Source organism: Phascolarctos cinereus, unplaced genomic scaffold, assembly GCF_003287225.1.
Source record: "Phascolarctos cinereus isolate Bilbo 61053 unplaced genomic scaffold, phaCin_HiC Scaffold_4;HRSCAF=312, whole genome shotgun sequence".
Lineage (NCBI taxonomy): Eukaryota > Metazoa > Chordata > Mammalia > Diprotodontia > Phascolarctidae > Phascolarctos > Phascolarctos cinereus.
Window position 1 is genome coordinate 205,789,614 of NW_027555847.1, and position 144,179 is coordinate 205,933,792.

The 144,179-nt window shown below is 37.5% G+C and overlaps 1 protein-coding gene and 1 pseudogene across 1 annotated transcript; both read left to right on the forward strand.

Moving 5' to 3' along the window:
- The first annotated feature begins 3,933 nt into the window (after positions 1 to 3,933).
- LOC110198254 (endoplasmic reticulum-Golgi intermediate compartment protein 1 pseudogene) lies at positions 3,934 to 87,644 on the forward strand (annotated as a pseudogene).
- Positions 87,645 to 89,592: 1,948 nt separating this feature from the next.
- Positions 89,593 to 90,240, forward strand: LOC110198256 (cytochrome c oxidase subunit 4 isoform 1, mitochondrial-like). The gene is given in 1 exon segment (XM_078151734.1): positions 89,593 to 90,240. A coding segment is annotated over 1 exon segment (594 nt). The 3' UTR covers positions 90,187 to 90,240.
- Positions 90,241 to 144,179: the final 53,939 nt, after the last annotated feature.

Below are 144,179 nucleotides of genomic sequence, written 5' to 3' on the forward strand. Positions count from 1 at the left end.
GTCATTCTTTTATAGATGAGGAGACTGAGGAGCTCATGGCAACATAACAAGTAAGTTTCAGAAGCAAGATTTAGAACCTAAGTCTCTCCTGACAGTTTGTTGTTGATTTACATTCTACCACAATGTGTCCTAGAGTTGGGAACTCAGCTCCAACATTTTCCTTTTCTGGTCAAAAAAGACTGAGAACTTTGGTTATAAAAATGAGACTGAGTTCAGAGAATACAGGATCATCGATTTAAAACTGGAAGAGACCTTAGTGTGCATTGAATCCAACCCTCATTTTTACAGATAAGGAAAATGAAGCAAACTGGGGTTCAGTGATTTGCTTAGGTGTTTAAGGTGGGATTCCAATTCTGGTCTTCCTGAATCCAAATTCAGAACCGTATTCACAATACCAGGTTTCAAATTGAAAAAGAAACCTCTTAGTGCTTCTAGGATTTTTTATTTTATTTACTTTATCTATTTATTTATTTATTTATTTATTTATTCATTCATTCATTTATTTATTTATTTATTTTTGGTTAGGCAATGGGATTAAGTGACTTGCCCAGGGTCTCACAGCTAATAAGTGTTATGTGTCCAAGGTCAGATTTGAACTCAGGTCCTCCTGAATCCAGGGCGTATGCTCTATCCAACGCACCACCTAGCTGCCCCTGGGATTCTTTTCTTTTCTTTTTTTTTAAACAAGATTTTCAGAACTGAGTGCATATATAACCCTTCAGAATGTCTTTCTCCATTAAGAAAGTGGAACAGTAAGGTTGGGCCTTTCTGAGAACCTTTAAACCTAGTGGGCACTATCAGTCACCTCCTTAAACTCTTATTTGTAGGGTCTGTCTTAATCTGGTTTTCACAACCTCATTGGTGGTCTTTGCTCTTTTCAAAAGCAGCAAGCATCTGTGTAAGACTCCCCCCCCCCCAACAAGAAGCCCAAAATAATCTCTGGTAAGGAGTTGTCAGGGAGGGAGAATCACTGAAGTGTAAATCATGAGAGACATATTGAACTTTAGGAAAGAACGTACAATAATATGACACTTTATTCTGCTTCTGCCCGAGGTTTATATATGTTACTGTCACTTTTAAACTGTTCTCCTCCACTAGTAATTTTCTCTCAATCTAATTTTTATTTCCCAAGGGTCCACCAAGGTTAAAAGTGCTGGAATACCAATGACTTTTTTTTTTTTGCCAAAGGACAATAAATTAAATTAACTGTTGTTGGTGGCTAGCTCTGGTCAGGACTATTTATATGTAAATAGGTACAAAACCCTCATGGCAGTTCAATGATTATTAGCTGTCCATTCCAGATGCTGTACATAAAATGAAAACCCATAAGCAGAGCTGGGGTTTTGACAGTTCCCATTCAGCTGATTCCTTTCCCTATAGGAACTCCTGCCCAATCTCTTCTCTTCCCCTGGTTGTGTTTATAGTATTGGGTATATAGTATTATAGCATTGGGCCAATGATACATCTTCTCTTTGGGGTTGAAGAAGTGGAAGTTATAACTGTTCCCAGTATTCTTGTTAAGTAGAAGGACGGGGGAAAGATTGATCACCCTGTACAGGGATTGATTATTTTGTAAGCTATGTTTTGTGATACTGTCTTATTTGGGGTCTGTCCTTATTATCTAAATATCCAACATCATAGTTATAAGATGAGGAAAGGTATCCTCTTGACCCTGGTAAAGTGAGAATATCTTGGGGAACAATTCAGTCATTCAATAATCATTAAGAGTCTAGTATGTGCCAGGCACTATGCTAGTTACTGGGAATATAAATACGAAAGCAAGAGAATCCCCATACCAACTGGGAGCTTACATCCAATAGAATGTAACAATGAGAATGATTCTACCTACTACAAGACTGATGACTTCTTAGCTGTATGAGTTGAGCAAGTCACTTCTCACTGTATCTTCATCCCTCAATTCTAAAATGAGTGACAAAATAATACTAATTCCAATAATGATAAGAAAAATTTTAAAAAAAATAGCTGGCATTTATGTAACTCACACCATAATAACTGGGAGGACTCTGCAAAGTAGAAAAGAAAGAGAAAATTGTCCTTTTATGATTATAGTTTGATTAGCACCCATCAAGGAGCAGAAACAAGCAGCATTCACTTCTTTTCTCTGGAATTCATATGATGCTTTTGGGTTTACAAAATACTTTAGATACACCATCTCATTTGATTTTCATAAACATCCTATGAGGCAGGTCCTGGTATTATTCCCATTTTATAGAGGAGGAAGCTGTATCATATATTATATATGACATGTTATAAATATATGATTTTCATACACAAATTTACAACTTTCATATAAATACCTACATATATTTATTTAAATTATATAAATGTATCATTTACATACGCAAATTTTATATAAAATTAAACATGTAAGACACAGCAATAGGTAGATGGATAAACAAGCAGGTAAATAGATAAGTAGGTAGATATATACTGAATATCCCTCCTCTTTGGAGGGATCTGGTTGAGATATAATCATAAAAAGATATTTTTTCCTATTACTTTTCATAGTTGCCCTGGTTTTTATGATGTGAACTAAGGAAAAGATAACTTGTCTGGGTAGTTGATGCCTTTACAAGTCAAAGTAATTGAAAAAATGTGTGTTTCAAAGAAACATTTTGATATTAATTCCATAGTTTGAGACTAATTCCATGTTATTCCTCTTCTAGAAATGTTATTTGCTGAAATGAATTATCTCAGGAAGGAATGGATCAGGTTCTCTTTGGGCCCACGAACTTTTCCTGCCCATCAGGGAGAGACAGATTCAATTCTTTTACAACTCTAAGGACCTGTTTTATAAATCACTCCTTCAGAGTTGCTTAGGACTTGGAAGGATACCAAATATTTCACTTTATTTCTGTTGGTTTGCCAATTAAGCTGTGGGGACAAACAGGGCAGAACAGCCAGCAACATCAAAGCAGAATTAGAAAAATTGTAATAATAGTTAAACCCAGATTAAAACTGAGTGCTTTATTTTAAAAAAAAAATCCCAAGAGAAATCATGACCATTTCACAAAATCAGAAACTCTGCCAAGAAAAGCACCTATTTTGTCATTAATGGGATTGTTTAAAGTACTGCTTGTTCAGTCTTCATCCATGTTTGTGTTTCTGACTGGCAAGAGGATATTAAGGGGACATCCACAAGGGAAATATTCTTGCCAAAAATTCTTTATGTGTCTTGTTGTTATAATTTAATTTTACATCCATTTACAGAAATCCAACAAAATGACTAGGAGGATTTATGCATTTGGCCCCATTAATGTAGATAGTTTAGCAGTGTTTATCCAGATCATGTGGCAATCAGTCCAAATGAAGTACATCTATCTCCTTTAAAATGGGAATTTTGTAGCAGCCTTGGGAAATTTGCTTTTTTTTTGAGGGTTCAGATCATCACCAAATATGCTTAATATTCCTATTTTGTAATCTGAACATTAAAAGGCCTCGAACAAAGATCACAATCTTGGAAAGGATTTCATATATATATATATATATATATATATATATATATATATATATATATATATATATATATATATATATGTACATATATATAGAATTGTGTTTATTAGCTTCTGATTTCTGGTTTACGACTGATTAGCATTTGGTGATGAGTATAGCACCATCTTAAAGGAATGCACATACACTCATTTTGTAGCATTAAATTTCAGATTTCTGATGATAACCTATTTTTGTGCTGCTATTAAAGGAGTTCCAGCTTACAGCCACATCCAGTTATCAATCTGCAAAATGTTTTCTCTGTGGTTTGTTATGTGCTTTAGAAGTCTGCTACATTTAACTGTCACCAAGTAAGTGGGTTATTAAATGGGAGACAGAAATGAATCAATCAAGTCTATTCAAATACTAGGTCCCTGTATTGTTCTTTGACTTCATTATTTGAGTGTTAAATTTGGTGCGATGGGGAAATGTAATCGGCTCGACACAGAGTAACTTGATTTGTGGGAGACAGGTCCTCTTGGGCAATTATGTTCTCAGGTTTACAAGCATGTCAAAAATACTTGCAACATGATAATACCATTAACACGGGCTCTATAATCACATCTTTCAATGTCATCCCATCTGGCTGCATACAAGAGCTGACATTTTCATGAAGAGAGCCATGGAACTGGCCCTCATGCTAGTATGTGAGCCTCTTTCTGCATGCTGTGCCTATTGATTATTCCAAGTACTCATGTGGAAAAGATTTGTCCTCAGCTGAAAATACGGAAAGAGTCTTAGACAATGACAGAACTGGGTTACGAGAAGCTGGAAACAGAGTAGAATCCTATTGATTAAGGAAAGACTGAACAAATTATGGTATATGAGTATATTAGGATGTTACAATGTCATAAGAAATTATGAGGAAGGCAGCACGGCATAGTGGATAAATCATGAGCCTTGGAGTCAGCCAGACCTGGGTCAAGTCCTGCTTCTGACTAGTTATGTGAATATTAGCAAGTTGCTAAATCTTTCAGTGCCCCAGACAATTCTTTTGGATGTTAAGACATAGATGAGTTATCAGTGTGCTTTTTTGGAGGAAGTTTTCACACCAGGAGTTCCCTACATGGATGAAATCACAGGTTTGGGTGAAGGAAGGAGAAAGCAAAGGGAGAGAGGAAGGAAGGAAGAGGATAAGAAGGAAAAGAGAGTGGGAAGAGGAAAAGAAATGTAGAAGGGTAAAAGGAAGGAGGGAAGGAAGAAAAAAAGATGGAAAAGTGAGAGGAAGGAAGGGCAAAAGACTGGAGGAGAAGGAAGGAAGAGAAGGAGGAAAGAAAGGAGGAAAGAAGTGAGGGAGAAAGTGGGAAAAGGAGAGAGAAAGAAGTAAGGAAAGAGGAAGTGTGGAAAGAAGGAACAGTGGAAAAAGAAAGGTGGAAAGAAAGAAGTGAAGAAGTATGAAATGAAGGAAAGAAGGAAGGAAATAGGGAAGGAAGGAGAAAAGAATGCAAGAAAGGAAGGAAGAAAAGAAGGAAAAAAGAAAGGGAGGGAGAGAGGAAGAAAGGAAGAAGAGTAGAAGAAAGAAAAGAAGAAAACAGTGACATGAAAAATTCAGGAAAAGTTGGAAAGATTTGTATAAAATATTGCAGAACTAAGAGAATGATATACACAATGATAACAATAATGCAAAAGAATACAACACTAAAAAGCAACAGAATAAGGTCAATAAATCTATCGACCAACCTTGATTTGGGGAGAGTCATAGTGTATCACATGTATGGGATGAGGTCAACATTATCACGATTGATGTGTCAGTTTGCTTTTCTTTTCTGTGCTTCCTTATTACAAGAGAGTACCTCTTGTGCAGAAGTTCTGGTGGGTTGGAGAATTTGAGGTTCTTATGTGAAAGGCTCCATAGGAAAAGAATAATTATGTTTCAGGGCACCAAGCTGAATGCTTGGGAGTTGTGAGGGTGGGGGTGGAAGTGAAAATGACAATGGACAATGAATACATAATTTTTAAAAAGCATAAATAAAACTTCTTTCTCTTCTTCTTCTTCCTCATCTTCTTGCTCTTGTTCTTCCTCCTCACTATAATGTACTTGTGGTTATCTAGTCTACCTACCCAACTAAGTAAATGAAGGAGAATGGGTTATCTATTTGGGATATAGTACAGCGGATTCTAGCATTGAGTGGGAGGTGGATCAGATGATCTCAAATCCTCTCCAAATAAATGATTTAGTGGCTGATTATGGTACTCCCAGGCCACATTCTATGTGAGGCAAAGGGATGAGGGTCAAAGATTCAAATACTAGTTTCTCTAGTTTCTCCAGTACCCTTGGGTGAAAGCTCAGCTTAATGTTCCTAAAGACAATAAACATTCTAATGAAGCCTTACAAGTCAGGTCCTCAAATTTTCCTACCCATGAAAATTGTGTGGCAGTCCCAAAAGATGACACAGATAATAGGTTAAGTGAACCTCTTAGTTAATTTTTTTTCCTTCATTACGACAGGACCAGCATTTGGCTGAGGCAGCTTCTTTTCTCCCCAAGAGGAGAGAGACCTTACTTAAATGAAAACAAAGCAGCCTCAGAACTTGATTGGTGTATGTGATTGGCCCCAGCTTCCTCTTTTGCATCCCTAGCACCTTCCATTTACACCTCATTCTGGGACTTGATTGGTACCAACTTCTCTGATGCAGTTTTCTGATAACCTAAGGGCCTAAAAAGTCCCAGTTCTGTGGAACCTAGGCCCCATGGACTTGGTGGATTTCTGAAGTCCACATGAATCACATTACTCTGTCCTGTTGACCAGACCCATTTCCATATGTAGTGAGGGGGGCAGCCTCCAGAAAAGCTAATTGCCACTGCATCCTTGTTGTATATTCTTGCCAAGTTAAGACAAAGTAAGCTACCTTGGCTTACATGTTAAAAGACTTGTTAGGGCCTCATTGAACCTGAACTAAGAGAATGCTAGAGTCTGCCTTGCCTCCAGAAACCAATGATAAATACTCTGAGTAGGTCTGGGGGAAGCTATTTGCAAGGCACATTACACATTTTTAGATGCAATGTGATTCTGAAGACTGAATCTTAAAACAGATTGTTATGAAGCAAAATTAATTCTACCAGTTCATACGCTGTCTCCCCACTATGCATCCTCTATTGTCTTCATCTGATCAGATAGCAACACATAGAGAGAAATATTCAGATAAAGGTGGTTAGAAGAGAAATATAGATCTCAGACTTCACAGTCTTTGTGACCTGGAGCAAATCACTCAACATGTTTACCTCAGTTTTTTCTATGAAATGACAGAGTGGGACTAGCTAACTTATAATGTCCCTTCCAACTTTAAATCCTAAATTCGGTTCAAGTCAATAAACACGTATTTAGCACATATTATGTGCAAGGGATTGTAGAGGGAGGGAAAAAAGCACTGTGTTTAGTGCTTTACAGTTAATATCTCATTCGAGCCTTACAACAACCCTGGGAAGTAGGTGCTGTTATTAGCCCTATTCTTAGCATTGAGGCAAACAGAGGTTAAATGACTTGTCCAAGATCCCATAGCTAGTAATTATTTGAGGCCAAATTTGAACTCAGGTCTTTTTAATTCCAGTCTCAGTCCTCTGTTCAATATGCTATCAGCTGCCTTTGTAAAGGATAAATGAATAAGCAACTCTAAAACAGTCCCAGCTCCAAAAATGCTTATTTTCTACTCAGAGAGATGGAGGGTAAACTGATAATAAAAGCAAATATGAGGAAAGAAAGAGCACTAGTAATGAGGGGGATCAGAAACCTCCAAGGGATACAGAAGAAGTACCTTCCAAGTATGGGCAGGTATGGCCTGTACAAAGGCAAAGAAGTAAGAGACAGAATTCTGCGTTGAAAGAACAAACCTGTTTGATTGGAATACAGAATGTAAGAAAATGAATAATGTGAAATAAGCTGAGACTCTTAGACTGGAGCCAGATAGAGAGAGTCTTTTAATGCCAACCTTACATTATCCTAGGTTTCTGAGAGCCAAGGAAGATTCTAGAGCAGGAAATGGTTGGTCCTGTTCTGACAATCTCTGTATTCATCAATTTTCTTACTGGTAAACTGAAAAAATTCGAGTTTAATGATCTAAAGTATCTTTTAACTCTAAACTTCTTTGCTTCTGTAGACTTTATTAGATGATTCTGGATAAGGGGAATAAGGAAGCACCTTGGAGATAGAAGCCATTATTTTTCATCTTTACATGTCTGTAGTCTAGCAGGACAGTGTCTTGAATATAGCAAGTATTTAATAAACATTTATTGAATTGAAAGGGGGTCACTTTTTTCAATTTAATTCAACAAATATTTTTTCCCTAATGCTAGCAATGCGTTAAGCACTTGAATTAAAACTAAATAGTCCACATCCTCACAGTTTCTTTTTGAATGGAAGCATAAGCACACACAGACACACACACACACACACACACACATAATTAGACATAAGAGGCTGATAGCACTAAAATCTGTAAGGATCAAAACATACTTCACATGGGAGGTGGTACCTCAGTTGGTTCACGAAGGAAACCAACCATTTTGTGAAGCTGAGCTGAGGAGGGAATATTCTTCAGGTTGATAGCTTGTACAAAAATATGGAGACAGGAGATGGCATATTGAATATGAAGAATACTGATAGTCCAGTGTGACTGGAATGTGGAGTTATGAAGGGGAATAACATGAAATAAATCTGGAAACATAGGTAAGAGTCAGATCATGGAGGACATACAATGCCAGGCACAGAAATCTATATTTTATTCTAGAGGCAATAGGGAGCCACTGAATGTTGGAATAATAGGGGTATACTTATGCTTTAGTATTATTAATTTTGTAGTTGGGTGGAAGTTGAGTTGGCCAGGGGAGATGTGACAAATAGAGGAATCAATCAGAAACTATTGTAATAGTCCATGTGAGAAGTGATGAGTACTTCAAGTAGGTTAGTGGCTGTGTAAAAGGAAAAATGAAGACAAATGCAGAAGATCTCTCAATCATGGGAAATGATTGAACATAGAAAGGAAAGGAGAGAGAAGAGTTAGGGATGACTATAAAGTTGTCATTGTAAGTGAATGGAAGGAGGTTGGTAATCCTCCACAGACACTGTGAAGTTTAGAGGAGGTTGGCTTAGGGTGGGAGATATTGAGGATCATTTTGGATATTTATGATGAGTCTGAGGTGTCAATAATATATCAAAATTATACATTCAGCAGACAGTCAGTGATTCAGGACTTGAAATTTGGAAGAACAAGGATTGGACACAGATTTGGGAGTCATCTACATAGAGGTGATGATTGAACCTATGTAACATAATGAAATCACCAAAGAAGAAATGAATATAAAGAAATAAAACAATTTAATACTGAGCATTGTGGTAGGGACACCCATTCTTCAGAGGATGAAAATGAATGAAGATCCTTTAAAATAGATTGAGAAGAAAGGTAAGACAGGTGTGGGAAACAATGTCATGGGAGCCAAAGGAAAAGAGAGTGTACAGGAAAGGAGAGTTATCAATAGTTAAAACTACTAGTTTTTAAAAAAACTAATATTTTATTTTTTGTCCAATTACATATAAAAACAATTGTTAAGATTTAAAAAAAAAATTGAATTCCAAATTCTCTCTCTCCCTTCCTTCCCTCCACCTTCCCTGGGATGGCAGGTAATTTGACATAAGTTATACATGTGCTATCATGCAAAACATATTTTCATATTGGTTATGTGACCACTGCTCTTCTGGCCTGTGCCCTGGTCTTTACCCAGGAAGGGTCCCTTCTTCCCTGTAGCCACAAGCACTAGTGCTCTTCTTTGCCTTGGAGTTGTGACCAGAGTCTCTCTTCCTTCTGTTGGGTTGCATGCCCTTCTTCCTGCCTTGGAACTGCAACCCTGAACTACTTATATGCTGATTTGCCAATCAGCACCAGCTATACCCAGTGCCAGTAAAGGTCCCCTATAATTTCTTTCTGACCAATTGGTTAACCCCTTTACTATCTCTGGTCTGAGAGCTCCTGAAGCTGCTGCTGCCACCACAGCTGCCTCCACATCCTATGCCCAACACTGGTGCTATTGCCGCTTATGCTCTAAGCTAACCCCATTCTCAGTGTCACAGACCGTTCCTGTTGATCTCCTAAGTTGTCTTAGGCTAGAAAAATATCTCACCCTGACCTTTTCTTGGCTGTCCCACTCCAAAATGTGATATGAGGAGTTATTTTAAAGTTGTTTGAAGGGGAATATTGGTAGAGTTCAGCTGGTTTGCTGCCTGTACTGCACCATCCTGGCTCCCCTCTAGATTATTACACTTTGAAAGGAGTCAGCCTCATTGGCTGATGTCATTGGGGACATTCTAAAAATCATCTTTAAAATAGCAGGTTAAATAAATATATAAATTAAAATGAGATATTACATGTGAATTAGTCTCTATGTTAAAACCCTAAATTTCTCAAAAGCATTAATTAATATCAGTTATTCCGAATGTGCTTATTTCATGCCAAAAATGTGTCCAATTCATATATGCATATATTATATATGCATATGTGTGTGTGCGTGTGTGTGTGTGTGTGTGTATGTGTGTGTGTGCATCTTTTTGGATTAGTTACCTTTAGGTGATTCTTCAAAGTATTCGGGGGAGAAATGAAATTCTTGAAATCTTGGTATTGTAATCAGAAAACCAAGAATAATTAAAATTCATTCATTTCTTCATTTCATTCTAGAATGACTAGATATCATTCTACCCTTCTCCTATTACTCTCGCTCCCTGGTATCATATTTTCCGAGGTTGTTGAAAGTATATTCTATGTTCAGAAACTTAATGAGGACAAGACAAGTAGAGTTTTGTCCAAGGTGCTAAAATTTAGAGAAGTACCACTCTCTTCCCCAGTAGGTAGTCACAGACAATTTAGCTAGCTACTAGACATAAAAACAGCTAGACCATTGAGGGTATTCTCTTATTTCCCAATTTGTTTTATGTGGTTGAGGCTTCCTCCTTCTTGACCCTAACTATCCTTAAGACTATTTTTCTACTCCTTTGTTATAAACGAAATGGATGAATATGTACACATATGTTTGTATGTGTACACACACACACACACACATGCGCACACACACTCACACACACACACACACGTATGCATATTTATAGATAATTCTCCTAACAATTTCACTCCAAAGTTTTTACAAGCTCATTTATCTTATCACCAGGACCTTGGGAGCTAAGACAAGAAAATTATTATCATTATAAATCACTCTTTTCCTTAGTTCCTAGGCAAGGTATAGCCTTCTGCTACAAAAAGATTCCTTCTAGTCACTCAACTCTCAACATCCAAAGTGATTGGAAAGGGAGATTTCCAGTATAGTTTCCACAGCTTCAGTATCTTTTATTTGTCCTAGTAGACACCCTGAGAATAGGGATGTTACTATAGCAACCTGGGTGATCTTTAAAGTCTGTGGTACAGGGAAGGGGATTTGAGAACTCAGAGCACAAACTGAGGGTAGCCAATCTCCTAGCTGCCTCTTTCCTCCTACCGGGGGGCAGTCCCTTTTTATTTGGCTCCAGCCACGAGAATGGTTAGGCTACTGTAAAAGGTTTACAAATAGCAAAATTAGAAGCCATGAAAAATGGAGCAAATTATTTATTTATTTTTTATAGTCTAGAATTCCACCAACTTTTTAAGATGAATATTTCTCCTGGGCAGATTTACTTCTTCATAAATTATAGGCTTGGATGGTTTTCCTTAATGGTTCAGTGAACCAAAAATTAAACATATTTGCAAGCAAACAAAAAGCAAGTGCTCTTGACACATTAGATTTATGACACATTGTGGTTTGAGACATGCAGAATTCAGCAGTGTCAGGTTTGGGGAGAGTGGCCCCTACGCCACTGATTGAAATACAGATGGCAGCTAAGGGAGTACTAAGAAGGTTTTATAAGGGAGAAATTCAGAGCTAAGTCAAATAAGGGACACCTTCGCAAGCTGCTTTTCTAAATTCTCCAAGATGATTATTAAACTCTATATGAAATTGTGAATGCCTTGTCCTTACGGAATATTTCAATTACATTTTTCTATTTCCAGCAAAATAAACCCTGCCATTCCTTTGGCTTTAGTAGGGGAAAGGGATGTGTTTGATGAAGAGTGTAGTTCAGGGGTTCTTAATCTAGGTGTCACAGTAGATAGAACACTGGGCCTGGAGTGAGGAAGACTTGAGTTCAAATCTGACCTGAGATACTAGCTGTGTGACCCTGGGCAAGTCATTTAACCTCTGTCTGCCTTGGTTTCCTCAACTGTAAAAATGGAGATAATAATAACACCTACCTCCCAGGGTTGTTGTGATGATCAAATGAGTCATTTGCAAAGCACTTAGCACAGTGTCTGGCACATAGCAGGTGCTTAATAAATGATATTCCTTCCTTCTCCATCCACCTCTTTGGTAATCCAGTGGACCCCTTTTCAGAATAATGTTTTAAAATGCATAAAGCACATAGAATTACAAAGAAAATTAAATTACATTGAAATATGAATATGGTGTGTGTGTGTGTGTGTGTGTGTGTGTGTGTGTGTGTGTGTGTGTGTGTGTAAAAGTTCCTGGTAAGAAATCCTGAGTTAACATGTCTCCCCCCTTTTTTAGCTAAACTTGAAAAATCCACTTCTACATTCAATGCATCCAATTCCTCTCCTATCACTTTCCTCTGAATGCTCTGCCAGCTAGCTTGCTACCTTATTGTTTAAATCAAACTACTCTCCCTGGAGTTACCAATGATCTATCAATTACAAATGTAATCTCCCTTTCTTAGTCTTCATCCTTCTTGACCTCTCTGTAGCATTTCACCTTCTCCTCCTGAATGATTTCTCCTCTCTGGATTTGGTCACTCTTTGTTCTCCTCCTAAGCATATGGCCATTCCTTCCAGCATTCTTTGCTGTGTCTTCATCCATGCCATGCTCAATAACTATGGATGTCTCCTAAGGCTTTGTCCTATACCTTCTCTTTCCACCTTATACTTTCTCACTTGGTGATCTCATTCCCTCCCGTGGCTTTGATTATTCTCTTTATACAGGTAATTCCCAGATCTGTATATCCAGTCTTTCCCTTCAGCCATATCACCAACTTCCTATAGGCATCTCAAACTCAATAAGCCCCAAATAAAACTCATTATCTTTCCCTCAAAATCCATTCTTAAACACTTCTGTATTATAGTCAATCTGTATTGACTATCCTTCTAATCATCCAGGTTCGCAGCTTTGATATCACATTGGGCTCCACATTCACAACCCACATAGCTAATCATTTGCTAAATCTTGTCATTTCTTTCTCCATAATATCTCTAGTATCTATATACTTTTCTCCATTCTTGTAGCTGTATCCTAGTCCAGGCCCTCAATACCTCTCACCTAGAATATTGTGACAGTTTTCCTACTGGTCTCCCTTCCGCATGCTTCACCCTATTCCAACAACTTATCCTTGTCACAGTGGCCAAAATGATTTTCCTAATGCATGGATCTAACCACATTTCTCCCCTCCCCACATTCATAAACTCCAGGGACTCCCTACTACCTCTACAGTCAAATATAAACTCTGTTTAGCATTTAAAGTTTTTCACATCTTGATCCCTTTCTAGTAGTTTTATTGTATTGCTTTGTTTTGTTTTTATGTTACTCCCTTCCATGCACTCTATGTCTAGCAAACTGGCCTACTTCTCTTTCCTCACAATAATAAATCATCTCCCCTACCCTTGCCTTTGTACCCCATGTCTAAAATGCCCTTCCAATTCACTTTACATCTTAGGATCCCTGACTTACTCCAAAACTAAGTTTAAATGTCACTCTCTGCAAGAGGACTTTCCCAGTCCCCCCAGTCCCTTCCCTTTCTAAGGTTGTCATCCATCTACTCTGTATGGTCAGCTAGGTGGTGCACTGGATATAATGTTGGGCTGGACCGTCTTTCTGAGGTCAAATGTGGCCTCAGATGTTTACTAGCTGTCTGATCCTGGGCAGATAGGAAACCTATTTAGTTAACTTGAGGTTTACTGGCTAGATTTCTTTCTTAAAGACTACTCCTTAAATCCAATTCACTTTTGTCTGTCATTGATTGGCCAATGATAGGTCCCAGCCCACTTAATGGTTATTTTTTGGGTCCAGAAGTCTCAGAGTGAATGAAAATAGTAACTGTTTCTCTTTAGGCCAGCAACCCTGAGGGTTTTCCCCTCTCAGTTTGATTTTTTTTTTTAAATCAAAGGGGCCATCCCTCTACTCACTTCTCAAACAGGCCTAATCACTGAATGAGCGTTGCCTCAGGCAGAGTGAGAACTTTGGAAAGACCTTTACTTAAAAAGGCCAAGGTCTCCCACTGCATTTTGGGCCATCTCCAGTTGTCCTAATCTATATCTGACCGCTGGACCCAGATGGCTCTGGAGGACAAAGTGAGGCTGGTGACTTTGCACTCCCCTCCCACACTCAAATCCAATTCAATTGTAAGTCATGGCATCATCTTCCTGATGTCATGGTCTTCTTCCAGAAGGAAGGGCAAACCACAACCACAACAACCGTGGGCAATTCACTTAATTCTGCCTAAGTTTCCTGAGCTGGAGAAGGAAATGGCAAATCACCCCAGTATCTTTGCTGAGAAAAATCTAAATAGGGTCACAAAGATTTGGACACAACTGAAAAATGAGTGAACTACATTCTATACAAATCCTGAATGTTCTCATTTATATATATTATACAAAAGCTGAGCCAAATTAACCATCCATATTAAATAGATTTAAAGTTGTAATGGATCTAAGAGGTCATTAAGTGTAACTTGCCCCCTTCTCCCCGCCCCCCCATGAGGAAACTGAGACTCAGAGACATTGTGACTTATCTAAGTTGACATGAGTAATAAGGGATAGAGCAGAGATTTGAACCCAGGTCCTTGGCCTGCAAATAGAGCAAATTTTCATGTCATCTAAGTTTTCATTAGGGCAGCTAGGTGGCATAGTAGATAGAGTGCCAGGAATCAGGAAGACTCATCTTCCTGAGTTCAAATCTGGCCTCAGACACTTAGCAGCTGTGTGACGCTGTGCAAGTCACTTAACCCTGTTTGCTTCAGTTTCTTTATCTGTAAAATAAGCTGGAGAAGGAAATGGCAAAGCACTCCAGTATCTTTGCCAAGAAAACCCCAAATGGGGTCACAAAGAGTTGGATGTTTTGAAAATGACTGAACGACAAAAAGTTTTCATTTATTTGGAGATGAGAAAGAGGTCTTGGATGTGTTTTGTGAATATATTACTGTCTGAACTTTGTGTCATGCTTTATGGTTTTCCTTTGGATTTCATAGATTCTTTTGATCACCACCTTTACCTCATTTGTCAGATGGGGAAACTGAGGCAGTGAGCAGTTAAGTGACTTGCCCAAAGACACATAGTGTACTGGTTTGTTAGACTTTTAAAGTTTTCCACAACCTGATTTCTTCCTACCATTCTGGGTTTTGGTTTTTTTTGGGGGTGGGAGGGGTTGCTTTGTTTTGTTTTTACATGTTGTTCCCTTCCATGTACTGTCTGGTTTGGTCATACACACCTAGAGACCAGGATCTAGGACTAGCGAGTAGGCCTTCTGAATCTGAATTGAGTACTGCTCCTTCTGTTAGTCCATATTTCCTTTTCAGCCATAGGAAGCCCTCTTCCACTGGGCATATGGTGATAAATGAGCTTGTAGCGACATTTGGGTTTTTGAAAAATCATCCCTGTTTCAAAGTTAGGTTGTCCTATGCATAAGAATAAGCAGGGTTGTTGCCATCTTGCTATATACCCTTTGACTGAACTGAGTATTATTTAATCCAGTGACCTCCCAAATTGGCTTTTCCAGTCAACCATTCTATATCCAGAAGAGAAACATTAAGGGGTTAATGAACCCTGGCGAAGACGATGGCCCATCTATTTTTAATTACCAAATGTCCACTGAAGATGGAAGGCAGACTTAGTGTTTGGGGAGGACAGAATTGCCAACCACAGCCAGCTTTTTTCTTCCCTCTCCTTGCTGCATTCCCTAATGTCACAATTTTCTCATATCTTTTCTTGTCATTTTTTCATTGGGAACTCAGTTAAAAAGTCAGGATGCCATCACAGAAAGGTGGGAGATTGGTTCTGAACATGCTGTATGTGTAATGTAAGAGGAGGAGGAAGAGTTAGAGCAGAGGCTGTAGAGATGAGGTTATCCAATTACAGAGCTATATTGGAGAATCCCTATTTAAACTACATCTGCTTCTTTTCTCTTTCTCCATTTCATCTCCCACCCTTTTAGTGAAGAGGTTTTCAATCTTTTTGGGAAGGGGTCATTAACCCATTAGGCAGCCTGGTAAAGCCTACAGACCCCTTTCCAAAATAATATCTTTAAATGCATAAGATATGTAAGCTTACAAAGAAAACCATTTATATTGAAATGTAGTTATCAAAATATATTTAAAAAAACAAACAAGTTCACAAACCCCAAGAACTCCTGCTCTACTGTATCTTGATAGGCAGTCAGACTGGCTAATTTAAATAAGTGCAAAATCACTTCTATTGGAAACCAAGTTGGAGTTAGAACACCTCAGTTTCAACCCCAGATTTATCCTTTCCTAATTCTGTGACCCTGAGCATGTTTCCTAACTTCCCTAGGCCTTAAGGACTCCATCTGTAAATCAAAGGAATAAGACTTGATAATTACTAAGGTAATTTCAGATCTAAATCTTTGATTCTATGACTTAAGGAGAGGAGAAGACTAGGTTAGGGGGAATTAAGGACTTCTAACTTCAGACTGAAAGTACTCTGACTCTATTGCTGCTGAGTTTTCATCATGGATAGATGGTGCCATGGACAGGCTTTTTTGTTACCTGCTTTACTGGTCCATCACTAGGGAACAAGATAATCTTGCCCATTGAGCTTCTGGTGATTCCTGTGTCAATCAACTATACCATAAATCAGTACAATGATTTATCATAATTATAATAACTAACATTAATATAGTCTTTTGAAGCACCTAAGTAGTGCATAGAATAAGTGGATAGAATGCTGGCTCTAGATCCAGGAATTTCCTGAGTTCAAATTTGGCTGCAGACACTTAACTAGCTGTGTGACCCTGGGCAAATCATTTAACCCTGTTTGCCTCAGTTTCCTCATTTGTAAAATGATCTGAAGAAGCAAACCACTGCAACATCTTTGCCAAGAAGACCACAGATGGGATAATGAAGACTGAGACAGGACTGAACAACAACAACAACAACCACCACAATAACAACAGCAACAATGTAGCCCTTTACATATAATAATAACTAGCATGTATACAAGGCAGCCAGGTGGCACAGTGGATAGAGTACTAGGCTTAGAGTCAGTAAGACTCATCATGCTGAGGTCAAATCTGGCCTTCAAACACTTACTAGGTGTGTGACCTTGGGCAAGTCACTTAACCCTGTTTACCTCAGTTTCCTCATCTGTAAAATGATCTGAAGAAGGACATGGCAAACCATTTCAGTATTTTTGCCAAGAAAACCCTAAATGGAGTCACAAAGAGTTGGAACCGACCAAATAACAAAAAGGATTTATATAATTTTCTAAAATTTAAAAGCACTTTTCATCCATCATTTCAATTGATCCTCATAATAACTCTGTGAGGTAAGGGCTATTATTATCAATTCCATTTTACAGATGAGGAAACTGAGGCTGAAAAGGTTAAGTAATCTGTTTAGGATCACATAACTAGTAAGTGTGTGAGGCAGGATTTGACATCATCTCTTTTGACTTCTACTTCAGCCCTCAGCTCACTTTGTCTCACTTTAGACAAACCTAGCAATAGATTTTACTAACCATGCTACTCACCAACCTTTCTAGCCATTGAGCAGCAACATAACTTTTAGATGCCACCCCTCATATATAAAATTTAGGCTGCGGATTCCTTATCAGAAAGGAAGGGGAAGGGGAAGGGGAAGGGACAGGAATAAGTTTAAGCACCTACTATATGCCAGGCATTGTTCAAAGCAGTGAAGAAATATTACCTTATTTGACCCTCGCAGCAATCCTGAGAGATAGGTGCTATTATTATCTCCATTTTATAACTGAAGAAACTAAGGCAAACAGAAGTTAAATTACTTTCCCAGGGCTACACACTGAGTAAGTAAATGAAGCCAGATTTGAACTCAATCTAGGTCCAGAACTCTATCTCCTGTGCCAACTAACTGTTTTCAATAGGGCTTAGGCTTGTCACTATATCTCTAACAATGAGTTTATGAAATCATCTATCCTATTCACCTCTTTGGCCAGAGTATGATTTTCTGAGATGGGAAAACATAATTCTTTGATGGATTTGTGATCAGATTAATGTATATAGATTTTTTTCCACTAGTAAAAACTGAAATCCCTCTATACCTTTTCATCCTCTGTAATTCTTGCCCATGACTTTCCATATATTATCTTTTCCCCCCAGTCAAGTTTTGTTTTAAAAAATTATTTATTTTTATATGCATCTATAATTTAGCCCTTCAATTGCCCCTCCATTGAACAACAAAACAAGCAAAAATACAAAACTTTCTTCACAAGCATGCAAAACAATATCCACATTGCTCGTACCTGAAGATGTGTCCTTAATCACCTCTTGAGAGGAGGAAAATTGAAGCTAGATGGGATAGTAGGTAGAGCATTGGACCTAGAATATGGAAGACCTGAATTGAAATCTGGTCTCAGATACTTACTAGTTGTGTAATTCTGGGCAAGTTAGTTGATTAAACTGAGTCTACCTCAGTTTCCTTATTTGTAAAATGGGTATACTACTAGCACTTGTATCCCAGGGTTGTTGTGAGGATTAAATGTAATAATATTTGTAAAGTGTTGCAAGCCTTAAAATATCATTGAAATGCTAGTTATTATTATTGTTTATTATAATTATTGCTGTGATTAGTCTTCTGGAGTGATTGTCATTTATTAGATTAGAGTTCTAACATCTTTAAAAGCTATTTTTGTCTACAATGTTGTTATCATATAATTTTTTTCTCCTTTTTTTCTGCTTACTTCATTCCGCATTGGTTCATAAAGGTCTTTCCAGTTTCCTCAGAAATTGTGTCCTTTGTCATTTCTTATAGTACAAATATTTTCATACTTATAGATAATTTTTCTCTTTTCTTAATTTCTTTGGGGTATAGTCCCAGTAGATATACCACTAGGTCAGAAAGTATGTACAGTTTAGTAACTTTTGGGGCATAGTTCAAACTGTTTCCCAAAATGGATCAAACAATTCACAACTCCACCAACAGTTTATTCACATCCTTTTAGCAATAACCCATCTGGCATTAGTCATTTTTCTCTTTAGTTATCTTTGCCATATGATGGATGTAAGGTGGAACATCAAGGTTGCTTTAGTTTCCATTTCTATAATAATTAGCGACTTGGAGCATTTTTTTCATATGTTGTTAATGGCTTGGATTTTTTCCTTTGAAAATTGCCTTTTCATATTGCCTGGCCATTTATCTATCGGCAACTGATTCATAAATTTGAATCAACTCCCTGTTTCTTGTATATGAGAACTTTAACAGTAAAACTTATGCCAAGATTTTTTTTCTCATTTGCCGTTTCCCTTCCAGTTTAATCCACATTAGACTTTTTTGTGCAAGATCTTTTAGCTCTATGTAATGAAAAACTCTAGCTTTTCACTGATTGTGTTTCCATAGTCTAATCACTTAGCTTTTCTGAGCCTGTTTTCTCATTTTGAAATGGCAGTAACAATACTCATAAAACCTCATAGGATTGACATGAAGATCAAATAAGAGAGTGTATGTAAAGTGCTTTAAAAACCTTAATCTTGTGTGATATTATCACTGAATTAGTTGTGACCTCTTCTTCTATGCATAAGTCTGAAAGTTAATTTGTTCCTTGCTCCTCTAATTTGTTTATGATATGACTTGTTACATAAGTGTTATGTATCTGTTTGGAGCTTGTCTTGGTATGTAGTATGAGATGTTGGTCTAAATCTAATTTCTGCTAGATTGCTGTCAGTAGTTTTTGTCAAATGGTGAGTCCTTACCCTAGAAGCTGAGTCCTGTGTTTGTTTTTATGTATTGTTTTATATATTGTGTGCCTAATTTACATATATATGTATATATATACATAGTTAATATGTTGTGTGCCTAATTTTTTCTACTCATCAACCTCTCTTTTTTAACCAATGTTAAGTCATTTTAATGATTAGTATTTTGTGTATAGTTTAAGATCATAAAAGATCTTCCTTCCCATTTTTTTCTTTTTTTGTGTATGTTATTGCTGCTATTAGTATTTATAGCACTATGTTAAATAGTAATGGTAATAATGGGCATCCTTGTTTTACCCCTGATCTTATTGGAAAGGCCTCTAACTTTAAAAAAAATATATATATATATTTGCTACTAGAATCAGTTAGATATTATTTACTATATTAAGGCACATTCTTATATTTTCTATAGTATGCCTAATCAATGTGTTAGAGTCTTTTCTCTGCTTCATATAATATCTCTGAGGTACCAGTATAGCTTTTTTGCTTCTCATGCTCAGTGCATGACCACTCCCCCTCTTTTTCTAGTCATAACTATGCTTTTCTAATTACTGCTTTGTATTATAGTTATTTTGGTATATATAATTCAGAAAAGCAGTATAGTTGACAAAAGATGCTTTAGAGTTGGACTCAGAAAGATCTAGTTTAAAATCTTTCCTCTAGCATTTCACTGGTTGTGTCCATAGCCTAATCACTTAGCTTTTCTGAGCCTGTTTCCTCATTTTGAAATGGCAGTAACAATACTCATAAAACCTCATAGGATTGACATGAAGATCAAATAAGAGAGTTTATGTAAAGTGCTTTGCAAACCTTAAAGTACCACCTACATTTCTGTTATCAGAGTTATTGCTATTTTCCTGGCTAGAGTTAAAGTTTCTTTGCTTCCTTCTTAAGTTCCTAGAAAACAAATGTTTGTTGAATGGAACTGAATGGATTGGATTTATTTGGAACCAGATACAACCTTGCCAAAGCCTGAATCTATAGCAAGAATTTTTGTTTTCAGGCATATGATTTTAAAATTTTGCTATTCTTTTCTCTGCTTAGTCTTTTAATCTTACTATAATCTAAATACATTAATTTTTTGGCTATATATGACTTTGTTAAATTGAAATTTAATAATAATTTTGCTTTATGAATCATAATCAGATTTCACTAATGTTTTATGGGGGCCTGACTGAAGACTTCTTTACTAACTAGCATAGCTATCATGAATTCATGAAGTCGTATAAGCAGCTAGGTAGCAGAATGGATGAGCAATGGATTTGGGAGTCAGGAAGATGTGGGTTCACCTACCTCAGACACTTACTAGCTGTGTGACCCTCAGCAAGTCACTTAACCTCTTGAAGCCTCTGTTTCCTCATCTATAAAATAGGAATAATATTACCTATCTCAGAAGCCTGTTGTAAGAATGAAACAAATGAAACATGTAAAGCATGTTGAGAAGTGTTCTATAAATGTCAGTGATGATTATTATCATATAAATCTACACAGCAGTGCTGAGTAAATCCAGTCTTGCAGGCTAGGTCCATTACTGATTGTCTGAAATTATTCAGTCTCCCTGCTGCCTAAAAATGTTATTGGTTTTTGACCCAATTAATAGTAGTAGGTGTATAGACAGCTAAATGAATGGTCCTGTAATCAGCAGGGAGCAACTGTGGCCTAAACTCAGTTATAAAGCTGCCTAAAAATGTTCCACAATGTCTGCCATATTGTTTTTTTCTGTTTTTGTTTTTGGGTGTCAGAGGAATTGTTTTTGCAATTCCTTCACAAATTACTGAACAGTAATAAAATAAAATTTAAAAAAATTAATCATAGGGTATCACTTAAGTAGTTCTTTGATGAACTCAGCCCTCTTGACATTTGGTGGGTGGATCATATAGTCAGAAATTAGGAAATGGCTATGGACTCTTCTGTGGGGGTAAATTGGGCACCTGGGAAGTTTTGGAACAAATATACATATTCACCTTCAAACTTACCAAAAGCTGGATTTCTACAAATGCTATAAAATTATCTTAAACATTGATTATAGGGTTACCCTGATCAACATCATGAATTAGTTCAGTGGTGATGAGTATAGGGACCATGCCAGGAGACATAAATCCTGAAGGGCTTGCCCCAGCAGCTTCAAGAAGATTTAACAGGGTATTTTACTCCAAATAACCCGGAAAGTCTGATGGATATGTTATTCTAGTTAAATAAAGATAAAAATACCAGAAGGGGCAAAGGTGGAACACAAAGGATTAGATTGGACACAGCCTGGCAGAGTCAATAAATAGAAAACAGACTTCTGAGCCCATGTAACTAGAATCAAGTGGCAATAGCAGGCCTTCCAGAATTGGCAGTCCAGAGCAACTAGGTGCTGTAGTACTGGACTCAGAGTCAGGAAAACCTGAGTTCAAATCTTGCCCTAGACACTTATTAGCTGTATGAATCTGAGTAAGTCACTTAACCTCTATCTACCTCATTTCCCTTAACTGTAATAAGTATTATACCAGAGTGGTGAGAATAAAATGAAATAATATGTAAATAGCACTTTGCAAACCTTAAACACTGTAATAGCAATGATAATGATGATGATGATTACTTGTACTTTCAGTGAGGAGACCCTGATGACCTTGGCCACCCGTATCAGTGTTTCCCGTATAGAAGAAGAGGAACTTGTAGATTTGAGGAGAAAGTGAGAAGAAAGCCGTGAAAGGTCAACTAAATATTAGAAATGAGGCCCCAAAGACCCTCAGAGCAGAGTAGAAGCTTAAGCCCTGGTGAGCTGCTGCAGCCAGTTGCCCCTCCATTGCATGAATGTGAAAGTTCAAGCCTCCTTGTCAAAAACGAGACTAAGCTTAGAGTGAGTGAAGAACCATTTATTACATTCTTGCAAGAGCAGGCACACCTCCAGAAGAGAGTGCTAAATACAGAAGCAAGAGGAAGTTTTATACTGTTTAGAACACCGCAACTCCTCCCTTCCAGGGTTGGATTGGTCCATTCCTTTCTGGATTACAATCTTACATGTCCACCCATCCCATGTCCCCTTGACATCATAAGACGTATATGATGAGACTCTAATTCTATTGTATCAGCTAATTAAGCATACACAGTTCCAAAAGCCTGTGCCCTTTGTCCTGATTAGGGTTAGTTAAAACCAGTTCTGCTCTCTAGAACTTTGGGGTCTATTAAAAGATTAGGGCCGTTCTTATTGGCTTGCCTTTTCCCGTTTCCCTGTTGTTGCAAGATTTTGCAAGCTTGTTAAAACAATGTAACTTGTTATTACTAAATTCTTTGCTGATGTTGTAAGATGTCAGAAGTTATCTTAAATTGTGGGAGCATGATAGATACCTTGTCCCTTACATAGATATCTCAGTTCTGTAGTGTATAGCTGGTCAAATTTCATAGAAGCCCATTATTTCTGATATAGATGTCTGAGTTGCCCCTACAAAAAGGTAGTACTACACGTTAAATATATGGAAAGTCTGGACAATGCTATTCTTTAAGACTAGGCTAATGATGGGGTAAATCTGAGTCCCCTATCACACCATCAGCTCTACACCAGAGTGGGCTAAAGAGAGAGATGGCGAGTGGCCAAGATAAGGTTTTGGAGGTGGGAAAGACATGACTAACATTTTTACTCCCCAGAGGGAAGCTATTGTTGCTCTTTTCACTTACTTGTAGTCATTCTGTACATTCTTTTATTTGTTCTCTTACTTTCCATAAGCCTTTCTGTGCTTCTCTAACTTCTTCATACCCATAATTTCTTATGGTGCAATAATGTTTCATTACATTCATATACCACAAGTGACCTGGGGAGCAGATAGGATTTTTTAATTCAGGATTCCAGTTCAACTGGATCACCTTAGCTTAGTGGTTGTCCTCATCACCATTTCTTCTTCTGAGCTGAGTACCTCAGAAAACCTCAATTCAGAGAAAATAGTACAAGAACAAATCTGATTGATAGCTGCTTGTTATTGATCCCCAACTGGAAGCTATGTGTGAGTGGGCACCAAAATCCAGAGTTTATACTCAATTTCTTAGGTAAATGGTATCACAGTCAAATAGAAATAGGTGTCATTAATCCCTGACTAAAGATCTCTGCTGGCTACACATTGACTTAGCTGTAAAGTGTAATATTCTCCATATTCTATTATATTATTTATTTTGTTAAATATTTCTCAATTGTATTTTAATCTGGTTAGGTGCACTGAGGCCCTATGGGCCCTTAATGCCTTTTGGCAATATGCTTAACACTTAGGCTGTGTAAGGAAGTACATGAGGGAGCCTGTTTCAGTATTTCATAGACCCAGGTGTAAGGCACCAGTTCTAAGACTTCCCAAAACTCCACACTAGGTATTCTCCTTTTTAATCCAGTCACTATACCTCACATTAGTTTGCAGCCCATCCACACAAGTATTAGCTCATAATCTTGCAAATTTTTCATTGTTGGGTTAACCACTCTTTACTTCTACACATATCCTTCCTATACTAAAATTACATTCACAATAAGACTTACAAACAATAGAAAGTCAAATTCTATCCACTCTTTCTTCACTGATTACGGCTGTCTAGAGATTATCCTTATGCCAATTTATAGCCTGGGCAAAAGAATGACTTACAGTTATGAATAGCTGTGTTATACTTTCACCTTTTACACAAAGCTTTAATAAGTTTCAAGTTCAGTGCTCTAGATACAAAGAGCAGAGCCAACATGGCTTCATCAAAAAATAGACTCAGTTTCCTCATCTGAGAAAACTGTCTAAATAATAGCACCTATCTGTGCTTGTGAGGATGTAATGAGAAAACTTAAAGTATTCTGTAAACCTTAGAACATTATATAAATGTAGCTGTTATGTTGTTCAGTCATTTTCAGTCATATCTGACTCTTTGTAACTTTTTTTGGGGTTTTCTTGGAAAACAAACAATGGAGTGGTTTGCCATTTCCTTCTCCAGCTCGTTTTACGATGAGGAAACTGAGGTAAACATGACTAAGTGACTTGCCCAGGGTCACACAACTAGTAAGTGTCTGAGGCTGGATTTGAACTCAGGAAGATCGATCTTCCTGACTTTAGGCCCAGCACTCTATCCATTGTACCACTTCACGGCCCTCTAACTGTTACTATTAATATTAATGAGTAGGTCATGTTAGGCTATTATTTCTTCATTTCATAAGACTAACAGACTTATATACAGGTTAGTGTTGTAGATATGGAGTACCTAGATTTTACCAAAGCATTTGATAAACTGTGTAGTGCTTTCCTTATGAACAAGATGCAAGCTATATGATAGTATCATTAGGTGAGTTCAGAACTGGCTGAATGACCAGATCTACACTTGGAGGGAAGTCTTGACTCAAACTTGAACTTGCAGGGAAGTCTCTAGTAAAGGGTCCCAGGAAGTTGTTCTTATTTTATTCCATTTAACATTTTTACCTGTAACTTGGATGAAAGCATAGACTACAGGCTTATCAAGTTCATAGATGACATAAAGCCAGGAGGAATAACTAATAATTTGCCTCAAAAACTTAGGAAGTAAAAAGGTCTCTACAGGCTAGAATAAAATGAAATAGTGTAGTATAATAAAATAGTATAGTATAATAAAATGAAATTTGATAGAAATAAATACCACACTCTACATTTAAGTATAGAAAATCAACTTCACAAGGTCATGATGTGGAAGACCTGGCTACATAAGGGTTTGTGTGAAAAAGATCTGTGGATTTCAGTGGGTGGTAAGCTCAATATGGGGCAGCTAGGTGTTTCAGTGGATAGAACATCAGGCCTGGAGTCAGGAAGACCTGAGTTCAAACTTGGTCTCAGAAGCTTACTAGATGTGTGGCCTTGGGCAAGTCACTTAACCCCTATTGTCTTCAGTTCCTTCTCTATGAAATGGGGATACACTGGAGAAGGAAATGGCAAACCACTCCAGTATCTTTTCCAAGAAAACGCCAAATGGGCTCACAAATAGTCAGATATGACTGAACAACAACAGAAGCTCAACATAAGCAAATGGTATGACATGACAGCTGAAAAGGTTGATGTGATTTTAGACTTCTTGTAGATGCCTTTATTATCTAGAAAAGTGGAGTTGTTAATGTTGCTGTATTCTGCCCTGGTCAGACTTCCTCAGAAATATTTGGTTGGAGTATCAGGTACAACATTTTAGGAAGAGCAGTGACAACCTGGAGAGCCTCCCAGAGTATGTAGACAGTATCATGAAGGGAATGGAGATCTTGCTATTAAGTAATTAACTGAAGGAAGTGAGTTGTTTACCCCGGAGATGAGAAGATTTGGGGATGGTGAGCCAAGGTAGCTCTAATCAACTGTCTGAAAGGCTCTGGAGGTGTGTTTGGGTTTGTTTTACTTGGCTCCCAAGAGCGGAACTAGACAGTAAAAGTTGAACAGCGGAAAATTTAGACTTGATGTAAAGGGGAAAAAAAGTCCTAATGATTAGATCTGTCCAAAAGTTGAATAGGCTGCCTTGATTAAGTGGTGGATTACCCAGCAATAATGTCTAAAAGTTGTCAAATCACATTACAAAAAGCTGAAGGATTTCTAATGGGCCATTACAATCGTCACAGAAAACAGAAAATTCCCCAGGCACAGCATACATTTACATCTAAAAAAAATATCTTTTGGAAGTTCCTTCCAAATGACTGGGCATATGACAAGTTGAGAGCCCAAACCTTTTTAAAGATGTCTTCAGCTGTTTTTTGCTTCAATTATGAAGTTTGATTAAATGTTTCCTTTGTGACAAACTCCTTGGTAAAATTGCAATGTATTTACAAAAATTTATTAAGCTCCCTATATATTCTATACACTGTATGAGATGATGAAGATACAAAGACAAAAATGAAACAACCCTTTTTCCTCAAAAAGTTTTATAGTGCATGGGGGATACACTATTGTGTTACTATATGTGAGACCAGAGCCTTGCTCTCTTAATTCACAAGCACACAAGCAGATTAAACTCTCAAGGCACAGCTGGCTACATATGCTCAGAATTCTAGGGGTACTCTGATGGGTAGTGGGGTTTACTTTAATGCTATTGCTTCAAGTCTCCATGGTGTGTTCCTTCTAATATTAATTACTTGGAACCAGTTAATATCTTCTCAGTATGTGCAATAAAAATGATAAGCACTTTGCTATCCATTTAATCAGTCTCCTTGAGATCATCAGTAACCAAATGGCATTAATTAGCTTTTACAAAGAAATATTTACCGAAAAGATAGATATAACAAGCAAACCAAGGTGACCTCTCCCTTCTATTATCTCAGTCCCTGGGGTGAAGTGGGCTCAAACTTAAAATGATTGCTACAAAACATTTTCCCACAAAATGCGGCATAGCAAACAGACAGTTACTCTGTTGCTTAAAGGTTTTTTTTTTCTTAATTGCCAAGTCAGTCCACTGCTAGAATGAGTCAAACATCAGGGTTGGCTCTTTCCTTGGCTTGATCACTGGATGTCTGGTAGATCTTCTGACCTTTTGAGATCTCACATGGCCCTGTATAAGTGAAAAAAAAAGACACCTACAGGAGGAGGCAGTACCATTCCCCATGTAGGCTTGCCTAGGAAGTCATGTGCTTATGGGCTAACCTGGTGTAGGGGAAGAGCACCTTATCCCACAGGTTCTCAAGCACTCAATCAGAAGGCAAGAAAATGTTTTGGCTGGGACATGCCTTTATTTCCAATTCTAGATTAGTAGCCAATTAAAAAACTGTACTTCACTACAAATTAAGCAGAGAAGTAAAAATGACACCAAGACACAGCTTTCTCCAGGGCAAGATATCATTTTAATAACAGTGGCAGATATGCTATTAGTAAAATGGGTCACACTTGCACCTCAGCAAAAGCCAGGTACCTGAGCATGGTCAACTTATTAGTTAGGCTAGCAGCAATCAATAAATTGGGTCAGTTGCTTTTCTTGATGACTGAAGACCCAGAGTGAGGGCTAACAGGGTCTTTTATATTGTCAACCTTTACTGAATTTGTTCTTAGAAAGACAAATGAAATTAGGCTGCAATATGAGTGTTTGTATCTCTCAAAGCTTGTGAAACATTCATATAAAGATACACATGGGAGTTCATTGTGTAAATGAACTCAAAGATGAACAGACAAAGCAGACCTTATATGTTCAGAGCAAGTCCCTCTCACCCCTCCCTCCTTACCTGGCTCGGGATGCCTATGTCAGCTGAAATTATAGTCTCCAAATGTTTAACCATGATATGAGGAAGGAAATTCTTAAATGAATAGATTGTATATACAATAAAACAAGAGAGGTAACAAAGTGTAAGTTGAAATTATAACCCCAGGATATCTGTGTTTCCCCTGCATAGCATATGTCCACAGGGTCCCTCACTATTCAAGACAACGTCTGGACCCACGTATCCTGTCCTTAGTGATCACCAACAGGAAGAATGCTCTTCATCAGCCTCATCTGGTCCTGTGATTGCTGACACAGGAAGGAGCAATTTTAGTTTACTCAGAGAGCGGAGCAATACATGTCTAGAACATGCAAAGCATTGTGGTAGGTTAAGCCCAAGGTGGGCCAAAATGTCTCTCCTGATTGGCCAATCCAGGTTTTAGGCCTTTCTCAGGTCTTCAGGGTTCAAAATGGTTTGAGGAGTGGTCTACAACATTTAGGTGTGTCTTTCTTTTGATTGGCCTGACAGTGCATTATTTGAACCTTCCCTGGCATGACAATCCAGAATAGAAGATATTTCAATGAGGTGGATTGGGTTACTTCAGCTTCTCCCTATTACTTAATCTTTGGGAGGTGAGAGTAATCCTCAGGTGATAGGATAAGTCTGCTTCTGGGGGAAAGTGGGCTGGCCTTCAGATGGGGTTCCTTTCTTAAAGAATCCTAGTTGCTTTATGAGACCCAACTACTTCTAGCAGTCTTGGCTAGAAAAACAAAAATTATCTCAACCAGGTTCCCCCTGGTTTGCACCTCTCCCTTAGAGACTAAGTCACCCCTAACTTTGATGAGGAAAAGCAAAAACAAAAGAGTTTTCCCTACATGGTGGGGGTGGGGAAGGGATCTAGTCCAAGCTGATTCTCTGTTTATAGAATAAGCAGAAACAAAGGTCCCACTTAAGAGAGACCCAAGCTGGTTAAGGAGCAGATGCCTTTGGGGGTAGAAGTGATTACTTTGGTCCATCATACCCTTCAGGAACTACCTGGTGAGCTAGATTGAGAAGTACGGTCTGACAAAATAAGGGAAAAGATGAATTACAATTAATATGAGTTATGAAATAATACAGTATAATATTAATTGTCCTCACAAGAAATAGAGAATATCTGACCATGCCCTGAGGTTGGATGAAGGGGACTTCCATCCCACTTTTTTGGAAGTAGGTTCCTCAAGCAAGCAGGTTGATGAAAGAAATGATTATTTCTCTTATGCTAATAATCAATTATTAAATTAGGGTTGAGGTTTTTCCTTTTTATTTCCTTATTCAGAAGCCAGAAACCTGCAGGTTATTCAGTCTCTAAAGGACATTATTGGTGGATGAGACTGTCCAAATCCCCAGTAAATGGTTTTTAATCCTGGGTGCGAGACCCCAGCCAACTAGAAAACTTACAAAGAATTTAAGGTGAATTCTGGACCATTGTGTTCCACTTAGGCAGACTGGGGTGGGAATGGGGGGGCATAGATCCTTTGCCTAGTGCTGGGGGTGGTCTGGCTTGAGATAGTCTCTCTTTGTCCCTGAGTGATATAATCAAAGTCACATCTCCAGCCCTCTTTAGAATAGGTCCATCTCTCATTATAATATTCATCATTCTCATTAGTTGTTATCCAATCAGAGTTGATTACCTCCTGTTGGAAACACCCACTCTTCCAAGGGCATATAAGCCAAGAAGTTGCCATGATCTGTCTTTGGCATTCAAGAGTGCCACTGAACCCTTTTATTAACTATCTGCTAGTATATATTAACTATCTGTTAGCATAATAAAATGATTAATCAGCTAGAAACTATATCTCTTGAACTTTTTATACTTTGCACTGACAACAGCCAGAACCCTTATATGTGCTCCCAGGATTGTGCTATCGTTGTCCGGTTCCACATTACATGTACATGTGTGTCTGTGTGTCTCTGTGTGTGTGTGTGTGTGTGTGTGTGTGTGTGTATGTGTATATGTATATATATATGTATATGTATGTATGTATATGTGTATATGTATAAACACACACATGTCTACATATGCAAAAATTCATGTAATATGTATGTATGTATGCATATATACAGAATAAATAGAAAAATAAGTACAAGAAATATAATAAGGATAGAGCCTATTAATTGTTGGGAGGGGGACCAGGAAAGCCTTCATTCAGAAGACCAAGTGATATAATATTTACAAAGCACTTAGCACAATTCCTGATACATAATAGGTGCCTAATAAATAATTATTCCATCCATCCATCCATCCCTCCATCTATCCAGAAGGTAGTGGCTGAACTGTATCCTGATGCTTGTGTTTTCACAAGACTGCATTGCCAGTCTCCCGAGGTTCATAAGCAGCATTAAGAGATTAACAGGTTGGATTCATTTGAACGTTCTGAGTCAGCAGGTCTAGGGACTCTCCCCTGCCCTCTGACAATATCTGTTTTTAGGGTTTGTATTAGTTTCACCGATCAGCAGCTGGTCTCTGGTAGCTCAGGGAACAGCTATAAGAAGCTATTATCATGAGATTTTTCTCTCTACAGGAGTCATACTGAACTTTTGAAATCCTATAATCAAGAAATATTAATGTGAGAAAGGACCTCAAAGACTATAGTTCAACATTCCATCCAGTGTAACACTCCCTAAACACACATCATCTTGATAGGTGATCAGCCTTTGCTCAAGCCTTCCCATTATCACTTCATAAGGCACCTTTTTCCATTCATAGACTGTACAAACTAATACATACATACATACATATATATACATACATATATATGTATGTATGTATATATATCCTGAATTAATTGAGTATTTAGTAAATGAGTACTGTGAGCCAAACACTAAATAATACAAATACAAAGAATAAAACAATCCCTACCCTCAAGGAGTTTAAATTTTATTTGGGAAAAAATCCCTGGCATGTATAAATATATAGAAAGTCACTTAGTTAGTTAGTGAACACTTTTTAAGTATTTGCTGTGTATTAGGCACTGTGCTAAGTTCCAAGAATATAATGAAACTCACAGTTTCTTTATATTGAATACTTACCGAAAGAACTCACAGTCTAATGGGGGGAGACAATATGCAAACAACTATATGAAACAAGCTAGACACATGATAAATTGGAAATAATCAGCAGAAGACACTAGAATTAAGGGGAATCTAGGAAGACTTCCTGCAGAAGATGGGCTTTTAGCTGGTATTTGAAGGAAGCCAGAGAAACCAGAAAGTGGAGATGAGGTAGGAGAAGAGCATTCCAGGTACAGAATCAATCAAAATGCCTGGAGTCTGGAGATGGAGTTTCTTATTTGAGGAGCAGCAAGATGGCCAGTGTCACTGGAGTGCAGAATGTGTGTGTGTGTGTGTGTGTGTGTGTGTGTGTGTGTGTGTGTGTGTGTGTGTGATAAAGTGTAATAAGACCAGAAAAAAGATAGGTATGTGTGCTGAATTATGATGTGCTCTGAACTCCAAACAGAAGATTTTATATTTGACCTTGGAAGGGAGCCACTGGAGTTTATTGAGTAGGAGTGTGACATAGTTAGAACTGTGCTTTAGGAAAATCACTTTGACAGCTGAGTAGAGGATGGACTGGGATGGGGAGAGATCTGTGGCAGAGAGATCCACCACCAGGCTATTACAATAGTCTAGGCATTATGTGATCAGGGCCTATACCACTGTGGTGGCAATGTCGGCAGAGAGAAGAGGGGCATATGAGAGATGTTATGAATGTAAATCAACAGTCTTTGGAAACAGATTGGATATGTGGAAGGGGATGAGAGAGAGTGAGGAGACAAGGATGACATCTAGGTTGTGAGAGTTAATAACAAACTAGTTTCTGTGGAAGGGTCTTGGCAGTTAAAAGAATTAAGAAAGACTTCCTGTAGAATGTTGTATTTCAGCTTCATTTTGAAGGAGGAGAGAGCAGAGAAGAGGAGGTAATGCATTACAGGTAGGGTAGGCTGGGAGGGGGTGATGGCTGGCCAATGCAAAGGCATGACTCCCATATATGAACCTATTTCTCCCTATGCTGTCTGACCACTGGAAAGTAGATTGGGGGGGCTGTTGCTTTACATGGTCAGATTTCTATACTTTGGTAAATGTAGTGTTAAGTATGTTAATGTTTTTTTAGCACCTACCTACACTGTTGTCTCATACTGAGTGAGTCAGGTGGCGGATCAAAACCCCACATGATTTTTCTAGCAGCTGTTGCCAAACCAGCATATTTCTACCTTGGACTTAAGGAATTGATTTTTGCACCTATTTGCAGAACTTTCTGTTCACTTCTGTTAAATTTAAAGTTTTATTTGATGTCACCAACACTCCACATTTTGATTGTGACTTCTATATTTACAATTTCTCCCAGCTTTATGCCATCTGCATATCTAGTCATGTGGAAACTACAACGTAATGCATCATTTTCTTTATGTAAGAAAAGGAAGTAACTTTAATTTAACCACAAGGCCATGAAAAGAAGGGTATTATATATTTAATCTCCCCAGTATGGGAATTGACTGAAAATGAAAGTTTATGATATTTATTGGTTGTTAGCCAATGATTTCATTGCCTGGGAAAGGGGCTTGTTTTGGAAGAGTGGCTTCTTAAACTTTTTTGGTCTCAGTACTCATTTACACTCTTTTTTTAAAATTTTCTTTTTTAAACTAATTTATTTTTAGTTTTCAACATTCACTTCCATAAGATTTTGAGTTCTAAATTTTCTTCCTCTTCCTCCCCTCCCCAAGACACTGTGCAATCTGATATAAGCTATACATATACATTCATATTAAATACATTTTCACAGTAGACATGTTGTAAAGAAGAATTAGAACCAATGGTAGAAACTACAAGAAAGAAGAAACAAACAAAAAAAGAGAGCAAAAACTATACTTTGAACTGCATTCAGACACCAGAGTTGTTTTTCTAGGTGTGGATAGCATTTTCTATCATGAGTCTTTTGGAGTCATCTTAGACCCTTACATTGCTGAGGAGAGCCAAGTCTATCAAAGTTGTTCATTGTACAATGTTCTAATTACTGTGTACAATGTTCTGGTTTGGCTTGCTTCACTCAGCATCGGTTCATATAAGTAATTCCAGGTTTGTCTGAAGTCCACCTACTCATCATTTCTTATGGAACAATAGTATTCCATCACATTCATATACCACAATTTATTCAGCCATTCCCCAAGTGATTGGCATCCTCTCAATTTCTAATTCTTGGCCACTATAAAAAGAGCTGTTATACATATTTTTGTACATGTGGGTCCCTTTCCCATTTTTATGATCTCTTCGGGATATAGCCCTAGAAGTGCTATTGCTGCCCTTTGGGCATAGTACCAAATTGCTCTCCAGAATGTTTGGATCAGTTCACAACTCCACCAACAATGCATTAGTGTTCCATTTTTCCCACATGTTCTCCAGCATTTATCATTTTCCTGTTTTATCATGTTAGCCAATCTGATAGGTGTGATGTGGTACCTCAGAGTTGTTTTGATTTGCATTTCTCTAATCAGTAATTATTTAGAGCATTTTTTTCATACGACTATAGACAGCTTTAATTTCTTCATCTAAAAACTGCCTGTTCATATCATTTGACCATTTTTCAATTGCAGAATGACTTATATTCTTAAATTTTTATTCAATTCTCTACGTATTTTAGAAATGAGGCCTTTATCAGAAACACTGGCAATAAAAATTGTTTCCCAGATTTCTGCTTCCCTTCTAAACTTGGTTGCATTGGCTTTATCTGTGCAAAGCCTTTTTAACTTAATGTAATCATAGAGCACCAGGCCTGGAGTCAGAAGGACCTGAGTTCAAATCTGACCTCAGACCACACACTTGACACTTAACTAGCTGTGTGACTCTGGGCAAGTCACTTAACCCCAATTGCCTCACACACACAAAAAAACCTGTAATTTAATGTAATCAATATTATCCATTTTGCATTTCATAATGTTCTCTATCTCTTATTTGATCATAAATTCTTCTGTTCTCCATAAATCTAACAGGTAAACTATTTCTTGCTCTCCTAATTTACTTACAGTATCAGCCTTTATATGTAAATTGTTTACCCATTTTGACTTTACCTCGGTATATAGCATGTGTGTGTGTGTGTGTGTGTGTGTGTGTGTGTGTGTGTCTTCATTCTCAAAGGGGACCATGACATCAGGGAGATGATTGCATGACTTGTAATGGACTTTGATTTGTGTGAGGGAGGGCTGTGCAAAGTATCCGGCCTCATTTTTTCTTATAGAGCCATCTCGGTCCAGTGGCCAGATACCCATCAGGAGGACTGGAGACAGCCCAGGATACAGTGGGAGACCTTGGCCCTTTTAAGCTAAAACCTTTCTAGGTTCTCACTTTGAGTGGTATATAGTGTAAGATGTTGGTCAATGCTTAATTTCTACCTTACTATTTTTTCCAGTTTTCCCAGCAGTTTTTGTTAAATCATGAGTTCTTATCCCAGAAGCTGGGGTCTTTGGGTTTATCAAACAGCAGATTATTATAGTCTTTGACTACTGTGTCTTGTGTACCTAACCTATTCCACTGATCTACCACCCTATTTCTCAGCCAGTACCAAATAGTTTTGATGATTGCTGCTTTATAATACAATTTAAGAGCTCATATGTCTAAGCCACCTTCCCTTTAATTTGTTTTCATTAATTCCCTTGATATTCTGTACCTTTTGGTCTTCCAGATGAATTTTGTTATTATTATTTTTTTTGGTTCTATAAAATATCTTTTGGTAGCTTGATTGGTATGGCACTGCATAAGTAAATCAATTTAGGCAGCCATAAGCAGCTAATTTTTTTCCAATTATTTAGATCTGACTTTATTTGTGTGAAAAGCGTTTTGTAATTGTGTTCATATAGTTCCTGGGTTTGTCTTGGCAGGTAGACTCCCAAATATTTTGTATTGTCTGCAGTAACTTTAAATGGAATTTCTCTTTCTCCCTCTATCTCTTGTTGTTGGGATTTATTAGTAATATATTGAAATGCCGATGATTTGTGTGGGTTTATTTTAAATCCTGCAACTTTGCTAAAGTTGTTTATTATTTGAAGTAGTTTTTTAGCTGATCCTGTAGCATTCTCTAAGTATACCATCACATCACCTGCAAAGAGTAATAGCTTTGTGTCTTCTTTGCCTATTCTAATTCCTTCAATTTCTTTTTCTTCTCTTATTGCTAAAGCTAACATTTCTAGAAAAATATTGAATAACGGTGGTGATAATGGAAATCCTTGTCACAGTCCTGATCTTGCTGGAAATGCTTCTAGCTTTTCCCCATTACATATAACGCTTGCTGATGCTTTTAGATAGATGCTACTTATCATTTTAAGGAAGACTCCATTTATTTCTATGCTCTCTAGTGTTCTTAGTAGGAATTGGTGCTGCATTTTGTGAAAAGTTTTTTCTGCATCTATTGAGATGATCATATGATTTCTGTTAGTATTGTTGTTGATATGGTCCGTTATGCTGACAGTTTTCCTAATATTGATCCAGCCCTTCATTCTTGGTTCCACTCAGAAATGCTTATGCATACTTTATGTGTGTTTATGGAACAATAGTATTTCATTACATTCATGCACCACAACTTGAACAATCATTCCCCAATTGATGGGCATCCCCTCAATTTCCAATTCTTGCCTACCACAAAAAGAGCTGCTATAAATATTTTTTGTATATATGGGTCCTTTTCCCTTTTTTATGATCTCTTTGGGTCATAGTGTATTATCCTTGTGATAAGTTGCTAATCTTTGCTAATATTTTATTTAAAATTTTTGCATCTGTATTGATTAGGCAAATTGGTCTATAATTTTCTTTTTCTGTTTTGGATTTTCCTGGTTTAGGTATCAGCATTAAATTTATATCATAAAAAGAATTTAATAGGACTCCTTCTTCACCTACTTTCCCATAGTTTATATAGTATTGGAATTAATTGTTCTTTAAATGTTTGATAGAATTCACTTGTAAATCCATCTGGCCCTGATGATTTTTTCTTAGGGAGTTTATTGATGGGTTGTTCAGTTTCTTTTCCTGAAATGGTTATTTAATACTTATTTAAGCATTTTATTTCCTCTTCTGTTAATATGGGCAATTTATGTTTTTGTAAATATTATTCTATTTTACTAAGATTGTCAAATGTATTGGCATATAGTTGGGCAAAATAGCTCTTAATTATTGTTTTCATTTCCTATTTCTTGGTCGTGTATTCACCCTTTTTATTTTTGATACTGGTAATTTGGTTTTCTTTTTTTAAATCAGATTATTCCCAGGTTTATCTATTTTATTGTTTTTTTTCATAAAACCAGCTATTAGTTTTGTTTATTAGTCCAATATTTGTCTTAATTTCAATTTTATTAGTCTCCCCTTTGGTTTTCAAAACTTTTAATTTGATATTTAATTGGAGATTTTCAATTTGTTCTTTTTCTAGCTTTCTTAGTTGCATGCCTAATTCATTAATCTCCTCTTTTTCTATTTTATTCTTGTAAGCATTGAGAGATATAAAATTTCCCCTAAGAACTGCTTTGACTGCATCCTATAAGTTTTGCTATTGTCTCATGTTTGTCATTCTCTTGGATGAAGTTATTGATTGTTTCTATGATTTATAGTTTGACCCACTCATTCTTTAAGATTAGATTATTTAGTTTCCAATTAATTTTTTAGTCTTTCTATGGCCCTTAATTAATGTAATTTTTATTGCAGCATGATCTGAAAAAGATGCATTTAATATTTCTGCCTTTCTGCATTGGATTGTGAGGTGTTTATGCCCTAGTACATGGTCAGTTTTTGTGTAGGTGCCATGTACCACTGAGAAAAAGGTATATTCCTTTCTATCCACATTCAATTTTCGCCAGAGGTCTACCATATCTACTTTTTCTAAGATTCTATTCACCTCCTTAACTTCTCTCCTGTTTATTTTGTGGTTAGTTTTATCTAGTTCTAAGAAGGGGAGGTTGAGGTCCCTCTCTTGTATAGTTTTGCTATGTATTTCTTCCCTTAACTCCATGAACATCTCTAAGAATCTGGATGCTATACCACTTGGTGCATATATGTTTAATAATGGTATTGCTTCATTGGCTATGGTACTTCATACAGGATGTAGTTTCCTTTGTTATCCTTTTCAATTAGATCTATTTTTGCTTTTCCTTTGTCTGAGATCAGGATTGCTATCCCTGCTTTTTTTTTTCCTTCAGGTGAAGCATAACATATTTTGCTTCTGTTTTTGGGAGAGTTCACATTCACATCCACAGTTGTGATTACTAATTGTGTCTTTCTTTCCATTCTATTTTCCCGTTTATGTTTTTCTCTTTACTTCCTCCCTTTTCCTTCTCATCTGTGTTTTGCTTCTGACTACTGCCTCCCTCAAGCTGCCCTCCCTTCTATCAACCACCTTCCCTTTTCCTTTTTCCTATTACTTCTGTCCTCCCTTCTGTCAATACTTTCCCTTTTCTTCCCCCTTTCCCTTCCTTACTTCCTACAGGGTAAGATATATTTCTATGCCCAATTGAATGTGTATGATATTTTCTCTTTGAGCCAAATCCAATGAGAGTAAGTTTCAACCAATACTCACCTCCCTCCCTTCTTTCCCTCTACTGTAAGAAGTCTTTGTACCATTACATGTGATATAATGTAATGTGATATAAGGGTAATATTTTCTGCCTCCTCCTTTCTTCATCTCCCAGTACAATCTTTTTTTTAACTCCTTAACTTTTTTATCATCACATCAAAGTCAACTTATATCCACACCCTCTGTCAATGTATACCTCTTCTAAATGTAATAATAAAGATACAGTTCTCAAAAGTTACAAGTATCATCTTTCCATGTAGGGATGTAAACAGTTTAACCTTACTTACTAACATGGTTTTTTCTTTTCCTGTTTACCTTTTTATGCTTTCTTGAGTCTTGTATTTGAAGATTAAATTTTCTATTCAGCTCTGGATTTTTCATCGGGAAAATTTGGAAATCCTCTATTTCATTGAATGTCTATCTCCTCCCCTTGAGGGGAAATTATGCTTAATTGAGATTATGCTCAATTTTGCTGGGTAGTTAATTCTTGGTCGTAATCAAAGCTCCTTTGCCTTCCAGAATATCATCTTCCAAGCCCTCTCATCTTTTAATGTAGAAGCTGCAAGGTTCTGCATAATCCTGATTGTGGTTCCATGACATTTAAATTGTTTCTTTCTGGCTGCTTTGAGAATTTTTTCCTTGACCTGATAATTCTGGAATTTGACTATAATATTCCTTGGAGTTTGTATTTTGGGATCTCTTTCAGGAGGTGTTCAGTGGATTCTTTTGATGACTAATTTATCCTTTGGTTCTAGGACCTCAGTGCAGTTTTCCTTCATAATTTCTTTAAAGATACTGTGCAGGCTCTTTTTTTTGATCATGGCTTTCAGGTAGTCCAATAATTCTTAAACTATCTCTCTTGGATCTATTTTCCAGGCTAGTTATTTTTTCAATGAGGTATTTTTTTCTTTCTTTTGATTTTGTTTGACTGATTCTTGGTGTCTCATTGAGTCATTAGCTTCCATTTATCCAATTCTAATTTTTAATGAATTATTTTCTTTAGTTAGCTTTTATACCTCCTTTTGCATTTGGCCTATTATACTTTATAAGGAGTTGTTTTCTTCAGTGTAATTTTTCCATTTGGCCAATTGTATTTTTTAAGGACTTGTTTTCTAAAGTCGATTGTTGTCCTTGATTTTCCAAGCTGTTGACTCTTTCACATATCTCTCATTTTCTTCTGTCTCTCTTATTTGACTTTTAAAATTCTTCTTAAGCTCCTCCAAAGAGGCTTTTTTTGGCTTGAGACCAGTTCATATTCCCCTCTGAGATTTTGGGTATAGGTATATTGACAATGTTGTCCTCTTCTGAATTTGTGTTTTGATCTTCCCTGTCTGCATAGAAAGAATCTATGATCAGTGTCTGTTTCTGCTTTTTGCTCATGATGTTTACCTATTTCCTGGCTTTTAAAGCTGAGCGGGGGTGTTGGAGTACAGGGGGCAGTGTCTCAAGCTTCTTGTGCTAGGGACCAGCAGACTGGTCTCTTCCTTTGTGTGCTAGGGCCTCAGATGCTGACATCTGGACCCTATAGTGGTCTGGCAACTCACCTGGTGCTGAGTTGGGGTCCTAGTGGTGGCCTCTGGAGTGTGCTGAGGCCCTGTAGAGTTTTTCTGCACTTCCCTAGGGCTACACTGAAGTTGGTGGACTCTGGGGGAGGGATCTGGACACTGGAGGACACATGCTCACCCAGGGCTGTGCTGAAGCACATGGGGGTTCAGCTAGTGAAGGACATCTGCCCAGCCAGAACTGTGTTGAAGCCAGGGGAGGTTCAGCTGCTGGAGGACACCTGCCCACCAGTGCATGTTGCGATTCTCTGATCTGGAGCCTGCTGCTCCCCCTGGTTGTGCCAAGGGGTGTGTGTGTGTGGGGGGGGTCCTGGTGTTGGTGCTTGTCTGCTTCATCACCCTGGGGCTCAGGATCTCCCACTGGTTTGCTGAGGTGGGGCTTGCCAGAAAGCCTCAGGTCCTGGAATGTACTTTTCTTCCACCACAGCAAGAGAGACTTTTCCTGCTGACCCCCGAAGCCTCGCAGGGTTAACAGAATGCTCCACCACATTTTTCTGCTAGCTCTGCTGTTTCAGGATTATTCCTAGGGTGATATTTTCTGGGTTTTTAGAGATGAGAGGGAGAGTAAGAATGACTTACTGCTTACTCTGCCATCTTGGCTCCCAGAAGTCCTACACTCTTGAAAATTATTGAGAACCCTTTTTGGACAGCAAAGAGATCACATCAGTATATACTTTAAAGAAATGAATTCAGACTACTCACTAGAAGGTCAAATAATGAAGCTGAAGCTTAATACTCTGGCCACATGAGAAGAAAGGACTCATTTGAAAAGACCCTAATGTTGGTAAAGATTGAAGGCAAAAGGAAAAGGGAATAGCAGAGTATGAGATGGATAGATAGTGTCATGGAAACCATGGACGTGAGCTTGGAAAGACTTTGAGAGATAGTGGAGGATAGAAGGACCTAATGTGCTATGGTCCATGGGGTCACAAAGATTGGGACACAACTGAATGATTGAACAACAACAACAATAGCAGCAGCAGTAACTCCTCACAAAAGGGCTTTTATTTATGTGATTTATATCTACTGATATTTACTTACTGTATTATTATGAAAATAATTTTAACTTCACAGGCACAAATCCCTGGAATGGGTTTCAGAGACCTCAGGGATTTTTGGAACACCTTTTGAGCATATCTAGTTTGAAAGATAAATGGAACATGATTTTTAGGGGAAAAAAAAGCAGGATACTATATTGGAAACAATGCTGGGATTGGAGTTAGAAGGCCTGGCCTGAGTTTGAACATTGCCTCTGCCATTTACTACTTGGATGACTTTACAAAAGCCATTTAGAGCTTACTGTGTCTCAGTTTCCTTATCTATAAAGGATTAGATGATCTTTAAAGTCACATCTTGAAATCTATGATCCTAAATTCAGCAACACCAGAAATAAGTTTCTATGGCAACTTACATTTCCTGTCACCCTTTCTTTTCCAGTTAAAAATGAAATAATTTCAGCACGGTATAATAGAAGCATTCTCACATGTTTTTGAGGATCCTTTATACTCTTCAAAATTATTGTTAGCCATTGATATTTACTACATTAAAAATTAAAGTGTCTTAGTATTATTATGAAATAGTTTTTATCTTGTGGACCTTTTAAAAGGGTCTTGGGACCCCAGGGGTTGTGAGATGATACTTTGAGAACAGATAACTCTGACAGAAAAGAGCTTCAGAGACTTAAAGATTACTTATATGACTGTGATATGAATTAGTCTGATCTTGGACAACTTATGTCTATTATTTAGGCTTACATCCCTTTATTTTCTTTTTTTTTAAATTTCTCAGGCAATTGGGGTTAAGTGACTTGCCAAGGGTCACACAGCTAGTAAGTGTCAGGTATTTGGTCTGAGGCTGGATTTGAACTCAGGTCCTCCTGACTTTAGGACCAGTGCTCTATCCACTGTGCCACCTAGCTGCCCCTATATCCCTTAATTTTCAATCACTCCACCAGTTAACATCAATAAGTGCCATGAGTCTGTCCCCTCTTCACTCAAGCCTCCACACAGGTACCAAAGCGATTTTCCTAAAGCATAGGTCTGACCCACATCATTGCCAGTCAATAAATTCTAGAAGCTTCCTATTATTTCGAAGATCAAATATAAACTCTCTGTAATTCAAATCTCTTCATATCTTGATCTTTCTAGTATCCTTACACAATATTCCCCTCCATTCACTCTATAGTCTGTCATACTGACATACTTGCCACACTTTACATGCTCTATCTCCTATGCCATATCCTCAAGGAACTTATATTCCAACAGGGAAGACAACTTGTACATGTACAAGTACAAATAGAATGCAATCAAAATGAATACATATTCATCTTGGGAGGAAGGACACCAGCATCTGAGGGGAGGGTGGAAATCAGGAAAGACTTCATGTAGAAAACCACATTTGATTTGAGTTTTAAAGGAAATCAGGTATTCCAAGAGATAAAGATGGGGTGGGGCAAGGCAGGTGGCAGTGATGAAGACAGCATTCTAGGCAGGGACGACAGCCATTGCAAAGGCATAGTAAATGGAACATCACATAAGGTGTGGCAAGTATAATTGGACTGTATGGAGGGAATAATGTGTAAGGATACTAGAAAGATCAAGATATGAAGAGATTTAAATTTTGGAGAGTTTATATTTGATCTTAGAAGTAATAGGAAGCATCTAGAATTTATTGAGTGGGAATAACATGGTCAGACCAATGCTTTAGAAAAATTGCTTTGGTGCCTGTGCGGAGGCTTCAGTGGAGTGGGAACAGACTCAAGGCAAGGAGACCAAATAGGAGACTACTGCAAAAGTTCAGGAGAAGGTGATGAGGGCCTGAACTAGCGTAGTGGCTGTGTGAGTGGAGAGAAGGGGATGTATGGTAGTGATGTTGTACAGGTAGGCATAAGCCAATTGATAAGATCTGGTGAACTGGAGGAAGAGAAGGAGAGAGAGAAAGAGAGAGAGAGAGATGTCCCAGGACACTCAATGTTAGTGGGCATGATGCCAATGATGATCTGGCAAAGGAGACTGAGGAAGACAAGGTTGAAGGAAAAATAAGAGTGATTAGTGTCATGTAAATGAGAGTATTTAGAAGGACAGAGTGGTCAGCAATGTACAGAGAGGATTGAGAGGAATTAACAAAAGGCCATCAGCTTTGGCAATTTAAATATCAATGGATACTATTTAGAGAGAGCAGTTTCAGTTGCATGAAGAGGTTGGATATCATATTAGAGTGTTTAAATGAGAATGAGAGGAGATGAAGTAGTGGTACCCAGTGTAGGTGGCTTTTTCAAAGATTTTGGCTGAGAAAGGGAGGAGAGATATATGACAATAGTTTGTGGGGATAGCAGGATCTAGTGAGTGTTTTTAAAGGATGGGAATGGATATGTTTATAGATAGTATGATAGGAATGAATAGATAAAAAGAGATTGAAGATTAGAGATATAAGTGATGATAGTAGATGCAATCTACTGCTGGATGAGCCAGGAGGGGAATAGGATCAAGGATACATGTAGAGGTGTTGCCCTGGGCCAGAAGGGTACAGAGGCTGGAATAAAGGAAGGAATAGTGGTGGATAAGACAGAGGTTATCTAGTTCAATTCTCTCATTTTACAGATGAAGCAACTGAAGCCTAGAGCGGTTAAGTGACTTACTCCATGAATCTCTGAAGTCCTGTGCAGTTCTGAAATTCTAAGAATTGGAGACTTGCCCACCTGCCTGAGGATGCTTTAAGTTTTGCTTACAGTAAAGGGTGGATGAACTGACTTTCTATCTTCTCTGGGTTTGCTGCATCAAAACAGATGATCTCCAGAATAGACAGGAGGTCAAAGCCCTTTGCAACAAGAAATCAGAAGTATTAGATCCAGATTTTCTTTTGTAGATCTATGCCTTGCCACCATCCAGTAGTCTTAGCATCCAGGGAACTAAGAGTTATCTAGGATAGGTTTTTGAACACAATTTTGGTTGGGGGGGGGCTTGAATAAATGACCCTGTTAATAGTTGGCTGACTTAATGACACTCAAAAGTTGTCAAAAGGAGATAAAATAATTATAAAATAATTTTATTAAATTGGAAACAGATGGAAAAATAGGCATTAACCTTTTAGCACAGAGGGCATGCTTTCTAGTATTTAGCAAGTTGTCAATTTGTTTAAAAAAAAGATGAATACAAATGAAATTGTTTTTAATAAAAGAGTCAGTGTGAAATAGTGGATAGAAGGCCTGCCTTGGAGTCAGTTTAAGCCTGATCTCAGACACAATATTGGACATGTGATCATGAACAAGACATCTAATCTTTCAGTGTCCCCAGGCAAGTATCTAAGTCTCTAAGTTACTGAGGAGTTGCTGATCTGTATTAGTACAGGGAGCTTCTACAGTAGGATTCTCACAAAGCCATGACTTCCCCTCCATCCTACTCCCCCCTACAAGGAGTAATTTAAAATGTGAATATTGGAGTAATGCTCTTTCTATCACCATGCCATCCCCACTGTTGTGTTCAGTAGACAAAACTGGGCTCCTTCCTCAGTTCTAGAATCTTCCCATCACTGTACAGCTTTAAATTCTCAAAGAAGTGAGGATCCATTAGACTCTAGAAATAATTTCTTTACCTGGAGAATATTGATGGTCTGTGGTAGCAAAGAACTATCATATAATCATTGAGTATTAAAAGCCCAACTTTCCACTCCCCCTAGATAAAGATTTGGAAACTGAGACCCAGAAGAGTGAAGCAACTTCTCAAGGACACACAGAATTTAATGGAAATATGAGGACAAGAACCTATGTTTGTTTGGCACTCACAGACTTGTGTTCTTCTCACCAAAAAATGTAGTTTCCCCACAATGTTTATTGATCCTTTATAGGTGAGCAGAGCAAAGATGTGGATTTTGTGCACTGGAAAACAAAAACTGTATCCCCAACACTTGAAAATTATATACCCCGTATGATAGCTAGATGGCACAGTGGATAGAACGTTGGGCCTGGCAAAGACCTGAGTTCAAATCTAGACTACTAGTTGTATGACCTTGGACAAGACACTTAACCCTGTTTGCCTCAGTTTATTCATCTGTAAAATGAGCTGGAGAAGGAAATGGCAAACCACTACAGTATTTTACCTACAAAAACCCCCAAATGAGCTAGAGATACATAGTTAGACATGACTGAAATGATTCAACAGCAAGAAGAATGATATTGGCTCCTAGGATTGCACACTTAGAGGTGAAAGAAACCTTGGAGGTCACCTAGTCTAACCCCTTAACTTTACTGAGAGGTTGTGTGATTTGTCCAAGGTTTCAGCAGACCTAAGACTCAATCCCAGGCCATCTTACTCATTGTGGTAAAGTGGAAAAAGTAGTGCCTTTGCAACCTATGTTCAAAGCCTACCTCTGCGGTTTACCTGTGTGACCTAGCGCAGATCATTTAAATTCCTTATGCCTCAGTTTCCCCATCTGTAGAATAAAAAGATTCATATAAGTGGCTTCTGTGGTCTCTGAACTCTACAATTAGTCCCAGCTAATACAGGTCCCATTTTCCAGAATTTTATATTTTAAGGAAGGTTTTCTGTAAGCCTTATTAATGTTTGGATTACGTCTCCTTAAGCTTGAGGCAGAAATGCCATTTGGAGTAAGTTGGCTGGTTGATATCATGGGTTTGGGAGTTCTAAGCTGCAGTAAGCTAAGGCTAATCAGATGTCTGCCTTGAGTCTGGCACAAGTGTGGTAAGCCCCCCAAGATCAAGCAACCACCAAGCTGTCTAAAGAGGGGTGAACCAGTTTAGGTCAGAAAAAATGAAGCACGTTAAAACTTCTGTGCTGCCCAGTGTTGGGATGAAACCAAAGTGATTCCTACTTCTTCTTTCAATACTCTAAGCAGAAGAAGAATTATAATAGGAGAGAGGATGCTACTACTGGACCAGGAGACAGGGGACCTGAACTCTAGTTCTGTATCTGCCACCAAGTATTTGTGTGACTTTCTACAGATCTCTGGACTTGTGTTTTTTCCTCTGTAAGAGGAGAAGGTTAGATTAGATGATCTCTATGATCCCTTCTAACTCTGACATGCTGTGGTTCTTTTAAAGCTTAGTCTTTGTGGGGAAAACAAACAAACAAAACCAACAACAGCAACCCAAAAAACAGAGAAAATATCCAGGAGAAGGTGGTCAAAAATGTCAAATGCTGCAGAAGGGAGAAAAAGGCCATTAGATTTGGCAGTTAAGAGATCATGGGTAAGTTTGGAGAGAGCAGTTTAACTGAAGTCATGTGATAGCAGCTCAGATGACAGATGCTTCAGAATAAAGTGAAAGGAGAGGAATTAGAAGCAATTCTTCATGTAGATTTTTTTCAAGGAATTTGGCTGCTGAGAAGGGGGGAGGGAGAGAGAGAGAGAGAGAGAGATAGAGAGAGAGAGAGAGAGAGAGAGAGAGAGAGAGAATAACAGTCCCCAGGTTCTGCTCCTTCCAAATGTACTTACAAAATGTAATATTTACTGATCAGTAGGCATCCTTCATTTTACTTATTGTACAAATTAACACTTCTCTACATCTCTTGAGTTGTCTCACCAGGATATCAGTACAGACTGATGCAAAGGGAAGTAATTGCTGTACTGTTTCCATTTCTACTTGGACTGATTATTTTCCATTACCACTCCCTGTTATGAGGTTCTGAGCAAGAAGTTGGCAGTATTTCATATTAGTCAATGTTGTTTTTAATATGTAGGAGCCCTTCATCACCATGTGAATTTATTTTTAAATTTTTTAAATTAATTTTTTTCACTCTACAAAAATTATTTTTTTCTCCCTCCTACTTCCCCACTGGGAAAAAAAGAAAACTCTTGCAACAAATATGCATAGTCAAGCAATAAAAATTCCTATATTGGACTTAATTCCTATGTACCCAAATATGTATCTCAACCTGCAGCTTGGGTCCGTTACTTCTGTCAATTTTCCCCAAAAGATAAACACCTTCCAGAGCTTGGTGAACAAATAAGCTATGCGATCTGGAAAAAGGAAATAAAAGACATTAAAATAAGGCTATGAAAAACAAAAAAAATCCTCTATATTCTAAATTGATATTTACAAATGAAGATCCTAATATGTTTTAAAGACTCTCTCTTACTTAGCTTCTCAGGGCCAGACTTTAACCAATGGACTCCAGGGCCAGAGCCAGTGTGCTTTCCTCCATTTGAAAAATACAAGGTCCATTTCCTCCTATGTCAGATCAGTTCAGGTATGTGGAAACACATACAGATTTTACTCATTACAAAGGACTGACTTTTGTCTGCAATCATGACTAGGTTTAGTTTCTGAGATTCATCTCTACCTAATTCCCAATCTTCTGTGTGTGTCCTGGACCCCTTAGGTGGTCTGGTGAAGCCTCTGGACCTCTTCTGGAATAACGCTTTTAAATGCATAAAATAAAATACATAAGATTATAAAGGTAACCAATTCTATTGAAATGCAATTTAAAATACTTTTTAAAAATTCATGGAACTCAGGTCAAGAATCTCTGACTTAGATGAAGAAAGGTTTTAGAGTAACTTAGTAATAAATGGAGAAGCTGGTTATAGTGTCATATGCCTGAAGTCCCTGCAGATGAGATGGCTGAGGCTACTTTTGAGACTATGGATGCTCCAAGTGGCTGTTGGTTTGAGCCATCTGGGTGTCTGGTACCAATATGGTGATTCCCTGTGATGGAGCAAGGAGAAGGGAACCATATTGCCCAAGGAAGGGTGAACCAGCCCAGGTCATAAAAACAGAAGGAGTTAAAGATTTTGGGCTGATCAGTATTGAGATAAAATCTGTGAGTGGCTACTGACTTTCCAGCATGGGACAGATAGAGAAAAAAAAAGTGAAAGAAAATTAATATATGGATCATGTTGTTTGTTCTGGCTGCCATGCTGATGAGACTCTGAACTTTGTTATTCTATTGACATTGCTTTCCCATTCATCAATAGCCACTAGATGACTAAACATCTATCATTTGCCAACACCTTTCCTCTAAAGTCCAGATTGATGTCATATCGTGGTGCGAAGATGACTCTGGGATCTCTAAGGCTGTGGCAGCAACAGGTGATTCCTGACAGGTCCTGCCAAGCCAGAAATATATTGAATACAGGGAAGTACTTTATGTCTGCTAAGACCAGCCCTATTAAATTAAAAAAGATTTATCACCAGATAGGTAACCACGAGATGATGATTTTTAGCATCTTTTGACTACAGATGCTGGGGATTCAATCAAATAACAAGCATTTATTAAGTGACTATTAAGTTTCAGGCATTGTGCTAGGCATTAAGGATTCAAAGCCAAAAGTTAAACGGTCTCTCCTCTCAAGAAGTTCACAACTACTAAGGTGTGGAGGGGTCAAAGTCCCTGAACTGTGGATGGGATACCCAAAGTGATAAAGTCATGGATTTTTGAAAGTATTGAAATGTAGGCTGCCATTAATGGAAGGAAGGGTAGCTAGGTGGTACAATGCATAGGGTTCCAGGCCTGGAGTCAGGAAGACTCATCTTTCTGAGTTCAAATCTGGCCTCAAATACTTACTAGATGATGACCCTGGACAAGTCACCTAACTCTGTTTGCATCAGTTTCCCCATCTGCAAAATGAACTGGAGAAGGAAATGTCAAATCACTTCAGTGTCTCTGCCAAGAAAACCCCAAATAGGGTTATGAAGACACAACTGATTTTTAGTCAGAAGATCCAAGCTGAAGTCAAGACTTTTTTGCATACTACTTGTATGACTTGGGAAAAAGCAATCCATCTATATGACCCCAGATTCCTCATCTATAAACTGAGAGAATAAAACTTTGTCCTAATTGCTTCATGGAACTATTTTGTCTACATGGAAATGCTTTGTAACTATATCATAGGAATGGAGACTAGACCTATAATTTTATTGGCATAGAGAATTTCCAGGTAAGGAAACTACTTCTATTAATGCAAAATAGCACCCTCTCATCTTAAAAGAGTTACCTAGAATACTAAGAGTTGATTTCCCTAGAATCACACAGCCAATGTATATCAGAGGTAAAACTTGAACCTTGGTCTTTCTGGCTTCAGGGCTAGTTTCCTATCCATTATGTAAATCACCCTCTCTCTTGCGTTTATCAAGTACTACATAAAAGTAAGGGCTTCCTTCATGGTAGGTACTTAATATCAAGATACCTATGATCCTTCAATGAAGAACATGTAATTTCCCTTTAGATCCCTGCCAACAAGAGTAATGACCTAGTCACACACTGAAACAGGATCCCCTTCCCATAAGAGATCATCCAAGAAGTGGGAATGGATTGAATGATAGTGTGAGATGTCATTTTTAGGGTTAACTTTCTCTGTAGGGTGGTTTCTTCAGGATCTGAAGAGGAATTCTTTGGGCATACCTCTACCCGAGCACTTTCATCCTCATTTTCCCCACATCTGACTCCAGTGCAGGTTTTGTCCTTTTAACTAGTCATGTCTCAGAAGGAAAATGGAAAGATGGCATTTGATTCTACTCCTCCAATTCAAAATATAAGGCAGCTGCGGGGTGGAATTTCCCCTAAAATTTTGATGTGGTGGAAAAATTAGCAAACATATCCATATGAAGAACATGGCCTTCATGCTAGATCAAAATATATTGCCAGGGCCTTCTATGCATTTTTCTTAACTTTCTTCCCTTTCCACCAGTTAGGTGACTTATAATATTCAGTAGTCATTCTCCAAAATGTCATGTTCCTGTGTGACAAGACCTAATTAAAATTCCAGCAAGATAATTAGTAAGGCTATCTTAAAAGACTGTTTTAAAAAATCATTGTGGTACCAAGGACCGAATAGAGTTAACACTGTCATGAAAGATCAAAGACGTCAGAGAATGGGACTGAAAATTAAACCTCTACCAGCAATCTAATGAAGTTATGCTGAAACATTTGTGATTTTCTGCCTCTGGGGTGCCATCTACAAATTGATTTGACATGGAAAATTTCCCAGAGGAAGTTTAAAAATGGTAAATTTCCATTAATTACCTAGCAAAGAATATCCTTTCCATAATTTATTATCCATTAGGAAACTTTCAGGGTAGGTACATCAGCATTCCATTATCTGGATTCTCCATCCTAACTCACAATGCAGGTGAGATTAACAAACACTTCACAATGGAGTCTATGAGAGTATATGAAGGATGAGTTCATTTGGGTCAAGTAAAGTCATTAGCATAGCTTCTCCCCTTTATATGTTGATTATGGCTAGATATTCTGTAACTGCCAGTATGACTCTTGGTAAATTAATGATCAAATATTCATCTTTTATCTCTGAACCTGTTCACTACTTTCCATAGAAATAGCAACCATGTAAGCAGCCTCTGAAATATTAAAGGGATGCCTTATAAGGATGTGGCAGTGTAATAGATTTTCTTTGAAAATCTATTTATTGGGGGCAGCTAGGTGGTACAGTGGATAGGGCACCAGCCCTGAAGTCAGGAGGACCTGAGTTCAAATCCGGCCTCAGACCAAACACTTGGCACTTACTAGCTGTGTGACCCTGGGCAAGTCACTTAACCCCAATTGCCTTAAAAAAAGACAAAAAACAAAAAAGAAAATCTATTTATTGTATAATTACTAATCTAACTAAGTCATCTTTTCTGAGATTTTATTCTTAGAAGTCTGGGATTAATCCTTCAGTTTTTGTTAGCTTTCATATGATTAGTGACTATAACTCTGGAAAATGTCTTAGAGGTAGTTTAGTCCAGTCTTCTCCTTTTTTGGATTAAAGAGAGCTTAAATTACTTGCCTAAAGCCATGTGTTTAGCAGGGCTGGTATTTGAACCCAGGTCTTCTGACTCCAATTTGATATCCTGTACATTGCACCACATGATAAGAAGTCAGAAAAACTAAGGCTGTCTTTTTCTTATAGGTTATGTAAGGAGGAAGGAGTCTCCTGATCACATTGACCTTACAGAGAGAGATTTTTCATGCAGAATGCTCCTTGGAGGAAGAAAAAGACAGTCCTCATGGTTTTTTGCTGAGTGTTCTAGTGAGAAAGCAAAGCCAGTGAGTTACTTAGACATTGTAGGGCCAGTAAAAAAGATGATTGTTAATTCATCCAGCTCAAAAACATGTTTACCTTTCAGGGGATTTCTAAGCATGAAGAGTTGGATGCAACTGAAAAAAATTGAACATGAACAAAGCTACAAGGTGGATGGAACTGAGCTTGAGGACATTGGTAAGGCTCCGTGGAAAAGAGAGACTCACCAGAATGACAGAAGATTGCCCTGGCAGTAATGTCAAGCGTAATTCCTTCTGGGGTGGTGTAGTTGGGGAGATGATGGGCTATTTGAGTGCTTTATATTTCTTTGTTTTGTCATGGATTCCTCTGAATCCTTAGTGTCTTAATAAATTTTCTGTGGTGTGAAATAAAGTCTGTCCTATATCCAGTGACCACAGTGTACATTAAGTTCTTGTGCTGGATTTAGGGACTCTACCACCTATACCTAGCCATGATCTATGCCTAAGTTTTATTTGTGACACTTTTTAGTACTAAAATAGAAATGGGAAAAAGCCAAAGGAAGAGAAATTGATGCTTTTTTACCCAGTCCACAGGATCAGGCATGGTCCATGTGAACCAAGAGTCCTTGCAGACCCCTGGGTCCCAGGTTATAGTTATACAAATTTCCAAAGAGAGATTGGCCAGTTATGGCTATTCTACATGTATTTTCTGACAAAATAGAGTTTAGGAACAGGAGAGATTTTTAATAACCCCGTTAAAAGCAACTACAGTTATACCTTCCACATCCCAACTTTCCTTATCATGACTTTCCTCATCACCATTTGGATATATCATGGACCGGCATAAGAAATTAAACAGGAATATTTTGGGAGTTTTGTGGAAGCTTCAGATGACATGTGAAGAGCAACAGATGATAATGAAAAAGTTTAGAAACTCATAAATGCATAAAATACATGTATAGTATTGTATAATATCAACATATTTTTATCTTTTAATACCATAATTCAGGCTTCTTCTCTGATATGAAGGGAAGGCCAAAAATTTTACTCAGATTTTCCAGGGTGCTATGTCCCTAACCCCAAATTGTGGAAGTAACAACTATATCTACCTCTATACCTCGGGTGAAGCAACACAGAAGAATGGGTAAAGTTCTGGGTTTGGAGTTAGGAACACCTACATTCATATCTTACTTTTGCACTTATAACTCCTTCCAACAATAGATCAGCAAATATTTATTAATCATATACTATGTACCAGGCCTTGTGCTAAGTGGATATAATGTTGTGAATATAATGAAACAGGAATTAAACAATCATTACTCACAAAGAGCTTGTGGACATCTTTTTCTTTTCTGTTTTTATAATTAATTTATTTTTAGTTTTCAACATTCACTTCCACAAGATTTTGAGATTTAAATTTTTTCCCCCTTTTTTTCCTTCTCCCTTCCCAAGATGGCATGCAATCTGATATAGGCTCTACTTATATATTCATATTAAATGTATTTTCGCATTAATCATGATGTAAAGAAGAATTAGAACTAATGGGAGGAACCATGAGAAAGAAGGAACAAAACAAAACAACAAAAGAAGAGGAGAACAAATAGTATGCTTCCATCTGCATTCAGACTCCATAGTTATTTCTCTAGATATGGATAACATTTTCTATTGCGAGTCTGTTGGAGTTGTCTTAGATTCTTACATTGCTGAGAAAAGCTAAGTCTAGATCAGTCTTTCTCTCTTTTCCTGAGCATAAAAGTCCAGTGGCAGGACAAAAGTCAAGACAAGAGTTTTGCTTCCAGGAGCCAAGATGGAAGAGTAAGAAGTAAGTTGCTCTTATGGTCCCATATTAACCTTTGAAAGCCCAGAAAATATTGCCTGAGGAAAAACCAGAACAGTTGAACCAGAAGAAAGATGGGGTACAGCAGTCCTGTAGCCCAGGTACCTTGAGGGATTAATGGAAAAGGCCCCTCTTGCCCTGGGGGAAGGGGAGCAATACAGAATGGGAGGCATCCTAGCAAGCTAGCTGAAAGCCCCACCTCAGCATACCAGAGGGAGAACCTGAACCCCAGGTTGTGGAGCAGGTAAACACTAACACCAAGACCTTCGAGTGCTTCAGTACAGTCAGGGAAACCAGTGGAAACCAGCTCAGAAAATCACCACTTGCCTCAGTGTTCTACAGCAGTCAAGTCTCCCAGTGCCTCAGGAAAACTCTGGGAAGTTCTCTAAGGGCCCCAGGCGGAGAAGCAACCTCTAGGGGCCAGACTATCCAATCCTACTCCTAGAGCTGCAGTGTTGCTTATTCCAGCCCAACACCAGGTAAGCTGCCAGAACCCTACAGCCTCCAACTGCCAGCACCTGAGGTCCCAGCACACAAAGCTAGTGACAAGGTCCAGCTGTAGGGTTCTGGCAGCTTACCTGTTCTTGGGCTGGAATCAGCATCATTGGAGGCCCCAGCACACAAAGCTATCAACCAGGCCCCGAGCTCCCAGCACAAGAAGCTTGGGTCAGTGCCCCCTGCTCCTCAGCAGGACAGCTCAATTTTTTTTAAAGGCCAGGAAATGCGCAAATACTATGAGCAAAAAAAACCATACTATAGATTCTTATTATGGGAACAGTGAATCTGAAGGCAGAGTTTCTGAAGAGGACAACACTGTCAACAAACCCACATCTGGAACCTCAAAAGGGATTATGAACTGGTCTGAAGCCCAAAAAGCATTCTTGGAAGAGCTCAAGAAGGATTTTAAAAGTCAATAAGAGAGGTAGAATAAAAATTGGGAAAAGAAATGAGAGGTATGAAAGAGAGAGTCAATAGCTTGGAAACGGAAGGACAAAAACTAACTGTAGAAAACAACTCCTTAAAAAGCAGAATTGGTTATTACTTCAAGTAATTTTATACTCAATTCTCTAGAATTCACTAGATATACCATCATATCATATGCAAAGAGTGATAGCTTTGTTTCTTCTTTGACTATTCTAATTCCTTCAATTTTTTTGTTTTCTCTTATTGCTAAAGCTAACATGTCTAGTACAATATTAAATAACAGTAGTGATAATGGACATCCTCATTTCACCCCCAATCTTATTGGAAATGCTTCTAGCTTATCCCTATTACATATAATGCTTGTTGATGGTTTTAGATAGATGCTACCTATCATTTTAAGGAAGACTCCATTCATTCCTATGCTCTCTAGTGTTTTTAATAGGAATGAGTATTGCATTTTGTCAAAAGATTTTTCTGCATCTGTTGAGATAATCATATGATTTCTGTTAGTTTTGTTGTTGATATGGTCAATTATGCTGTTGATTTTCCTGATGTTGAATCAGCTCTGCATTCCTGGTATAAATACTACCTGGTCATATTCTCCAGATAAGTTGCTGTAATCTCTTTGCTAATATTTTATTTAAAATTTTTGCACCTATATTCAGTAGGGAAGTTGGCCTATAATTATCTTTCTCTGTTTTGGCTCTTCCTGGTTTAGGTATCAGTGCCATATTTGTATCATAAAAAGAATTTTGTAGGACTCCACCTATTTTCCCAAACAGTTTATATAGTATTGGAATTAGTTGTTCTTTAAATGTTTGATAGAATTCACTTGTAAATTCATCTGGCCTTGGAGATTTTTCCTTAGGTAGTTCATTGATGATTTGCTCAGTGTTTTTTTCTGAAATGGGGTTAAGTATTTTATTTCCTCTTCCTTTAATCTGAGCAATTTATATTTTAGTAAATATTCATCCATTTTACTAAGATTGTCAAATTTATTGGCATACGGTTGGGCAAAATAGCTCCTAAATATTGTTTTGATTTCCTCTGCACTGGTGGTGAATTCATCTTTTTTTCATTTTTGATACTGGTAATTTGGTTTCCTTTTTCCTTTTTTTTAATCAAATTAACCGAAGTTTATCCATTTTATTGTTTTTTTTCCATAAAACCAGCACTTAGTTTTATTTACTAGTTCAACAGTTTTCTTAATTTCAATTTTATTAAAATCTCCTTTGGTTTTCACAATTTCTAATTTGGAGATTTTTTTTTTGCTTTTTGGTGAGATGATTGGGGTTAAGTGACTTGCCCAGAGTCATATGGCTAGCAGTGTTAAGTGTCTGAGGCTGGATTTGAACTCATGTCCTCCTGACTCCAAGGCCAGAGCTCTATTCACTGTGCCTCCTAGCTAACTCTTAATTGGGGATTTTTAATTTGTTCTTTTTCTAGCTTTTCTAGTTGCATGCCCAATTCATTGATCTCTTCTTTATGCATGTAACTGCTTTCACTGCATCCCATAAGTTTTGGTATGTTGTCTCATTATTGTCATTCTCTTGGATGAAGTTATCGATTGTTTCTATAATTTGTTGTTTGACCTACCCATTCTTTAGGATTCGATTATTTAGTTTCCAATTAATTTTTAGTCTAAGTTTCCATGGCCCATTATTACACATGATTTTTATTGCATCATGAACTGAAAAGGGTGCATTTAATATTTCTGTCTTTCTGCATTGGATTGTGAGGTTTTTATGCCCTAGTATGCAGTCAATTTTTGTGTAGGTGCCATCTATCATTGAGAAAAAAAGGTATTCTATACCCATTCAGTTTTCTCCAGAGGTCAACCATATCTAACTTTTCTGAAATTTTATTCATCTCCTTAACTTCTTTCTTGTTTATTTTGTGGTTAGATTTATCTAGTTCAGAGAGGGGGAGAATGAGGTCCCCCACAAATATGGTTTTGTTATTCATTTCTTCCTGTAACTTCCTGAACTTCTCCTCTAAGAATTTGGATGCTATATCACTTGGTCCACATATGTTTAGTAATGAAATTACTTCATTGTCTGCCTTTTAGTAGAATGTAGTTTCCTTCCTTATCTCTTTTAATTAGATCTATTTTTGCTTCTGCTTTGTCTGAGATCAGGATTGCTATTCCTCCTTTTTTTTAAAACTTTAGCTGAAGCATAATATATTCTGCTCCAGCCTTTGACCTTTACTCTGTATGTATCTCTCTGCTTCAAATGTGTTTCTTGTAAACAATATATTGTAGGATTGTGGTTTTTAATCCATTCTGCTATCTGCTTGCATTTTATGGGAGAGTTCATCCCATTCACATTCACAGTTATGATTGCTATCTGTGTCTTTCTCTCCTTTTTATTTCTGCCCTATTTATTCTTTTCTCTGTCTTCTTCTTTTCTCTCCTCACTAGAGTTTTGCTTTTGACCACCATCTCCCTCAGTCTGCCCTCCATTCTATCTACCCACTCCCTCTTCTTTTCCCTTTCCCTCCTACTTCCTATGGAGTAAGTTAGCTTTCTACACCTACCTGATTATATTATTCCCTCTTTGAACCAAATCTGATGAAAGTAAGGTTCAAACAATGCTCATGTCCCTCCCTCCTTTCCCTCTATTATAATAGATTTTTGTGCCTTTTTATGTAATGTGATTTACCCTTATCTGCCTCCTCCTTTCCTTTTCCCCTAGTACTATCCCTTTTCACCATTTAATCAGATTTTTCATCATCACATCAAAGTCAACATAGCCAAACCCTCTGCCTATGTATGCCCCTTTTAAATATAATAATAACAACACAATTCTCAAAAGTTGCAAGTGTTACCTTCACTTGTAGGGATGCAAACAGTTTGCTCTTATTAATAATATGTTGTTTTTTTCTTTCCTGTTTACCTTTTTATGCCTGTCTTGAGTCTTGTATTTGAAGATCAAATTTTCTGTTGAACTCTGGTCTTTTCAGCAGGAAGGTTTGGAAGTCCCCTATTTTGTTGAATGTCCTCTTCTGAAAGATTATGCTCAATTTTTATTGGTAATTGATCCTTGGTTGTAATCCAAGCTCCTTTGCCTTACAGAATATCATATTCCATGCCCTGCAGCCTTTTAATGTAGATGCTGCAAGGTCCTGGGTAATCCTGACTGTAGTTCAATGATATTTAAATTGTTTCTTTCTGGCTGCTTGTAGTATTTTCTCTTTGAACTGGTAATTTTGGAATTTGCCTACAATATTCCTTGGCATTTTCCATTTGGTATCTTTTTCAGGAGGTGATTGGTGGATCCTTTCAATGACTATTTTACTTTCTGGTTCTAAGACCTCAGGGCAGTTTTCCTTCATGATTTCCTGAAAGATGCTGTCCTGGCTCTTCAGGTAGACCAAGAATTTTAAAATGATCTCTCCTAGATCTATTTTCCAGGTCAGTCGTTTTACCAATGAGGTATTTTATGTTTTATTGTATTTTTTCATTCTTTTGTTTCTGTTTGACTGATTCTTGATGTCTCATAGAGTCATTAGCTTCCACTTGCCCAATTCTAATTTTTAGCAATGTTTTCTTGAGTTAGCTTTTGTACTTCCTTTTCCATTTGGCCTGTTTTATTTTTTAACGATTTTTTCTCTTATGTGAGTTATTCTTCCTCCTTTTCCATTTGGCCAATTCTACTTTTTAAGGAATTGTTTTCTTCTGCGTACTTTTTTCCCCATTTGCCCAGTTTTATTTTTTAAGGGCTTGTTTTCTACAGTTAATTTTTGACCTTCCTCTTTCAAGCTATTGACTCTCTCATATACCTCTCATTTCTTTTCCAAATTTTTCTTTTACCTGTCTTATTTGACTTTTTAAAATGTTTCTTGAGCTCTTCCAAGAAGGCTTTTTGTGCTTGAAATCACTTTATACTCTCCTTTGAGGTTTTGGATGTGGCTATAATGACAATGTTGTCCTATTCTCAATTTGTTTCTTGATTTTCCCTGTCCCCATAATAAGAATCTATGGTCATTGTCTTTTTCTGCTTTTTGCTCATGGTGTTTGCCTATTTCCTGAGTATTTTAAAAAAAGGTTGAGCTCTCCTGCTGGAGTTCCGTGGGCACTGACACAAGCTTCTTGTGCTGGGAGTCCCAGACTTTGTCACTGGCTTTGTGTGCTGGGACCTGAGGTGCTGGCAGTTGGAGGCTGTAGGGTTCTGTCAGCTTACCTGGTGCTGGTCTGGGGTCAGCAACACTGACGCTCTTGGGGTGGAGGTGGGGAGCCTGGCCCCTGGGGGACACCTGCTTACCAGGGCTTTGTACTTGAATATTCAGCTCCTGCTCACCTGGGCCTTGCACTTGTATGTTTGGCTTGTATGTTTGTTAGCCTGGAGCTTTTCCCCCTGGATTTGTGCTTCCTAGAGTTGTGCTGAGGCACCAGGAGAGTTGGCTGCTGGAGAATGCTGTTGCACATGGTGGTTCTGAACTGTTGTCTACTGGTTTCCAAGCCTGTTCTGAGGAACTTAGGGGGTCCTGATGTTGGCGCTTGCCTGCTGCACCATCCTGGGGCTTCACATCTCCCCCTGGTATGCTGACGTGGGGCTTGCTGTTGGCTTGCTGGGATGCCTCATGTTCTGTATTTCTACCCCTTCCCCAGAATGAGTTGGGCCTTTTCCATTAATCCCCTAATCTTCCTGGGCTACAAGATTGTTGTACCACTTCTTTTCGGTGGTTTATCTGTTCTAAGGTTTTTCCTGGGACTATATTTTCTGGACTTTCAGAGGTCAATAAGGGAGGGTGAGAGTGACTTATTTCTTACTCTGCCATCTTGGCTCCCAGAAGCAGAACCAGAGCTAGTGTTCTGGAGGAGACATGTTTATATACACAAATATAAAGCACAAATATTAAATTGATGAATATAAATATATATAAATACATATATATCTACATATATCTCATGCACATCCTCTGTGCATGTTCTCAGGACTGGGGCTTTGTTGGCCTGTTCCCTGTTATGTACATATATAAATATATACAGAACAAATGTAAAGGAGATAAATTTGAAATAAATAAAATATAGTTTGGATGGAAGAGTAGCAGCAATTGGGAAGGGCTCACAAAAGGATTCATTCAGAAGAGGGTGCCTAAGCTGGGTCTTAAAGAAAAACAATTACTCAAGGATACAATACATTTTACTCCTTAGTTTACTCTTCTGTAAAATGAGGATAGTAGTATTTGTTGTACCTTAAGCATCGGATTCTCAAATGAGAATGAATTTAAAGTCTTGCATGTCTGTTATTATCTATTGCCCATCTCAGTTGCATTTATTCTCAGTATGGGAATGGCAATGTTTCTTCCCAGGAAGTCTGACTGTCTTATCTTTCAATCGTAGGTATGTTCACTCATAGGACCAGAAAGTCCTGAAATATTTGGTATAAATGTTGTACCCCTCATTTCAATTTGTCAGAAGTAGGTCAAGCCAAAATGAACTCTGAAGGGACCAAGGTAAACATGTAATGGACAGTAGTATCAAAAGGTCATAGAAATTAGATTTAGAACTGGAAGGGACCTAAGATACTGCCTAGTATACTCCCCTCATTTTACAGATGAGCCAAGAGAAGTTAAGTAACTTGCCCAGGGTTACATAGTTAATAAATAGGTGGGATGTATGGAGTGGTCAGGGAGGGCTAGCACTTCTTGTATGAGAGCTTGCCAAGCCCCTTTCAGGGCTGCTCATCCACTTTTGGTGTCTACCTGTCACCCAAATCTCACCTGTGGCTCCAAAAAGCTGTCACATACATAATGGCCCCACCCATAAAACTATCTTGGTAGGTGGGCTAAACCAGGTTGAGAGTAACTGACAGGCCTCAAACCCATTAGTTACTTAGGGGAGTGTGTACCTACCTACCTACCTACCTACCTACCTACCTAAGCATGTAAAGACTTCCTCAGCAGCAGAATGGGCAGATGAGAAAAATTTGTTCAAATGTCATAAAGGCAACTGAAGCAGGCACCCTGGTAGGTTTAGAACTTGGTGAGACATTGAAGGTGTTAAGGTTATACACTGCATTTCTGGCCAGTTGTCTTGACTTTTGTTTTGCCATTGGACTTGGATGACTCTGAAAGAGAGAGTGAGGCTGATGGCTTTGTATAATTCTGCCTCACAATTTTCTCAGAAATCAAAACGACATCTTGTGATGTCATTGGTCCTCTTTGGAAACAAAGGATGAACAACAGGAAGTAGCTAAGGTGGTGTTTGAGTCCAGGTCTTTCTGGACATTTTCAAGCCATCTTCTTCATCCCCTTTCCACTGGATCCTGGCCTTGGACTCTGGGACTCAGGACTGTGGTAAGTGAGCTTTTAACTTATCTTCCCCCAAACCAGGCTTTCCTATTACTTCCCAGCCTTTTCTAAACCATGCCACCAAGACTGTACCATGTTCTGCCTTTTCTGCTTCCCCTGTTGTCTTCCCTCCCATTAGAATAGAAGAACTTTGAGGCCAAAGATTGTTTTTTCATTTTTCATTTTTCATCTTATTTTTTTATTCCTCAGTTCCTGGCATGCAGTAAGTGCTTAATAAGTAGGTATTCATTTATTCATTCTTCCTGATTCCAAATTCAGTGCTTTAATTAGAGTCAAGGGCATAAGCAATGAGTCATTAGGACAAGTCAAATGACCAAACCTGGAGCATTAACAAAAAGCCTATGACACCTTGTGATATTTATCTAGTTGTTGTGTCTGTAGGGTTTTTTTTTAAATTTTCATTTATTTTATTCTGAACTTAAGAAATAAAATGAGAATTTCTATAACATAGTAGGATAGAAAATAGATAATTATACAGAAACAGCAAATCTATTACATACACTTGCTATTCCTCTAAAATATATAATAAAGTTATCATGTAACTCCCCCCCCGAGATGGCTACCATTAGATAAAAATATGTATATATACGTAAAACCTTTCTATATGTACTTCTGTTTATCAGTTCTTTTTCTGGATGCAGAAGCCCTTCATATGGCCATTGTAGTTAATTTGGGTGAGCAGAGCAAGGAGTGTGCTGGAGCCAGCTTATACTGAGTTACGAGATTTGATTGTTATATTTTCAGTATGAGCATTTCCACGGTGGAAGTCGGTAAACTCTATAAATCAAGATTTGATTTATTTTGTTGATTTTTAGAATTAAGAAAGTTATGGAAAAAATTGTAACAACATAGATTAAACTTAAAAATGTTATGAATATTTTTTATCAGGGCAGGTTGTTAAGCATTTCCCATCACACCTCTGGGCAGGAACTAGTTTCACCTCTTGGATTTCTCTGATGGGCAGTAATTCTAGCTTGCTTTCTCACACTCTTCTGAGTGGGAGGCAGCTGTACTGGGAAATGTATGTAACAGATCTTCACCAATACAACAGGTCTTCTCCATTACCATTATGATCACCTCCATTAGCAGCATGACTGTCATTAACAATTTATTATCACCACCACCATCAAGATCAGCACCTCTGTCATCACTACCACCATTACCATCATTGCTGCTGCTATTGCCATCACCATCATCACTATGGCCACTGTCACTACCATTGTATCATCATCTTTGTCCTTCTCTCTTCTTTTTCCATTAGTACCCACTTGTGCTGGTGCTTTACTAGATATCACCAAAAAAAACCCCAGTGAAAACAGATAGAGGCACTGACTTCAAGAAGCTTATTGCTTTCAAATTTTGATTGCAAACATTTTTCCTCAGGTCTTTACCACTTACTTTCTCTTTTTATCCCTTTTTTAAAGTAGGCTTTGATTTTTTTTCCCTGACAAGTTCAGTACATTTAGAGTTGTAAGATAATTTATTTTAGCCATTAATTGTGTCTCCCAGGCTGTGAATGACCTCTTCTAACTCTATGAACCTCCCAACCATGCCCTGGTTCCCTTTAATTTTAATGGAAACTGGAATAGGTCGACAGTACCATGGCCTCTGACTCCAACAAAACAAGCCCCCAACACCAGGATCTCAGCTCATAGGATTACTAACAGTAATTTAAAATAAATGCTCTCTTTATATGCTATGGTCAGCACTTTGAATTTTTCACAAAGCAATTTACATATTTAGAATAATATCTGTAGACACTTTGGCCCATTTGGAAGTGATTTGCATTCAGGAAGGAAAGGCTTATATTTTCAGTCTTCATAGTTATTGAAACCTATCCAGTCAGTACTCCAATAAATGATCTTAACCCAATTGCTAAAACCATAGTATAGCACATTGCTTTTATAAGGGTATTCAGCTCAGTAATCCTCATTCTGAAGATAATTAAGAACATATTATCTGTCACTTCCACCCAAATATTTGGGGAAATTTTATACCATCCACAAATTTTGGTCATGTTTCCAGAAAGTTATGAGTAGGAAAAAAATAAGGTGGCTAGAGCATGGAGCAACTAGAAGATATCTCTGCTAGTATCCATACATATTGGATGGACCCCAATGAAGAGCTTCTGGAAAGACGTGGATGTGTATCACAGAGATGGGTATGTATGAATGGCTTGAGTTCTGTGTTGCTGGGGAGAATAAATATAATGATGAGATTATATTCGAATATTTGGTGTATTCTGAATCATTTGAATTGGTATGTCAGCTTTGTTCATAATGTAATTCTTGCCATGCTTTCTTTGCTCCCTTCCCACTTGTTCTCTCTAAGAATGATGGCCTCAGCAAAGTGTGGTGGATCCAGCAAGGTTCAATACACACAGCTAGCCATGGTGGACAGAACACTAGTCATAAAGAGTTGGACTTGAACTCCGCTTCAGTTATATCTATTTGTGTGACTTTGAGCAAATTACTTAATCTTTGAATTTTCCTCAAATAGTAATACCACAGTTCTCAGGGTTCTTCTAACTATCAGTTGCAATAATGTATACAAAGAATTTTTCCAATCTTTTTTAAAAATAATTTTATATGTTTATTTTATCACATTTTAAGTTCTTAACTGTCTCCTTCCCTACTTACCTACCCTGCACTAGAGAAGGCCAACATTTGATTTAGATTTACAAATATATGTAAAACCATACTATGCATATTGCTCTTCATCAGTTCTTTCTCTGGAGATGGGTAGTATCTTCCTTCATAAGTCCTTCATAGTTGATTTGAGTACTTATGGTACTGAAAATAATTTGGTTGTTCACAAGTATTCTTTGAACAACATTGTTATTACTGTATACAATGTCTTCTTGGTTCTGCTCACTTCACTTTTCATTATTTCATGCAACTCTTTTCATGTTTTTCTAAAATCAACCAGCTTATCATTTCTCACAGCATAGTAGTACTGCATCACAATTATACACCACAACTTGTTTAGGTATTTACCAGTTGATGGGCATCCCTTCAATTTCCAGTTCTTTTCCACCACAAAGAGAGCTGCTATAAATATTTTGGAACATATAGGTTCTTTTCCTTTTTCCCTGATCACCTTGTGAAAGAGACCTAACAGTGGCATTTCTGGGTCAAAAGGTATACATAGTTTTATAACTTTTTAGGCATAATTCTAGATTGCTCTCTGAAATGGTTGAGTCAGTTCATACTTCTACTAACAGTGTATTAATGTCCCATTTTTCCACATCTGAACTTTTCGACTCTTTAAACAACCAGTGATACTTGTGTGTGTGCCACTAAGATTATGCTAAGTTCTCACATGCCCTTCTGGCCCCCAAAATATTGGGAACATGTAGTCTTCTTTGGTGTGAAGCAAGTCACAGAGCAGATGGAGCAGATAACTTGTCTTGAACAGATGCATATTATTGACCAGAAGTTTTTCCAGCTGTTCAAGTGTAATTTTCCTTTGGGGATCTCTTTCAGAAGGTGATTTGTGGATTCTTTTAATCTCTGTCTTATCTTCTGGTTCCAGATCATTAGAGCAGTTTTCCTTGACAATTTCTTGAAAGATGATATATAGGCTTTTTTTTTTTTATCATGGATTTCAGAGAGTCCAATAACTTTAAAATTATCTCTCCTGGATCTATTTTCCAGGTCAGTTGTTTTTCCAATGAGATATTTCACATTCTCTTCTATTTTTCATTCTTTTGGTTTTGTTTTACAATGTCTTAATTTCTCATAAAGTCACTAGCTTCCAATTGCTGCATTCTAATTTTTAAGGAAGTATTTCCTTAAGTAAGCTGTTGGATTTCCTTTTCCATTTGACCAATTCTGTTTTTGAAGGCATTCTTCTCTTCATTGTCTTTTTGGAACTCTTTTGTCATTTGGGTTAGGCAATTTTTTAAGGTGTTATTTTCTTCAACATTTTGGGGGGTTTCCTTTAGCAAGGTGTTGACTAGTTTTTCATGATTTTCTTGCATCACTCTCATTTCTCTTCCCAGTTTTTCCTTTACTTCTCTTACTTGCTTCTCAAAATCCTTTTTGAGCTCTTCCATGGCCTGAGACCAATTCATATTTTTCTTGGAGGCTTTGGATGTAGGAGCTTTGACTGTAGTCTTCTTCTGGTTGTATGTTTTGATCTTCTTTATCACCAAAATAAGATTCTATGGTCTGACTTTTTTTGTACAGTTTCCTCATGTTCCCAGCCAATTACTTGAGTTTTAAACAATTTGTTAAGGTAGGGGTCTGCTTCCAGTGTGGAGAATGTACTGTCTCAAACTTTGGGGGCTTTGTGCAGCTTTTTTCAGAGATGTTTCTAGGAACCTGTAAATTTTCAGTTCTTCCAAGGTGATAGGATCAAAAGTGAGGTGTTTACTTCTTTCCTGGCCTGCGCTCTGCTCTATGAGGGACCACAAGCACTCTTTTCAGCCTTGGAACTCTGAAGAGAATTCCCTCTCCACTATCACTACAAGCTCCATGTCAGAGTTCCTCTTCACCCCAGGACTACCACCCAGAACTGTGACCCAGACAGGGTAAAGCAAGAGATTCCTGACTCAGCCCCAGCAAAGAGATTCCTGCAATCCCCCTCTGGTCAGCCACTCAATTCCCCCTCAATTTGTGAGCCAAGAGCTCTGGAAGCAGCTGCTGCCCTGGGGCCACACCAAGACTGGGGCTGGGACCAAGCTTCTCTCTCACTGTTGTCACAGACTTTTCCTACTGACCTTCTAACTTGTCTTTGGCATTTGTTAGTTGAGAAGTCTGGAAACTGCCACAGCTGCCTGAGATTCAGTACTCTGAGGCCTGATCCAGGTTCGCTGAGGCCTGATTTTTGCCTGCATGTCCTTGTTGAACTGTGCTCCTCTCCCAGCCTAGCGCAATAGACCTTTCCAATCAACCATCCAGGTTGTCTTGGGCTGGAAATTTGTTTCACTCTGTCTTGCTACTCTAGAATTTGTTTATTTTGTTTTTAACAGGCATTTGGAGGGGTTTGGGGGCAAGCTCAAGCAAGTCACTGCTTTTACTCTACCATCTTGGCTCTGCCCCCCAAATTGAGATATTCTTACTCCAAGTGTAGCAGGCTATCTGCTACAACATTCCCTTCTCTTTGGATACCATTCAATAATCAAGTTTCCCCAGCTTTGATTGTCATCAAGAATGAGTTTGGTGGTTTGTACACATGTACACACACACACACACACACACACACACACACACACACACAAATATAGGTATGAGGGCAGATGGTTATATACTTTTTTTGTAGACCACTGATTTTATCCAGAGTATTGAAACCAATTAACAGTGAGCATACTCAGTAATCATGCCTTGAAAATGGCTATACCCATTTTCCATTACTTAAACCGTAATGGGTTGTTTTTTTCTTTAAATCTATGATAAGTTTTTAAGATAGAAGAGATATGCTCTTTCTTAGTTGGTATAAAGCATTATTTTTCCATGTTCAGAAGTGTCTAGTATACTGAGTCACAGTTCTTTCTTGTTAGCTGCCTCTTGGCCATTTCTACCATTTCACCAAGTAGTGGGAAAATGGAAAAGTTAAAAATCAAGTTCATTTTAAGTGTGTTTGAAAAAAGCCAACTTTCCTCTTTTCTTTTCTTTCAAGCCTGGACACAGAACTTCTAAATCAGGACCAATCCTATATAGGAATATTTATATGGTAAAGTTGATGCCAGCCAGTGCTGGGCTTTCATTATATCTCAGAACCTAATATAGAATAATAACAAGAAAAGGAGTATGTATGGAGAGTGGAGCAGAAAAAGGAATAGAATTAGAACCATGTTTCCATGTCTCCTTCTCTTTTATCATTTTTCATACTAATCAATCATAGAAGCATAGAAAGTCAAAGTTGGAAGGGACCTCAGTGATATGTAGTCCAACTCATGCATGAAAGAAATCCTCTCTAAAACATATTCAACAAATACTCACCCAGCTTCAGCTTAAAAATCTTGAAGGAGGGGAAGTACACTACCTCTTGAGGCTGTCCGTACTACTTTTAGGCCATTATTAGGAAGATTTTTCTGATATCAATATATCTATTGTTTGTTTGTTGTCTCCTCCATTAGACTGTAAGCTCCTTGAGGCCAGGGACTGTCTTTTGGTTCTTTTTTGTATCCTCATCACCTAGCACAGTGCTTGGCACACAGAAGGAACTTAATAAATGTTTAATTATTGATTAATTCATTTCTACTTCTCCTCAAGAGTATTGTGATATACTTTATCAAAATGAAAATGCATTAGAATTAATTTCTAGTACTTTTGGAGTGGCAAAGAACTCGAAACAAAGTAGATGTTCATTGATTAGGGAGCAGCTAAATAAATTCTAGTATATAATATAATGGAATATTACTGTATTATAAAAAATGACAAATATGATGAGTTCAGAAAAATATGGGAAGATACATGTAAACTGATAAAGAATGAATGAAGCAGAACCAGGGAAACAACACACAATGTCTATGATGATATGATCAAAAAGCAAAAAAAGAAATCCCTAAGTATTGAACACTACATTTTCTTAACGACCAAGGTTGGCCCTCAATGAGTTGAGAAAACATACCACCCTCTTCTCTTTGCAGGGGTAAGGAAGGTAGGAATGGGCTAGAACTGTGGAATATTGAATGTGTGTTCTCCAAAATGGTTAATGTTTTTGTTGGTTTTGTTCTTATGCTTCTTTTTACTTTTTCTTTGTTATATGGTCTGGCTCACTGGGAGAGAAGTATACTTAGAAATGACAGTGTTGTGAAAGCAAAAGACATCAATACTTAAGTGCTAAAAAAATTTTCTCACCATTAACAATTTACTTGTCTCAACTTATTCTTGGAATTCCCATTTCCTTTTGCCTTATGTCAAGATATTTAAGGGTAAGGACTATCCAGAGCCACTAGAGGGAGGAGCCACTAAGGTGTTGATCTGCCAGAAAGGCATCCTTTCTCTCCATGGATAGTTTCTACCTAAGGGAGAGGAAGAGGTGGAAGAAGGATTTTAGGTCCCCAGTAGATTGAGCCTGGGATGAGGAGCAGGATAGCATCTTCGTGACAAGGGGCTGTGCCATGGGATTGGTCACAGGTCCTCTTACCACATTCTGCCTATGGAAAGGAAACTCTTCAGTTAATTTACTTCTCCATGGGTAGAGTCTTCTTGTACAAACTTATTTTCCACTGGGCACATGTAGCATATCAGTAATGAGCTGGAAGTGGTCCCTTTGAACATCATCTACTGGCTGCATCTGAACTGAATTTCACTCCAGGTGCCAGAATTCCTCCTCATGATTCTGCCACCTTTGCTTTCTGTATCCTATCTGAATACCTGAGTGGGACTGGTGCCACTCATTTCACCTTTATTTCCAGTTAATTTTGTTTCCTAGACAAGCTTTTGCTTTTAACAAAGACCGAAACACTTTTTCTAATCCAATGTCAGACCTAAACGGGAGCTCTTTTCTATAGCTAGTATCTTTTGCAAAAGATTTGCTGGGGGAAAGCTTTGGGGAGATTGCCAGTACTTTCCTTTTTGTCTGGGACATTTCTGCTCTCTGTTACCATAGGGAACTATGAGGTAGGTACTTACCCCCTAAGTACCTCATGTTTTTATAAGATGAATAAAGTTAGACAAGCAGAAAGGTGGTCTGGGCAAATTTCAGCAACCTGAAGAGCTGTCAGTGTTGGGCAAGCTTACAATTGGGGAGGATTTCTTGCTGGAGGCATTGGTACATACCCAAAGTCTTGCTTTTGGCTTCAGTTCTCAGGAGAGCCTTTTATTATGACTATGGCATAATTTGTTGCCCCATCATTAAGGCTGGTCACCAAACATCTATATCTTCTGCAATTGTTTTCAATCCTAGATGTAATCACACTCTATTGGGGAAACCCTAACTTAAGCCTCCTGGCAATTCCCTCCTGCCTACCTCCCACATCTTCTTTTGCTGCTGTGATCCATATTGATTTTTATGCCCATCAATTCAAGTTTCTCTTCTGGGCCATCTTGTACCACACAGTAAATATGATCATTTATTAAATACCTTTGTGGAGGCATATCAGGAACGTGCCTGCACTATTATTCCCCCAGGTGTCTGCCTGTGTGTTAACTCCCAGCCCAAAGTGAAACCAAGCTGGAAGCATTCACATCCTGTCAAGTGATCTCCTCTCTATCTGCCAGTTTAAGACACAATTGCTCCTAGACAGTAAAATATAATCTAGAACTCCCTCTATTCCACTGTCCCTTTTCTACTGTACCACATTGCCCCTAAAGAAAAAAAGAAGCAAACAAAAAAAAATAAATAAGCTACTCTATTATAAATATCTTAATTGTCATTTAATAATTCATGTAAACACCCCTTTCAGTGGGATTTTTAACCTGGGCAATATAACCCTTAATAATTTGGTTCTGTGGTTGTGGTTTTTCCTTACTTCTTGAAGAAGACCATGACATCAGGCAGATGATCACATGACTTGCAATTGAATTTGATTTGAACAAGGTAGGTCTGTGCAAAGTCATCAACCTTACTTTCTCCTCCAGGATCATCGGGGTCCAGTGAATAATTTAACTTTTTTTTGGAAGTGACCTCCAAAGTAGATCTGATCCCCCCTTATTTTCAAGCAAGATGATGTCTGACCAATCCCATGTAGCTAGGTTTAGGTGAGAGAGAAGGTAAGGAGGAGGGCTAGCTAGGTAAAGAGTATGCCTGGTCAATGTTAATGCCTTGGTAACCAGATTAACAATGTTAACATATGAAGCTTTTGTTCTGATATTAAAAATGATTAATGGAATGGAAACTCTCCTCCTGGTAACTCATTCTATTGCCATCAAATTAAGGATGATTGATTCACAACCAGTTTTCCCACCTTGACCTATATATACTCTTGGATTTGGTCTTTAATAAAGAGCTAGAGAAAAAAAAAGACACAGAATAGGTGAGGAATAATTACACATAGAGACTTAGGCTCAGTTCCCCATATTGATTTACTTTTCATTGATGGCGAGTTCACCCTTTTCATTTTTGATGCTGGTAATTTGGTTTTCTTACTTTTTTTTAAATAAAATTAACCAAAGGTTTATTCATTTTATTGTTTTTTTTTCCATAAAACCAGCTCTTAATATTATTTATTAGTTCAATAGTTTCCTTAATTTCAATTTTTAAAATTTCTCCTTTGGTTTTCACAATTTCTAATTTGGTATTTAATTGGGGATTTTTAATTTGTTCTTTTTCTAGTTTTTTTTCAGTTGCACACCCAATTCATTGATCTCTTCTTTCTCTATTTTAGCCATGTAAGCATTGAGAGATATAAAACTTCCCCTAAGAACCGCTTTCGCTGCATCTCATAAGTTTTGGTATGTTGTCTCATTATTGTCACTCTCTGGGATATGCTTATTGATTGATTTTATGATTTGTTGTTTGACCCATCCATTCTTTAGGATTAGATTATTTAGTTTCCAAAAAATTTTTAGTCTTAGTTTCCATGGCCCTTTATTACACGTGATTTTTTGTTGCATCATGATCTGAAAAGGATGCATTTAATATTTCTGCCTTTCTGCATTGGATTGTGAGGTTTTTATGCTCTAGTACGTAGTCAATTTTTGTGTAGGTGCCATGTACCACTGAGAAAAATGTATATTCCCTTCTATCCCTATTCAGTTTTCTCCAGAGGTCAACCATATTTAACTTTTCTAAAATTCTATTCATCTCCTTAACTTTCTTGTTTATTTTTGATTAGATATATCTAGTTCTCAGAGGGAGAGGTTGAGGTTCCCCACTGGTATACTTTTGTTATCTATTTCTTCCTGTAACTCTCTTAACTTCTCCTCTAAGAATCTGGATGCTATACCACTTGGTCCCTATATGTTTAGTAATGATGCTACTTCATTTTCAGTGGTACCTTTTAGCAGGATGTAGTTTCCTTCCTTATCTCTTTTAATTAGATCTATTTTTGCTTTTGCTTTGCCTGAGATCAGGATTGCTACTACTGATTTTTTCTTACTTCAACTGAAGAATAATATATTCTGCTCCAGCCTTTGACCTTTACTCTGTGTATATGTTCTGTTCTCCTTCCTTTCCCAGTTTGCTTACAATATCAACCTTTATATCTAAATCATGAACCCATTTTGACTTTATTTTGTTATATGGTGTGAGATTTTGATCTATGCTTAGTTTCTGCCATACTCTTTTCCAGTGTTCCCAGCAGTTTTTGTCAAAGAGTGAGTTCTTATCCCAGAAGCTGGGGTCTTTGGGTTTATCAAATAATAGATTACTGTACTCATTAACTACTGTGTCTTGCATACTTAACCTATTCCACTGATCCACCACTATTTCTTAGCCAGCACCAAGCAGTTTTGATGATTGCTGCTTTATAATACAATTTAAGATCTGGAATGGCTAGGCCACCTTCCCCTGCATTTCTTTTCATTAGTTCATTTGATATTCTGGACTTTTTCTTCTTCCAAATGAATCTTGTTATTATTTTTTCTAACTCTATAAAATAATTTTTTGGTAATTTGATTGGTATGGCACTGAATAAGTAGATTAGCTTAGGTAGAATTGTCATTTTTGTTATATTAGCTAGGCCTACCTATGAGCATGTGATGTTTTACCAGTTATTTAAATCTGATTTTATTTTTGTGAAAAGTGTTTTGTAATTGTGTTCATATAGTTCCTGAGTTTGTTTCGGGAGGTAGACTCCTAAATATTTTATGATATCTACAGTAACTTTAAACAGAATTTCTCTTTCTATCTTTTGCCATTGGGCTTTGTTGGTAATACATAGAAATGACAATGATTTATGTGGATTTATTTTATAGCCTGCAACTTTGCTAAAGTTGTTAATTATTTCAAGTAGTTTTTTAATTGATTCTCTAGGATTCTCTAAGATTATCATCATATCATTTGCAAAGAGTGATAGCTTTGTTTCTTCATTGCCTATTCTAATACCTTCAATTTCTTTTTCTTCTCTTATTGCTAAAGCTAACATTTCCATTACGATATTGAACAACAGTGGTGATAGTGGACATCCTTGTTTCACCCCCAATCTTATTGGAAATGCTTCTAGCATGTCTCCATTACATATAATGCTTGCTGAAGGTTTTAGGTAGATTCTATTCATTATTTTAAGGAAGACTCCTTTTATTCCTATGCTTTCTAGTGCTTTTAATAGGAATGGGTGTTGTATTTTGTCAAATGCTTTTTCTGCATCTGTTGAGATGATCGTGTGATTTCTGTTAGTTTTGTCATTGATATGATCAATTATGCTGATAGTTTTCTTAATATTGAACCAACCCTGCATTCCTGGTATAAATACTATGTGGTCATAGCTCATTATTCTTGTCATAAGTTGTTGTAATCTACTTGCTAGTTTCTTCCATCTATATTAATTAGGGAAATTGGTCTATGGTTTTCTTTTTCTGTTTTGACTCTTCCCGGGTTAGGTAGCAGCACCATATTTGTATCATGAAAAGAATTTGGTAAGATTCCTTCTTCATCTATTTACCCAAATAGTCTATATAGTATCAGAATTAATTGTTCTTTAAATGTTCGATAGAATTTGCTTGTAAATGCATCTGGGCCTCGAGTTTTTTTCCTAGGGAGTTCATCACTGGCTTGTTCAATTTCTTTTTCTGAGATGGGGTTATTTAAGCATTTTACTTCCTCTTCTGTTAATCTGGGCAATTCATATTTTTGTAAATATTTATCCATTTCACTACTATTGTCTAATTTATTGGCATAGAGTTGGACAAACTAGTTCCTAAGTATGGTTTTAATTTCTTCTTCCTTGGTGATGGATTCACCGTTTTCATTTTTGATACTTGTAATTTGGTTTTCTTCTTTCTTTTTTAAAATTAAATTAACCGGGGCAGAGCCAAGATGGCCGAGTGAAAGCAGCAACTTGCTTGAGCTCTCCCCCAAACCCCTCCAAATAACTATAAAAATGGCTCTAAACAAAGTCTAAGGCAGCAGAACCCATAAAAGGACAGAGTGAAACAAATTTACAGCCCAAGACAACCTGGATGATTGATCAGAAAGGTATATCGCACTGGGCTGGTAGCTGAGCTCAGGGCGGCTTTGGTGCGCAGGCCCCAGCAAACCTGGAGCAGGCCTCAGAGGACTGAATCGCGGGCAGCTGTGGCTGTTTCCAGACTCCTCAATCCACGAATGCCAAAGAAAACTTAGAAGGTCAGTGGGAAAAGTCTGTTTCTGTGGTGCTGAGAGAGGAAAGTGGGGTCTCAGATCCAGTTCCCCAAGAACACGGCACTGGGGTGGGCAGCTGCTTCCCAAGCTTCCAGGCCACAGACTGAGGAGGAATCGAGTGGCTGATCAGAAGGGGATTGCAGGGATCTCTCTGCCGGTGCTGAGGCAGGAATCTCTTGCTTTGCCCATGCTTGGATCTGGGTCACAGTTCTGGATGGCAATCCTGGGGTGAGGAGGAGTGCTGGTGTGATGGAGCGTGTAGTGGCTGTGGACAGAAAACCTTCCTCACAGTTCCGGGACAGAAAGGAGTGCTTGTGGTCACTAATAGACCACATCACATGCCAGGAAAGGAGTAAACACCTTGCCCCTTATCACACCAACTTGCAAACACTGAAAATTTATGGGTCCCTACAAGTATCTCTGAAAACAGCTATATAAACCCCCAAAGCTTGGGACAGTAGGTTCTCCACATCGGAAGCAGACTCTTACCTTAACAAAGAGTTTAAAACTCAAGTAATTGGCCAGGATCATGAGCAAGCAGCACAAAAAGAGTCAGACTATATTATCTTACTTTGGTGAAAGAGAAGATCAAAATATACAACCAGAAGAAGACAACAAAGTCAAAGCTCCTACGTCCAAAGCCTCCAAGAAAAATATGAATCAGTCCCAGGCCTTGGAAGAGCTCAAAAGGGATTTTGAGGAGCAAGTAAGAGAAGTAGAGGAAAAACTGGGAAGAGAAATGAGAGTGATGCAAGAAAATCATGAAAAACTAGTCAATACCTTGCTAAAGGAGACCCAAAAATATACTGAAGAAAATAACACCTTAAAAAATAGCCTAACCCAAATGGCAAAAGAGGTCCAAAAAGCCAATGAGGAGAAGAATGCCCTAAAAAGAAAATTGGCCAAATGGAAAAGGAAGTCCAAAAGATTACTGAAGAAAATACTTCCTTAAAAATTAGAATAGAGCAATTGGAGGCTAGTGACTTTATGAGAAATCAAGACACTGTAAAACAAATCCAAAAGAATGAAAAATAGAAGAGAATGTGAAATATCTCATTGGAAAAACAACTGACCTGGAAAATAGATCCAGGAGAGAGAATTTAAAAATTATTGGACTATCTGAAAGCCATGATCAAAAAAGAGCCTAGACATCATCTTTCAAGAAATTATCAAGGAAAACTGCCCTGATATTTAGAACCAGAGGGCAAAATAGAAATTGAAAGAATCCACAGATCTCCTCCTGAAAGAGATCCCCAAAGGAAAACTCCTAGGAATATTGTAGCCAAATTCCAGAGTTCCCAGGTCAAGGAGAAAATATTACAAGCTGCCAGAAAGAAACAATTCAAGTACTGTGGAAACACAATCAGGATAACACAAGATTTAGCAGCTTCTACATTAAAGGACCACAGGGCATGGAATATAATATTCTGGAGGGCAAAGGAGATAGGATTACAACCAAGAATCACCTACCAGCAAAGAGTATAATCCTTCAGGGGAAAAAATGGTCATTCAGTGAAATAGAGGACTTTCAAGCATTCTTGATGAAAAGACCAGAGCTGAATAGAAAATTTGACTTTCAAATACAAGACTCAAGTGGAACATGAAGAGGTAAACAGGAAAGAGAAATCATAAGAGACTTATTAAGATTGAACTGTTTACATTCCTGCATGGAAAGATGATATTTGTAACTCATGAGAACTTTGTCAGTATTAGGGTAGTTGAGGAAAAAATTATGTGTATGTATATATAGATAGATAGATAGAGGGCACAGGGTGAGTTGAAGATTAAGGGGTCATATCTGGAGAATAAAATTAAGGGATGAGAGAGGATGATACTCGGAGAAGAAGAAAGGGAGAGGTAGAATGGGGTAAATTATCTCAAAAAAAAAACAGAAAAGAAAAGGCACTTACAGTGGACGGGAAACAGGTGAAAGTGAAGGGGAATGAGTGAATCTTATTCTCATAGGATTTGGCTTAAGGAGGGAATAACATACACATTCAATTGGGTATGGAAATCTGTCTTACCCTACAGGAAAATAGGGGGAGAAGGGGACAAGAGAGCAGGGGATGATAGAGAGAGAGGGCAGATTGGGAAAGGGGTAATCAGAAGCAAATACTTCTGAGGAGGGACAGGGTCAAAAGAAAGAATAGAATAAATGGGAGGGCAGGATAGGATTAAAGGAAATAGAGTTAGTTTTTCCCAACATGTCTACTATGGAAGTGTTTTGCATAACAGCACATGCATAACCTATACTGAGTTGCTTGCCTTTTCAATGAGGGTGGGTGGGGAGGGAGGAAGGGAGAAGATTTGAAACCTAAAGTTTTAAAAACATAAAAAAAAAGTTTTCACTTGCTATTGGGAAATAAGAAATACAGGAAATGGGGTACAGAAGTCTGTCCTGCCCTGCAGGAAAATAGAAGGGGAAGGGGATAAGAGAAGGGGGGAAGAGATAGAAGAGAGGACAGATTAGGGGAAGGGATATTCAGAATGCATGCCATCTTGGGGTGGGGGGAGGGGTGAGATGGGGTGAAAATTTGGAACTCAAAATCTTGTGGAAGTACATATTGAAAACTGAAAATAATTAAATTTATACATAAAATTAAATTAACCAAAGTTTTATCTGTTTTATTGTTTTTTCATAAAACCTGCTCTTAGTTTTGTTTAGTAATTCAATAGTTTTCTTAATTTCAATTTTCTTAATTTCTCCTTTGTTTACAATATTTCTAATTTGGTGGTTAATTGAGTATTTTTAACTTGTTCTTTTTCTAGTTTTTTCAGTTGTATGCCCAATTCATTGATCTCCTCTTTTTCTATTTTATTCATATAAGCATTTAGAGATATAAAATTTCCCTTATGAACTGCTTTCACTGCATCTCATAAATTTTGGTATATTGTCTCATTATTGTCATTCTCTTGAATGAAGCTATTGATTGTTTCTATGATTTGTTGTTTGACCCATTCATTTTTTAGGATTAGACTATTTAGTTTCCAATTATTTTTTAGTCTATCTTTCCATGGCCCTTTATTACATATAATTTTTATTGCATCATGATCTGAAAAGGAAGCTTTCAGTATTTCTGCCTTTCTGCATTGGATTGTGAGGTTTTTATGTCCTAGGACATGGTCAATTTTTGTATATGTGCCATGTACTGCCAAGAAAAAAGTATATTCCTTTTTATCCCCATTCAATTTTCTCCAGAGGTCTATCATACCTAACTTTTCTAATATTCTATTTACCTCCTTAACTCCTTTCTTGTTTATTTTGTGATTACATTTATCTAGTTTAGAGAGGGGGAGGTTGAGGTCCCCCACTAATATAGTTTTGTTGTCTATTTCTTCCTGTAACTCCCTGAACTTCTCCTCTAAGAATTTGGATGCTATAAGTCGTGGTCCATATATGTTTAGTAATGATACTACTTCATTTTCAGTGGTACCTTTTAGCAGAATGTAGTTTTCTTCCTTATATCGTTTAATTAGATCTATTTTTGCTTTTGCTTTGTCTGAGATCAAGATTGCTACCCCTGCTTTTTTTTACTTCAACTTATTCTGAGAGTCCCAATTTTTCTTCTACCTCTCTTACTTGACTTTTAAAATGCTTCTGGAGCTCTCGCAAGAAGGCTTTTTGGTCTTGAGACCAGTTCATAATCCCCTTTGAGGTTTTGGATGTAGCTATATTAACAATGTTGTCCTCTTCTGAATTTGTTTCTTGATCTTCTTTTTCCCTATAATAAGAATCTATAGTCATTGTCTTTTTCTGCTTTTCGCTCATGGTGTTTGCCTATTCCCTGACTTTTAAAAAAAAAGTTGAACTCTCCTACTGGAGCTCAGGGGGTATTGACCCAAGCTTCTTGTGTTGGGAGCCCAGAACTTTGTCACTGGCTTTGTGTGCTGGGGCCTCAGGTGCTGGCAGTTGGAGGTCGTAGGGTTCTGGCAGCTTACCTGGTGCTGGGCTGGGATAAGTAACACTGAAGCTCTCGGGGGGGGGGGGGGGGGGGGGGGGAATCTGGCCCCTGGGGGACAGGGCCTTGTATTTGAGTGTTTGGCTTCTACTCCTCTTGGCCTTTCACAGGGATGTTTTGTCACTTGAGGATGTCTCAGCCTGGAGCTTTGCTCCTGGAGTTGTGCTTCCTAGAGTTGTGCTAAGGCACCATGAGATTTGGCTGCTGGAGAATAGTGTCTCATGTGGTGGTTTTCTGAATTGTTGTCTATCAGTTCCCATGCCTGTACTGAGGCACTCAGGGATTCCTGGTGTTGGCACTTGCTTGCTGCCACCCTGGGGCTTAGAATCTCCTCTTGGTATACTGAAGTGGGGCTTGCTGCTGGCTTGCTGCTGGCTTGCTGGGACACCTCCTGTTCTGTACTTCTATCCCTTCCCCAGAGTGAGTGGGGCCTTTCCCATTAATCCTCCAAACTTCTTGGGCTATAAGACTGCTATACCCCTACTTTCTGGTGGTTCAGCTGTTCTAAGATTTTTCATAAAGTGCTATTTTATGAGCTTTCAGAGGCCAATAAGGGAGGGTGAGAGTGACTTACTTCTTACTCTGCCATCTTGACTCCCAGAAGCTGAAGTCAGGCTCAGTTCTCTGGAAGGGAAACCTGTATGTTTGGGAGGTTCCTCCAGGGAATCTTCCATGCCCTGTTGAGGTAAAAACCAAATGGACTCAGAGATGGCAGTGTCAGAGTATAGGCCAGAGACAAGGAGAAGAAGTGACAGAACTACAATTTGGAAGAAAAAACCTGGGTATTGCTTTACATTTTTATTATGAGTTACAAGTGGGCTGATATTGGTGAATATTGGTGAGCAGTAGCTCTTCCCCTTTTAGGGTTAGGCCTTAACTGCAGAGTAGTACTATAAATCGACAGTACTTTATAGGTCCCTGATTGGAGATGGGGTCACTGGGAGTGAACAGGTTAACTCTTTAGTGTCCCTACTTACTTTCTTCTTTTTTGAGGGGGAACTTATTTTTAGACTTGATTCCTGGGGAGGGAAGAGACCCATCTGGCTAGAAGGGTATATGTAAAATGGGTAGTTATTCTGACTGCTTATGAGCTCAGATATGAGTTTTGTGTTTCTGATTTTTTCCTTCTTTATTAAAATCTTACTTGTGGTCAATTCTTAGCCTTAGTGCTGGCATGGATTTTGAAGGCACTTTAACTTTCTGAAAGAGTATCCAGTTCTAGACTTGTTCAGTCATTTTTCAGTTACATACAGCTCTTTGTGACTCCTTTTTGGTGTTTTCTTGGTTTGCCATTTCCTTCTCCAGCTCATTTGACAGATGAGGAAACTAAGGCAAACAGGGTTAAGAGACTTGCCCAGGGTCACACAGCTAGTAAGTGTCTGAGGCCAGATTTAAATTTATGAAGATGAGTCTTGAGTCTTCCTGACTCAGGGCCCAGCACTGTGTCATCTAGTTGCTCAAAGAGACTTAGATATGAACCAAATTCTGACATTGCCAAAGGGAAATTCTGTGCCAATGCAGAGGGCCCTAAGATTGACCCTGGTCCATGTACCTCAGGGCTTTGATTGTAGACCCTGGTTTATGACTATTTTGGGGTACCTCTAAGGAGGTAGATCCAGGACATTTTTTTGACCTCCTTCCATGCCTAAACCAAAACTAGTTTGGTACTGAAGGAGCTTTGAATCGCCTGGATATTCAACAAACAATGTCTTCTGTATCAATTTGCAGTGAAAATGTGGGTAATGGTAAACATTCCACATGATAGCTATAAAAAACTCTTTAAGCAACCCATCATTTTGACAGTATTTGTTATAGAACCATAGAATATTAGTGCTATAAGGAAATTTAGAAGTCTCCAAATGTTTTTGATCATGTGTCCCTTCAGTAAAATTTTTTGAGTCTGCACTTCCCATGTGCATATATTTTATTATTTATAAATGAAATAGATATACTTCCAAACTAATAATTACATATATTATAAAAGAGACAAAGCAGACATTTAAAAAGGATGAGACAAAGATGAAATAATAGGGAGCCACCACTGAGACCACTATAGAAGCTCAATAATTGAATAGGGGAGTAATTTGACCAGATCCACGTTTTAGGCAAATCACTATGTGGAGAATGTATTGGAGAAAGAAGAGATTTGAGTCAGGGAGACCAATTAGGAAGCTATTGCAGCAGTGCAGATGAAAAACAATGAAAGCCTGAACTAGGGTGATGGCTGTGTGAGTGGAGATAAGGGTATAGATGCAAGAGATGTTCTGGAGGTAGAAATAACAAGATTTGGGTATATGTGATGAGGGAGGATAAGCAGTCAGAGATGATCTTTGGTTGTAGACGTGGGCTACTAGAAGGATGATGATGCCCTTGTAAGTAATAGGGAAGTTTGTATAGGGATGGTATTGTGTGTGTGTGTGTGTATGTGTGTGAAGACAATGTAATGAAATCAGTGATACAGATCACAACTCATCCTTGCTTTCTTATCACTGTAGGACAGTGAAATTCATTCTCTTACTGAAAATGAAAAGAAGGTTGGATTCTTATTCACTAACTGCTATACCAGAATGCAGGGCCTAGAGGACACCTGTTACAGGTGATCTGGGGGTCAGTGGTATGTATTATGGAGGAGGGAGTGGGAATTTTCCCAGTCACATCTATGCAACTGTTGCTCTGGGTGTCTAGATAGTGGTTAGGTTCTACCTACCCTGGTAGGCCCAGAAGTGGGGAGACTGGAAACTTGTAGAATAGAGGAAAAGAACAGGATTTGTGGGAGATGTTGAGAGACAAAAATGGGTGTGGTTATGTTGGAGATAGGCCTCTTGATTGGCTAGTATGTGGAGAGAGATATAACTCATCTTCCTACACTTCCCCTGGTTGATCAAATGGTACCTATTGTTGTCAAGCCAGGTCCTCCACTTTATGTATCATTGATTTAGTTCTTTAAGTACAGAAACTTAGATGGAGAAAGATATAACACTTCCCCAAGGTCACTTAATTTAGAAATCATTCTCAAGTTCTTCAATCTAGCCAATGGCCTTTTGATCTTCTCTCCTCATTATTGTGACTCCAAACACCATCTCAGAGGAATTCAGATGAATCAAGTGCTGACATATGGCAATTAACAACATCCATTCTCTGCTGGGCTGCTACTATGAATGGAAGAGGTTTTTTTTCTGCCAAAGAAGCCCAGATAGTGAAATGTTTACATAACAGAAATGCCTAAAGGATAGAAAATATGAAACGCAAATGGTGAATGAAGCTAGTGATGGAAGGCTCATATTAGCTGCCCATTTACATGATCAGATTGCTGTGCTTTTTCTTATCTTATGTTTACAAGTGAGAAGAGAGGATGGTCTTTAATCTTCTGGAATCAGATCTCATTAATCTCTCACTTTATTTTCCTGGGAAGGCTTTAGTAGTTCTCAAAGCATAGGATGAGACATTCCAAGGTTGGACATTTAGAACTAGGGAGATAAGAAGGTAACTTCAGTTTTAGAGAGAGTCCACCAGTCATTGGGAAGCAAGAATACTATAAGAGTGACATATGACAGTAGAGAAAGGCTTATACTAGGAGTTAGGGAATTTGGTTTGGTCTTGGCTATGTCCCTAACTATTTGCATGACCATATGACAATCATTTCCCTTCATCTCTGAAATGAAGATATAAATTTAATTAAATTCAACAAGCACTTATTAAGTGCATACTGTATACAAATCACCATCCTAGATGGTGAAAAATATAAAAACAAAGGTGAAATATAGTTTCTATCCTCAATGGGGCTTACATTTTGCTTTGTGAATCCATAAATAAATACAAGCTATTTTGAGGAGCAGTAGCACAGAATGATTAGAAAAATAATGGAAGGTTTCCTATAGGAGGTGGAACCTGAGCTAAGTCTTTATGGAAATAAAGGATTGTAAAAAGAAGAGGAGGTAGTATATTCTAGCCTTGGGAGGCAGCCTGGGCAAAGACATGGAAGTGGGAGATGGCATTTAAGTTTGTAGAATAGTAAGTAAACTTGATTGGCTAGAATATGGAGAGTTCTAAAAACCAAACAGATAAGCTACCATTTTATCCTAGATGCAATAGTAAGTCACTGAAGAATCTTGATTAGGAAAGTGTCAAGATCAGATCTGTGTTTTGGGAAATTTGTTTTTGGTAGTTGTGTGGAGGATAGATTAGAGAGGAGAAATATTGGAAGTAGAAAGATGAGTGAACAAAAGGATGGACTGGAGGGATTTTGTGGAGGTAGTATCTCCAGAATTGTAAACTAATTGAACAAATGAATAAAAAAGCTTTATCAAGTTTTTACTACGTGCCAGTCATTGTGTTAATTGCTGTAGATACAAATAATAACAACTAGAATTTATATGGCATTTTAAGATTTAAATGGATTTGTATACCAGTTTATTTTATCCTTAAACAATAAGAGACAGTTGTATTATCCCCATTTTAGAGATAAGGAAAATGAAACAGATAGAGGTTAACTGACTTTCCCAGGAAGTAGTGACAAGAAAGTGGAGTATTGTACTGGAAAGTCAGAAGAATGTGATGAGTTCAGAATAGAAATCTTTAACATGTCCTTTCCAACAATGGTAGCTTTAGTTAGATTAATATTTCCAGAGCTAGGGTTGGAAAGGAGAGTGGGAGGAGGAGAAGCTAGGCAGAATCATGATATGAAGATGGTCAGAGAGTAGCAGAAATCATGGTACCTGTAGGTCTAGCTAGTTAGGAAGAATTCTAACCACACCCCAGAATCTAGAGAACTGGGTGACAGGTGAAGAGGACTAGAAAAAAGTTAGCCCCAGAGCAGCAGGCTCTGATTTGATTTGGAGGATAAGGGAGAATGAAGAGTTCAGAAGGACCCTGAGGTTATGAGCCTGTGGGAAGTTGGTGGTAGCCTCAATAGAATAAAGGAAGATTGGAGGAAAGCCTATTTTAAGGGGTGAGATAATGAGTTCCATTTTGGATGTGGTAAATTTGAGCAATCATATGGGCATCCAGGTAGAGATAATCTTTGTCCTCTGTACTCAAAGGTACGACAATGATTTAATGAAGCAAGATATAGCATTGAACTTTGACATAAATCTAAAAATAAATGAATATCTCTATTAATATGTAGGCTAAACATTCAGTGCTTCCCCACTAGGTGGCAGATCTGTGTGAAAATTGCTGCAAGCTTTTTGGTTTTTGGACGAGTCACAGGATAAAATGGGAGCCTAGGGTTCCCACCCCACCCCAAGTCCATAGTCAGCTAAATGTTGCTCGTGTACCTCTCAGGAGGGAAGAAACAGGTCCAAAGATTTCCAAATGGGGTTTGGAGATGAGATCATTTAGATCCAGGGCTCTGTCCTGAAACCGTACCTGGCTAATAATAATGATGCTGAGCAATGAACCAATCTATCAATCACTATTTATCAGACACAATGCTAGCCTTTGGAGGTACAAAACCAAAAATGAAACAGCCTTTGCTTTCAAGGAGTTTACATTCTACTGGGGGACATAATCTATTGGTAGTCTCCTGAACGAATCTTATATATTCCTGATTCTTTCTTTGTCTTATCTGATTCCTCTGCCTACAATGTCCTGTTCATTCTAGTTTGGAGGCAGTGGTGTGGGCCACATCTGTATTACTGAACCTAATCAGCGGTAGAAGTAGCATGACAAAGATCCAATTTAAATCTCACCTCTGAGACTCACTAGCTATATGACTTTGGAAAATTCAGTTAACACCTCCAAGCCTCAGTTTCTTCACCTATAAAATGGTGGTAGATTATATGGTCTATAAATCCTTAAGAACTCAAGCTCTAAGTTTCTTTCCAGCTCTAGATCTATAATCCTATGATACCTGTGGGGGCAATTTGAGGCCATCCAAAAAAGAAAAAAAGGTAGGATGGTATCATGCAACCCGCCTAGTTCTGGTCACAGTTCACTTAGCAAATGTTTTAGTTTTGTGTTGATTCTCCCAGATCTGTGTTTTCTCTAAGAAATTGTCATTCTCTAAATCATAATAATTAGTGTTACCTGCTTTGAGTGACTGTTATACATCTTTGGCTGAGAAACAACCCCAGAAACTCTAGAAGCTCTACTGTGCCTACATTTCTGCAGCCTGAACATACAAACCACACACAGTATCAAGTCCTTTTTCTGTAGATAGGGAATGATAGAATTATACCATCAGGGAGAAATATGAGATGATTTGGCCCAAGTAACCCAAAATGAATAAACTGGTCATGCCATACCACATGCAGTAATTGAAACACACAAAAATAAAGAAATGAGTAGTTAGGTAAATAAATAGAACAGAGGTTTTTAACTTTTCTTGTGTCCAGGACCCCTTTGCCAGTGTAGTGAAGCCTATGGACCCCTTCTCAGAAAAAAACATTTTTTAAAAATTAATATTATATTATAATAATACATAAAAACATAATATAGCACAATCACATAAAACAATGTTATAATATTAATGATAATGTTATAACACTAATGAAATAAAGTAGGAACAAAAAGAAAGTTAGTAATATTGGAATATAGGTTAAGAAATATAGGTATATATGTATATGTATGAATATATATGTGTATACACACATATCCTGAAATATATAAACAAATAGATATGCAAAAACATAAAGTAGATTTTTTATGTTTCATTTTAATATTACCTAGGTTTCCCCTTGTTCATTCCTTTTTCACTTCTAGACAGCTATGCCTTATAACAAAGGGCTTTTTTTAAAGAAAAAAGTGGAAGAATAGAGAAAGATTCATCAGAAGTGATCAATACATTGATAAAAACATTTTACGTAAACATTTAACATTTTATGTAAGCCATACCTGTGGATTTCACCTCTCCCCTACCCCAATACCCTCTGAAAAAGAGCATGTGCACATTTTTGGGAAAACGTGGTTTGTAAAATGTTCTCTATTTTGTTTCCACTTCTACAATTGTTTAAATACCATCTAGAAATGCAAACCCAAACTGCTTATTAGTTTCTTTTCTGCTGATAATAAGCACTTTGAGTACCCAAATGGGCCTCCTGCTTATGATAGACAAGGGCCAACTCTAGCTCAGACAAAAGCACTGGCCAATTGCCAGAACAAAGATTGAGCTGCCACTGAAATCAGGCTGCTCTGTCCTACCCTCCTGCTCTCTTGTCCCTTTGTTTCCTTCCCAGAGAATCTCACTGGCTCTTTTGCTCTCCACTGCACATCCCTGAAGAAAACCATTGGAGAGCCAAGTCTCACCTACTTAAGGCAGACCTGTCAGGAAGGGAGGTATGTTCATTCATTTTTCATTTAAAAATATATGTGTGTGTGTGTGTGTGTGTGTGTGTGCACATATATACATATACATACATACACACACATATATATATGTACACACACAGATATATACACACGTAAGGCTTTGCTCCAAAGCAATAGGGCTTTAGAGTTCTTGAGTAAATGTTTCAGGTGTGTGACAGAGAACAACAGGTTAGCTTGTGATCTCTCACTTCTCTTGTTTGTCCTACCCATAAACTCACAGAAACCAAACAGGAGCATTGTTTAGAACCACCATTCACTTAAAAGGTTCACTTGGCTCTAATTCCATCAGCAAAACTTCAATTAAAATCTGAAAAATCAATTTTCAATGTATTGTTTTGGATGAGCTATCCACGTTTCCTCTGCAGCAATGGAAGACGAATGGAGGATATTTAAAAACTGATGTGTAGAATTAAGTCTTAATAGGATTTCAAGCTGATCTCCATGTCCATAGGTTAAGTAAGCCTAGAAATTTGGGGCTTCTCACACTTGTCTCTAGGCCTTTGCTTCTGCTGTTCAATTCCCCACCCCCTTCCTTCTCCATGTCTCTCCCCTTGCTTTTAAGTCCAATTCTTAGATTCTCTTCACTTTCACAAGTCTCCTCTGACTCCTAAAACACACATATACCCCTCTCTTTTCTTATTATGCTGAACAAGAACACTTCAGAGCTAGAAAGGACCTGAGAGATCTACCACATAGTTTGGTACTTAACTATATGCTATCTTATATTGTTCTCTTATTATTTTCCTCTTTTCATGTCTTGTCTCTCCAAATAGATTATAAGTCTCTAGGAGGCTAGAAAATTTTTTCAAGTAAATCCTTTTCTTTGGCCATTGGTTGCCTCATTTGTAACATTAGGGTGTGGTAGAAGACGATATGATGTCTAAAATGTCTTCCAGTTTTAACATTGCATGTAAGCACTTTTGTTTAGTGTATTTCTTATAGTTTCCATCCAGTGTCTCACTGGGTGCTGGTCATACAGTTGTTCAGTTCAGTTGTTTTTGAGTTGTGTCTGACTCTTTGTGATCCCATTTGGAGTTTTCTTGGCAAAGATACAAGAGTGGTTTGCCATTTTCTTCTCCAAGTCATTTTACCAACAAAGAAATTGAGACAAACAGGGTTAAGTGACTTACTCAGGGTCACAAAGCTAGTAAGTTGAGGGTGGATTTGAACTCAGGAAGAGAAGTCTTCCTGACTCTGACTCAGCACTCTATTCATTGTGTCATCTAGCTGTCTAACAGAGTTCAATAAATATCTTCTAATTATTTTTTTATTAATCCATTTTCACTGGGATTTTTAAATTTGATTTTTTGACTGTCTGCTATTCTCATGGTAGAAAGAACACTGGTTGTGGAGTCAGAGGACCTGGGTTTAAATCTCATCTCTGATGCTTATTACATGTGTGACCTTGGATTAGTCTCTTAGTCTACCCAGACTTCAGGTTTTTTTTTTCACCTATAAAATAAAGGGATTGGATCATATGGTTTCTGAGATCATTATAATCCTGTAGACTCTTTTCTACCCATTCACTATCTCTTGTAGATTATAAGTGGTTCTTTAGCTCTTTTGGTTTATGGATCACTCTGGCAGGACACATAACACCTCCTCCCATCATGGCTTTCTAAAACTAAAAGTACAGAAGACATACTTTTGCATTTAATCTGAATTATTAACATTTTTCCATCACTTTTTGAAGACTAGACAATCAATAAAACAATAAATTAAGCCCTGATTTGTAGCATTTTCTGATTTTTGAAGTGTACATGCTCATACTGAAAATTTAACAATTGGCTCAGGGAGCCATGATGAGTTGGCTCCCGGACACCTCTGCTCCAGACTAAGAGCCCCACCTTTTTCCACTCATTGGAAAAATAGCTAAGGACCTTTAGATGATATTTCAGTGAGAGATATTATAAATAATTATTAGGCAGTAATATTAGAATTGTTCATACCAGCCCACACACCAAATGGAAAACTTTTGCTGCCTAGGACCTTTGTACCAGATATTTCTCCGTGGCTACATCACCTTTACCTTACTGTTATTAAAGAAGTTAGTTCACTTCCAGGCTCTCCTATCACTCTCCTTGGTGCTAAGATTTGAATCAGATGAACAGGAAAGAGGTTCCTAAATCATCTGTCTTCTTTTGTCAATCTTAATATCTGAAGATCTATCTTGTTTATTTTTGTAGGGTTGGCCCAAAATTGGGAATGTAAAATGATCCATCATCCAAAAGCCTTTCTAATGTTAAGTACCTGTCTTCATAGCTTGTTATGCCAGGTGACATATTGGACAAAGGACATAACATAGTTCTACTTCCTAGGGCCTTATACTCTGAAAATTATAATAGGGACATGGAGAGGCCATAAAGTTTAGTAGAAGTCAGGAAAATTGAATTCTAGTCCCAGTTCCTTTATTAATTAGTTATGTGGCCTTAGACAAGCTACATAACCTTGCAAGGCACCAACCCCTCCCCCAACTGTTGAATGTGAATAATAATTTTTCTTTTCTATAGTCATTCTGGGGATTAGTCAGTATTTATTAAACATATAATATATGCCTGCACCTGGGATAAATGCTTAAAATATGAAGGTAAGAATAGAAAAGTCCACACCCTCTAGGAGCTTAAAGTCTAGTAAGAAGTACTCAACATCTATCTATCTATTTATGTATATATATGTATATATGTATGTATACATAGATATGTATGTATATAGATATGTATATTAGATGATTTTTCAGGGAAGGTACTATCAAATGGGGATAAAGAAAAAGTTCACCTTGAAAGTGGAGGGTAGGAGTTGAGCTGAGCATTGAAGGGAACAAGGGATCTTGAGAGAAAGAGGGAAGGAAGGAAGGAGTGCATTTGAGGAATGAGAAACAGCCAGTGCAAAGGCATGGAGATTTCATTTCATTCTGTCTTCTCCAGCAGATTTCCCCCTCTATCATCTCTACTTTCTTACTACTCTTTAGTTTTCTCTTGTCTACTGGCTATTTCCTAGCTGCCTACAAACATGGCTATGTCTCCCCATCCTAAAAAACCAACCAACAAACAAAACAAACAAATAAACTAAAAGTCATTTGATCCATCTATTAAGTGATTATTCTACATCTCTTCCTTTTGTGGCTTAACTCCTTGAAAAGACCATGTATAATCGATATCTCAACTGCCTTTTCTTTCACTCTTTTTTAAAAAACTCTCTACTCTGGCTTCTGACTTCTAAAACTCCTTGAGAAGACCATCTACAATAGATCTCTTCACTTCTTTTCCTTTCTTTTCTTAACTCTTTATAGTATGGCTTCTGACTCCATCATCCAACTGAAACTCTTCAAAGCTACTAGTGATCTCTTAATTGCCAAATCTAATGGATTTTTCTCAATCTTCATTCTTCTTGACGTCTCTGTAGCCTTTGGCACTGTTAGTCATCTGCTTCTTATTAATACTCTCTTTTCTGTAGGTTTTCATGAATCTGTTCTTGCCTGGTCTTCTTACTACTTGTCTGACTACTCTTTTTTTTCCTCTTTATTGGATCCAGGTCATGCCTGTTAACCACGAGTGTCTTCCAAGGCACTGTCCTGGGTGCCTGCCCCACCCCCTCCTGTTTTGCTTGGTGATCTCATTAACTTTCATGAATTCAATTATCATCTCTATCTAAATGATTCACAGATCTATTTATCCAGCCCTAAACTCTCTCCTGACCTCCAGTCTCATATCTCCACCTGCCTATTGGACATCACAAACTAGATGTCCCTTATATATCTTAAATTCAAGATGTCCAAGACAGAACTCATCATCATTTCCCCCAAACCCCTCTCTCTTCCTATTTTCCAATTACTTTGGAAGATACTACCACCTTTGCAGGCACCCAGGATTAAAACCTAGATATCATCTTTGATTCCTTACTCTCTTTCATCCCCCATACCCAATCAGTTGCCAAATCCTGCTGATTTTACCTTCATAACATTTCTTCTTTGACATTGCCACCACTCTGGTATGGGTCTTTATCACCTCATGCCTCAACTATTACAGCAGACTGATGGTTGGTCTCCCTGTCTCAAGTATCTTTTCATTCCATCCTCCACTCAGCTGTCAAATTGATATTCTTTAAATATACATGATATCAAGTCACCTGCCTATTCAATAAATTCCAATGTCTCTACCTATCACCTGCAGCATCAATTTAAAAATCCTCTGTGTGGCTTTAATGGTCCTTCATTACCAGATCTTTTTCTATCTTTCCAATCTTCCTACTTCTCTGGCTCTTTATTCTGTTCCTCTTCCTCTTGGAGCTCACTAGATTTATAACCACTGAAGTAGTGAATGATTCTTGTATATGTATATGTTGTATATGTATATATTATGTAAATTTATGTGTGTGTGTATATATATGTAGTATATATATATATATATATATACATATATATATGTAGTATATATATATATAATATATATATATATATATATATATATAGTATATGTTGTTGATTCAGACAGTGGATCAACAATGGAAGCAAAACGAATGTTAGTCTGAACATCAATTTACTGAATTTACATTGTGAATTGGTAAGATTGGATATCCAGCATGAGATAGGGAGACATGAAGTTGGCCATATTGACAACTTAATGAAAATCCCTCTGAACAATGGTGAAAGCTGCTGGTTTGAGGGCCAATTCAGCATCAACAAGGTCCTTGGCAACTTTCATGCATCAACACACAGTGCCACTGCATAGCCCTAGAATCCAGAAATGACTCATGTCTTCCATAAGCTGTCCTTTGGAGATATATTGAAGGTTAAGAACATTCATGGATGAAGTATTCAACACTGTAGGAAGATTGAATAAATTCACTTCTAATCCCCTTGCCTCTCACGATTACATCTTGAAGATGTCCCCATGGTGTATGAAGATAATGGAAAGCAGTGGTACTCATACCAATATACAGTAGCCAACAAAGAATGTGTTGCATATAGTCACACTGGTCAAATCATAACCACCCTCTGGTTTCACTATGACCTGAGCCCCATCACAGTGAAGTACACAGAGCATTGGCAGCTGTTGTATAGGTTCATCACCATGATCTGTGCCATCATTGGAGGCACACTCATAGTGGCTGGAATCCTGGGCTTCTGCATTTTCACAGCCTCTAAGGCCTGGAAGAAAATTGAACTGGAAAAATATAGTAATCCAGTGACTATGACTCACTTTATCAGCAACAAAAACACAGAATACCAGACCCATCACTCTAATGAATATATTTCCTTTTTCTCTCTAAAAACAAAACAAAAAACCCTCTTACTTTTTGATTCAGTCACATTGGCCTCCTTACTAGTCCTTGCACAGGACACTTCATCTCCTGACACTAAGCATTTACACCAAACTGTTCCCCATGCCTGAAATGTTATTCTTCCTCATCTTAGCCTTTTGGCTTTCCTGACTTCCTTCAAATCTAAGCTAAAGTCCCATCTTCCAGCAAGAATAATTTCCCAGACTCTTTAATCTTAGTGCCTTCTTTCTGAGACTACCCCCAATTTAACTTGGATATAGCTTATTTTACATAGTTTTTTGCATGCTGTCTCCCCCATTAAACTGTGAGCTCCTGAGGGCAAAGACTGACATGCACATTTTTTTGTATACCCAGTGCTTAGCACAATGAATGACACATAGTAGTTGCTTAATACTTGTTTACAAACTGATTTATTTTTTTTTTAATATTGGGGAGCCTGGAACATGTTTGTAGGCATCGAGGAAGGACCCAGTAGAAAGAGATATTGGAGATTAGAGATAGAGGGAAGGATTCTTGTGGGGTAGCTATCTAAGAGAAGGTAGGAGGGAATAAGATTAAGGGCACAAATGGAGGGGTTGGCTTTGGAAAGGAGAAGATTCACCTCTTTTTCAGAGAATGGAGTAAAGAAGGAGAGAAGAACATTTAACTTGCAAATATTCAAAACAAGAGAATTACCCATGTAACACACATGTGGGGCATCTCTACTCATAATATAGGGTCTCACATTCCTCACACTGTGAGGTATATATAATATATAACTTGTGCTTACTGTCTGGATTGACTTATTCACTCCAATCTGCCCCCACAGAGGTGGGTCCATGTTCCTGGAAAAGGACTACCAACAAAGAGTTAGAATCATATTCTCTCAGGATTCTAGGGATAACCACATTGTGGAGGAATATATGTTCCCTACTGTCTAGCCTCCATTGGTGTGCTTCCATACAGAGTATTCATAATAACATTTCAGGTATTCGTATTAAAGCAAATTCTGCAATAATAAATATATCACAATCCACACACCAATCTGGATCACACTGTCCAACCAATATACTCATTATCTGTGTGGGAAGATGGACACACACTTTTAGAAACCTGACAAGGAAGCAAATGAAAGAGAAAAACCTATGTGCTCAAGTTAACTCATAACTCTAGACTTCAGGATTTGATGTTACAGATCCATTCAGGAACATTTACACTGTATGAAATTGCTTCTTGGTTGGACAAATCTTCTTTTCTATTCTCAAAGTGACAAAACATTTGCATACTCATTTATCTTAATAGTCACCTTTAAAGGGGCACTAAGAAAATGTTTCACTTATTTTATCTGGCAATTCTTTTGAAGTCAGAAAATTACAAAGCTCCTTAGGTTGTCCCTCTCTGGGCAATACAAACAAAACCAACAGCTATTGACTTATCAGGATATTATATCATCTGCTCTCCTTGTAGTAAAGTTGTCCTTGCAATGCATCCCAAGTTGACCAGAAGAGATAGAAAAGCTCAACTATCTCTTCAATCACCAGGATACTGTGCAAAGAAATTAATTTATAGAAAATATCTCTCAGCAACACAGCTGCAATACTTGTCTTTTTCTCCACTTTTTCCTTTCGAACTAGATATGACAACAGAGAGTGTCTTTCTGAGTGAATTTACTTCTCTCAAAATCTAGGTTGCTCTGAAATACAATAGCTGATGCTGAATGTTTCATCCAGTAAGTTCTGGTCTTTCTTAAGCCATTTAGGAATCTAATAGTTCAAGACTTCAAACAGGTGAGTCCTGTAGGTGATCTTCTTCACTATGTACCACTGAGTTTTTCTTATTTACCTTCTGGAATTTCTCAACTTCATCTTCATTTGCCAGGTTCTTCAGTCTCCATGTTTTACTCTTCATACCTCTTCAGCGGCTCAAATCTGACCATCCTAAATAATCAGAGAGTGACTTTTTTTTCTATGAAGCAAAATCTCATAATTTCTCCCCTATGAAATCAGCAGTCTTTTTGTTTTGTTTCCTCTTCCTGATGGTTCCTACTATTGGTTCTAATTCTTCCTTAAAACATCATTAATGTGGCTAGAGCCCGCGCGGCGTCTCGGCCTCCCTCTTCCGGTGTTGGGCTGCCGCAGTGTGGAGGGCGGCAGGGGTAGGGGCAGAACGTTGGCTACCAGGGTGTTTGGCCTTGTTTATAGATGGGCTATCTTCACCTCTGCATGTGTTCGATCACATTGTGTTGTGAAGACTGAAGATTACAGTCTTCCAAGTTATGTTGATCGTCGTGATTATCCCGTCCCGGATGTGACTCATGTCAGGACCCTTTCTTCCAGCCAGAAGGCCTTAAAAGAGAAGGAAAAGCAACCGTGGAGTAAATTGTCTTCTGAAGAGAAAGTCCAGTTGTATCATATCAAATTCAATTAGACCTTTGCTAAAATGAACCAGTCCTCAAATGAATGGAAGACTGTTGTTGGGGCCGCAATGTTATTCATTGGCTTTAGCGCTTTAATTGTCATTTGGGAGAAACCCTGTGTTTATGGTCCTCTCCCGCATACCTTTTCTGAAGAGTGGGTGTCCATGCAGACCCAGAGAATGCTGGACATGAAGGTTGGTTCCATCCAGGGGTTCTCTGCTAAGTGGGACTATGAAAAGAAAGAGTGGAAGAAATAGAAGAAATTGGGGATCATGCCTCCTGTTTATTTGAGCCTCTTGTTCCTTCATATATGTGCAACCCTCAGCATGTTTACTGGAACATTCTGTGTAAAACATTAACAGTGAAAATAAACAACTAACTTACTTGAAAAAAATATCATTAATGTGAAAATATGTATAATAGGAATACATATGTATAGCCTATATCAGGTTTCAAGCCATCTTGGAGAGGGAGGGAGGGAGAGAAAAATTTAAAGCTCAAAAGCTTATGGAACTGATTGTTGATAAATCAAAATAAATTAATAAAAAATAATAAGAAAAAAGTAAAGGAAAAAGTTTGGTAAGAAGTTCAACCAATAAATGTCACCCCCAAGGACATATAAGGAGGACTGGGCTCGTAGAAAGAAGACTAGAATAGGAAGCACTGGGCTCATAGAAGGAAGACTAGAATAGGAAGAGGAATTTAAACAGAAGAAAATGGAACATTTTTGCAAAAAAAAAAAGTATTAACAAGCAGTTTTCTCTACCAGTGACAATAAAACCACCACACTTGTAACCTAACATCACAATCCCAATCCCAGATATGCTTGTAGATACAAATGACACTTAAAAAAAAAAACAACCTCAAAGAAATGAAGGCAGCTGAATTGGTCCAGATGTATATTGAGGAGGCCAGTGCTGGCAGCAAAACAATTATAAGGGCACTGACAAATGGATAAACAAGGTATTTATGGCACAGTGGATAAAGGCCTGGTCTTGGAGTGAGGAAGACTTGAGCTTTAATTCTATCTCAGCCAATTACTAACTGTGTGACACTGGGCAAATCACTTAACCTCTCTGTGCCTCAGAGTCCTACTCCATAAAATGGAGATAACAATATTACCTAATCATAGGGTTATTGTCAGGATCAAATGAGATAATGTGTGCAAATCTTAAAGTGCTATACTAATGTTATTTGAATAAGAAAAAGATCTCATTTAAAGTTCCTTCACTGACTGAGTTTCCCTTGAAAGCAAAGACCCATCTTTCCCATGGAATGCAACTACCTTTGAAGAACTAAAAGCATCACCCAGAAAGCAATGAACAGACACATGGTAGGTGTGAGCAACCTACAACATATAACCAATGAGGAATGCTCAGGAGAACAGGAGTAAACATTATTACGTGATATTAAGGAAATTTGGACAGGTCATGTGGTAAGAATGACAGATGATGGGTGAAATAGAGTACTCCATGGATACCATTTCAATATCAGGAGAAGTCAAGGACATCTTCTAGTACCTTGGGTGGATCTCCTCTTGAGAATTTGGGGAAAACATGAAAAAATCACACAAGATAGGCTGGCACAAGTTGGTTGCAATTTTCATTGCTGTAGGAAATTCCGAAATCAATATGGTTACAGATCCATTTGCAAATTGTAGTCAGTGGCTCCCTCTTATAAAGTCTAAACTACCTTGCCTGGTATTCAAGACTCTCCAAAATCTTATGTCATGCTATTCTTTTAGCTTTATCTCATGTTATTCTTCATGCACTATGTGCTATAACTAACTGGAATTAGTTTTAGTAACAATTTCTCTCCTCCTCCCCTCACCCCTTGCCTTTTACCCTAAGACTTTTCCTTCTCTAGTGAATTTGCTCACATTGCCTGGAATACCCTTCTTCCCTCTCTTATGTGGAATTTCTGTCCATTCCTAAAGTCCCACTCAAATCCCCCCTCCTCTTCCACAAAGCTTTCTGCAATCCTCTCCTCCTACATGCCACATGGTACTTTGTTCTGAAACCTTCTAAAGTACTTATCAGAGAGCCAAAAAAGAATGGGGTTCAAATTTTACTTTTTGATACATACTTCTTTCATGACTAGAGACAGGTAATTTAATTTCTATATGCCATAGATATATTCATTTGATCAAATAAAGGGTTGTTGTCAAGCACTGGTGTAGGGAACTCCTATAGTAATGAAATCCCTGGTGATTTATTTGTATAAGTCATAGGTTAAGTATATTGGTAGGGTCAATGGGGTAAAGAATATAAGAGGGCATATCAGAAAGGGGAACAAAGATATCAAAATCATCACCCCCATTGCAATTCATTGGAAAGAAGCACCCAGACTTTGCTTTACTCTGGGGATTCAGTAGATGCCTTATCAAAAGCACTATTGGTACCTATACTACAAGCACAAGAAAACACATGGAGGAGAAGGAGGAGGAAGAAGAAGAAGAAGATGAGGAGCAGAAAGAAAAATAAGAGATTCAGGGCCTCAACTACTCTTTTAATTTTTCATATTTGGGAGGGAGGGCAAGAAAAGGGAGTTGGACCTGTGATTTTATTCCTGTTGGGAACTCCTGGTGTGGAAACTCTCTCTATTGACACAGATTAATAACTCATCTATCACATCTAATCATAAGCATTGATTTGGACCCTTGGGAGATTGACTTGCCCATGGTCACATGATTGGCATGTGTTAGAATAATACTTGAACCAAGTCTTTCTCTTGCTCAAAAGCTAGAAACTTGATAACCTATACCACACTTCTTCTCAACTCTCTTTATGTTTTTCCAAGTTGAATTAAAACTCATATTTACCAATCACACTTCATGGAAACATTTACTATGAAATTAGAAATATTAGTGAATGAGTATAGATTTTTCAATCAGAATGGAAAATGTAGCTTATGGAGTGGGAAATTAAATTGGGTTTTGGGAGAATAAGAAAGAGGTGGAGAATAGCCTTGCTTCTCTTATCTCCCTGCCACATGTGAACTGTGTCATCAGAACTCCACTTTTTGATAAGCTCAATATGTCTTATCACAACATTTGAAACATTCATTGATCTCTCAGGGAGGCAGAATTCTCCCACTCCCTTTTTTTCTCCCTGAATGCCCTTCCATACACTTTTTCCTCTGTACCCTGACTTTTCTTTTGACATTAAAATGAACATATACTGAAGGATGAGTTTTGAATATGCCTCTTTTTAATGACTTGGTTTTGGGGGGAGGTGGGCAGACATACCCTTGGTTGAGTAGCAGAATAAAAATATCACACCAGGCTTGCTGAGTGTCTCTTCCTATCACAAGATGTGTTTGACAAAAAAAAAATGGAGCTTGCATTCAGCACTTAAAATCAACATAGTTCGTGATGCTTTGTTGCAGATTACAGCATGCTTAAGGCAACATTAAGACACTTGAGATACAATTATGGGCTTCTATGTGAGATTTATAAGCAATACATAGTATTCCTCCAAAGCCTGTGTGTATATAAGTGTATGCATATAGGGGAGTGTGCGTGCATGTATGTGTGTGTGTTTGTATAATGGATGTATGTGAAGAAATAGAAAGAAATCTCTAGAAACAAACATATTTTGTCTCTTATTGTCGAGTTGAGTGGGGCCATTCCTTCTATTGCCTGAATGCACTATTGACATGGAAGGTAGCATATTACATTCATTCCCTAACTGCAATGCATACATACAATTCAGCTTTTAATAACTTAGGCATGGGAGCATTTGACAACTAGTTTAACTGATTCTGCGGATGTTAATGTAGTTTTAGCTGCTAATTACTTTCCTTAGAAGCCAGTTAAATGCTCTGGTGATCTTTCTCTGAGATCCAAAGATAAGCTCACAGGCCCTTTTCAGAAGACTAATAGCAAATGAACAAGCTGAGTAGAATATGGAAGAAGGAAATGTATAACAATGGATAGTTTTGTGAAATGGACTAAACCAGGAGTTCTTACTCTGGGGAATCTGTGAATTTTGCTTTAAAAAAATTATTTTTACAACTATATTAAAATGAAATTATTTTCCTTTGTGATTCTATGTACTTAATTTGTGCATTTAAAAACATTATTCTGAGAAAGGGTCCATAGGTTTCCCCAGACTGCCAAAGGAGTACATGGTATGAAAAGAAAGTTAAGAACCCTTGGTCTAATCTAATTATTATAATTCAATTCCCTAGTTTCCTTCAAAACTCAACTCAAATGCCACATCCTATAGGAAGTCCTTTCAGATCTCCCTTCCCTCCACATTTGCTAGTGCCTTTCATTAAAAAAATGATCTTGCATTTATTTGTCAGTAATGCATTCAGGATCTTATGTGTACACACATTCTCTCCCCAAAAAGAATGTAAGTTCCTGTAGGGTATGAATTGTTTCCTTTCTGAATTTGCATCTCCAGTGCCTAGCAGTGTGCCTGGTACATCTTAGGTCCTTAATAAATATTTATTGATTGTTTGAGTTGAATTCAAATCAATAAACATTTATTAAGCAGTGGTTATGTAAAAAGTAAATTAATAGGCAGTGGAGGTACAAAGAGAAAAATTTTAAATAGTCCAAGCCCTTGAGGAGCTTGTTTTCCACTGAGGGATAAAATATGTAAGCAGATAAGTAAATACAATACAATCTGAAAAGGGCAAGAAATTAACTAGTAGGGAGATCAGCAAAGGGTTCCTCTAGGAGGTGTCATTTGAGATGAAAAGAGGGGGGTCTAGGCAAAATAGTAAAGTAGGTGACTCTCCTCTGGGATGCTAGCTCCTGTCTCTTTCCCAGCTCTTCTTTATCACACTCCTGACTACTAAATACCTCACCGATACATGGTATCTGGACTGTTCTCCCCAGCAGTGCTTTCCATGCTACAAAATTCTCTGTCCATGGTACTGCTTTGTTTCCCCTGCCTGTTGAATTATCGACCCACAGTAATCTGATCTGAGCTAGTTGAGGTGAAATTAACAAATTGACCACAAAGTGTATTATCCCTCTCAGCATGTCTATATCTCAGCTATAATGAAAGAGGACTCCTGAAGTAGAACCCACCAAGAAATAATGTGTATTAGTGGAAATTTTAGCAATTAAGTAGGACAGATATTGGGGGAAGGGTATAGATAGGAACTTTCCATATCTTTACCCTCAAGACACAAATACAATGCAAAATTGGCCATTTATTTATTTATTTTTAACCAAAGTAACCTTGACCATTTCTTTTCATGACCCTTCTTCACAAGTTCACAACTCGAAATTCTAAACTTTTATGGTGAATATATATTCATTGATTTTGTTCTCCTGTGTTTGTAGAGCTGAGCTAGGATATACTGTGGCATTTTGCCATCTGTCACTTTTCTCCTCCCCACAATGCCATGGATAGCTACATGCAATAGTCCCTTAATAATGGTTGACAATGGGGCAGAACCATGATGGTGGATTACAGGCAGCAACTTAGCTGAACTTTCTCAACATTCCCCTCCAAAAAACTTTAAAATAGTGCTTCGAATCAAATTTTGGAGTTGCCGAGTCAACAAAAGGTCATGATGAGACATTTTTTTTTCTGGCCTAAGAAAAGTTTGGAAGTTGGCAGGAGACATCTTTAACATCAGGGTAGAAGCCTATTCAGAATGCACTTGGGGGCAGCAACAGTGGCCACAGCAGCAGCAGCAGCTTTAAGAACTCTCAGGCCAGAAGGGGCAGAGCCAAGATGGCTGAGTAAAAGCAGTGACCTGCTTGTGCTCTCCCCCAAACCCCTCCAAATACCTGTAAAAATGGCTCTAAACAAATTCTAGAGCAGCAGAACTCACAAAAAGACATAGTGAAACAAATTTCCAGCCCAAGACAACCTGGATGGTTGATTAGAAAGGTCTATCATGCTGAGCTAGGAAACAAATGCAGTTCAGAATGGACATGCAGGCAAAAACTGAGGCCTATGTGAACCTGGAGCAGGCCTCAGAGGACTGAATCAAAAACAGCTGTGGCAGTTTCCAGACTTCTCAACCCACAAATATGAAAGACAACTTAGAAGGTCAGCAGGAAAATCTGTGACCAGGTGAGAGAGAAGCTCGGTCTCAGCCCCAGTCCCTGCCTGGGGTGGTGGCTGCTTCCAGAGCTTCAGCCCACATACTGAGGGGGAATTGGATGGCTGATCAGAGGGGGATTGCAGGGATCTCTTTGCTGGGGCTGAGGCAGGATTCTCTTGCTTTGCCTGTGCTTGGATCTGGGTCACAGTTCTGGGTGGTGATCCTGGGGCAAAAAGGAGTGCTGGCATGGTGGACCTTGTACTGGCAGTAGAGAGAGAATCCTCCTCATAGTTCCAAGATAGAAAAGAGTGCTTGTGGTCACTTGTAGACCAGAGCACAGGACAGGAAAGGAGTAAACACCCCACCCTTGGAAGAGCTGAAAATTTCCAGGTCCATAGAAGTATCTCTGAAAACAGCTGTGCAAACCCCAGAAGCTTGGAACAATACATTCTCCACACTGGAAGCAAACCTCTACCTTAATAAAGAGTTTATAACTCAAGTAATTGGCTGGGATCATGAGCAAACCTGGCAAGAAGTGTCAGATCATAGAATCTTTTTTTTGGTAACAAAGAAGATCAAAACATACAACCAGAAGAAGACAACGAAGTCAAAGCTCCTACATCCAAAGCCTCCAAGAAAACTATGAATCAGTCCCAGGCCTTGGAAGAGCTCAAAAAGGATTTTGAGAAGCAAGTAAGAGAAGCAGAGGAAAAACTGGGAAGAGAAATGAGAGTGATGCAAGAAAATCATGAAAAACAAGTCAACAGCTTGCTAAAGGAGACCCCAAAAAATACTGAATAACATAACACCTTAAAAAATAGCCTAACCCAAGTGTCAAAAGAGGTTCAAAAAGCCAATGAGAAGAATGTCCTAAAAAGAAAAATTGGCCAAATGGAAAAGGAAGTCCAAAACCTTACTGAAGAAAATACTTCCTTAAAAATTAGAATAGAGAAATTGGAAGATAGTGATTTTATGAGAAATCAAGACGCTGTAAAACAAATCCAAAAGAATGAAAAATTAGAAAACAATGTGAAATATATCATTGGGAAAACAACTGACCTAGAAAATAGATCCAGGAGAAATAATTCAAAACTTATTGGACTATCTGAAAGCCATGATCAAAAACAGAGCCTAGACATCATCTTGCAAGGAATTATCAAGGAAAACTGCCCTGTTGCAGCAGAACCAGAGGGCAAAATAGAAATTGAAAGAATCCACAGATCTCCTCCTGAAAGAGATCCCCAAAGAAAAACACCTAGGAATATTGTAGCCAAATTCCAGAGTTCCCAGGTCAAGGAGAAAATATTGCAAGCAGCCAGAAAGAAGAAATTCAAGTATTGTGGAAACACAGTCAGGATAACACAGGATTTAGCAGTTTCTACATTAAGGGACCACAGCGCTTGGAATATGATATTTGGGAGGGCAAAGGAGATAGGATTACAATCAAGAATCACCTACCCAACAAAAATGAGTATAATCCTTCAGGGGAAAAAATGGAAATTCAGTGAAATAGAGGACTTTCAAGCATTCTTGATGAAAAGACCAGAGCTGAAAAGAAAATTTGACTTTCAAATACAAGACTGAAGAGAAGCATGAAGAGGTAAACAGGAAAGAGAAAATATAAGGGGGAGTTATTAAGGTTGAACTGTTTACATTCCTACATAGAAAGAAGATATTTGTAACTCGTGAGACCTTTGTAAGTTTTAGGGTAGTTGGAGGGAAGAAAATTTATGTGTATAGATCGATAGATAAAGGGCACAGGGTGAGTTGAAGATGACTGGGTGATATCTGGGGAATAAAATTAAGAAGTGAGAGAGGATTATACTGAGAGAAGGAGAAAGGGAGAGGTAGAACTGGGAAATTTATCTCACAAAAAAAAACAAAAAAGAAAAGGCACTTACAGTGGAGCGGAAACAGGGGAAGGTGAGAGGGAATGATTGAATCTTTTTCTCATAGGATTTGGCTCAAGGAGGGAATAACATACACACTCAGTTGGGTATGGAAATCTGTCTTACCCTATAGGAAAATAGAGGGAGAAGGGGACAAGAGAGCAAGGTAAATATAGAGAGGAGGACAGATTGGGAAAGAGGGTAATCAGAAGCAAACACTTCTGAGGAGGGACAGGGTCAAGAGAAAGAATAGAATAAATGGGAGGGGGCGGGACAGGATTAAGGGAAATAGAGTTAGTTTTTCACAACATGACTACTATGGAAGTGTTTTGCATAACTGCACATGTATAACCTATATTGAGTTGCTTGTCTTTTAATTAGGGTGAGTGGGGAGCGAGGAAGGCAGAAAATTTGAAACTCAAAGTTTTAAAAACACATGTTTTAAAAAAGTGTTTTCACATGCAACTGGGAAATAAGAAATACAGGAAATGGAGTACAGAAATCTATCTTGCCCTACAGGAAAGTAGAAGGGGAAGAGTATACGAGAAGGGGGGAAGAGATAGAAGGGAAGGCAGACTAGTGGAAGGGATATTCAGAATGCATGCCATCTTGGGGTGGGGGGAGGGGCAAGATGAGAATTTGAAACTCAAAATCTTGTGGAAGTAAATGTTGAAAAGAAAAAATAAATTTAAAAAAAAGAATTGTAGTCCAACAATCTGCCTGAAAATGAAGATTTCAGCAGATGGGCTAAAATAGGTTGAGGGTACCCAACAGCCCTTAAACTTATCAGTGAATTAGGGGGGCATCTACCCCAAGCATGTGAAGATTTCCTTCAGTGGAATTGGTGAATGAAAACAATTTGTTCCAGTGGCCATGAAGGCATCTGAAGCAGGAGGTGTAGAGTTCTTAGAGCTTGGTCAGACATTGAAGACACCAAGGTCATACACTGCGTTCTGGGCCATCTCCAGTTCTCTTGACTTTTGTCTTTCCACTGGATTTTGATGACTCTGGAAGAGACAGTGAAGCTGATGACTTGTGCAACTCTTCCTCACTTAAATCAAATTCACGTGCAAGTCAAGATGCCACCCTCTCTGATGTCAGTGGTCATCTTTGAAAATGAAGGATGAACAACAACAACATGTAACTCCTAAGAACTTTATCATTATTGGGGCAGTAAAAATAAGTTTAGATAGAAAAAGGGCATGGATGTGAGTTGATTATGTTGGAATGATCTCCAAAGAAAAATGAAGTGGTGAGAAAAAGGGATGCACTGGGAGGAGGAAGGATAGATAGAATGGGCAGAATTTTCTTACAATAAAAGGGGTACCCAAGGAAGAGCTTTTATGGTGGAGGAAAAAATGTGGGAGGAGTGGCAGGCAATGCTTGAACCTCTCATTGGAATTGATTTAAAGAGGGAAACATACACACACACAAACATACACACACACACTGTGTTGTTTACTGAAATATAACTTATCCAATAGAGAAATAGGAAGGGAAGGAGATAATAGAGAAGGCAGGGCCTATAAAAGCAAGGGTGGATTAAAGGAGGCACTAGTTAGAACAAAATAGACTTTCCAGGAGGGACAGGATAAAAAGAGAGAGAAGAAGAAGACAAAGAAGAAAATGGGAAGAAGGGAAATACGCAATAATTGTAACTGTGAATGAGTTCACCTATTAAAATGGAAGAAGATAGCAAAATGCATTAGAAACAAGAATCCAACAATATGTTGTTTACAAGAGACAGAAACAGAAGGAACCACACATAGCTAAAATAAGGGGCTAGAGCAGAATCTATACTTCAGCTGAAGTAAAAAAGGCAGGGATTGCAATGGTGATCTCATACAAAGCAAAAGCAAAAATAGACCTAATTAAAAGATATAATCAGGAAAGTTACATTTTGCTAAAAGGTACCATAGATAATAAGTTAATATAGAATTTTTACAGCAAGTTTCTCTGATAAAGACCTCATTTGTCAAATATGTACTTAGTGTAGAATTGAGTCAAATTTATAAAAACAAGAGTCATTCTTTAATTGATAAATAGTCCAAGGATATAAAGGGGTAATTTTCAGAAAAAAAAATTATCTATAGTTATATGAAAAAATTCTTTAAATCACTATTGATTAAAGAAAACACAAATCAAAACAATTCTGAGGTACCACCTTACACCTATCAGAAGCAACAAATGGAGGAGGGTATGAGGTACACTAACAAACACGTTTTGACAGAACAGTGAATTGGTCCAATCAGTCTGGAGAAAAATTTGGTACTATGCCCAAAGGGCTATACAACTGTGTATACCCTTTGATCTAGGAGTACTGCTACTAGGTTTGTATAACAAAGAGATCCAAAAAAAAAAAAGGAAGTGGATAAAATATACAAAAATATTTATAGTAGCTCTTTTATGTGGTGGCCAAGACTGGAAATCGAGGGGCTGCTAATCACTTGGGGAAAGGCTAAACAGGTTGTGGTATATGATTGTGATGGAATATTATTGTTCTATAAGATACAACAAGGGAGTGGTTTCAGGAAAAAAATAAAAACATTGCAAGACCTATATGAACTGATACAAAGTGAAGTGGGAAGAACCAGGAGATCATGGTGTACAGTAATAGCAATATTGTAATGACAACTAACTGTGAAAGACTACTCCAATTAATACACTGATCTAAGAAAATTCCAAAGGATTCATGATGAAAAAATGTTATCTCCCCCCCCCCCCGAGAACTCCAGAACTCCATAAAGGGCAAGTTGAAGTATAATTTTCTCACTTTATTTTTCTTCTTTTTTAAAATATGGCTAACATAGAAATATATTTTGCATGATTTCACATGTATAATTGATATCATATTCCCTGCTTTCTCAGTGTGTGTGTGTGTGTGTGTGTGTGTGTGTGTGTGTGTGTGAGAGAGAGAGAGAGAGAGAGAGAGAGAGAGAGAGAGAGAAAGAGAATGTGAAACTCAAAAGTTAAAAAGAAATGAAGGTCTGAAAATATTTTTTTAAAATAATGGTTGATTATTTTGATAACCCTTGTTAACAAACAGGGAATGATGTAACAACCTGTTAAAATAATTAGCTAATTTTAAATGTAAGTATATGATATAATGGCCCCTAAGGTCTACATTGTTCCACTGCAGATTTTGGCAGTTTATTTTAGGCAAGAAATTATGAATTCAGTCACAATTACACTGAGTTCCCAGTTTGGAAAATTCCTAACATTTAGATAGAGTTCACCCTGGTCTCTTTGTGGTTTAGGTAGAATTCAACATAGTGGAAATGTCTGGATGATGAAACAGTAGATTATATCATAATGTCTGTAGAAAAATGGGCAGCAGGAGGAGAAGTTATAGAAAGAGCCAACCTTTTCTCATAACTTCTGTCAAGCCTAGGTCCACTGCCCAAAGATGCCCAGAGAGCCAATAACCTCCCTTCTCTACCAGAGCTAAATCTTACCTTTGTACCTCAGAGATATACTAGAATACCATACTTGTTTCAACTCCTTGAATCCATATCTTAAGAATCTATGATTTTGAGATAGATCTTTCCTTAGAATATCTGACTCTGATTGATTCAAGATGGCTTTCTTCAGACTTGGTTCTGCTTGACTGATTCAAGCAAGAAATGTTCTTACCTTAGAAAGGTAATTACTTTTAAAGGTGGTATAAACAATGCAGTAATTTTTTCAAAAAAATGCGTAAGAGAGGCTAATTGTCTCAGAGTTACATTTAGTGATATTTTCACCTTGGGAAGACAGATCGGCAGTAGCATAAGACATTTTGACTTCAGGTATAGTGACACTGGGAGAAAGGGTAATCCAACTTCCTCCTTTGTGGGAGCTGGGGTGGAAAGCAGATCCTGCAAGAAAGATAACATAATGAAAGGATCCTGGGGCAGAGGGGAGGTTGTATTGCTTGGTAACAAAGGTCAACAGTGAAACAAAGCATGGGAATGGTGATTACTACAAGAGGGGTAGTGTGCCCCTAAAATGCTCTGGGTCAAAGGCAAATTTGCCCTATACTAGTTGAAATTATGAATCTGTTCTATCACTCCTTATCTTGTTACTGAATACATTGACCCACATTGCCCTCTCAGAAACCAAAGGGAATTGAAATGACACTTTAACATATCAGCCAACATAAATTTTAAACATTTTGCCTGGATTTTCCATATGCAGCCATGGATGGTGGAAAGTTTTCAAATTAAATGTCACTGCTGAAAGTCAAAAATTAATTAATTAGTCAGTGGCCAGACATGTACAGTGCTTAGAATGCTTATCAGTTTAACATGAACACTTTCCTAATTAGAAAAAAGTCAAAGCCTAACCAGGCAGATCAAAGAGCCTATTTGGCTTGCCCTCAGAACTTTTTCACATTGATAGTGGAATTCTAATTATTTTATAATTTTAATGCATTTCCATTGGTGGGCTCTCATTTTATTAATTGCCTATGGACAATCAATTTGCCAGAAGACACTCAATATAAAAGACACTTGTTCTATAGGGAATTATGTGCTGTAGGAATCAAGAGACAGGACCTTTCTTTTTCCTTTTTCAAAAAGCCAGTCAGGTCCCTAAGGATCAATGGAGGCTGAAGAAATTATCTTGTTAATTTCTCTGCTTCTATGCAGAATAGTTTCAAAAGCATTTTAGACTGAAATATTGTCTATGCTATGAAGAAAAAGTTCTAAGCAAAGTGATACTGTAGCATTCATTAGCTAATGTTTGGTTAAGTTTTTAATCATGGTTAAATTAAAGTCTGCCCTGATCACTCCAATATTTAGTGCTCTGAACTACTATATTCCTTAAAATCTATACCTGTGGTTTCCTACCTTTGATTTATTGACCTTTGTATTGACTAAGGAAACACAGAATAATTGCAGAGGATCCCCAGAAATGATCATCAGGCTCAAGGCATATAGTGTATCAGCATCTACTCAAAACTATGGCACATGAGCTCCCGTTAGTGTATTTCTTTCCTTTTTTCATAAAATTTTTCATAAAGTTTCATAAAGTTTTTGATAAGTGGATTTGAGAATCATCAGCATAATTTAATCTACGGTAACTGATGAGATCACCAAGTGAAATAGTATATAGAGAGAAGAGACCAGCATGCATTTAGGGTTAGCCCCTGGGAGGCTGAGGGTAGACTTTCTGAAAAGTATACATTCACTTTCTTTTGTAATTGTACTCATGGGTTCAATCATACTTAGGATTACAACACTTTCAAGTTATACTCAAATGAAGTTGACTTAGATGTAAGAATTTCTAGTTATAATTTTGATATATACCTAGTTATAGAAAGGAAGCTCCTTGAAGACAGGGCCTTTTCTGCTTTTGTCTATCCTTAGAACCTAACACACTGCCTAGACCTCAGTAGGTACTTAATAGACGCTCATTGTTTGTTGATTGATTGATTAGAATCACCCAATTTTTCTCTTGATATTATTTCAGTGACTGCTGAAATCAAGAGTGATTACATCCTGGCTCGTTTAATGCCTAGAATTATGAACTAAATTTTTTTTCTTTTTCTAAAATTCCTTGTAGTGGAGATTATTGGCTCAAACTTGTGTTTTGCACTAATAAGTAAAGAAATTCAGTCATATTGAGGCTCATTAATTTAAAACATTAGTATTGGGTTTTTAATTTGGCTGAGCAAATTGAAAATGGACTAAATATTCTCAGCCACATGGATGTTCTCAGCCAACCACTACAAATTGTATTGATTTTCTTTAAGTACGGTTTGGTGCAGAAGTTTTTTAAAGACTAGCTTTGGGAAACATTTCACTATGGCTGGCTTAAAAGGAGTAATTTTAGGGCTAGGTGAGATTTGGGTAGTAGTGGTGGTGGAGATGTCTTACAGGAGCAGGTCAATCTCTGACAGGTAAAGAGGAAAGTGTGTTGTAAATAACTCAATGTATATTGTAGAATGGACTCAATGGCATTTACAACAATAAGCCAGCCATCTCTAAAGTGCCATACCTCCTAACCTTTTGGAAAATTGCATTGACCTGCAACTTAGTGAGGGATATTTGTATATAGGAGGACCAGGCAACACATAACAGACATGGTGCTAGAAAACATGCAGTTCTGGGTAGGTTACCTTGTGCAAGAACTCAGCAGCCTCAAAAGTACTTGACCCCTTGCCATTCTGGGGGTGGGGGGTGGGGAAACTTTTTCAAATCTTATCTTTTGCAAGAAAAGACTTACACTATGGTCCCTTCCAGACTTATACTTGATGTTTCTACTTGTAAAATGATTCTTTAGCTTCCTAACTTATTTATGTTAATAAGTTTCTTGGCCTGTGTACAAAATGATGAATGAGTTAACATTCAGGAATATAGTAAAGTAGTAGGAAACACTGGCTAGATGATTCAGGCAAAACCTTATGGGTGCCCCACCTTGATGGGACCACAATGACTTACTTTATTACCTCTGCAGGTCCAGACCTAGGTGTGGTCAGATAAGGAGAGAATTGTCTTACACTATCCAAACTAGTCCAGGTAGGATTTGTAAACCAGAATGAAAATTTATTCATTTTAATAAGATATCCTCATTAAAAAGGCTAGAATCCCACTTCCATGGGGTGGGAGCATATCTTATCAACCTCTGGGAAGCCTACTCACTAATCAGAAGATTGATTGATATACATAAAATTCCAGAGTTGTAGAACTTTCATAAATAGCAAGGAGGCCTTAGTAGCTGAAATGTAGATATTTATCAAAGGCATAAATGTGTGATATGACTAAAAAGTAGGCCAGAGCCAGATGGTGGATTTTAACTTTAACATGGAGAATTTGCATTTTATGTTTCAGGTACTAGAAAACAATCAACTTCTTTTTTTTGGCAAGACAATGACATGGTCAGTCTTGTTAGTCATCCTTCTTCATTATAGGGATGCATTTGTCACCCACTACTTATGTCTATCAGTCAAGCCATTCCCTTCCTTGGATGGTGCTGGTACAACATCTCTGAGGGAGCAGGATTAGAGGAGAAGGTAACTGCAGATTCTGCCTCCCACACAGGCAAAAGAAACAGCCTAGGTACTTCATAGATTTCTGGGATTTTGAGTTTTTGTTCATCTCCCAAAGTGATAAATTATTGTATGATTTAGGGACAGGATAAAACCAAAAGATAAGCAAAAATTCAAAATCCCAGAAATCTTTGTGGTCCAGGCTACTCCTCCCATCCATGGAAGATGTCTATCTCTCTTCCATTTTCTTTCTGTCTCCCTCAGCCTCTCTTTCTCTCTCTAGCTTTGTCTCTGTCCCTCTGTCTCTGTCTCTCTGTCTGTCTCTCTTTGTCTCTCTCTCTCTCACTCTCTTCTTTCCCTCCCTGCCTCACTGGAATAAAAAAGTCAGACAATCGTTAACTATAAGAGACTTCAGAAAATTGATATCCAAAGACTTTCCTAAGCTTTCCCAGATGTTTAGTGGGAGAGCGAGGACTAGAAGCCATGACATTGCTGCCTCTCTGATCAAAATGACAAATTCTTATTCTCGAGCTCAACTTTATCCAGATACTTCCCTTTAAATACCACTTCTCCTGAATTCAATAGACTTTCTAGATTCTCAAGTTTATAGATTCTTTTCCACTGATCACATTTCTAGTTGACTGCTTTCAGAGAATACCTTGGAAGATACCTTAATCATATTAATAAGCTACCTTCAAATCACACTACAAACAAAATTACTTCTGGAAAGTAATGACTTAGATATCTCATTTCTGAGAGGCAACATAGTATAGTAGAAAGTATGTACTGGTGGGCTCCAACACTTCACTAAGTGTTTGACCCTGGGAAAGTCACTAAACCTAAATAAATCTCAGTTTTCTTGTCTGTGAAATGGCAGTAGTAATAATCATATTGCATACCTCACAGGTTTGTTGTGAGTAAAATTACTTTATAAACCTTAAAGCACTATATGAGTAGAATAGGTATTGTGGGTAGTTATATAAAATTTGATTACAAAGATAGTTTATCTTTGATCTGGGTGTTTGTCTTGATCCTACTCTCCCTTTTCCCCTTGACCATCTTTTAAGTCTTGGGATAAAATTTTCGGAATGTGATCATTTGGCTGTTAAAAACAAATGCAAGATCAGGGATAAAAATTGAGAAGAGAGATTTGAGATTACCTAAGATAATAAGCTTGCAGGCCAATCATTTTTCAAAGACTCATAGAAAGTAAAAGCTGTAAGGAATCTTAGAATTAATCTAGTTCCATCCCCTACCCTTTCAGATCTGGAAACATGCCCAGAGAGATAACCTTTGAATTTCTCAGTGGTTGGCATATACTAGGCAGCTAATAAATGTTTTTGTGTGTGTGTGGTTGATTCCTTAAAAGTTTTCATCTAACAGCCTATGTGTCATGGCTGTGCCCCTACATTATATTCTTTTTAAAAAATATTTATTTATTTATTTAGATTTATCAATAATCACTTCTATATGCTTTTGAGTTTGAAATTTTTCTCCCCTTTCCTCCCCACCACCCTCCCCAAGACAGCACACAATGTGATATACACTATACATTTACATTCCTATTAAACATATTTTCACATTTGTGATGTTGTAAGTAAAAATGAAAACCAATAGGAGGAACCATCAGAAAGAGGAAACAAAACTCAACAGAAGAGAAGAAAAAATAGCAATTCATCTTCCATAATTCTGTCTTTGGATGTGGATAGCATTTTCCATCATGAGGCCTCTGGAGATGTCTTAGATCCTTGTATTGCTGGGAAGGGTTAAGTTTGTCAATATTAGTCATTGCATAACATAGCTGTTATTGTGTACAATGTTCTCTTGGTTCTGCTCCACACAGCATCAGATCATACAAGTCTTTCTAGGTAGGTCTATACTTGGGAGGCCAAAAAAAGAGGAAAATGTCCTATATGTACAAAAATATAGCAACTCTTTTTGAGGTGACAAAAATGAAAACAAACAGTGCCCAACAATTGAAGGGCACAAAGATAAAAAATCTAGTTCTCCCAATTTGGATTAGAGAGTTTTAAAATTTACTTCAAGCCACAACATCCCCTGAATCTATAGTATTCCTGGTTGAAAGAAGATTTCCTGGCATCAGGGGGTTGATGAAGACCAGGACATCTCAAGTTTAGGTTCAGAAAGATATAGCATAAGAAACCTCCAGGGCCCTCAAATAGAAATATGTCATATGTCCCTTGCCTGCCACTTTATCCAGAGGGTGAGATGCTGTGAAGCAGTTAGTTAAATTCCTGAATCAAAATTGTGTCAGAATTTTGTTTAACTATTCAAGGGCTTATTTTATCTGTGGCATTCTAAAGGTTTCAGGGCAGCAACTATTGATGATGTGCCATATTCTATTACAATCATTGATCTCATTTACAAATAGAGAAATCCAAGATACTGCTGGCACCTGAAGATGTGCACTCTGTTCAATCAAATTAAGAATCAAGAGTCCAAATATCCTGATTTTTATATATAATGAGATTGAGGCCCACTTAAAGATACAGGTAAATCATCTAACACACTCATTTCATAAGAGAGATGAAGTTGTTTGGACAAATTAAAGGGTAAAATAATGGAGGGATTTCCTCATTGAGCATTTTCTGTATCAATAGAATCACAAGTAGAATCCAAAAATAAAATATAGAACTGAGATTTTCTACCCATATTTCCATATTAGTCTTGTTGTGAAAGAAGACAAAGACCAAAAAATGAAGAAAAAAACACAAAAAATAAAGTGAAAAATGGTATGCTTCAATTCATCATGAGTCCTTCAGAACTGTCTTGGATCATTGTATTGTGGAGAATATTGCTGTGATTCACAGTGGATCATCATACAGTATTGCTGTTACTGTGTACAGTGTTCTCCTGGTTCTGCTCACTCCAGTTTGCAACAGTTCATGTAAGTCTTTCCAGGCTTTTTTCTGAAATTATCCTTGTTGTCATTTCTTATAACACAATACTATTCCATTACAATCACATGCCACAATTTGTTCAGCCATTCGCCACTCTAGCATACCCTCAACTTCCAATTCTTTGTCACCACAAAAAACTACTATAAATATTTTTGTGCAGATGGGTCCTCCCCACCTTTTTTTTTTTATCTCTTTGAGATACGGACCTAGTAGTGGTATTGCTGGATCAAAGGGTATGCACAGTTTGATTGCCCTTTGAGTGTAGTAGAACTGAGACTTGATACAAGATCATCTGATTCTTCCCATTACATCTTCTTGTTACAAGCTTTTCAAGATCTTTCCATTACATTATATTCCTCAGGCATATTGACTTGTTTTTCTCCTTTGAAAAAATTTCCCTCAATTTAACTTACAAGCTGTTTGGAGCATATGATTACATAAGAATAGTGTTGAAACTGATGTGGATCTCATTTCAGATATTTCTAAGTCATGTGAACATGTATCAGTCACTGAACTTCATTGAACCTCAAGTTCCTCATCTGTGAAAAGGGATAATAACATCTGTACTACCTAGCCTCATAAGGGGGCTGCACAGAAGGTGCTTTTTAAACTTAAATATGTTATAGGAATGTAAAATAATTACTTATGCCCTTCACATAGTAGGACAGGATTACAAATTGTCTCTTTATTATATAATATTGGAGTTATCCTTGACAAAATTCTTTCTCCTATTCCTCATCATGGTTTGGAGACTAACTTGAGTTCTCAGAGGATATTCCACTAAAGTAAAGCTACTGATAGGTTCAACAAAGTTGGAAAACCTTTGAATATAGAACCCACCATGAACTGGGTCTTTTGTCCAAGGAGTAGCCCAATGATGTAAGAAAATGCTCATTGCCAGTAGGTGGCCTTCTAGGCAACAAATTCTTTGGCCATGGTAGTCCATGAAAGAAAAAGTGCAAAATGACCCTCTGTTATCTCTGGGACCCTTCTGTTTCCAAAGCGATGAGAACAGAGTGGCAGTAAAGGTTTGAGACTGTTAATAAACATCAATTTAACTGATGATACTCTAAATTTGAAACCCTTGCTCAATCATCAGTGGGCTGATATGCTATCGGAGGAACTGAACCAAAACAAAATTAGCATTCTCACTAAAAATTAAACTGTAAGACTAAAGGAGTTGCAACTAAATGAAAGAGTGCTCAGAGATTCTCTTTGCAAAGACAAAAGAAAGAGTTGGCTTCATAATATACCCAGAGGCAAGAAGGAACATCATTTTTATTGGACATTTGATTGTATTACCTAGTTGTGATTTTAAAGGTCATAAGCAAAAAGATCACCATGAACATCATTGTTTTTCATGTTCCAATACCTGCTGCAGAGGATAAAGAGGTAGAGAAATTCAACAGATCATTTTCTAGAATTCTCTAAACAAGGATCTTTATCTTTTTTTGTATCCTGGACCTTTGAATTCTGGTGAAGCCTAGGGATCTCTTTTTAGAAGAATGTTTTCAAATGCATAAAATAAAATCCATGGGATTATAAAGGACTAAATTATACTGTAATACAGTTATTTTAAGTTCATTAACCCCAGGTTAAGAACCCCCACTCTAAATCAACATATACATTTATACTCAGTGACCTCAGTAGATGATTAGTCTACTAGATTATAAAGGCAAATGGTAAAAAATGAAAGTTCTCCCAAAAATCTCAGTGCAGTTTTAAGCTGTCCATACTCCATTTTCAAAGAGGACCAGTAACATTACAGGGTGATGCCTTGACTTGTGTGTAATTGGAGTTAACTGAGGCAGAGCTTCACAAAGTTGTGGGCCTCTCTCTTCCAGACTCATCAAATTCCAGTGGCAACACAAAAGTCAAGATGAAAGATATCCTGTATATTGAAAATTGTGGCTTATAATTAGGAAATAAAAGAGGCCAAAGACTAGTATGCAAACCAAAAAGTATTTCATGTATATATTAATATTATTTTCTTTAATTTTTTAAAAATTGAGTTCCAGATTCTTTCCTTTTGTGCCCTCATCCCTCATTGAGAAGGCAAGCAATTTGCTATAGGTAACACATGTACAAAACATATTTTCATATTAGTCATGTTGCAAAAGAAAAAATAGATCCAAAAACCCTCAAGAAAAACAAAGTAAAAAAAAATAAAGTATGCTTCATTCTGCATTCAGATTCCATCAGTTCTTTCTCTGGAGAAAAAGAACTGATGAAAAAGAAGAAACAATAAAAAAAAAAAAGGCCAAATAGTGTGCTTCGATCTACATTCAAACTCCAGAGTTATTTTCTGGATGTAGTTAGCATTTTCCATCATGAGTCTTTTGGAGCTGTCTTGCATTGCTGAGAAGAGCTAAGTCTATCAAAGCTAATCATGTGCAATATGACTGTTACTGTGTACAATGTTCTGGTTCTGCTTGCTTCACTCAGCATCAGTTCATATAAGAACTGCCAGTAGGTTTTCCTGAAGTCCACCTACTCGTCATTTCTTATGGAACAATAGTATTCTATCACATTCATATACCACAAAATGAGGTGCTATAAATATTTTTGTACATGTTGGTTATTTTCCCATTTTTATGATATCTTTGGGATACAGCCCTAGAAGTGCTATTGCTGGATCAAAGGGTATGCACAGTTTTATAGCCCTTTGAGCATAGTACCAAATTGCTCTCCAGAGTGGTTGGATCAGTTCGCAACTCCACCAACAATGTATTAGTGTTCCAGTTTTGCTACATCTTCTCCACATTCACCATTTTCCTGTTTTGTCATGTTAGCCAATCTGATAGGTGTGATGTGGTACCACAGAGCTGTTTTAATTTGTATTTCTCTAATCAATAATGATTTAGAGCATTTTTTCATATGACTATAGAGAGTTTTAATTTTGGAGAGCAATGTGGAACTATGCGTAAAGGGCTATAAAATTGTAGGTACTCTTTGACTCAGCAATATCACTACTAGGGCTATATCCCAAAGAGATTTAAAAAAAAAGAAAAAGGACCTATGTGTATAAAAATATTTATAGCAGTTCTTTGGATGGTAGCAAAGAATTGGAAATTGAGGGGATGCCCAACGACTGGGGAATGGCTGAACAAGTTGTGATATATGATTATGATGGAATACTATTATGCTACAAGAAATGATGAACAGATGGACTTCAGAAAAACCTGGAAAGACTTACATGAACTGATGCTGAGTGAAATGAGCCAGAACCAGAACATTGTACACAGTAAAAGCAATGTTGTATGATGATCAACTGTGAATGACCTAGCTATTTTCTGCTATACAATGATTCATGACAATCTCAAAAGATTTACGATGAAAAATGCTATCCATCTCCAGAGAAAGAAGTGATGAAATCTGAATGCAGATAGAAGCCAATTTTCTTACTTTTTCCCCTTTTTCTTTTGATCTATTTTCTTTTATATCATGACTAATATTGAAATATATTTTGCATGACTGCATGTATAATCTATATCAAAGTACTTAACTTCTCAAAAGGGGATAGAGGAAAGGAAGAAGGGGAGAGAGATTTTGGAACTCAAAATCATGCAAAAAAACAAATGTTAAAAATTGTTTTATATGTAATTGAGAAGAAATATAATAAACACTTTCTTTAAAAAAAAGTATGCCTTTATTTGAGACTAAACATAGGGACTGTAGAATCCTAAAAAGTTATTCCTAGAAGGAATCTTAAAAAAACCGATATATTCCTGCCCCTCATTTGTCAAAGGCCATTTAGCTAGGCAGACTTGTACTTGAATCCCATTTTTCTCAATTACTCTACTGCAAATCAGTAATCCTCAGTTGAAGAATTTTAAAATTAGTTTTTAATTTTAATTTAATTTAATTTTAATTAAGAAAAATATATCCTCTCTTCTATTTCTACCTCCAACTCTACCCCTATTGAAAAATAAAGAAAAACAAAAACCTTGTAACAAATATGAATATTCAAACAAAAAAAACCCCACCAGTATTGTTCATGTCCTAAAATTATTTGCCACGGTCTGTACTCTGAGATGCAGAGTGATGCATCTTTTTTAATTATTTCTCTTTCAGGAGGCTTATTCACACTCTAGAACTGTGACTCATCATTGCATTAATAAGCATTCTTTGGTATTCCAAAATTGTGTTTACAATGCTATTATTGTGGAAATTGTTCTCCTAGTTTTGCTTACTTTGCTCTGCATCAGTTCATACAAATCTTCCCAGGTTTCTCTGAAACTGTCCTCTTTCAATTTTTTTTAAATCACAGTAATATATCATCACATCCATGTGATATAATTTGTTCAGACATTTCCCTAATAAATGAGCACCTCTTCATTTCCAATTTTTCCCACCATAAAGAGGTACAATAAAATTTTTTTGTGTGTATCTGTCCTTTTCCACTTTCTTTGGAATTGCTGGGATGAAGGATAAGCACAACTTTGTAACTTTCTGGACATACCCTAATTCTAAATTGCTTTTCTGAATGTTTAGACTATTTACAATACATTAACATACCTCTTTTACCAAAGCCCCTCCAGCAGTTGTCATTTTACATTTTTTTGCCAACTTCACCAATATAATGATTGTGAGGTAGAAATTCAGAATTGTTTTAATTAGAATTTCTCTAATTATTAGTGTTTTTGGAACATTTAAAACATACAGCTTATGTTAGTGGCATTTCTCTGAAAATTGCCTGTTCATATCTCTTTTGACCATTAATCAGTTGCTAAATGGCTTTTATTCTTATGAAGTTGAATAAGTTTCCCATCTACCTTGTAAATGTTATATTTATATATAGATGTTACATTGCAAAAATTTCCCTACTCCCCCAGTTATCTGGTTATTTTCTAATTTTAGCTGAACTGGGGTTTTTTGTGTGCAAAAATTTAAAATTTCATATAATCAAAATTTCCCATTTTCTTTTTTGTGATCTTCTCTTTCATTTGTTCATGAACTCTTCTGTCCATAGATCTGAAAGGTATTTTCTTATTTGCTACTTTGTTTATGATGACATCCTTTATGTCTAAGTCATGTGTCCATTTGGACTTAGGGTACATGGTTTGAAATATTAGTCTGTACTTAATTTCTGCCAGAATACTTCCCAGTCTTTCCAGGAGTTTTAACTGAATATTGAGTTCTTATTCCAATAAGTGAGATTTCAGGTTTGTCAAACACTACATCCATTTATATGTATACACACATACACATGCACACTTAGGCATGCAGAATGATACTTGTTTTGTATTCTGTATATAGAAATGAATCTACTCTGAATTATAACTGTAATTCAACAGAGAGAATAATATATCAACAATAAAAACCAAAAAGTCATATAATAGAGAGTAAGGCCTGCAAATGGAATGCATATGTTAGCAGTGGTTAAGATTCTATAAAGACTTAGAGATGAAACATGTAAAGGGTTATGGCTTTTTTTTTTTCATTTTTGGTTGGTGGTTGATTTTTAGGGCAGGACTATTTATTGCTGCTGACAGTTAGTTTGGGGGCAATGGCTTTTTTGTTGTTGTTGTTAATTTCAATATAATTTTCATCACATTTGATTTTAGACACTGAAATTACCCATAATTGTTCCTGTCCCATTTCTATGGTAATATGAACAATTAGAATGGATTATCCTCTTGTTTTCTTGGCTATTTGTTGCTGCCTTTTTGTTGTTGTTTGAGCTCAACAACATAAAGCAATCCCACAAATTACTGGTAATGTTATTCAGATATTTAATTTATTTTCTGCAAGCCTAATCAGCCATAAATACATTTTAGCGACTGGATATGACAAGAGTATAATATAATTTTAGCCCAAACAAAGTCAAAATAACATTGAGGAGGAAATACAAAACCATGAAAAGTCAGGAAATTAGGGACTGAATCTATCACTAATATTCATGGTATTGAAGACCTGTAATGTGCATACTGGGTGTGGTCTGGTGGAAAGAATGCTAAATCTGGAATCAAGAGTTCTTGGTTCAATTCTTGCATATACCACTATCTTGTCAAGCAAATTTGAGCAAATCAATTAATTCATATGAGCCTCAATTTCCTCGTTTCTAATACAAGATAATTCAACAAACTGGAACAACAAAATGAAAGGGAAAGGAACAAGCATTTATATAGCACACATAGAGACTGCTAGGCACTTATTCCAAGTATTATCTAATTTGATCCTCACAACAACCCTGTAAGGTAGACATTATTATCTCCATTTTACTATTTGAGGTAACAGACACAAGCAGTACTTAAATGCCCAGAATCCCGAAGGTAGTTAGTGCCTGAGGCCAGATTTGAACCCAAATCTTCCTGACTCCAGTGCTCTATTCACTGTGCCACCAGCTGCTGAACCTCTTTGGCCCACTCTAGTTATAGGAACACATGAGGACCAATCAGGAGTTGTATCATCTGGGCAAAATTAAGGGCTCATCTCACAGCAAGGGGCCATTGCCAGGAGAATGCATGCTTCTTAATATGGACCCTGTTGCAAAAGAAACCTTCTCCAATACAAAACAAAGAAAACAAACAAAAAAGATTTGGCCATGTGTCCCTTCAACCTACTGTCAAAGGCAGTGCTGTAACACTTCCTTTTTAGATAGCAGTTCAGCATGTATAATATCCTTCTTAATTGAGTTCCAGACATTTCTGATCATAAGGAAATCCTTTTCTATTTTTTCCCAAAATAAAATGCCTCACACAGCTCCTGGTTGTCTCACCCAGCTCTTCTTTTATGGTGCTTTTTTAGTTCCTCTGGCTTGTGTGAAGGGAGAAAACATCAATTAGATCTTAGTCTGCCTATACACCTGCTCATATCTGTTTCAAATAGTGGAGAATATGTGCACTGCCCAGCACTGTGATTAGGTAGCAGTAGAAAGAATATGATTGACTTTTCAAAACTGGAGAACTTCCTGTACTTGCAGTTTTATGACTATTTGGTATCAGCTGAAATTTAAGGATAGTGATTAATAATTGTCTTCATTAGGAGTAATCAGATGGAGCATAAGGTCTCTTGTCTGAAGAGAAAGTGTGTCAACCAACATTTATTAAGCACCTTCTATGTGCCCCCTAAGTGATAGGGATACAAATAAAGAGAAAAGATGGCCATTGTCTAATTGCAAGGACTTTTTAGTCTAATGGGGAAGACAGCAAGCAAACAAGTATGTACTAGCATGATGTATGCAGGATAAATTGGAAATTTTCAATAGAGGGAAGACCATATCATTCAGAGGCATTGGGAAAGGCTTCCTGTAGAAGGTGGGATGTTAGCTGGCACTTGAAAGAAGCCTAGGAAGCCAGGAGGGAGAGATGAAGAGGGAAAGCATTCCAGATGTGGGGAACAAACAGTGAAAATGGCCAAAATTGGGAGATAAAGTATTTTGTGTGAGGAAGGAGGCTAAGGTCACTGGACTGAAGAATATGTTGGCCAGTGTGGGGTGGAATGGGGGTAGGAAGAAGAAGAAGACAGGCATATAAAGTATAAGACTGGAGAAAGGATCTAATACTGCCTTTACCATTATTATGTGTGACCTAAGGCAAGTCACTTCTCCTGTCCAGACCTGTTTCCTCATCTGTAAAATGAGGGAACAAATGTTCTCTAAGTCTTTCTTATTTCTCATGCTCTGTAACTGTACATACTCAGTGTAAATGAATCTTGTAATTAACACTCAAGAGAGAACATGTGAATTATTTGGATCCTAACTGTTAATGCTTCTTCTGAAGAAGCTCCTGCCCACCTCACTGTCTTGAAACTTTCTGGTACAGTAAACCATCGCTTTGGCCTCCTTTACTTCTGACCATCAAGAATGGTGATTTTGTATTGCCTTCTAATGACAAATTAAGGGTCAAATTTAAAATCACTAGGAGAGTTATGCCTGATGTCTGGGATAAATGTGTTTATGTATTGGGGCAGATATTACAGAGAGAATCAAATGAAAAGTTTCAGAACTCAAAGTAGCAATTTTTCTTCCCATCTGCTTAAACCAATGCAGCAACATCTGAATTACTGAATTAATAAGTCAATTAATGAACAAATGACAAGAATATTTACTAAGTTCTTATGAATGTAGTATTACCCCTTGGTAATTTGTATCTTTTACTATTTACCTCCTTGCTATGGTGATTTGATCTTTCCTGCTCTCTAGCTTCCCCACTTCCACTCCCAACTTCCTAATACACTAGGGATACTTTGACACTTGCTTCTGTCTCCAAAAATAGATTCACATGTTTTAAGCCAGTCTAACAATTGCAAGCCTGAAGGGTATTAAATGAGAATCTGATACTGTAGAGTAGTAACCTGACTCATGTAGGACCTCCAAATAAGTAGATGTCTATTGCCCCCTTGGCAACCCTGTTTAAGTAAAGAATTTTACAATATAGCTGTATATTTTCTTTTCCTTTATTTTTTCCTTTCCTTTCCTTTTCTTTTCTTTCTTTCTTTCTTTTTTTTTTTTTTTTTGCTATGAACATTGTGCAGGATTCCATTTCTTCATTGGTTGGCTGCTTTTCATGACTAGGATTGCAGGGAGGCAATGGAGAGGTCCTACATCTGGGAAACACTTCCTACATATCAGTTGATGCCAGAATTCAAATTGCTGCTGAACCCAGTGACCTTCCTATGGACTTCAGATGATCTAGCTAGCAGAGAAACTTGAAAAGAAAGATTTAAAGAACTCCAAATGACTCTGAAGTTCTTGCATAGGCTTGTTAAAAGTATGTTGCTGTGTCTGGGCTTAAAGCTTCAAGGAAAGAAGTCTAGAGGGCCTCTTCTCTTTTCCACATTCCTGTTCCTTTTGATGTCTTGAGGCTTGGAAGTAATATAAAAGATCACTCACTGTAGCATCACTCCAATGCATTATATGAGGAATGAGCTTTCTTTTCCCATAAAGGACTATTAGAAATATGTATTTTTCCCAGTAAGAGACATGCATCATATGTTAGTAGGGAAATATTTCTATCTTAAGTATGTACCTTTCTAGTCACTTTACAAGACAGACAAATGGGCACAAGTCTCTGGGAACTGGCATATCCACAGGGAAAAACATCCCCAAGTTTATTCCATTTGTATGTGAATTATGTATTTATATATAGGAAGCTTATGTCTGCCTTTAACCTTTTTGCTATATATGCCTAACAATGCAATCTCTGGGTTAAAGAGTATAGACAGTATAGTCATTTTTTTTCATTTAAAAATATTTGAATTTAAGGAAAATTAGATAAGATGAACATTTCCTTATACAATGTGGAAGAGAAGAGGATTGCACATGAAATTATACATCTTTATTCTATAGAACTTACTTTCCTTTTTAAGTATACTGGATGATCTGGAAGTCTGAGAAAAGTTCCAAGATGTTTAAATTTATAACTACACTAAAACTTCTGGAATATCCTGTGTAGTAAATTCAATACATAACCTCATCCTGCTTTTCTATGATTTCTGTTAATTTTTACAATATTGATTTTTATAATATAAACTGTTCTCCTTGTTCTGCTCACTTCATTCTGCATTAGTTCATATAAGTCTTTCCAGATTTCTCTGAAATTATCTCTTTCATAATTTCTTATGGTACAGTAGTTTTCCATTGCATTCAAGTGCCACATTTTGTTCAGCCATTCCCAAAGCAATGGGCACTGTAATAATTTTTAGTTTTTTGTCATAACAAAAAAAGCAGCTACAAATATTTTTGTGCGTATAAGTACAGTGATCTCTTTGGGGTATAGGCCAAGGATCAAAGAGAATGAAGAGTTTAGGGAATTTTTTTTTTGGCCACAGTTACAAATGGCTTTTCAAAATGGCTGGCCTAGCTAACAGCTCCACCAACTGTGCATTAATGTGTCTATTTTGCCTTAACTCCTCCAATACTTGTCATTTTCCTTTTTTGTTATTTTTTCTAATATGATAGATATGAAGTAAAACCTCAGAGTTCTTTAATTTGCATTTCTCTAATTATTAGTGATTTAGAGCATGCTGTCATATAGTTTTTGATAGTTTAGATATCATTCTTTGAAAACTGCCTCTTCATATCCTTTGACTATCTCTTGGGGAATGGCTCGTGTTCTTGTAAATTTTAATCAGTTTCTTGTTTATCTTGGAAAAGGAAATGAAACCTGTTATCTTGCTGCAAACATTACAGTTCCTTTTTTTAGAAAAATTCTAAATTGTTTTCCAGAATGTTAGATTAGTTGACAGATCCAACAATATTGTATTAGTGTGCCTCACTCCAACATTTCCATCTTTTGTTATCTTTGCCAACTTTCTGAATACAAGGTAAAACCTAAGAGCCATTTTGATATGCATTCCTCTTATTATCTGTGAGACAGAATAATCATAAGAATGCAAAAATTTATATTTATTCTTTTGAGAACTTCTTGTTTAAGTGCTTTGCATCATTTATCCATTGAAGAATTGCTCTGATCTTAGATATTTGTTAGTTTCCTATATATCTTGGATATCAGACCATTATATACACTTTTGATGAAATGATTTTCCCCCAGTCAATGATCTCCCTTTTAATATTAGCTGCATTGATTTTGTTTTTTGGAAAAGTTTTCAATTTCATGAGACTGAAATCATGTATTTCATCTTGTATGACTGCCTTAATCTCGTTGGTTAAGAATTCTTTTAGCCATAGCTGTAAAAGTTGCTTGTCTCTTCAAATTTCTTAATAGTGTGATCTTTAATATCCATGTCATATATCCATTTTGAGCTCAATAGAAACTGAGCTAACCCTAATTTCCATACAATTATGTGCATGTTCTAGTTTTCCCAGAAATTCTTGTCAAGCAGGTGTTTCTTCCATTCAAATAGCTTATGCTAGGTTTATCAAATACCTATACAGGTTACTTAGTTTGATTGTTTCTGTTGCTTACTTAGTCTATTCTACTGATCTACATTTTTATTACTGTTTATTCTCTCTTATGATTTCCTTTAGGATTCTAGACTTTTTGTTCCTCTAAATTAATGTCAGTCTCTAGAAGTACCCCTGATAGTTTGATTGATGTAGCCTTAACTCTATAAATTAAATTAGGTAGCATTGTCATTTTAATATTGGCACAGCCAAATCCTGAGCAAATAGTATCTTTCTAATTATTTGTCATTTTGAAATTTTTAAAAATATATTTAAAATTGCATTTCTGTGTCTCAACTGTGTTTTGGTAAAATGATTTTCAGATAGTTTAGGTACTTTGTAAGTATTTTGAATGAGATTTTCTTTTCTTCCCTATTTTTTTCTGATTGCTATACAAAATGCTGATAATTTTTGATATTTATTTTATATTCTGTTTTCCAAGTCATGTCAACAAGTTGGAGGACTAAACATTTCTTTGGTCCCCGTGACTTCTCAAACCTCTCCAAAACAGAAATTATGTGCCAAAGGTAAAGCTACTTCAACTATCTCCATGGTCTAGGAAAAGAAAGCTATATATGAAGTACTAAGAAGTTTATTTCTTTTAAGAGTGGGAGCCCAAGAGGACCACATAGCATGCATAGTAGGATATGTAACACCTTCTCCTAGTCCTGCTGCTCAGGCTACAATGAGAAAACCCACTTCCAAAACTTCAGCAACAAGGGACAATAATAATGAACACAGAAATGCCAAGTATTCAAAAATCCCCAAAGCGGCTTTCCACTCAGTTTACTTGCAACCCATATACCAGGTATCTGAGTGATTATGTAGCCTTTAAAAAATGAGTTAAGAATCAGTCCCTGAATTACTGCATACCAATGTTATTTCTTTTCCTTGCCTTTATGAAAGACTCCTATTGGGGCAGAATGTTCTGGGCACCCCTCAGAAATTGTGTTCTTTTATATGGATTTATCATATCCACTAATGGAATACTTCAATTCATACACAAGGCATAGAGTATGAAGAATAAAAAAGGCTGTTATTGGTAAGTTGTAATGAGTGGAGGACCGGCATTCAGGAAAAGGGTGGCCCTTGGGGGAGAGATTTGGATAGGGGGAGTGTTTTTCACCCCATCCTTAGACTTGCTATTGGTGGTCTCCCTCCTTAGATTTCATGGCATCTCCAAGAGAAAGGAGACTGATGTTCACCATCCCCCAGCCAGAGAAAAGACTGAGAGAAGATGAGTGAACTGGTACTTCAGAGCTGGCACGTTGGCTGCCTGGTACTCAACCCATGGTATAATTTTTTAATGCAAATGCTATCAAAATCTTTCTTACTCTCTCCCCCCTTCCCTTAAAGTGAGAAGATTATTCTTTAGGTTGATTAGAGGTAGAAATCTAAGGCAGGGGAGTTCAATTAGGTCACTCTTCAGAGCAAGCAAATACTCTTAAATGTCTTTGAGATCTATGAAATCACAAAATTACTGATTTACGGTAGACAGAGAGCTAATCTCAGAAGCCAGAAGACTTGGATTCAACCTCTGACACATATTTGCTATGTGACTCTGGGCAAGTCACTTCACCTTTTATTTTCCCAGGAAACTCTTTAGGACTATAAGTTGAGGAACAATTGAAGGTCTACATATAGGTAGGGAGAGTTTTCTAACTGGGAAGCTCCCTATACTAATGAAATCATTGGACTTCCATATCTAAACTCTCTAAAAATTATGATGTTGCATTTTTAAAAATTCAGAATTCCCTTGTCTGCCCTCAGGACAATGTTTAGCCAGCTTCCACTTAGCATATGTATGGGAGGAAGAATCCGCTGAGGGACATTGGTCCTTCAGTGAACAATTGCACTGTAATCTTTGTATAATGGTTCACTGTCAAGCAGAATTTGATGTGAAGTAGATTTCTATTGGGTTCCATCCAAAGGCCTTTAATTATAGAATTACCAAAAAAGTATATTAGTCTACTTAGTATAAAGTGTTCTTACCCACAGAGTGGGTTCTTGTTCTACACCAGGCTTGTACAACCTGCTGCCTGTGAGCACTTAGAGCCCATAAAAAATGTAGTGGATGTTTTTCTCTACATTTTTGATGGGATGCCTGAAATTCTTTGGTGTGCCAGAAGTGGTTGTGCAGCCTATTCTAGACCTTCAGGACTGCTGTATAAATGAACCTTAAGTATATAATTGTCTTTCTGATAATGAGGCTTAGCCAACTAATAGGCCTACAATTGTACTATGACAATCCCTCTTCCCCTAGAGCTGATATCTAGATGAAGTATTAGAAAGAAATGTCAATCAATTGATAAGCATTTATTAAGTACCTACTAATTTCCACACACTGCACTAGTATAGGGGATACAGATACAAACAATGAAACAATCTTCAAAGAGTTTGAATTTCAATGAGGGAGCTGCCAACTTATCTTTTCTGAATCTGGAGACCAGCAGGGGCTTCTAAAGATCATTTAATCCAACCGTGTCATTTCATGCACAAGAAAACTTATATGCAGTCAGAAAGACCTGGGTTCAAAACTTGCCTCTGACCCTTACTGGCTGTGAGACCTTGGTCAAGTCACATAACCTTTAGGAACCTCAGTTTCATAATTTTTAAAATGGCCTCTAATATCTCTTCCATCTCTAATTCTATGATCCCGTGAGTCTATAAGCCTATGATTCAGATATGAAAGGGCTTCACATATCATATAATTCAGCATATAGTGACTACTTAATAATTGCTAATTGCCTGGCTAACTGGGGCCCAGAAAGGGGAGATGACTTGACCAGTCACTTCTAAACCTATCATGAGTTCTAGTATCTTATCTTTGTCTCCTGACTCCTAGTTCATTCTTCTGGATTGACTCCAAACATACCAAAATATCCCCCACTATGTCTTTCCCTTGCCTCTTCCCTTGTGGAATTAAGACATTGATTTTTCTTCATTCCTGTGATAAACATAATCAGGAAGACACTTCATGACACACCTGATCCTCCTCCACCTGCTGGATGAAGCTTAGAATTTCACTGCTAGAGCTTCATCATTTTAAATTAAATCTGTTGTATTTCAAACACAGTTACCTCTGGGAAAAGTAGCTTTTTATGTTTTTCATCCTTTATACTAAAGTATGAAGAAAGGATCTGAGAGTAGGGTTTTTTAAATATTTTATTTTTTCCAATGACATGTGAAAACAAATTTTAACCTTTATTTTTAAAAATTTTGAGTTTCATATTTTCTCCCTCCCTTTATCCCCCCCACCCTTATTGAGAAGACAAGCAATTTGATATATGTTATTCATGTGCAGTCATGCAAAACATATTTCTGTATTAGTCACGTTGTGAAAGAAAACACAGACCAGAAAAAAATTTTAAAAAGTTAAAAAGTATGATTCAATCTGCATTTGGACTCCATTAGTTTTGGGTTTGTTTTTTTTTCTGGAGGTAGATGGTACTTTTCAGCATAAGTCCTTTGGAAGTATTTTGGATTATTGTAATACTGAAAATAACTTAGTCATTCACAGTTGATCATCATACAATATTGCTGTTCCTGTGTACACTATTCTCCTGGTTCTACTCACCTCACTTTGTATCATTTCATGTACGTCTTCCCAGGTTTTTTTTTCTCAAACCATCTTGCTTGTCATTTCTTATTGCACAATAGTATACCATTGCAATCATATACCACAACTTGTTCAATCATTTCCCAATTGATGGCCATCCCCTTAATTTTTTAATTCTTTGCCACCACCAAATGAGCAATTATAAATATTTTTGTACACATAGGTCTTTTGCCTTTTTAAAAAATCTCTTTGGGATAGAGACCTAGCAGTAATACTGTTGGGTCAAAGAATATGCACAGTTTATAGCCCTTTAAGCATAGTTCCAAATTGCTTTCCAGAAAGGTTGAATTAGTTCATAATTCCACCAACAGTGCTTTAGTGTTCCAATTTTTTCATGTTTTCTCCAGTATCTGTCATTTTCCTTTTCTGTCATGTTAGCCAATCAGATAGGTGCAAGGTGGTCCCTCAGAGTTGTTTTGATTTGCATTTCTCTAATCAATAGTGATTTAGAGCATTTTATAAGACTATAGATAGCTTTGATTTCTTCTCATGAAAACTGCCTGGTCATATCCTGTGACCATTTATCAATTAGGGAATGACTTGTATTCTTATAAATTTGACTCAGTTTTCTATATATTTGAGAAATGAGACCTTTATCAAAGAAACTTGCTACAAACATTTTTCACAGTTATGATTACTGTATATTTTTCTTCATCCTTTTTTCCTGTGTTTATTCTTCTTTCTCTCTCTTTTCACCTCATCTTGCCTCAAAAGTGTTTTGCTTCTGAACACTGCCTCCCCCAATCCTCCCTCCCTTCTATCAGCTCCTCCTTTTCTCATCCTCTTCCCATCCCTCTTCTTTATAGATTAAGATAATTTTTTCCCAATTGAGTATCTATGTTATTCCTTCTTAGAACCAATTTTGATGAGAGTAAGGTTCAAGCATTTTCCACCATCCTCCCATATTCCCCTCCACTATAAAAGCTATTTTATTCATCTTTTATGTGAGATAATTTACTTTATTCTAACCCTCTCTTCCTCTCCCAATGCATCACTCTTTCTCAGTCCTTAACTTTATTTTTAAGATATCATGCCATCATAGTCAACTTACACCTGTTCCCTCTGTTTTTGCATACTCCTTTTAACTGTCCTAATAATGACAAAGTTATTAGGAGTTACACATATAATCTTCCTATGTAAGAATGTAAACAATTTAACCTTATTGAATCACTTATGATTTCTCTTCTATGCTTACTTTTATATGCTTCACCTGAATCTTATATTTGAAAATCAATTTTTCTATTCAACTCTGGCCTTTTCATCAGGAATGCTTCAAGGTCTTCTATTTCATTGTGTGTCCATCTTCCTCTCTGCAGGATGATATTCAGTTTTGCTGGGTAGGTGATTCTTGGTTATAATCCTAGCTCCTTTGCCCTCTGGAATACCCATGCCAAGCCAACCAATCCTTTAATGAAGGATTTAATGAAGCTAAGTTTTGTGTTATCCTGACCGTGGCTTCATGATATTTGAATTATTTCTTTCTGGCTGCTTGCAATATTTTCTTCTTGACTTGGGAGCTCTGCAGTTTGGCTATAATGTTCCTGAAAGTTTTGATTTTGGGACCTCTTTTGGGAAGTGATCAGTGGATTCTTTCTATTTCTATTTTACCCTCCGATTCTAGGATATCAGGGCAGTTTTCTTTGATAATTTCTAGAAATATGATGTCTAGACTCTTTTTTATTTGATTATTACTTTCAGGTAGTCCAATAATTTTTAAATTCTCTCTCCTTGATCTATTTTCCAGGTCAGCTGTTTTTTCAAGAGATATTTCACATTTTCTTCTATTTTTTAAAAAATTCTTTTGACTTTGTTCTATTGTTTTGGAGTCATTAGACCTGTCCAACTCCAATTTTTAGCGAATTATTTTGAGTCAGCTTTTGTATCTTTTTTTTAATTTAGATAATTCTACTTTTTAAAAGAATTCTCTTTTTTCACTTTATTTTTGTGGATCTTTTACAATTTGACCTGGTCTGTTTTTTAAGCTATTAATTTCTTCAGTATTTTTATGCCTCTTTTACTAAGCTGTTGACTCTTTTTTCATGATTTTCTTGCATTCTTCTAATTTCTTTTTCTAATTTTTCCTCTATATCTTTTATTTGATCTTTAAAATAGTTTTTGAGCTCTCCCAGGAATTCATTTTGGGCCTGAGACCAATTCATATTTTCCTTTGAGACTTTGAAACTGTGTTAATTTTGTTGTCTTCTTCTGAGTTTGTGTTTTGATCTTCCCTGTCACCATAGTAACTTTCAATGGTCAGGTTCTTTTTTGTTGTTTCGTTATTTTGCCAGCCTATTTCTTCACTTTCAACTTTATGTTTAAGTTGGGTTCTGTTTCTGGGGTGCAGTCCAAGCTTTGAGTATTTTGTGCTGCTGTTTTCAGAGCTAGTTCTAAATGTCTGTAAATTTTTAGTTCTTCCAAGGTGGTATGATATAAGGAGACTTGTGCTTACTACTCCTCTGGCCTGTGATGTGGTCTGTGAGCAATCACAAGCACTCTTTTCTATCCTGGAACTGTGACCAGGGTCCTCACTCCCCAGCAGCCACACTCTAGTGTGCTAGTGCTCCTCCTTGGCCTGAGACTGCAACCCAGAACCACATATGGGTCATGCAACAGAGTCCTGTAACCAATGCCAGCAAAGGGACTCCTACAGTCAACTCTGATCAGTCATCTGACTCCCTACCATAGCCTCAGAGGTCTGGAAGCCACTGTTGCTGATTGATTCACCCCTCCTCCTCCAGGCCTGCTGCTGGCTTGCCAGGGCTCAGCCTGCTCTGGATTGTAGTCCACTTTCACCCCATTGAGACAGACCTTTCCTGTCAACTTTCTAAGTTGTCTTGGGCTGGAAAATTGTTTTATCTTGTCCTTTTCTTGGTTTTGTCACACCAGAATTCATTTTGAGGTATTATTTTAAAGTTGTTAGGAGAGGAATTTGGGAGAGCTCAGGTAAGTTCCTGCTTTTACTCCACTATCTTGGCTCTCCTGAGAGTGGGGTTTAATGGAAGGAGGGAGAATAAAAGAACTGGAGTGTTTGAAGGGGTAGAGAAGGGTAGAGGAAAAGGACAGAACAAAGTCATCCACTGGGTTTTCTTCACATTTATTTTTTGGCCTAGGGCTGGCCCTCGGCATAAATGAACCCTTGGCATAGTTAAGTGTTCTTCCTAAAGAATATCTGGTGGGGGTTGGGGGCAGCTAGGTAGCACAGTGGGTAAAGCACTGATCCTGCAGTCAGGAGGACCTGAGTTCAAATCTGGCCTCAGACATTTGCTAGCTGTGTGACCCTGGGCAAGTCACTTAAGCCCCATTATCTCCAAACAAACAAACAAACAAAACCCCCCAGAATATCTGGTGGGGGAAAAATACCAACTGCTCTTTCCACCACACATTTACATACAAAACAAACAAACAAAAACAAAACATGTCATTTGAGGAAGAATAATCTTTTGAAAACCTTCTCAGCACCCTTGTATAGAGTTACTTGGGGTGTAAACATTTGTGTTTATACCACTTTGCTTATTTCTGTGTATTATTGATGAAACCATCCCAGGGGCACCAAGAGCTTGCTTGGTTAACTCTTTAACACTGGCTAAAGTGACTGACTGCCTGTGTTGATGGGGCTGAGAGAGGCCTAGCAGCATCATGGGCAATTTTTGAAGTGCACTGGTCCACACCAGTAATTTCGGAGTTTTGAGTAAACAATCACATCTGTGGGAGGGAGCAGCATTGAGCTTTGACTCTTGAGCAGACAAAAGCCTGATAAATATTACATCAACTTGAAAAGAATGTTTCATTAAGATATTAAAGGCAGCCTCAGTTTAGGCTGGGATATTTAGATTTTTTTTTAATGGATTATCTTTATAATATAGTTCAAGTGATCAGAAGAGGCTTGAGAAAAGCATGGCCCAGTGACCAAACAATGAATTTAGGACAGAAAGAATCCTAACCATGGGAATAGTAATTCAGCCCCCACTAGTGTTTATCATTTACATAAATCAGCCCCAACACCATTAGGTCTAAACATAGAACACTTACTAGTTAAAAAAGCAAATGCAAGAGTAGTAACATAGCATTAACTAAGTAAAAGGCAAAAGCATGAATAATCAAAACAAAATGTAACTTTTATACCTAGTTATAAAACTTTGCTACCAATGTACACAGTATATATGGGAAAGTTTGGGAACTAACTTACAGGAACCTAAAAAGAAGGAATGTGAGTAGGGAAGCCTATGTGCTTGAGGCAACCTAAAATTTTAGACTGCAGAACTGGATGACTGCTGGGGAAATATCTGGACATCATGTCACATAAATGGAGGCTTCTCTCCTCTTTTGGGCCTTCTATTTTCTTGCTGGATGAAACTACTTCTCTGCTACTATTAGGCTGTAAAAGTAATGTGTGTGTGTTTTTTTAAAAATTAACAGCAGTCTTAAGACAAATATCTGAAGAGCTTTCAAGGTCTATGTAGGAACTGAAGCAGAATGACATTTGTTTGGTAAAAAGCAGTTCCTTTAAGCCTTCAAATTTGTAAAGCTTCTCAAACAACTCTCTGTGGGCTTAAAGAGGTTTCTCCCTCTCAAGCCATAGGGGTCAGTAAAGGACAAAGTAGGCAAGCCTCTGAAGGGCTTCCCCTTGCTCAAGCTATAAGTGGTGTGAGAGAATAAGACAGCTTTTCACACAGCTCTTCACATAGCATAGGATTTCACCAGTCAGCTCCCAGCAGCAAAGTTTTCTCCCATCAGAACATCACCTGCAGAACATTTCTGTTTCTAGTTAGCAGGTCTTAGTTGTGTGCAGCTTCTGTCAGCTTCTTAACTTTATTGGCTTTTTTGTTTTGACTTCTGATAAGCAGTTTCTCTCATGGACTTCTCCTGTCAGTTTCTCATGTGGCTTCTCAGGCTTCTGATCTGATTTCTAATGCCTCAAATCATGGCTTTATCACATATGGTGATGTTTTGGTTGAGAAACTTAACATCTACATTTTGTTCTATATTGCATAAATAGCTGATACAAAATATCCTATAGTCCCTAGTTATTTGATTCAAGGTCTCCTAAAAATAAACTTCCAAGTACTAAAAATAGCATACATAATTTAGCTTCTGGGAAACAATGCATTACAGTCCTCTTTACAATCAAAGAACACTTTTACCTCTGAGGAGGTATGCTTTCACTAAGGTTCACTCAAAAGAGTTTCTCTTCAAACTGTTTTCTCTGTATTTTACAACATTTCTTCTTTCTCTCTTTTTCAGGAAACAAAATGTCCTCATAAGAAAGAGGCAGTATCTCATATTTACGCAATGCTTTAAAGCTTACAAAGTAATCCTTACATGTACTACCCCATTTGATCTCCATAAAACCCCTGTGAAATAAGTACTTCACTTCTTCTGCTGGTGTGGGAATTTCCTCCAGTAATGTAGATTGAAACCTCTCTAGAATTTAATATCATAGGACCATAGATTTAGAGCTGAAAAGCCATTTAGTCCAACACTCATTTTATACATGAGACTTCAATGAGTAAGGAATTTACCCAAGTAGTGAGTTTCAGTGTTGGGATTCAAACTCAGGTTTTTTCATTTTACATCCAGTGCTCTCCCCCCATGCCATGCTGCTTTCTCCAAGAGCCAGTGAAGCTTAAACAATAATCACCCTTAAATATTTGATGTATAGAGCCCATTTCAAGTCTTTCTAATGGGCTTGGAGGATTCTATAAGGCTTTAACTTTAGTGGCATAGTCTTTGAGAACACAGGGCTGCTTCTGTACCATGATTAGTGGGTCATAAGATCATAGATGGAGAGCTGAAAGAGACCTCATAGGACACAAGTGCCCTTATTTTACATTATCTTCATAACACTGAATTCCAGGAGGTAAAGTGATTTGCTCAAGGTCTCCCAGGCAGTAACTGTAAGAGGCCATAACATGTCCTCTGACTTAAGAGCAAAGTCTTTTTTTTGACACTCTTTAAATGAAAACATTTATTGTAAGAATCACTTTATGATCTTGATCTCTCCTTCTTGCCTTTGTATAAAGCCAGAAGAGAAACATTGGCTACTTTTACAATTTTGAAGTGGACTCCAGGAATATCACCAACAGCATGGCTCTTTCGACCAAAGGCAGCCACTACACTTCATCATTTTCCTCAATAAAGTTTAAGCAACCATCATTTGGAAAGGCTGTGATTTTCTTGCCCTTCTTGATCAGCTGGACTCTCACACACTTTCTGATGGCAGAATTAGGCTGCTTGGCTTCCACACCCACTTTCTCCAGGACAATGCCCTTGGCGTGCGAGGCCCCCTGAAGGGGTTGGCCTTGAGTGCCATGCCCAGGTGAGCCTTCTTGTACTGCTTGTCATGCCACTTCTGGTCCCGCCGGTGGCTGCGCAGCTTCCAGGCCTTGCAGAGTCCACGGCAGTTGCCTGGGAAGAGGCAACTTTCTGCAATCTGTTTTCTAATTTCGTTGTTCAAATGAAACCACTCTCTGCTAAGTTACCAATTGACAATTCTAATGTCTTTTTCCTCAATTCTCATCCTTCTTGACTCCTTTGCAGTATTTGACATTGATGATTACTTTCTTAGACTAACTACACTTACTTCTCTAAATTTTCATGCCTCTCCTTTCTCTTCATTCTCCTCCTATCTGTCTGACCACTCTTCTGTCTCTTTTGCTGGATCTTTGTTCCACATCACACTTACTACCCCCAAGAAGTTTCAGCCTTGGGCCTTCTCTTTCAATCTTCTCTCACTTGGTGATCTCATTAGGGTTCAATGAGTTCAATTATTATCTTGATGCTGTTGATTCCTTGATCTATACATCCAGCCCTACTCTCTCTCCTAAGCCTCAATCTCACATTCTCAACTTTCTATTGGAATTTCAAACTGAATGCCCTGTAGGCATCTCAAACGCAATATGTCCAAAACAGAATTCTTTCTTCTTTTCCTAAAACCACTCCTCATTCCAAAATTTCATTTTCAAAACTATTACAATAGCTTGCTAATTGATCTTCCTACTTCTGAATTGCCTTATTGCTATTGAGAGCACAAACTACTCAACCAGATTCACTACCTTGGTGTCCCTAAATCTTCTATCTCACTTACCAACATGAATGACAAATTGTCAAATCTCATCACTTCTACCTCTGAAACATTTACCATATACATCTTGGCAACCACCTGCAACCACCACTCTAATTTGGGCCCTCATCACCTTTTACCTGCCCTATTATAATATCCTTCCAATTGGCTTTCCTGACATAACTTGTGCCCTTCTTCAATCCATCCACCACATAGCTGCCAAATGGTTTTCATAAAGGGTATTTTTGATTTTGTTCCCTAACAACTTGGGAAACTGATGTTATTATCTCTAACATCAAACTGGTCTGGCAATTCAAACTCTTTACAACATGATCCCTTTTTTTTAAGGCAATTGGGGTTAAGTGACTTGCCCAGGGTCACACAGCTAGCAAGTGTCAAGTGTTTGGTCTGAGGCTGGATTTGAACTCAGGTCCTCCTGATTTCAGGACTGGTGTTCTATCCACTGCACCACCTATCTGCCCTGACATGATCCCTTCTTCTCTTCATAGTCTTCTTACACATTACTCCCATCCATGCAACCTGTGCTACAGTGGATTAATGGCTATTACTCATACACAACAATCCAGCCCCTGTCCCTGAGATATTGTATGGTGGCCTTCCATGTCTTGAATCTTCTCCCTCAGCTTCAACTCTTAGAATCCTTAGAATCTTACAATCTTAGAAGCTTCAGTTCAAGTGCTGCCATCTGCAGAAGGTCTTTCCCAATTTCTAAAGAGACTAGACCCTCTAAAGTCTTTTCTTACCTACCATGTGCATCTTCTATATATCTACTTACATATCTGCTATTTTCTCCTCCATTAGTATGCAAGTTCCTTGAAAGCAGACATCTTTTAAATTTCATTTTTAATTTTTTTTTCTTTGTTCTTTGTATCCTCTTTATTTAGTATAGTGTCTAGAACATTGTATGTTCTTAATAAATGCTTGTTGATTGATAGAAACAGAGTAATTTTTATCTTTTACAGATGTCTTCTGCAATGATGCTGTTACTTTCTTAAAGTTGCAGATTTAGAGTTGGAAGGGACCTTAGAAATTATCCAGTCCAATTCCTTCATGTTATAGATGAAGAAACTGAAGCCAAATGAGTAAAGTCGTTTTCCCTCAAGATTACACAGACAAGTGGCTGAGGCAGAACTTGAACCCAGGTCCTTTGATATCAGCATCATAGTCACTTTCCCCATTTGTCTCAGATGAAAGCAATCCAAAATGACCAAATTTTTTCACCTTAGTAAATGTGTTTTATTATTGTTCTTAATTATGAATAAGATAACAATATCACATTTATAGTTTGAAGGCACCTTAGAGGTCATCTATTCTAACCCCCTCATTTTATAAGTGAGGAAACTAAGGCCAAAAGAGATTAAAAGACTTTTTTGAAATTATTTTGATACTAACTTGCAGAGTCAGGATTCAAGTCTGGGTCTTTTGATGAAAAATCTAGTGCTTTTTTTTCAGATTCAATATTTCCTTTAATTTGTAATTCTCTGTGATTTTAAGCCATTTCCTCATTTACCCGAGAAAAAAGTAAAAAAGAAGCATTTGATTAAATGATTTTAAGATGGTCAGACAGTGACCTCTCTCTGGACTTTCTTGCCTTGGAGCCCAGGTCTATTAAAAGCTTCCTCACCTTTAGATCAGAACTCAAGGACTTTGAACTTTTTTGTTCTGCTTTCCTTCATTAGCCTGGGAAGACACACTGAGCTATTAAACGATTACACTTCTCTCCCCTACCCTAGACAAAGTATCTTGAAATGTCTTGGCATGACTGGTCAACATAGAAACTGAAGCTGTTGTTGCTTTGTTGTTAAGTGGAAGTGTGAGAGACAATTTAGAGTGATGTGAAATAGACATCCAGGGTGTGCCCTTCTTCATAAGTAAAAATTAGTGTTTTACTGGAAAGTCAAATTGAGTTTTTCTATCTGGATTTATTGAAGGTTGTCATTTTTCGGTTGTGTCCAACTCTTCATGACTCCATTTGGAGTTTTCTTATGGGACTGGTTTGCTATTTCCCTTTCCAGCTCATTTTATAGATGAGGAAACCAGAGTTAAGTGATTTGCTCTTTATCATTCAGCTAGTAAGTGTCTGAGGCCACATTTGAACTCAGGAAGATGAATCTTCCTGACTCCAGGCCCTGTGCCCTATCCACTGCACCACCTAGCTGCCTTTTATTAAAGACATAGAATTATAAAATGTGATTAACATAAGTTTTTGCCTTGATTTCTGCCTGCTGTAGCATTTAAGCACTGTTGAGCCTTTCTTTTTTCTATTTAATCTTCACTTTAGGGGAAGTATAAGACTTCATGTTTGGATCTGTATAAACAAAATGAACTTGTTAAGAACTTTATGCTATTCTAATAAACTGTCATATCAGAGACTCCTAAAGCCAGGCATGTATTTTCACCACAGAGATGGGCCATGTCTCAGATTTTCACTAAATAGTAGCTAAAATTTTGAGAAATTTTAATTTAGAGTTTCAAACTTTTTTTAGTATCCATCTCATTCACCTCTTAAAGTTAAGAGAAAACACTATATGATTTGGGGCAAGACATTTTACACCTCTGGGCCTCTGTTTCCTCATTTAAAAAGTGAGGGGATTAGTCTAGATGTCCTCTGTGGTTCCCTGCTCCCAGTTCTACTATTGTGAGAAACCATATCTACTTCACTATTTCACCATACCTATTGTCACAAGATTCTCTAAAAACAGAAAATTATGGGATCAAGAGTTAGAAAGGATTACAGAAACAATTTATTTCAACCTATACCTTTTATAGGGTAGCTAGGTAGTGCAGTGGATAGGATGCCAGACATGGAATAAGAAAGATTCATCTTCATGAGTTCAAATCTGGCCTCAGATTTGTGTCAGCTGTGTGTCCCTGTTAGGTGTTAATTCACTTAATCCTGTTTGCCTCAATTCATCTGTAAAATTAGCTGGAGAAGGAAATGGCAAACCACTCTAGCGTCTTTGCCAACAAAACCCCAAATGGGGTCACAAAGAGGTAGATACTACTGAAACAACCAACCAACTTATAACAATCATACCACCACCACCACCACCACCACCACAACCAACAACAATTTCTTTTTGAGATGATGAAATAATCTAGAAACATGAAGTACCTTTCCAAGGGACACATCACTTGTCTTTCTGTGTCTGAATCAGCAGCTATCAGTGATCTAATCTGAGCTGGTTGAGGTGACATTAGCTAATTGACCATAATGCACATTAGCCCTCTCTGGATGACTACATTGGGAAAGAGGATGCCTCAAGTAGAACCCACCAAGAAATAATATTTAATGTTGGAAGCTCAGTTATTTTAGCAATTAAGTAGGACAGATATTGGGCAAAGTACATGGAGAGGAACTTTCTCCATGTCTACCCTCATGCCACCAATACAACACAAAAGTGACCGTCTATGTGAGAAAGACCCTGACTATTTTTGTCATGATACTTCATCATGAGTTCACAACTCTGAATTGTGAATTCTTATGGCAAACACATGATCATCCCTTTATCCCACAGCTGACCTAGGATTTACTACAGCATTTTGCCAACTATCATGTCCTCACAATACCATGGCTAGCTACATGTGATAGAGCCTTAATAATGGTTGATGATTTTGATAACTAGTTAACAAATAAAAGGCCAAGGATATACCAAAAACCCTGTTATACTGATTAGCTAATTTTAAGTGTAGGGAGATGGTATAATGGCCCCTAAGTTTCACATGGTGTCACTCAGGCTTTTGGGAGTTTATTTTAGAGCAAAAGTTATGAACTCATGTTATGAGATGTTAGAGATTTCTAACATTTAGATAATGGTTGGGCTCCTTGCCTTATCTTTAATTCATAGGCATCTCTAGTTTACCCCTGGTCCCTTTGTGATTGAAGCAGTGAGGGAGGAATAGCATAACCAAAGAGAGTGAGTCTTCCCCCTCCCCTTCCAGAATGGGTTCTGGGCAGCCCTAGACTAGAGGAGAGATTAAGGGAAGAAAGGACAAACCTATGTGGGTTGTCCAGGTGGTAGGAAAACTTGCCACCATCCTTCTGGGGTACACTACACACTTGCCTTTCCTCTCATCTGTGGGTCATGGCAGTCGAAAATCCATCCAAGCTGTTTGCCTGATCACATGGCTTAGATGAGTTGATAGCAACCAGTTCTATTCCTTTTAGTGAAGTAGAAGACCACCAAGCCTTACCCCCTGCCCTGCCTCTATGCCCTTAAGCACCTTGTCACTATCATCTGACCTACTGGTATAACCCAAGTACTCTTAGGACTTCTAGGCCTTTCCATCTGCCTTGAAGATGAACTTTCTTAATATGTTGATTCCTCTCATGAGAATTTAACTCCTTGACAGCAGAAACTATTTCACTTTTTCTTTTTGTATCTATAGCTCTTAGCAGTGCTTGGCACATAGGAAGCACTTAGATGCTTGTTCATTCATTCATGTACACTGGAAAAAGCATTAGATTTGGAGGCAGAGGACCTATATTTAAACCCTATTCTGCCCTTTAATCCTTGCATGATTTTGTAAGACATTGGGCAAGTTATTTAACCCCTCTGAGCTCCTTGAGGCTAGGGACTATCTTGCTTTTTGTGTTTGGATCCTCAACACTTAGCATGGCCCCTGGCCCATAAGAGGCACTTACAAATATTTTACCTATGTCTATAGCCCTCAGTTTACTCATCTGTAAAATGAACAGTTTGGACTAGGTGACCTTTAAGGTTTTTTTTTTCCAGCTCAGTATCTATGATCCTAAGATACTCTGACTTCAAATACAGGGTTCCCTCTGCTACACTCCACCGCCTGTGTCAGTCTAGAGGAGAGGCTACTTTCTCCATATATAGGGTTTTGAAGAGATAGCTTGAGTTGATTTCATAAAATGGAAGTAGAATCCCAGAAGACTCCAGTCTTAAATAGTTTATGCACCAGTTATATACTTTGGGTACTCCCATAAAATATGTGAAATACCATGAGGCTGGCCTCTAAGCATGACCATTACTGGTCTACTTTACAAGCCGAGCCTTTTGCTGTAACCCTAGAAGTTTGAAATCCCAGCCCCAGGCCCACTCCTTCAATGTGATTATGCTGGCTCAATATGGTCCTGATCTTGCTATAATAAATTACTTCAGTAATGAAAATCTTTAAGAAACAAATGAAAGGGCAAATGACCAAGTCTTTTACCTTGGCTAGAAAAATGAAAGATGCCAAAGGAGTTGTCCCCACAGGGGAAAAAAGGAGAGGGTATTTAAGTCACACATTAGTGTTCTGAAACTTTCATCTCCCCAAAGATTTTTTGGGACAGGGCTCGTTATTCTTGCTTCTGATCTCCCCACCAGTCTGGCTCTAGCCTTGCCCTCCTGAATTACACAGGCAGTCAGCTCATTCATTTCTTGCTTCCAATCTTCCCTCTCAAATGCTACCACAGTCACACATCGGTGCTCCAAAGTATAACAACAAATACATCACTGGCTCTAAATAGAGAAGATAATGCCCATATAATTCACTTCAGTACCATAGTTGAAAAATACCTTTGATTTGGGAGTGATCATTTAGGAAATGCTCTATGGAACATATCCATTTTCTTTCTATTCTTCACCAATTTTATTGGAGCCTGTGGAAGAAGCACCTTAAGAGGACAGGGTAAGATTAATATCAATGCCCGTGTGATAGACTTTGGGTAATGAATTAATTAATAATTCCACTAGACAACCAAAGAAAATGTGTAGTGCTTGTCAGAGTGAGGGAGACAGAAGGGAAAATAACAGCTTTACTTTAAAAAAATATTGCATAGACACAGAATCTAATGTCTGATAGTAGAATTTAAAGCCAGGTCACTGACCAAGACTGAAACAAACATTAGTCCATTCCCTAATAAGGGGATAGTCTCCATATAGGCCAATGTTAGTTCTGGCCAAGAGGAAATTTAATATGATTTCTAATCTATGTATCCTGGGTTTTGAGATAAGAATGTGAAATAGCATCTTGACCATCTTAGGGGTGCTAGGGAAGGATCCTGTCTGATTCAAATAATTTAAACTAAGGCATTGTAGTAACTTATCTGCAGAGCAGTTAGATGACAAAGTAGATAGAGTGATGGGCCTGGACTCAAAAAGACTTCATTTCAAATCTAGCATCAGACATGAGCTGAATGACCCTGGGAAAGTCACTTAATCTTTTTCTGCCTCAATTTACTCAACTATAAAACAGGAATAATAACACCTCTCATAGTTTTTGTGAAGAGAAAATGAGACAAAATTTGTAAAGGGCCTGTTATGTAGTAGGCACTTAATAACTTTCCCTAGAACAATCAGGATAATAATGAATCATGAACTTACAGAATGTCAGTTGAAAGGAAACTCAAAGGTCATTTAGTTCAACCCCCTCATTTTGACAATGTGGCATATTGGAAATATCAACTGCACTGAAACTCAGGGGAGCCTGAGTGCCATTCAAGCACACTGTATGATCTTGGGTGAATCACTTAAGACATCTAACATTTTATGTATCTTATCTATAAAATAGAATGACATTGGCACTACTTACTTTGCTATTTAAAAAATATTTACATAGACCCAAATCTCACACCATATACCAAAATAAAGTCAAAATGGGTTCAGGACTTAGATATAAAGGCTGATACCATAAGTAAACTGGGAGAACAAGGAATAGTTTACCTATCAGATCTATGGAGAACAGAAGAATTCATGACCAAACAGGAGATAGAAAACATTATGAAAAGCAAAATGGATCATTTTGATTACATTAAATTGAAAAGTTTTTGCACAAAGCCAATGCAACTAAGATTAGAAGGAAGGTAGAAAATTGGGAAAGAATTTTTACAACCACTCTCTGATAAAGGCCTCATTTCTAAAATATATAGAGAATTAAGACAAATTTATAAGAACACAAGCCATTCGCCAATTGATAAATGGTCAAAGGATATGAACAGACACTTCTCAGATGAAGAAATTAAAGCCATCTATAGTCATATGAAAAAATGCTCCAAATCGTTATTGTTTAGAGAAATGCAAATCAAAACAACTCTGAGGTACCACATCACACCTCTCAGATTGGCCAACATGACAAAACACAAAAATGATAAATGTTGGAGGGGATGTGGGAAAATTGGAATGCTAATACATTGTTGGTGGAGTTGTGAAATGATTCAACCATTTTGGAGAACAATTTGGAACTATGCCCAAAGGGCTACAAAAATGTGCATACCCTTTGATCCAGCAATAGCACTTATAGGGCTATATCCCAAAGAGATCAAACAAATGGGAAAAGGACCCATATGTACAAAGATATACATAGCAGCTCTTTTTGTGGTGGCAAAGAATTGGAAATTGAGAGGATGCCCATCAATTGGGGAATGGCTGAGCAAGTTGTGGTATAGGAATGTAATGGAATACTATTGTGCTGTAAGAAATGATGAACAGGCTGACTTCAGAAAAACCTGGAAAGACTTATATGGTCTGATGCTGAGTGAAGTGAGCAGAACCAAGAGGATTTTGTACACAATAACAGCCATATTATGCAATGACTACGATTGTTAAACTGAACCTTTCTCAGCATTATGAGGATCTAAGACATTTCCAGAGGCCTCGGGATGGATGATGCTGTTCACATTCAAAGAAAGAACTATGGAAGTCGAATCGCTCTCACTTATTTTTACCTTCTGTTGAGTTTTGTTTCATCTTTCTGATGGTTCCTCCTATTGGTTTTAATTTTTACTTACAACTTCACTAATGTGAAAATATGTTTAATGGGTATGTAAATGTAAAGCCTATATCAGATTGTGCACCATCTTGAGGAGGGTGGGGGGGAGGAAAAGGGAGAAAAATTTTCAACTCAAAAGCATATGGAAAAAATAAAAAAATTTAAATATAAAAAAAATTTAGCATTTTATTTTTCCCAGTTACATGTAACATGTATTAACATTCATTTTTAAAACTTTGAATTCCAAATTCTCTCCCTTCCTTCCTCCCCTCCGCCTCATTGAGAAAGCAAGTAATTCAATATAGGTTATACATGTGTAGCTATGCAAAACATTTTCATATTAGTCATACTGTGAAAGAAAATACAGACCAAAAAAACTTCAAGAAAAATAAAGAAAGCAAATACAATGTGCTTCAATCTTTCTCTGGGGATGGGTAGCATTTGTCATCATAAGTCCTTCAGAGTTGTCTTGGATCATTGTGTTTCTGAGAATAGCTAAGTTATTCGCAGGTGACCATTTTACAATATTGCTATTATTTTGTACACAGTACGTTTCGCTTTGCATCAGCTCATGTAAGTCTTTCCAAGTTTTTCTGAGAGCATCCTGCCCACCATTTCTTATACCACAATAATATTTCATCATAATCACATACCACAATTTGTTTATCCATTCCCCAGTTGATGAGCATCCCATCCATTTTCAATTCTTTGCCACCATAAAAGAGCTGCTATAAATATTTTTATACATATAGGTCTTTTACCTTTTTCTTTTTATGTCTTTGGGGATACAGACTTTGTAGGGGCATTGCTAGGTCAAAAGGTATGCATGGTTTTGTAGCCCTTTGGGCAAAGTTCCCAATTCCTCTACAAAATGGTCAAATCAGTTCACAACTCCACCAACAGTACATTAATGTCTCACTTTTCCAACATCCCCTCCACCATTTGTCATTTTCCTTTTCCTTCCTATCAGTTTATCTAATAGGCATGAGGTGATACTTAAGAATTGTTTTAATTTGCATTTTTTCAATCAATACTGTGTTAGAGCATTTTTTCACATGGCTATAGATAGCTTTGGTTACTTCATCTGAAAACTGTTCATATCTTCTGATCTTTTATCAATTAGGTAATGGCTGTTATTTTTTTATAAATTTGACTCAGTTCTCTCTGTGTTGGAGAAGTGAGGCCTTTATGAGAGAAACTTGCTTAATTTTTTTTTTTACATTTACTATTGCTAACTATTTTCCTCCATCCTATTTCCCTCCCTTTCCCCCTCTTCTGGTCTACTCTATTTGCTTTCTCCTTTTACCTTCTCCCTTCTCAAAACTATTTTGCTTCTGACTGTCCACTCCCCCAATTTGCCCTCCCTTACATCATATACACACACACACACACACACACACACACACACACACACACACACATCTTATCCCCTTCCCCTCCCACTTTCCTGTAGAGTAAGTATAGCTTTCTATACCCAAGTAATGTATATGTTATTCTCTATTTGAGCCATTTCTGATGAGAGTAAGGTTCACTCACTCCTCATCATCTCCCTCCTCTTCTCCTCCAGTGTAAAAGCTTATTTCTGCCTCTTTTATGTGAGACAACTTACTCCATTATACCTCTTCCTTCCTCTTTTTTTCCAGTACATTCCTCTCTCATTTCTTGATTTTTTTTAGATATCATCCCTTCATATTCAACTCACACTTGTGCCCTCAATCTACATATATATATATATATATGTATATATAATTTATATATACTCTATATATACCCTATTAAGAAGAAACAAGTTACAAGCATTATCTTCCCATGTAGGAATGTAAACAGTTTAAACTTATTAAGTCACTTATGACGTGCCTTTCCTGTCTACCTTTTTATGCTTCTCTTGAATATTGTATTTTAAAGTCAAATTTTCTATTCAGTTCTGCTCTTTTCATCAAAAATGTTTGAAAGTTCTTTATTTCACTGACTATCCATTTTTCCCCTGGAGGATTATACTTAGTTTTGCTGGGTAGGTAATTCTTGGTTGTAATCCTAACTCCTTTGCCCTCCAGAATATCATATTCCTAGTCCTGTGATTCTTTAATGTAGAAGCTGCTAAATCTTGTGTTATCCTGGCTGTGGTTCCATAATACTTGAAATTCTTTGTTCTGGTTGCTTGCAATATTTTCTCCTTGACCTGGAAGCTCTGGAATTTGGATATAATATTCCTAGAAGTTTTTGTTTTGGGATCTCTTTCAGGAGGTGATCAGTGGATTCTTTCAATTTCTATTTTGCCCTCTGGTTCTAAAATATCAGGGCAGTACTTAATTGGAATATGGCTTCCAGTCTTATTACTGGACTGAAACTTCTCCCTCCACAGTTACCAATGATCTCTTAATTGATAAATCTGATAGCCTTTTCTCATCCTCACCTATATGACCGTTCTATAGCATTTCACACTGCTAATATCTCTTCCCCTCCTCTTTCTATGAATATTCTTTCTTCTTTCATGATCCTGCTGTTTCCTGGTCCTTTTCCTACCTGGCTGACTACTCCTCTTCAATATCCTTTTCTGATTCATCATCCATGTCACTATGAGTGTACGTCAAAGCTCCATCCTGGACCCTGCTCCCTTGTCATTCCTTATTTCTTTCACTTCTGATGTTGTCATCAGCACCTTTGGGGTTATTTATAATTTTAATGTGGTTGATTCCCAGATATACACATATACAGATACAAATACATACATACATACATACATATGTGTGTGTGTGTATATATATATATATACACACACACACACACACACACACACATAGACCCACATGTCCAGCCCAAATGTTTTTTCCCTGAACTCCACATCATCTGCTGCCTGTTAGACATTTTCTACTAGCCATACTGCACATATTTCAAACTCAACATGCCCAAATATAAACTCATTGACTCCAGCCTCCCAACTTTGTTGTTGTTGTTGTTGTTGTTGTGCTCATCCTTTGTTCTCAAAGAGGACCAATCACAAAGATGATGTCTTGATTTGCCCATGAATTCGATTTAAGTGAGGTACAGCTGTGCAGTCATCAGCCTCGCTGTCTCCTCCAGAGTCATCAGGGTTCACTGGCAAGATAAAAGACAATGCTCAGGATGCAGTAGATAACCTCAACCTTTTTAAACTAAGGTCTTTCCCAGGTCTCAGTTTGTCTGAGGCAATATCCATTCAGTGATTAAGGGCTAGCTAAGAATTGAGACAAAAGATGGCCTAGTTTGCCATCATAAAAGAATCAGTCTGGGAGGGGCAGACCCTCAGAATTTCTCTTCCAAACCTCCCTATTCCAATAGTCTCCCCATTGTTCTTGCTTCAGGTCTATCCCCTCTCCAATCCGTCTTCCACACAACTGCCAGCTGACCCATTCCTGAAGCCCAGGTGTAGACATGTCATTTATTTCTTAAAACAAACAAATACTCTAGTGCTACCTTGTACTTCAACAATAAAACACAGCCTCAGTTTGACATTCTAAGCCCTTTACAATTGGGCTCTGGTCTACATTTCTAGGCTTATTATACCCTTCATGTTCTCTGTGTTCCAGACAAACTGGATTATTTGCTAGCCTCCAGATAAACCATTCCATCTCCAGCCTCTGCTTTGTCCTGGCCTTTCCCTCATGCCTGGAATCAATCCATCAACACACATTTATTAAACATCCACTATGTGCCAGACATCATGCTAGACAATGGGAATATGAATATAAAGGGTGAAACAATCTTTATTTGAAAAAAATTTGTATTCTAATTGGAAACAATAACAACTTACACTGTGTGGATACAGTAAAATGTAAAAAGAATATAAATACAAAGTACTTAAATAGAAGATAGCTTGGGAAAGAAGGCATTAGTAGTTGAGGGGATCATGTAGAAAGGTAGTGTAGAAGGTTGTGCTTGAGATGCAACTTGAAGAACAAGAGGGATTCAGTGTGTTTAGAATGAGGAGGAAGTGCATTATAGACATGGAGAACAATCTCCCTTGACACTCACAATGGTCTTAGGAGATAGGTACTGTCATTATCCCCATTTTACAGTTGAGGAAACTAAGGCAGACACAGGTTAAGTGATTTGTTCAGGGTCACAGAGCTAATAAGTATCTCAGGCCAGATGTTAACTCAGGTCTTCCTAATTCTAAGGCCCAGGGCTTTATTTACTATATCACCTTAATGCTTTGAGGCTAAATAATCCATGCAAGGTTACTCAGCAAGTTAAATAATGACTAGACTCCAAGCTCCATGACTTCCTTTCTCTGTGAACTAGTCCTGGATCTATTAAAATTCCACGGACGTGTTAACAGGAGGTAAAGGGTTAATGGCCAATTTCCCCAGCAGAGGCTTGGCTTGGTTGGGCTTTCATAGGAACTATGCTGCTGCACTAAAAAATACTTGAGTAGAATCTGGGATGAATCTGGGAGCAGGCTGGAGCAGAAACTACTTACAATTTAGATCAAAATACATGAGATTCTGAAACAGGCACAGTTAGATAGAAACTATAGGTGAAGAGGAAAATAGAATGGAAGATCAAGGAATGAAAATTCATAGGCAAGAGGGCTACTCCCATCTACAGGAAGACCTATAACTCAACTACAGTGTATACAAAGTTTTCATGGCTTTTAATATATATATATATGTATATATATAATGTATGTATATACATACACACACTGTATGGATAGAGTAAAATGTAAAGAGAATATAAATACAAATTACTTAAATAGAAGAGAGCTTGCGAGGGAGGGCATTAGTAATTGAGGGGATCATGTAGAAAGGGAGTGTAGAAGGTTGTGCTTGAGATGCAACTTGAAGAACAAGAGGGATTCACTGTGTCTAGAAGGAGGAGGAAGTGCATTATAGACATGGGGAAAAATCTCCCTTGACACTCACAATGGCCTTATACACATACACACACACACACACACACACACACACACACACATATGTATATATATGTATACGTATATATGTGTGTGTGTATGTGTGTATACACATGCATATATACATATATATGCATATGTATAAGGCTATTGTGTGTGTGTGTATACACGCACACATACATATATCAAGTAAGTGGCATTATCAATAGAGTACTGATTGTAGAGTCACCTACCCCAGTCACTCACTAGCTGTGTATCTCTGGGCAAGTCACTTAACCTCTCTCAGTCTCAGTTGCCCTATCTATAAAATGGGGGTGATAAAGTACCTACCTAGCAAGATAGCCATGAAGATCAAGTGAGTTAACAAGTGTAAAAATTCTTTGCAAACCTTAAGCGCTATGTAAATGTTAGCTATTATTCGATGAAGTCCATGCTTACCTTTACAGCTTCAAAGATGGTCAGAGAAGCATCTTTGCAACCTTCCTCCTTTGTCTTCAAATAGTATTTCACTTGGGACCTCTCTAATGCATTAATTATTATGGATTATAGTTTTCTCTGGAAGTATTTTATCCTAGCACAGTGCTTAACATATAGCTGTTGTTGTTGTTCAGTCGTTTAGTTTTATCTGATTCTTTGCCATCCCATGACATGCCAATACTGTCCATGAGGTTTTCTTGGCAAAGATACTGGAGTGGTTTGCTATTTCCTTCTCTAACTCATTTTATAGGTAAGGAAGTTGAAGTAAACAGGGTTAAATGACTTGGCCAGGGTCACACAGCTAGTAAGTGTCTGAGGCTGGATTTAAACTCAGGTATTTCAGACTACAGGCTGAGTGCTCTATCCACTGAACCACCTAGCTGAATCTATTAGCATATGCTCCACTAGTTTATAATAGATTAATGATTTTTTGTTGCATTAAACTGATACATGCTTATTGAGTTAATTGAATTAAATGAAATTTTATATTGCAATCTGAGATCTTTGAAAGGCCTGTATGTATGTGTCAAAAGGGGTGTATGACATTAGCCCAGGGGTATCTAACCTCCTTCATAAAGCAGCCCCACTACTGGAGAAACAGTAAAAGTCAAGCTTAGATACCCCAGACACCCTTTTCCTTAAACCAATCAAGGACAAAGAAATCTAAGAACTTATTGAAATAATCCTAGGATTTTGTCCTAGGATTTGTCCTTAAGATTGAAAGTTAGATTCATCTATAGATTCAAGTGAAGGTTAATGAAAAAAGAGCGGGGCATTTTTTCCATCCACAGTCCAACATTAAAGTTTACAAGGAATATGAAGCAAATCATCTCAATTGTAGCTATTTAATGAATACATTTAAAGTATTTCTTTGGAGGATTTTTTTTTGTCTACTTAGTTCTGTAGATGCTGAAGCAGACTATCCCTAGAAGTTCATGGATGAGGCCATGTCATTTTCTTCCACCTGACACTATAATTTTGTCACACACACACACACACACACACAATGGGAGTCATGTATAATACTGTAAGCATAAATAACAAAAACAGTGAACTGAACTTTGTGAAATTGTGCTGATCAATTTTTACCATGGCAGAGTTGGAAAAAGTGCTCCTCTCTTCCCTCTTTTGGGAGGTGGAGGATTATCTTGAATGAGATAATATTTGTAAAGTTTTTTGCACAGTGCCTGGCCCATAGTAGGTACTTAATAAATATTTGTTACTTTTCCTCTTCTCTTCCCCTCATGAGAATGGAATATTGCACAGAGTGTCAGATATATTTGATATGTTGAAGTACAAGGAGGGATTCATATGGACAAAGAGAGGTCTAAAGGGAAGAGAACCTGTATTCATTGGCACTTGTGTTGACTGTTGAGAGACTATATCCAGGAGGGAATTTGCATGGATTATTTTGAACCAGTGAAAAAGTTTCTACTTTATTTATAATACAGTGTTAAGAAGGTAATATAAATTTAACCATTGTTAAAAAGTCAAATCCAATGATTTTGTTAGAAGTTGCTACATGTCATATATTGTACCAGAATATATATGTGGTTATAGATCCCTCTTGTTGTAATCACATGAGATGCCCTATTTGTTGTTTTTATTCAATCACTGTAGTCATGTCCTACTCTTTGTGACCCCATTTGGGGTTTTCCTGGCAAAGATAGTAAACTGGTTTGCCATTTCCTTCTCCAGCTCATTTTATAGATGAGGAAACTGAGGCAAAAAAGAGTCAAGTGAACAGCCCAGTGTCACACAGCTAGTAAGTGCCTGCACCCAGATTTGAACTCATTAAGATAAGTCTTCCTGATTT